At 53.9% G+C, this 118,317-nt stretch overlaps 7 protein-coding genes and 1 non-coding gene across 15 annotated transcripts; 4 read left to right on the forward strand and 4 right to left on the reverse strand.

The window, feature by feature from the left end:
* Positions 1–5,191: 5,191 nt before the first annotated feature.
* LOC133343666 (guanine nucleotide-binding protein subunit alpha-11-like) lies at positions 5,192–20,693 on the reverse strand. Its single transcript, XM_061553394.1, has 7 exons — positions 19,889–20,693; positions 14,465–14,649; positions 13,753–13,907; positions 13,202–13,330; positions 12,711–12,840; positions 10,379–10,532; positions 5,192–9,865 (listed from the first exon to the last, which is right to left on the reverse strand). Exons 1-7 carry the CDS (start codon positions 20,004–20,006, stop codon positions 9,675–9,677), a joined length of 1,062 nt encoding a protein of 353 aa, XP_061409378.1. The 5' UTR covers positions 20,007–20,693; the 3' UTR covers positions 5,192–9,674.
* Positions 20,694–27,034: 6,341 nt separating this feature from the next.
* Positions 27,035–59,319, forward strand: MFSD3 (major facilitator superfamily domain containing 3). Its single transcript, XM_061553395.1, has 7 exons — positions 27,035–27,418; positions 27,607–27,771; positions 28,515–28,830; positions 52,344–52,491; positions 52,686–52,789; positions 54,792–54,901; positions 58,349–59,319. Exons 1-7 carry the CDS (start codon positions 27,149–27,151, stop codon positions 58,517–58,519), a joined length of 1,284 nt encoding a protein of 427 aa, XP_061409379.1. The 5' UTR covers positions 27,035–27,148; the 3' UTR covers positions 58,520–59,319.
* On the forward strand, positions 50,116–50,187 carry TRNAD-GUC (transfer RNA aspartic acid (anticodon GUC)). The gene has a single exon. It is a non-coding gene; the product is annotated as a tRNA-Asp (tRNA).
* Positions 59,320–61,118: 1,799 nt separating the features above from the next.
* CERS2 (ceramide synthase 2) lies at positions 61,119–77,622 on the forward strand. Of its 3 annotated transcripts, none has more exons than XM_061553401.1 (11): positions 61,119–61,318; positions 64,907–65,086; positions 69,409–69,526; positions 70,110–70,228; positions 71,011–71,068; positions 71,274–71,324; positions 71,917–72,009; positions 72,304–72,432; positions 72,614–72,720; positions 73,688–73,844; positions 74,298–77,622. In XM_061553401.1, exons 2-11 carry the CDS (start codon positions 64,914–64,916, stop codon positions 74,448–74,450), a joined length of 1,158 nt encoding a protein of 385 aa, XP_061409385.1. In that variant the 5' UTR covers positions 61,119–61,318; positions 64,907–64,913; the 3' UTR covers positions 74,451–77,622. The 3 variants fall into 3 exon arrangements, with proteins under 3 accessions (XP_061409385.1, XP_061409386.1, XP_061409387.1); XM_061553402.1 differs by lacking the exon at positions 61,119–61,318 and adding an exon at positions 61,967–62,188; XM_061553403.1 differs by lacking the exon at positions 61,119–61,318 and adding an exon at positions 63,062–63,085.
* Positions 77,623–78,212: 590 nt separating this feature from the next.
* Positions 78,213–90,525, reverse strand: LOC133343669 (signal peptide peptidase-like 2B). 5 transcript variants are annotated; one of them, XR_009755278.1, is made up of 16 exons: positions 89,092–89,459; positions 88,251–88,355; positions 87,394–87,576; positions 86,888–86,977; positions 86,362–86,504; positions 85,937–86,091; positions 84,570–84,666; positions 84,152–84,268; positions 83,417–83,498; positions 83,121–83,195; positions 81,860–81,922; positions 81,196–81,295; positions 80,482–80,559; positions 79,748–79,830; positions 79,194–79,354; positions 78,213–78,922 (listed from the first exon to the last, which is right to left on the reverse strand). XR_009755278.1 is itself a non-coding variant. In XM_061553400.1 (15 exons), the coding sequence occupies exons 1-15, from the start codon at positions 90,516–90,518 to the stop codon at positions 78,791–78,793; spliced, it is 1,647 nt and encodes a 548-aa protein (XP_061409384.1). In that variant the 5' UTR covers positions 90,519–90,525; the 3' UTR covers positions 78,213–78,790. The 5 variants fall into 5 exon arrangements, 4 of the variants coding, with proteins under 4 accessions (XP_061409384.1, XP_061409382.1, XP_061409380.1 ...); XM_061553400.1 differs by lacking the exons at positions 79,748–79,830; positions 89,092–89,459 and adding an exon at positions 90,450–90,525 and having other exon boundaries at positions 85,937–86,088; XM_061553398.1 differs by lacking the exons at positions 79,748–79,830; positions 89,092–89,459 and adding an exon at positions 90,450–90,525.
* Positions 90,526–92,321: 1,796 nt separating this feature from the next.
* LOC133343671 (CDC42 small effector protein 2-A-like) lies at positions 92,322–103,923 on the reverse strand. 2 transcript variants are annotated; one of them, XM_061553404.1, is made up of 5 exons: positions 103,496–103,923; positions 95,901–96,013; positions 95,481–95,591; positions 94,959–95,117; positions 92,322–94,570 (listed from the first exon to the last, which is right to left on the reverse strand). In XM_061553404.1, exons 2-4 carry the CDS (start codon positions 95,952–95,954, stop codon positions 95,019–95,021), a joined length of 264 nt encoding a protein of 87 aa, XP_061409388.1. In that variant the 5' UTR covers positions 95,955–96,013; positions 103,496–103,923; the 3' UTR covers positions 92,322–94,570; positions 94,959–95,018. The 2 variants fall into 2 exon arrangements, with proteins under 2 accessions (XP_061409388.1, XP_061409389.1); XM_061553405.1 differs by having other exon boundaries at positions 92,322–94,573.
* Positions 103,924–105,530: 1,607 nt separating this feature from the next.
* LYRM7 (LYR motif containing 7) lies at positions 105,531–109,001 on the reverse strand. The gene is made up of 5 exons (XM_061553406.1): positions 108,911–109,001; positions 108,116–108,188; positions 107,283–107,353; positions 107,115–107,196; positions 105,531–106,413 (listed from the first exon to the last, which is right to left on the reverse strand). Exons 1-5 carry the CDS (start codon positions 108,926–108,928, stop codon positions 106,343–106,345), a joined length of 315 nt encoding a protein of 104 aa, XP_061409390.1. The 5' UTR covers positions 108,929–109,001; the 3' UTR covers positions 105,531–106,342.
* Positions 109,002–109,734: 733 nt separating this feature from the next.
* On the forward strand, positions 109,735–112,867 carry HINT1 (histidine triad nucleotide binding protein 1). The gene is made up of 3 exons (XM_061553263.1): positions 109,735–109,961; positions 111,219–111,323; positions 112,362–112,867. The coding sequence occupies exons 1-3, from the start codon at positions 109,851–109,853 to the stop codon at positions 112,524–112,526; spliced, it is 381 nt and encodes a 126-aa protein (XP_061409247.1). The 5' UTR covers positions 109,735–109,850; the 3' UTR covers positions 112,527–112,867.
* Positions 112,868–118,317: the final 5,450 nt, after the last annotated feature.

Below are 118,317 nucleotides of genomic sequence, written 5' to 3' on the forward strand. Positions count from 1 at the left end.
CCGTACAGTGGATCGGCCATACGGCCGAACGATGAAGAAGAGATGCCGACGAAGACAGCAACCAGGACCCGAACCCCCACGACAGCCCCGAACCTCCTCGGCGTGGCCAAGCCCCGCCTCTGGCCACGCCCCCCTTCTAGAACTCTCGTGCAGGTTCCAGGAGCTTCCCGACTGATCCCCGCCTCTGACCTTTAGCCCAGTTACACCCACTAATGGTTGGCTGTTACATAGTTACCATTCATGGTCAACAGATGGCACCCTGTCACTACATATGTACGTTGAACTTATTTCGCACCGTACATAACCAGCCGTGCTAATCGGAGGTGCAGGGGAAGAACAACAAACTAAACACGAACAAGCAGTTCTCAAGAAATGAGCTTTCAATTTAGTTCAGGTGACCCCCGACTTACGACGGCTCGATTTGCGACCCCCCGCTTTTACGACCTTTCTCACAGTAATTAAGACGCCCGCAGTGACGACCAAAACTTGTATCTACGACCGCCTAACGACTGCTACCGACGCCGAGTCGATAGGTGACGAGTCTCCACGTGACATGCGCACACTCACGACATGTGCAGATGGCGCTGCATTTTCTTTTCCGCCGTCTGCGTATGCACGGTACAAGCCCGACAGTTTGCAGCTGCACCAAGAGCAAACACAGCGACGCTCTTCACTTTTTTGAACATTTTTTTTAATGTTCGCCTCTCGCTACGCCTGAGAAGAGGAAATGTGATGCACATGCATAAAAACACTTACAGATTTTCAATTGTAAGTGCTTTTAATTAAAAATGTTGGTAAAGGTTATGTTAAGTTACAATAAATGTTTGTTATGGATAGTTTCATTTATCTTCGTGGTCAATTTTGGTATGTTTATGGTATGTAATGGGTTTCCAGGAACAGAACCCCAATGTCTAACATTGCGCCTATGGGAAACGAGGGTTCGACTTATGACGGCTCGATTTGCGATCGTCGTACAGGAACCAATTAGGTCGTAGGTGCGAGGGTCACCTGTATAGTGATGTAGTGTATAGTGTAGTGTTGTTTATAGTGTGTGGTACAGTAGTGTAGTGTATAGTAGTGTAGTGTTGTGTATAGTGTGTGGTACAGTAGTGTAGTGTTGTTTATAGTGTGTGGTAAAGTAGTGTAGTGTATAGTAGTGTAGTGTTGTGTATAGTGTGTGGTACAGTAGTGTAGTGTATAGTAGTGTAGTGTTGTGTATAGTGTGTGGTACAGTAGTGTAGTGTATAGTAGTGTAGTGTTGTGTATATGCAGTGACTGTGATTGTGTGGTGCCGGGCTTACGAAGCCACGGCGGATAATGTGCTGACATTATGTGTAGCCCGCTTACTGGGCGTAGTACCACCAGCCCTAGCGGGGCTTGGGTGAGCGCTGGTCAGCGCGGAGGCACCGCGAGGAGTGTGCGGTGCGGGCTCCCAGTGAGGGAGCGAGAAGGAGTGTCAGCCAGCCAGGGTTACCCGTCCACCGGTGGGGGGCCACCGGTGGATGGGGGCTGCTGGGCGGTCACGTGGTCTAAAAGAGCTCTCGGGAGCCTTCGAGAAGGAGCTCGAGAGATCTGGAAGGTGGGCGGGGTGAGGGGCGGAGCCAGCCCCAGTCCAGGGGGATATAACGGGGCCCCGTGAGGAGCTCGGGGTTCTTCGTGTGCCGGTGTGAAGAAGATCCACGTCGGGGAGAAGAAGCCTCGAGCCACGCGGTCCGGGACCCAGCTCGTGGTCCGGGCCAGAATAGCGAACCGTGTCTAGTTCTGCCGTAGCGTGGTGAGATGGGCATTCGAGACCCGAGTGTAGATCGTGTTGTGTTAAAGTTGCGTAATAAATAGTGTTGCTCCCAAGATAACATCTGCGACTCATTTGGATTCACTACATATAGTGTGTCGTAAGTAGTGTAGTCAATAGTATTTTTATTTTATTTTTATTACTACATTATAGACTGCCAGTACGCTCACCGAGGTTAAGAACCAGGTTACAGTCTACATTATAGACTGCCAGTACACTCAACCAGCTTAATAATCATTGCTACAGTCTACATTATAGACTGTCAGTACACTTACTCCGATTAAGAACCAGGCTACAGTCTACATTAGTGTTTTATTTTATTTAACTTGTTTTATTCACTTTCTTTTTTATAATTTTTCTATCTACGTGACTTTATCGAAAGAACCAAAGCGTATAGTCTATAGTAGTAGAGTGTATCGTGTAGTGCATAGTAGTGGAGTGTATATTAACATGTATGTTGAAATGTCTTTCGCGCCGTATGTAGCCAACCATGCTAATCGGAGGTGCGGGGGAAGGACACAATATCTGCAAGGTGAATGTTTTCCGAGTGCCCAATGAACATCGCCCCGAAGCTGGTGGCCAAACAATCCACGCCGGGTTGTTGATGCGCTGCACAACCAGAGAATGAGGTTGAGAATGTCACACCCTTGTCAGTGCCCCCTACCTTGTTACAGACCAATTCAGACCTTATTGGTCACCCCGTGCCCCCTTATACATCTCGACGTTCATCCTACAGAGTCCCATCACAAGGGAGAAACACAAACAAATAGACACAAATATTTTATTTTGCCCGCATTGAAACGGCTGTACGCCGTATGAAATCTGCAAACTCAATTTCCCCGTACTAGGATACGAGCTATAAAGCCGTATTGGTTGACAGCTATGATGTTAGTTCGTGGACGACAGCTGCCTGCAGTGGTGTTTCTCCCCAACTCGGCCTCGACTCTCACCGTGGCAGTGTTGGTAAAACCTTCGCGTCATTTCCCTCCCAGGCAACTCCTGTTAAAACAAACATCGCTGTGTGTCTGGCGAGGAATGTGACTTTTCACTTTATTTTCATCATCAAACACTGTGAAGTTATCTTGCAAACACCGCGCATACGCGAGTCAAAAAAAGCAAAATTGCTCATCGGCTGTGCATCTCATGCAACAACAACAGCAGCAAAATATCGAACAGCATTTCCAGAAGAACCGCATTGTGGACGCTCTTGTCGGAGAGCTCCATCATCAACATCAACGTGAGCCCGAGACCCAATAAGTAGAACACGCGGTCTGCAGGTGTCCATCACTGCACTGCTGCTGCCGGCAGGCGGTGCCACGTGTGCCCGGCCACGTGCGATGCGATGGGGACTCACGGTAATCGGATCACAATACGGGTCTTCGGGAAATGATGATGGGGTTTTTTTCATAAGGGTTAGGGGGGTTGGGTGAAGTGCTGTTGACACATTTTTCCACGTTTGTTTTTAAACGCGTGATTTTTTGAGATGCGCAATCTCTCTCTATATCATGATGTGAGTTTTAGAGATTTGTTTGAAAGTATTTTTTAATTGTATAACAGAGCACTGTACCAGGGGTGGAGTGGTGACGCAGTGGTTCACGCACAGTGCATGACCCCGATGGTCAACGCCATCAATGACCCGTCCCGACGACCCGAGTTCGAATCCCGACCACGTTTAACATCGTGGATTTTTTGCTTTTTATTATTTTAAATGTATTATTTAAAAATCTTAATTTAATTATATTATTCTTATTTAATTTATTTTTATTTTCTATCTACGTGACTTGACTGAAAGAACCAAGAATATGGGAAAAATGGGGTTACGTTCCTGGTACGAGTGAACATGGGGGGGGGGGTGGGCGGAATGTTTCAGGACTACCATAAATAAATACTTCATTATAAAAAAACAATGTGTGCTTGTTACCCTTTGATGATGATTTGACGACAATGGAGGTGGTGGAGATGGTGAGGAATGCAGGAGGGAGAAGCAGCTGTTTGATCACAACGCCGCACAGCTGTTATCATTCCAGCACTCTGGGCAGCGCTGCCCGCAACACTTTCCCCGACTGCATTCGCGTTCCTTTGAATGGACCTCGCAGTCGACTCGTTTCTTCCAAAATGTATCGGCGAGTCCACTAAGTAGGTATCAAGTAAAAATGCCAACAGCGAGTTCAGAGCGGGATTCCTGCCAGGCTGAGAACAAAGCGGGCAGCCGAGGGGGCGCGCCTACTCTTCGTAGCAGACGGTTTCAATGTCACAACGTTCTGCACGCAACCTCCCCGGTGCCGGTGGCCTGGCACGACGTTCACTCGCGAGTACTCGAGTCCGGCGGGTCGCGAATAGGGAACGAGTAGACATTCAGTAACTCGCGAATAGGGAATGAGTACACATTCAGTAACTCGCGAATAGGGAATGAGTACACATTCAGTAACTCGCGAATAGGGAATGAGTACACATTCAGTAACTCGCGAATAGGGAATGAGTACACATTCAGTAACTCACGAATAGGGAATGAGTACACATTCAGTAACTCGCGAATAGGGAATGAGTACACATTCAGTAACTCGCGAATAGGGAATGAGTACACATTCAGTAACTCACGAATAGGGAATGAGTACACATTCAGTAACTCGCGAATAGGGAATGAGTACACATTCAGTAACTCGCGAATAGGGAATGAGTACACATTCAGTAACTCGCGAATAGGGAATGAGTACACATTCAGTAACTCGCGAATAGGGAATGAGTACACATTCAGTAACTCGCGAATAGGGAATGAGTACACATTCAGTAACTCGCGAATAGGGAATGAGTACACATTCAGTAACTCGCGAATAGGGAATGAGTACACATTCAGTAACTCGCGAATAGGGAATGAGTACACATTCAGGAACTCGCGAATAGGGAATGAGTACACATTCAGTAACTCGTGAATAGGGAATGAGTACACATTCAGTAACTCGCGAATAGGGAATGAGTACACATTCAGTAACTCACGAATAGGGAATGAGTACACATTCAGTAACTCGCGAATTCAGAACTCGGGCATGAGATCGGATTGTTTATACACAGCGCCAGTTACTCATTGAAGGCCAAGTTGAGGTGGGAGTGGGGGGAGAGGGGTCCATGCCCGGTTCAGATCATCATCACCGTCGTTTGTCGTGTGCGGGAATCGAACTCGGCTCGCTGGGTTCGTAGCGCAGTGCGCTAACCACTCCGCCACCGCTCCCCAGAATGCGGTGCTTACGCCCCAGGGTGCACAGAAACGTCAACTCCGGGGCCGGGAGGTGAAAACTGTCAGCGACGGTGTTGTCCGATCACGTCGATGGTCGTAAAATCGTGCGGTGTGCGCCTAGCACATGGAGCATCGAGGCTCACCCATCCTGTAGCTCGTCGCAGAGATAACACAGTAAACATTTATTAGAATAAAAAAACACAATTTACAAGGCACGCATATTTCACGTATCGGATGCATTGTTCGATCGAGAACTCGAGAGGCGCAGATCCAGACGTCAAAGTCCCCCCTCGTACGCCAGCCTGGGCAGGTGCGAGCCTGGAGCTGCTGCTGCTTAAAGGTGCTTGGGATGCTGCTGCTGCTGAGTGAGAATCAGAGAAACGGCGCTCCGTAGGACGTTTGCCGTGGTCAGCGGAGTGTGGAAGGTGGAGGAGAGGTACAGGGGAAGACGTGGAGAGAGAGCTCTGGGGGGAGCAGGATAGCGGTATTGAGCTGTGCCCATGGTTTGTTGGCGAGCCAGGGTAAGGGTTGGAGCGAAGCGATGGAAGCCGCGGGGTTATTTTGGAGCCACTGTAGTTTGGAGTCGTGTTCAGAGATGGACAAATTATAATCAAATTACAGACCACTTGAGTCTTCTTCTGTCGTATGGCTGATGCAGATCAACAACTGCAGTTCCACGTGCAGGTGGTTATGAAGGCACACAACCGCGTCAGGAGCAGCTGTGAAGTCCCCTTCGTATTTGTGGATCTGCCATTGCGTCGTTAAGCGTTGCACTACGGTCTGTTCTGGATGAAACACAGTCGCACACTGGAGCGTTTCAATTTTCCATTTGTGCATCAGATACCGACATCTACTGCCCTGGGTTGTGCAGTGGATGTGGTTATGGTGGACCATGAGCTTCGTGGAAGATCGAACCCAGTGATCTTCAGCGTTGGGTCTTCACAAGGTGGTGTTTGTGAGTCCTTTTGAACTCCATTCAGCTCCCCACGCTTCATCGGGTTGAACTCACATTGATGCAGGTTAAGCGCGTGGGTCCAAAAGCGCTTGGCGTGACTTCAAGCGATGCCGAGGGACGTTATTGAGGTCCCAGTGAATGGGAAGGCGACTGCTTCCCTCGATTTTCAGGCCTCCCTGGAGGGTTGCAGCGTTGCGGCGGATGGGTGGGACAGAGATTTGGTGACAGCACGCGCAGCCAAGGTGTTGGGGTCGACTCGAGGGCTCTGGTGACACACCACATTGCAGTGTTCAGTTGGACATCAACAAGTAGAGTGGTGACTGCTTCTGGTCCAGACTGGTGCGCAGCACTTGGCTACAGGGTACACGAGGGCCATCGTTGATGTCCGTAGCACTGAGGGTGCTGATGCTCCTCAGCTTGTGGTTGCCAGTTTCTGGAGCAGGTTGACCTCTTGTTTGGGTCTTGGCGGCTACCTTATTCAGGTGGTGGGGATTTGGCTTGAGCCTCCATTTGGTGTTTAGGTCTTGGTTCAGAGTGGATTCGATGTCATTGAAAGGGGCTGCTTGCGCTGCCAGGCGAAGGTCATCCGCACGTAGTAATTTGCGTGACCCGGTTGGTGGCGTGTCACTCATGTAGCCATTGAAGAGCGTTGGCGCGAGCACCAAACCTTGTGGCAATCCATGGTTGAGGAACCGCTGTGAGCTGAATTTGTCTCCCATAGAGACACGCAGTCGCCTATTGCTTAGCATCATCCATATGAGTATTGTTTCGAGGCAGGGAATGGTCCTAAGCGAGCTTCAACATCAAGCGCTTAACCCAGACTGTGTCGTAGGGCGATGACAAGTCCACAAAGGATGCGCCGGTCTTGGCTTTCTTCTGGAATCCACCCTCGATGTACGTTGCATGCCTTGATCACAGCAGCTGCGTCCAGGCCGGAATCCCGCTTGTTCTTCAGGGATCGCTGACTCGACGAGGGGGCCGATTCTTCAGGGGATGATGCATTCCAGGAGTTTATAGGTGGTGCATAGGAGCGATATTGGCCTAGAGCTTCCCAGGTCGGCTTGCCCAGTTTGGGAATGGCAATGACCATCGCCTCCCGCTATGCTTTTTTGTGGTATGTATCCACTTTTCATGGTTTTAGTGGACAGTTTTGCCTGCTATTGGTGTCCTCTTGGGCCTAAGTGATGGAAGAATTCAGGGGGGATACAATCTCTGCCAGCAGCCTTGCCTTTCTCCATTGTGAAAAAATTGAGGCCATTACCTGGTGTAATTGGTGATGGATCTCTCACTTGGTGGTTTTTGTCGAGCTGTCCTTTTGTGTTCTCCACTAGTATGGAGGCTATAGAGTTGGGCAGGACTCTTGCAGTTCAGTATTCTATTGAATTAGCAGCACCCAGGCGTTGTAGTGGGGCCCAGGCACGGCGGCCGAAGTGTGCAAAATCCAGGGCCTTCAACACACTCAAAACACCGCTGACATCTGGCTGAGTCTAAAGACTCTAGCAGGGTATTAATTCTAGATTTGAAGCTTTCGTGACTGCAAGGATTCATATTCTTAGGTTTTTTCGGTAAAGTCAGGTAGGTAAAAAATTAAAATTAATAAAAGAAAAATCACGACTGAAGCCGGAAGCTTGTGTTGCCTCCGAAACGTCGTGATTTTTATTTTTATTTTATTAATTTTAATTTTTTACCTACGTGACTTTACCTAAAAAAACCTAAGAATATACTCTAGCAGGGCCTTTCAACCTGTAGGTTGCCTGACTGCTTGCACTGTCGGAGCAGGCCCTGGATCTCCTTTGTCCAGCAGGGAGTGCAATCTTTCCGGAAGCCTCGGGGGATGCTCTTCTTGGCAGCTGCAGTCAGGAGGCCAACAAATTGGTGATATCATTCCGGTGCCACAGCAATTTGACTCACCACTCTTTCTAAAGCCTCCTTAGTGAGCTTTAACCAGGTCCCACCTTGGTTACCGTTTGGACAGAATCATGGGATTGCGATGCCGATGTGGGTGATGATGGGCCTATGTTGCTTGCTGCTTGGGATCAAAACCCAGGTGAAATCTTTGGCAGACATCCAGTCAGTGAGGTCTTCGCCGTCGGTCTGATTTAATGAATAGCTCCACAAGTCACGAGCGTATAGGGCTGGGATCGGTGCACTTGGAAGTGCTGGCTTTAGACATTTTGAATTAGGTTGGTGACGTGCAGCTCCCCCATCTCGATGCTGGTGGCTTCTTTTTCAGTTCCATGCGTTTAGAATATTTGGCTGCTATACATTTCCACATGATAAGCCACGTCACTGAGCTATCATTTGTGGCCAGGCCGTTTGTGAAAAAGAACTATATCGCTAAGTGGGCCTTACCTGGTAAAATATAAAAAATAGTTAAGTGTCTGTGATGGGGTTCTTCGCGTATGTGGCCAAGCCACATTTTGGGTGGTAGTGGCTCGTCGTGAGGATGTATCCATGGATGTTGTAGTGACTGCCATGTAGGGCATCCCAAACGTTGGTTTTTTGGAGTGTCAGAACATCGACGTTATGGCTTTTCATAATGTTTGCGAGATACTCACACTTCGTCCGGGAGAGTGCCTCAATGTTCAGACCACTGGAGTCATGTAATGGAAGTGGGGACTCCAAATCTACGGTTTGCAGAGGCAGACTCTGCAGCAGTGAGCATTGGTAACTGTGCCGTGCTGATAAGTCAGAATGATGATGAAGCTGGCCTACAGTTGTCTATGACTGCATCGTCATCATCACTGCTGTTGGTAGTTTTGTTTCCTCACATTTATTGTGATGGTCACCTAATTCAAGAAGACTACGATACAGTTCTTCAGGAACTGCTGCTGGTTTCTTGCATATTCTACAACCGCTGCGCTACTTTTGACTAATATAGTATCCGTACATCGTTTAAAATGTAGAGTATCATCATAGATGTAGACAACCGATTAAACTGCATCGCGTGCAATTTAGATACAAGTTGCCAATTACAATGAGACATGTAATTTAGATACCAAATTTCACAAGTAATGAAGTTGCATATTTAAATTACGTGTAATTTATAGATCATGCCATCATCTCAGCCCCCAAGTTTGCGCCGGCGGGGTGAGGGCACGCGATGGCAAAGTACGGCCTCACGACTGCGTGGGCCACGGTGGCTGCTTGGGTTCCCATCGACATCAAAGTGTGCTGTGCGCTGCGCTCACATGACAACTAGAATATACCCAGTATTTAAACGAAGATCCGGGGTTCTTCGAGACTTTCTGTCTCCTTTGCGGGTTCCCGGCTCATCACTGATTAAAGGACGGCTCATCCTATAGAGAGGATGCATTCGCAGCCGCGAACTCAGTCTAGTTGCGCTGCTGTGCGACAGGCCACGAAATCCTAAACAGACGCTGCACGTCAGCGTCTCTTCCATCTACGGTGGCCTTCCGCTTCCGCAGGACATGGCTTGCGCTGGCGACGATGGGAAAGGTTTACTGGCAGTCCTGACACCCTGGTGTGTCTGCTGATGCAGCGTGCTGATGCGGGGATGATGTCGGTTGCGTAGCGTCGTCGGTGGTTATTGTAGTGGCAGCAGTGCCTGCGGTGATGTTAATGGTGGTGGCGCTGCTGGTGGCGGTCGTGGCAGGGAGTCGGCATCGCTCGTCGCTTGCAAGCAGACGGAAGCTGCCGCTCGGTGTGCGAGGGGGACGGAGGGACGAGGCTTCTTAGATGAGGTTGTGGACTTTGAGGTTCTCGTTGAGCACCGTGTGGCGCACGTCAGCGAACACGATGCGGATGTTGTCGGTGTCGGTGGCGCACGTGAAGTGCGAGAACACGATCTTGCTCTTGTCCTTGTTGGCCTGGAGGTACAGCTCTTGGATGAACTGCTGGGCGGCCTTTGCATCCTTCGGTTTGCCTGGCTCGCACACGGAGGCGCATACACGGTCACGCGCAGTCATGCACGGTCACGCACACGTGACCAGGCACGGTGACGCACACGTGCCCATGCACGGTCACGCACACGTGACCAGGCACGGTGACGCACACACCGTTTGCCAATTAACAATACCAATAATAATAGCTGAGTACATTTGGTATTGATGGTATTCGGAGGAAGGTGCAACGGCGCACAGACGGGTATATCCTGCCAGTAGTGAGCGACGTTGCTCTGTGCAATCCCAATTGAGTCATTTGCAATAAATCGTGCAAACTTTGACTGCGACGCCAGCACAAAAAGGGGCTGCTCGTTTCAAATAACGCTGTCCACTACGAAGGTAGAGAGCGCGTATTCATATGGTTGATGCCGCTGCATTAACCATGCAAATTTGAACCGTGAACCTCTGCGACAAGCGGCGAGCGCGCTGCCGCCGGGCCCTCACATCGCCACCGCCGCCCATGAAGCGCCGCGTGCCGCCATCGGAGCTCGCACCTCGGTAGGCCGGGAAGTAATCGGCGAGGTTCGAATTTTGCAGCTTCTCCTCCAGGATGTCCTTTTTGTTCAGGAAGAGGATAATGGAGGATTCCACGAACCACCGGCATTCCAGGATGGTGCTGAACAGCGCCAGGCTCTCCAGCATGCGGTTCTGGCGATGCAATGGCATAAAAAGACGCAAAAGCACAGCTCAATCACCAGGACTCACAACTAACCCCGTTAGTTGTTTGGAGCTGACTAGACAACACAATGGAGTGATAGCATCGAAGTCTAACAGCGATAGCGAACCATCCTGGTGGATGTTAAACAACTTACATGGTAATGCTGCTGCTGCTGCTACGTTGGCAGCAGCGGCGCATGATATACAAGACGACTCAACACGTTCGTCATCAACAGCGCCGTGCGTGTGGCCATAAGAGGAAATAAAATATGCAACAGGGAACGTGTTGGGCAATGGCCCCTCTTCACCGTGGCTAGGAGATGTTAACTACCTCGCCTGGTATACAGGAGGTCGTGGGTTTGATCCCGACCCTGACGTCTATATATTTGGAGTTTGCGTGTGTCTCTCCCTGTGGTCGCGTGGATTTTTCTCCAGGTCCTCCGGTTTTCCCTCCACAATTAGAAAGATGCCTTTAGAGTGTTTGGCTGCTATAAATTCCCACGTAATAAGCCACTTTGTTGAGCTACTATTTGTGGCCAGGTCGCTTCTGAAAAAGAGCTGTACAGCTCAGTGGGCCTCACCTGGTGAAACACAAATAGTGGATAGTCGTAGTAATGGCCAGAGTGGAGAAGAGTTTAGGACTGCACCATGGGGCCTGATGAGAAGTACTTTCTTTTAAGATTTTCTGATGACCAGCTTTTAATTGGCACACGAATAGTCAACGAATAGTAGCTGTTGGGTGGCATCTCTTGAGTAACACACGGCATGAGATGGACCCTGCCGTGCACACAGTAAACACGCAGCTCTACGATGGCTCGCTCACCACACTCCGAGTGGTAAGGCCCCCCACGAGAGGGAGCCCTGGGGAGTCCCCCTAGAGAGGGTATTTGGCCTACTCTTCCACACTTTCCAGACATCTCGGTAGTACCCACACTTTACCCCACCACACGCGGCCTGCGGGGTGGACAGAGGCAACGGGTGGGATTTAAAGAAATGTTTCCGTTGTTTGAGCTGCCGTGCCGGGAGATCGAACCGGCGACCTGTGGATGACGTGGTTGTGCTCAGCTGGAAGGAGTGAGTCGTCAAGGAAAGGGTTATGCGTGTCAGATACAGCCACCCACATGGATGGGCATCGACTGCGTGGTGATGTCTGTCGCCTCGACTGGAGGCGTGCGCCAAGTGACCCGGCCTGAACCCCCACGCTTCAGCAGTTTCATAACACAACTCAAGTGCGCAATATCCTAAGCTCTTCTCTAAATGGGGCTTCAGTGATGCCCTGTAGTCTAAGTGAGACCCTGTGGTCTAAGTGATCACTTGTGTTGTGATCGAAACGTCGTGATTTTTTGTTTATTTTAATTAATTTTGAACCTATCTACGTGACCTTACCGAAAGACCCAAAGAATATGAATTCCTGCAGTCACGAAAGCTTTAAGTCGGGACCTTGATTCTTCATCGACCAATTGTGACCGGTCAATTCCTGAGTGTGACCGGACCGACGGCTCGCTCGGGGTCCCCACCCCCATGCCCTCCCCACCACTCATCACGCTGCTCCACACACGTGGAATGTGTAAGAATGCCATCAGGTTACAGGGCCGTGTTGACACGCTGCCACACAATGGCTTGATATAATTAGGCGTCGCCATGGGAACCCAACGCCCTCGGTCTCGACCCACCTAGCCCGCACGCACTCCTTTGTCTCGCGGCTTTCCCACCGCTTACAGAATGAGACTTTAGAGTTGGTCTACTGTCGCCCTTAGGCAGAGCCAACTGTCCCCCACAGCGAGCAGGGAGGGGCGGTCCACCAGGCAGCAGCAGCAGCAGTCGGCAATGATGGCTGTGCTGATGAGTCGTGAGTGTTGACACGTGTGCGAGGAAACTGGAGCACCCGGAGAAATGCACGCGTGCTAGGGGGCAACGCTCTATCCCCTGACAGATGGGACAGATTACAGCGGTAGTCCACACTTTGCTGTGCCGCCTCCTCCTGGCGAGCCACGCTACGGGGGAGTGTCACGACATCTCTGCGGTGATCCACCAACCCTGGCCGCTGCCTCCGCAGTGCTGGATTACAGGCAGCCACGTGCGTAGCGACCACTACCCGGCTGACGCTAGAGGCTGACGACGACAACAAGAGCAAGTGAGAGGGGTGCGGCAAGGGGCCCTGAGCCTCACCACGTGGCCTTCCTCCATGAGCACCTGGTCGTACTCGCTGAGTGCCGCCAGGAACATGACGGACTCCACGTTCTCGAAGCAGTGGATCCACTTCCTGCGCTCGGAGCGCTGCCCCCCCACGTCCACCATCCTGGAGTGGGGGTGGCGAGGACGGTGGGGGGGGGGTTGAGGGAGGTGGTGGAGGAGGTGACGAGAGAAATGAAAGGTCAGGAGTCGAAGTTAGTTCGTGGATGGGGAAAGTGCTTGCCACGTACAGTCTAGGCAACTACTTAGCCACAGCACCACTGTGATTCTACTCCTTTAATATCATTGATGCCATCATCATCAACACCACCACTTTAGTATGTATTGCCACCATCATCGTCGTTAATCAACTGCTGGATGAATGCTCCTTTATCCCGTCGTGCCCCCCCACCTGCTGAATTCAGCTGCCCCCCCCCCCTCCCACTCTGTGACACAACGACACCCTGATCGCTTGCATCCTTGCTCACCTGAGGACCATCTTGTTGAGCGTTAGGGGGTACTCGATGATGCCGGTGGTGGGCACGCGGACTCGCAGCACGTCCTGCTGGGTGGGCACGTAGCCAGGGGACACCAGCCGGCTCAGGTCGTTCAGGTAGCTGCGGCGGAAGAGGGGACGGGGTCACTCGGAGGGTCGCGTGATCCATGTTGAAGACCGGTCCACAGAAGCAGATGCCACTGAACTACTCCTAAGTTCCGTGGGATTGACCACCACATATGACCACAGTAGGGGTCGCTAAACGTTCTCACGTGACTCTTCCGCAGATTAATGTCACATCACAGTCAGACTTGTATTTTTTCAGAGCTGTTCCTTAGCTGAATTAAGTGATCCAAATTGAACGTGATGATTTTGTTGTGCAAGGCTCCGACCAACTCTGTGCGCTTAAGACCCACGGTTTGTTCACAGGCGGCCGAAACCCAGATGCAAACACGGGATCTCAAAAGGTGGCGGCTTGGTGCTCTCGATCGGCGAGGCCACGCGGCCAACTCTCACCAAGCCACGGGGGACCGCCCCACTCACTATTTGGTGGAGTCGCTGATCTGGAACTCCCGGCGGCGCTCGTAGCAGGCCTTCATGCCGGCGTCGGCCCACAGGCTGGCGATGGCGCGAGCGCACTGGTCGTTCAGGCTGTTCATCTTCATGGAGTCCAACTCCTGGACAAAGCGTGCCTGCGCCTAGTGGTGGCGGGGAGGAGGGGGAGCAAACGGGCCCCGGGGGAACAACGGGGTCAAGGTCATGGGGGAACAGCAGGGTCAGCATCATGGGAGGACAGCGGGGTCAGGGCCCCTGGGGTAGAAGCGGGGTCAATCACCCCACCAGGTAAACATTTTGAAGGCTTAAGTCGACCCAGGGGAGGTCCACAACTGGTTCAGATATTCATGACCGTTATTAGTCGTAAGCGGGAATTGGAAGTTGGATCATTGGGTTTGTAACACAGGGCGCTAACCACTGCGCTACCGCTCCCCTGTGGGACAGACACCCACACAACGACAATCCCGGGTGGTGCTGCCATTCAGATGCTGCTGATGTAAACGAAGGTGCTGGGGGAAGGGGGTTGGGGCGGGGGTTGTGCTCGAGATCCCCGTGTTGCAGGGAGCCGGTTGGTGCCGGTTGGTGCCGGGTTGGTGCTGGGGTGGAGCCGGGTGTCGCACTTCCAATTAGCACAGTTGCCTACGTACGGTGCCAAAGAAGTTCGACATACAGCTCGGCGGCACCGGGGCACGGTCCTCACCCGGTTGCTCTCCTTCTCGTAGGGAATGCCCAGGGTGTGCATGGCGTGCGCCAGGCTCTGCACGCTGGCCAGCACGTTCTGGTGGACCTGCTTGGCGAAGCTTCGCCGGTCCTCCTCGGTGTAGCCCAAGCCGTGGATGATGCGCATCTGCTTGATGAAGGTGCTCTTGCCGCTCTCACCCGTGCCTGCGGAGGAGGCAGGGACAACCCTCAAGACAGCTCCACAGCCACAACCAGAGCCCTGCAGTCATAGTCACAGCCCTGCAGCGTCACTCACAGCCCTACAGCGTCACTCCCTGCAGCGTCACTCCCTGCAGCGTCACTCCCTGCAGCGTCACTCCCTGCAGCGTCACTCCCTGCAGCGTCACTCCCTGCAGCGTCACTCCCTGCAGCGTCACTCCCTGCAGCGTCACTCCCTGCAGCGTCACTCACAGCAGCGTCACTCACAGCAGCGTCACTCACAGCCCTGCAGTCTCACGTGGCAGGGATTGATTTGCAGCGTGAGCTGGTGGCATCGTGTTGAACTGCATTGCAGTATTCTACCGTCCTGATTAGACCTGGTGCTGGCTGACAAGCATGTCCACGTGTGTATTATTTGTTTAAAAGGTGGCACACAGAGTTAATAGGTGCTCGCAAAAACACGCGGATTATGCCTACAGTTCCGTTAACGTAATGGCTGGAAGCAGGAGTCAACGACCCCATGGGCCATCACCATCATAGCGACCACAACCGCCACTGCTATCACCGCCACCATCACGCCCTCCTCGGGTGTCACAGAAATTGGGTTTAGTTTTCGGTTCTGGAGAAATGTGGCCTGGGAAACGCGAGCTCATGGCATCTGGCGCCGCTCTCCCAGAGAGCCTCTCCGCCAAATAACATTAATCTCGATAACAACAACAACAACAAGGACCTCCAACCGTGGTGGTCACAAACACCATCAACTGAGCTAGATTCCCCGGCCATGGCTAACATCGATTTCTCTGAATCCGACCACTGTAGTAATTACATAGGCGCGTGCTAATCCCTCTACCCTACCCCCCGCTGCCCCCCCAACCCGCCCTTCACCAACCCGCAGTGACCAGCAGAGTGAAGTATGCTCAAACAACTCCCTGAACGGCATGGGGAGGCCTTCATCCAGGAGTGGACTGTCAAAGGGGCCGTAATTGATTAGAATTATGAACAACAATAGCGATGGCATTTTCGTAGCCAATATTACGATCAACGTAACGATCTGGCCAAATTTGTCGCTAACACCCGGCACCACACAGCAAAACAAATTAAATTGGCAGGCGTACACGAGTTTGAAGGCACGCCAAGAATGACTTTTGTTCTCAAACTCACTTTCTGGTGGGTTAGAGAACAATTATCACAAACAAACTTAGCACAAGCTTCATTTGAATTTGCATCAAACGGCCGTGCACATTGCCGCACTTTGTCACGAGTTAGTGGCTGTTCACGTTTATTCTGTGTTTTCGATGAACGGTAAACGTGTGACTACCGTTCATCGACGATAAACTTCTGACATGGCCACGTCAGCGGTGGCAGCGACAACGCATCGTCGACACGCGCCGAGACGACGTTTACTCAAGGGACATCAACGCGCATCAGCTGGAGGGGACGACGAATGACAAGAATGTTGCCACGGTAAGCGGACATTGGCCCCTGTGGGAGTCGCCCTGGCGCCAGAAGGTAGCGCAAGGCACCGTGAAACAAAGCCGGCCAAACCGTCACCGACGTTTGTCCCGTCTATTATCGCTTAACACGTGCCACCTTTCTGACACAAATCTGCCACCCAAAGCGCCCGGCGGGCATGCCTTGGGTCCACCTTGAACAAGTGTTCCGGGCCACGATGGACGTGGCTGGCTGGACACAGGAAGAGCCACTCCAAGAACTGCCCACCTTCTCGAACAGCGACACGCCGGACGCTTGGCTCGTTATTCCTGTGGCCAGATGTGGCACACTCGACGACGCCCTGAGGAGGGAGATGGCGACTTTGTACGGACCGACTTTAGGGGCCCTGCTGCTCCAACAGTTTCAACAATTGGAGAGGAGAATCGGACAAATGTCGCATACCATTGCTTGGCTTGGCCTTCCTGCGCTGGCACATCCTGTCGATTCAGGTGTGGTTGTTCGCTATTATGGAGCTTATTAAGTAGCATGTCACCATCAGTGGCTTGCCCCTGGTCGGAGTGTAGCGGTCCCCCAGAGACGCAGCCAGGCAACCCCCGTATCCTGAGCACCGCTGCCATGCTGATAGGCCTCGACAAGGTAAGGTAATTTACCCTTTTTACCGGGTAAAAGGGTAAAGGTGTCGACATGCCAAGGGGTAAGGTAAAGGGTAGGGTAAAGGTAGCTCGGAAAAATTACCCAGTAGGGTAAAGGTAGCGCGAATAATTACCCGGTAAATACGGTGCCTTGTTTACCGCTAGAAGCTCCGTGGCGCAGTCCGTGGCCTCCATTTAATAAGTAACATAAAAAAAAACTTTATTAAAAACACGCTTTTATGAAATGTACGAGTAATGGCAGAATTCCACGACTCCAGGAAGTAGCCCCGAGGCTTGCCATATAGTAAGGGACCGTGGTGATTTACAGCCAACGTCAGTTGAGCGTGGACAATTAGACCCAAGCCGAAACATAACATATACAAAATAATGTTTAAAAATATATATTTTTTATGATAGAATATAGTATTGTCATCAGTATGACATAAGTATACCAAGTTTGCAGTCGATACCACATTGGGAAGTGGGTTAAATTTGAGTTACAAGATTTGAGGATACAACAACGACGACGACAACAACAACAACAGACAGTGAGTTAATAGAAAGCGTGTAAAATTGGAATCATCGAGAGTATTCTATATGAATAAAGCGCTCTACCTAGTATGTACCGTTATAACCCTTGTTCATGTGTAGTAGTACCCCAGTAATTACCCTGTAGTCGGGTAATTTGTATGGGGTAGGGTAAAAGGTAGGGTAAAGGTAGGCTCGTTGTTTTTACCTTTTAACTTTTACCTTACCTTGCCGAGGCCTACATGCTGAGCACAGTTCGAGACCACGGTGTTTGGCGTGATCCTCAACAGTGGCGCACGTCCATGTCAACCGTAGTCTACCCCGAGGTCAGCTCCACCAGTCCCGCGGTCGGCCTTTGATGATGGTGCTCAGGGCTCTGGTGCAATGGACTGAGGCCAGTAGCATAACTAACTTTTTTTTTACAACGTAAGGACCACTGAGCGATATATCTTTTTTCAGAAGCGACCTGGCCTCAAATGATAACGAGCCTTGCCCCCTGGTGGCCAAATCTACAAGTTGGGGTCCCCTTGACAACCACCATAAGACGTGTTTTCGACCGTGTAAATGAACAAAGAAAAGTTCAAACGCGATTTAAATGTATTTTTATGAAAATGATAATGGATGAGATTAGTCAAGAGGAGCAGCGACATATAGCCTAGGTGTGACCGTGCGAGACATCAAATAAAGTGGCCACACTTGACAGTACCGCACCCCCTGAGCTGATAATGTAGTTATGCCACTGGCTGAGGCGTCTGCCCGGGAAAGGTGTCCGAAGGAACACTAAATGACAACTGCGTGCTGGGAACAAACACCTGAGCTGGTACTGAACCCCGCCATGCTGAGTTGCACAGCGGCAATGTCTCCACCGTGCTCTGGTAGGGCATTTTCATTCACTCTTTTTCACCTGTTCCCACCACAATGTCGTGAAGTGATGCATACAAACTGTCTGAGAAGTTTGATGCATTGTATAGTCAGATACTGCATGCTCATGAACACAGAAATGGACACTCAAATCATCCAAACTGGGCAATTCTTTTCTTTAATTTCTGCAGCGAAAATAGAAATTGGCGGACATCTTTAAAAATGGCTGCCAAACTTGAATTGTTAAGTGGCTCACTTTTGTTTCTGAAAACATTCACCTTTGTGAATATCTAAAGCAAGCTGCATGCTTGTATCACAATTTGAACGATTCCTGTGGAGAACATGCACTTATCTGCTGTATTACTATCAGCAGAGTGCAGTGCTCAACTCCCCTCTAACGCACTCTTTGGTTATTTCGGTAAAGTCACGTAGGTAGAAATAAAATAAAAGAAATCACGACGTTTCGATCGCAACACAAGCAACCATCATCAGGCGGAACCGATACAGCAGGACAACTGCTGATTTGGGAGCTCAACCACAGGGGTACGTGGGCAGAGCTAGAGAATGAAGAAAGGGGGAGGCAAGGAGGGAGAGGAGAGCTGGGCGCAGGTTATAGATGGAAGGTAGAGAGAAGCTGGGTTAGTGTCGTCCGAGTAATCGACTCGTAAGACGCCATCCACACGACCTGGCTCCTCTGTTCACGGCTCTTCATTTCGACAATCGGAGTGGAGACGGGTTGGTGACTCAAGAGAGAAGGGGGTGGTGATTGTGTGACGAGGCAATTATTGGGGTCCACCCGGGAATCAGAGGAGGAAGAAAGAAAGAGGGGGGGGGAGGATACTTAATTGGATGGGGTATAAAAGACTCGCAGCGTACAGGAGGAGAGAGTAGGTGGGACAGCAGCTGAAGTGAGGGCCTGGAGGAAGAAGGCGCTGGGCCGATGTTAATTGGCAAAATGTTAACTACCTCACCTGGTATACAGGAGGTGGGTTGGATCCCTCCCCTGACGCCTTCATGTTTGGAGTTTGCGTGTTCTCCCTTTGGTCGCGTGGATTTTTCACCGGGTCGTCCGGTTTCCCCCCTCCACATTTAGAAACACGCGTTTAAGAGCATTTGTCTGCTATAAATGTCCACATAAGCTATTTCGTTGAGCTATAATTTCTGGCTAGGTGGGTTCTTAAAAAAAGAGCGATATATTTTGGTGGGCCTCACCTGATGAAATCAACATTTAAGTTTAGTTTCATGGCTCAACGCGGGCGCGGCCCCTTCCCTGGGTAGGGGAGGGGGACCAGGGGGTGGCCGACTCCGCGCGGTGAAGCGCGCGGAGTCGTCGGGGCGCGAAACGGGGAGACGCGGGGAGGGAAACGGGAACGCGGGGAGGCCGTTTACGAGCACAACTTAGACGCAGAGAGGCTGGTGGTGAGTTGTTCAAGGTTATGTAGCGTCGTTCACTAATACGCATAATAATCAAAGTGTCACTCCCGTGCATCGACAACGAGCCCCCTACGTGGGCATTTAATCTGCGTTCCCCCGTCTCCCTCTGTTCTTCCGTGCCCCACTGCCTCTCCGTGTCCCACTGCCTCTCCGTGTCCCCACGTCTTCCCGTCTCTCTCTTTTCCCGATCCTCGGCTTCCTCCCCTGTCCCGCCCCGTGTCTCACCGTGTCCTCTCGTTATCCCTCCGTGTCCTACCCCCCCCCCCCCCCGTGTCTCACTGTGTCCTCTCGTTATCCCTCCGTGTCTCCCCTCCCGTGTCTCCTCGTGTCCCACTCACCCAGAAGCAGCAGCTTTAACTCTAGATGCCTCTTGGACTTGGACTTGCGAATCTGATCTTCGATGAGGTCATTGATTACCTTCTGTTCCTTCTGCTGTGGGCTTTGGCAGCACGCCATTTAATACGACCAAAAATAACAAACAAAAAATAACAAAAATAATAACAAAAAACGCTAACCGGTCTCTACAAATTCAAACAGCTACTTGTAAACAATCCCTACAGCTCGGCGAGTCTTGACTCAATCTGCCCACAACTGTTGAAGTCGTCGTCGTTGTCGTTGGTGGTGGAGTTGGTGGTGGTGGTGGAGTTGGTGGAGTTGCCCTCGGGTGGATTTCAGAGGCCGTGGGGAGTGGGAGGCTCGCGGAGCCTCAATCGCGACTGGACGGGAGGGCGCTCATAGCGACGCCTGAACCCCCGCCACCGACAGCCACGGCCATCACCAGCAACAGCAACACAGCACGCACGGGTCGTCGTGTTGGCAGCAGTAGCAAACAGTCGGAGCAGTGAAAATAACAGTGGTAGTATTGGTCGTAGTAGCAGAAGGAGTAGCAGCAGCAGGATCAGTAACAACAGCAGTAGTATTAGTATGAACAGTGAGTACAAAAGCAACAGCAGGTGTAACCAATACTCGCGGAGAAGCGGCGGCGGCGGTGGTGGTGGTCGCGTGAGTGGTGAGTGGTGACCGTGCGTGTGGTGGGCGCGTGAGTGGTGAGTGGTGACCGTGCGTGCGGTGGGCGCGTGAGTGGTGAGTGGTGACCGTGCGTGCGGTGGGCGCGTGAGTGGTGAGTGGTGACCGTGCGTGTGGTGGGCGGTGGTGATGTGGCGACCGTGCGTGAGGTGTCGCGTGAGTGGTGGTGGTGACCGTGCGTGCGGTGGGCGCGTGAGTGGTGAGTGGTGACCGTGCGTGTGGTGGGCGCGTGAGTGGTGAGTGGGTGACCGTGCGTGTGGTGGGCGCGTGAGTGGTGAGTGGTGACCGTGCGTGTGGTGGGCGCGTGAGTGGTGAGTGGTGACCGTGCGTGTGGTGGGCGCGTGAGTGGTGAGTGGTGACCGTGCGTGTGGTGGGCGCGTGAGTGGTGAGTGGTGACCGTGCGTGTGGACGCGGCGTGTCTCGCTGCGCTGGAGGAGGAGCAGCAGCCACGCAGAGGAGGAGGAGGAGGAGGAAGCGCCCGGTTCCCCGAATGCGGGGGGGGGGTCACAGCGGAGGGGCTTGGGGGTTGGTTGGACACCCTCCCTGGCCCAGCCGCCCCAGGAATGCGGCTCAGGTGGTTCCCCCCCTCGCCCTTTCCCCTCCACCCCTCCCACGCGCGGGTTGATCCAGGTGAAGATCACGCATTCCAGGTATTAAAGAGACTCCCGCCCGCGGAGACTTTTCAAAACGGGCGGCTGCGACCTGTGTTGTTGGCGAGCACCTTTGTTTTTAATATAGTCAGAAATGGCGTGTCAGGTGGGTGGTGGTGGTGGTGGAGGTGCCGTGGGTCAGCATTACACCCCGCCGCCTTTGTCTCCCCATTGCGTCGATGTGCACACACCGCACGAGAAACTCGTGTGGTTGGTTCCCGGCTCCACACTTATTATGGATGGGGTTGGCGGGGAGGTTCCCGTTGCAGCGCCATGAATGTAATAGTCATGACAGCCATCCGCATCCTCATCATTCCTCGTTCTTCACTCACTCTCGTGCCTGGGCAATGCGAGTGGACCGGTCTGGCCGGGTCCACGCCCTCCCCTCTGCGCTGCGAGACGCGGCGGTGGTGATGCGCGGAACTCGCCCATAATCACTCGCGTCTTTGTGGAGGATATTAACAACACAAAATAGATGAGCGCGCAGATTCGCCCTCCTCCTTCACTTATCCGCTTTTTTGTTGTTGTGTCGGAATGTTCGTGACACTGTACACCCTACTCTTTGGTTTTTTTCGGTAAAGTCACGTAGGTAAAAAAAATATAAATTAATTAAAATGAAAAAAATACAGATTTAATTTATTTTCTATTTTTTACCTACGTGTTTTGACACGCACGTGTCCGGATCAGCAAAGTCAGGCTCGCTTGAATCAATGCAGGCGAACAGCCAAATGTTTTTCATGATAGAGGTATTTTGGGATATATCGCGTAAATATGCATGTGTCGTTAAACCGGCCACCACCCGACACAGCCAATTTGTAAGGTTTTGCCAAGTAAACAGAACGTGGCCAATTCGTCACTAGTACAGCACCACCGGCGTGTTGGAGAGCCAAGCCACAACATTTACAATCCGAGTACGACGTTTCGCCAGTAATTACAACTGGCATCATCAGGCGGACAGCAGCCAAATTTGTGGAGAAACCCTCCTCGTGTTTCGTCCCTTAAATAGAGGGGCAGATGTGATGGCGTCACTTGTTGATTGGCAATGAGCAGTTTGGACACACGGCGTCTCGTCAGCAGAGTCGGGCTGGTGACACTGCCGATCGAAGCGGCAATGACCCGCGCACGGGCTCCAGTCGCTTACGGGCCACGAGATTCACTTGGTGATTGTTTCCGCTGAGCGTGGCACGGAGCGGCATCCACAGGACGACGGAACGCGTCCGAGAAGGGGCCCCGCCCGCGGGCGAGACGGATGCGACCGCATGGGCGCGCGTGCGCACGCGACGGTGCGTCATCGTGATATTCTTGGTCGCGTAGATAGAAAATAAAAAATATACCATAACATTTTTAAAAAAAATAATAATAAAAGCAAAAAACCCCACGTAATCGTTGTCAACGTCTCCCCACTTTGGGTGTTTCGAGGCGGCGGAGAAAATATATACTAATGTGTCGTTAAACCCACCACCACCCGGCACAGCCAATTGGGAAGGGTTCACCACGTAAACAGAACGGTGGCCAATTCGTCACTAGTACAGCACACCGGTGTGTTGGAGAGCAAATCCACAACATTTACAATCAATTAGCGACACATTTTTACCGCATGTAAGTTCAAATCACACGCGCACAACCAAATTCCCAATCTGCACGTGGTGCCCGGGAGGAGCTGCGTCCCACGTCACATCGCAGCTCTCTGATGGAGACGACTTGGGGAGGCCTTCATCCAGCGGTGGATAGATCACGGCCGGCGATTAAATCCTTTAAAACGAGCTACAGTGTAGATTTTGGGGCGTGGGTGTTTGTGCAAGAGAACCCGCGGGGGATATTGTCTAATTCCATATGCATTTGTCGTAACACGTCTGTTTTGTAAGCCAATAAATATTACAAAACCTTCGTTATTAAACTTTTTTTTTACGGTTTCACATTTGTGCCATGAGACCCTCCCACCACCCGACATTTGATTGTGTTGTTGGGTATTGTCTCGGACAGCTCCATACAATATCGCTTGCACACCGCGGGAGAATTACAATTTTGTTTGGCTGCGTCGGGTGGTGGGAGGGCATCACGACAGAAAATGTTGGCCCGATCATTCTTGCAGTGTTATTTCCGGTCGAACCCAACAATGTTATCAATGTATTTTTTCATCACTTAAACACGTTTGAACTTTTAACAGCGACGTCGTGCATCCAGCAGTGGGCAGAGAATGCTACTGTTGACGCCACCAAGCAAACGGAAATTCATTGACTGTCAACACACCCCTGGCAAAAATGATCAAATGGTTTCTCCCCATACTTGAAATTCGTGTTTGACCAATCACGGCGTGGGCGCTGCCAAGTTTGCCGCCTGTGGAGGGGGTCAGCGTCTGAGCGAAACCCGCGTCTCCTCTCGCTCGTGAGTAAACGTCAGCGGGCCGCTCGCGGGCGGTGGCTGCACGTGGCGTCACCTCGCAACGTTTGAACGTCAGATTTGTATTGAGGCCACGGTCAGGTTTCATGGTCGCGCTCATGGCCTGGGGTTCACGACCGCGACGGGGAGGGGAGTCCACGTGGGCGACAGGCAGCCGGCAGCGTCGTTTCCGCGCAGTGAAATGGTGGCGCTACAAAGAGCCAAACGCCGCCCGTTTGAACCACAACTAATGCCACGAGACCCGCCACTCACGGAGCCACGGCGCGCGGCCTCCCCGTGGATTCTCAGCCACGTGCTCTTGCCCCGTTGTACAATGGCTTGGGTCTTTGTATTAGTACGGAGGGAATTGTGTTCGGCCGAAATGTTATATTTGTATACGCTGCGTATATTATTATGACACGAACGTCACAGTGTGGCGCGTCTCTACGTTTTTAATACGGTAATTTATGTCAGTAAAATAATTCATGCCACGTCTTGAGGCAACATTTAAAGAGGACGAGCCGGTGCGTGGGTTTCGCCAGTTCCTCGTTAGTATAGTGGTCAGTATCCCCGCCTGTCACGCGGGAGACCGGGGTTCAATTCCCCGACGGGGAGGGCTGTTGATTTTTTTAGTTTTATTTCGACAAATACATTTATTTTACATTATTATGCACTCGACGATATCACGACTTCGTGAAGAAACATTTTATCTGAATATCCACAACGTTCAAATACAAAAACCATGTGACTCGTCTGACTTGAGTCAGCTCGTTGTTGTGCCCGTTGCCACGTGGAGGAGAGGACAGGTAAGCTGATGGTGACGATGTTGGGTTGTGTGGAACGCGTGGCTGGCAGTGCACGCCCCACAGGGAGCAGGGTCGCGTGCGCTCCACCAGGGGGCGGGAGGCAGCTGCTCGGCGGTTTGGGGCCGTGACTGACATGAATCACCCCGACACCCTCAGCATCAGTTTCAGTTTCATGTATTTGGTATAGCCCTGTGAGCCATTCGGCACTTGAATCGGGTGCAACCGCAACAAACAAAAACATGAACAAGAAACATCTTAAAGTGACTACCGGCAAACAGAAAAATCCAGGAAAAAACAGCAAAGTCTTCCAGAAAAAGCACCGTATATCAACGCTGTGTGCAAACATCCCAGTGGGATGCAAGTGAAACAGTAACAACCACAAGACAATTTAGATTAAAGTTATCAGTTTAACTCTGTACTACAACAAAGAAACATGGCCAAACCAAAACGTTTTCGAAATCACCAAAATAAAGCTATAAAAGCAATGTAACAGTGATCATAGGAACTGTGATTGAAATTTAACAATAAACGATATACATAACATGTAATACCAAACTTTGCAGCCATAGCTGGCAGCATGAGTCACTCCATACCAGCAGGAGTACCAGCAGGAGTATCAGCAGGAGTACCAGCAGGAGTATCAGCAGGAGTACCAGTAGGAGTACCAGCAGGAGTATCAGCAGGAGTACCAGTAGGAGTATCAGCAGGAGTACCAGTAGGAGTATCAGCAGGAGTATCAGCAGGAGTACCAGTAGGAGTATCAGCAGGAGTATCAGCAGGAGTATCAGCAGGAGTACCAGTAGGAGTATCAGCAGGAGTATCAGCAGGAGTATCAGCAGGAGTACCAGCAGGAGTACCAGCAGGAGTATCAGCAGGAGTATCAGCAGGAGTACCAGCAGGAGTACCAGTAGGAGTATCAGCAGGAGTATCAGCAGGAGTACCAGCAGGAGTATCAGCAGGAGTACCAGCAGGAGTATCAGCAGGAGTACCAGCAGGAGTACCAGTAGGAGTATCAGCAGGAGTACCAGCAGGAGTACCAGCAGGAGTATCAGCAGGAGTATCAGTAGGAGTATCAGCAGGAGTATCAGCAGGAGTACCAGCAGGAGTATCAACAGGAGTACCAGCAGGAGTATCAGCAGGAGTATCAGCAGGAGTATCAGCAGGAGTACCAGTAGGAGTATCAGCAGGAGTATCAGCAGGAGTACCAGCAGGAGTACCAGTAGGAGTATCAGTAGGAGTACCAGCAGGAGTACCAGCAGGAGTACCAGTAGGAGTATCAGTAGGAGTATCAGCAGGAGTACCAGTAGGAGTATCAGCAGGAGTACCAGTAGGAGTATCAGCAGGAGTACCAGCAGGAGTACCAGTAGGAGTATCAGCAGGAGTATCAGTAGTATCAGTAGGAGTATCAGCAGGAGTACCAGTAGGAGTATCAGCAGGAGTACCAGTAGGAGTATCAGTAGGAGTATCAGCAGGAGTATCAGTAGGAGTATCAGCAGGAGTATCAGTAGGAGTATCAGTAGGAGTATCAGCAGGAGTATCAGTAGGAGTATCAGTAGGAGTATCAGCAGGAGTATCAGCAGGAGTATCAGCAGGAGTACCAGTAGGAGTATCAGTAGGAGTATCAGCAGGAGTATCAGTAGGAGTATCAGCAGGAGTATCAGCAGGAGTACCAGTAGGAGTATCAGCAGGAGTATCAGCAGGAGTACCAGTAGGAGTATCAGTAGGAGTATCAGCAGGAGTATCAGTAGGAGTACCAGTAGGAGTACCAGTAGGAGTATCAGCAGGAGTATCAGCAGGAGCACCAGCAGGAGCATCAGCAGGAGTATCAGCAGGAGTACCAGTAGGAGTATCAGTATTTTTCAGATTCTCTCTCCCCTCTTCCATCTCGAACCTCCACCTCGGCGTTCTTCAAGTCAGATTTCTGGCTAGGGCCACATTTGGCCCTTGGCCCCCCAGTTGATGAACGCTGCCTTCAACTCTTCAACTTTTTACGCATTTGCCAATAATCACTCCGTGTGTGTGTGGCCTTAACATTAAAACATATATAATGGGCGACGTTTCAGGCAACAGCCCTTATTCATAGCATGTTAAATATTTTTCATAGAAGAAAGGCCATTGCCCGAAACGTCACCTATTATATGTTTTTCTTTTAAGGCCACATGCATTGTTGCTATTGGCCAAAGCAGCATCATCACCACAAAATTGGATGAACCCATCAGTTAGTCCCTGTCATTGTGCCCATCCTGCTGCTCACCAGAACATCACATGCTCCACATCATTGGGTGTAGATCAGAAGTCCGGTGGCAAAGGGGTAGAGAAGACCTACGGCCAGATGGCAGCATAGTACCGTCAGGTTCAGATCTAGGAGGTCGCCGCGTGTCTTCTGTGCAGCAGCAGTGAAGTCTGGTTGGAGGGCAAAAGCCCTGGCAGCCATGTGGTGCAGTGAGTGGTGGAGCCATCGACGGAATTGGCGCCATGACATCTCGTCTTGAGGGTTTGAATTGTCATGAAATATTTTCCAGGGACTCCACCTCTGCCGATCATCTCACGTTGTTGTTGTTGTGCTGTTGTTGTGTTGTTGTTGTGCTGTTGTTGTTGTTGTGGTGGCACTGTGCCGGCTTAGGAGCGCACACCTCTCGATTGCGTGGCCTGCCCCGTCCGGTGGGGCCCCCGGGACAAGCACCAGCGGAGAGGCCGGCAGGGGCGGGCGGTGGGGGGGTGGGGAGCGGGGGTGGCCATGCAGCGCCGCCTGGACGGAGCCCTGCGCTCCGAACTGGCGTTCCTGGGCGCGCTATACTGCGTGCAGGGCATGCCCTATGGCCTGCAGTCGGGATACCTGCCACTGTACATGCGCGCTGCCGGCGCTTCGTATGGGCTGGCGGCCATCACGCGGGTCCTCTACGTGCCCTGGCTGCTCAAGTTCGCGTGGGCGCCGCTCGTGGGCCAGTGCGGCTCGCTGAAGGGCTGGCTTCTAGGCAGCACGGGCGCCATGGGTCTCGTGTGCCTGGTGGGTTAAGTTCAATTCCAGGCCGCCAATTGTGAACCATTTCGTCGCGTGCGGAGTGGGCGGTCGAGGTCGGGGTCGTTTGAGCACCGAGGTTGTGAGAACGACCCCCGCCAACGTCGCCGGCTCCGGTCGTGAGGTGGCGGCAATGACGGCGAGCGCCGTCTTCCCCCGCCGCCCCCTCTCCGCAGGTCGGCGGTGCGGTGCTTCCCGAGCCGCGCACCTCGCTGGCGCCCAACGCGGCGCTGCTGCTGCTGCTCAACGCGCTGGCGTCTGTGCAGGACGTGGCGGTAGACACGTGCGCCGTGCGGCTCCTGGCCGGTGGGGCGCGCCTCGCCTGGGGCAACGCCGTGCAGGTGAGCGCCGCCGCCCCGGTGGTGTCAGAGGAATCCGGAAGGTCGCCCTAGTTTATGTATTAACCGTTAAACATGAGCTAAATATACATGATAAAGATCTCGTGATGGGATTCCACAAGAGTTGGCCATTACATGCCGGCATCATTGTTCAAATTTGCTAAATTACCTGCAAATTACTCAACATTGTCCCCGACTGTGTGAAGCACAGCCGCGCCTTTGTGACAGTCCTGCGCAATCAGATTGGCACGGATACCAAATGTACTGAATTATTATTCTTAATAATAAATGGGGTTCACAAGCTTAGACAGTTGATGGTCTCATTCCGGTCACCAGTAACTCCTTCATCACGTTAAGTTTTGTGAATGTTTAATTCGTATTGTTCCATATACTACGATGGATAAATATAATTAATTTGATATGCGATGAACACATCTCGCAAGGAGCGTGAGCTGCTGACGCTACCTCCTCACGTGGATGAGAGGCACTTGATAGGCCGTCGTAAGTATCGCGCGCACGTGCCCGTGATGCTACCCTGCCATCTGAGAGTTCTGAATGAAACTGCCTTCGTTTGTATGTACGTTGAACTTCTTTCGCACCATATCTAACCAAACCGTGCTAATCGGAGGCGTTTCGTGGCAACAATTGTAAAACAATAACAGGGAACACAGTTAAACAAGCAGCTGCGACTTGCTTTGAAAGCCCGCAAAAGTGAAACGGCGCTGTGCCCCACTCCCCGCTCCCAGGTGGTCGCCTACAAGCTGGGCTCGGCGCTGGCGGGCGGCGCGCTGCTCGGGCTGGCGGGCGAGCGGCTGGGCTGGCACGGCGTGCTGCGCGTGCTCGGCGCGCTCTACCTGCTGGCGCTCGCCTACACCCACCGCTGGCTCACTTGGCGGCCCGGCGGCGTGATGTCTCCTGCCCAGCACAGCGGGCAGCACGATGATGGGCAGCAGCAGCAGCAGCGGCACCGTGCCACCTTCAACCCCGTCACTATCTCCAGGGAGCTGCTCAAGACGCCAGGCACCGCTTGGATGGCCGTATTTGTTCTGCTCTACAAACTCGGTAAACGGTGAACTCATCCCTGGCTCTCGGCCTGCCTCTAGCCCTGAGCCTAATCCTGATCGTCGCCCACACTATGAGCAGCAGTACTTCGATTCACCTCCCGCTCATTCAATGAATTTACACAATTCAGACTCACGATTCCATTCAAAATTGTATTATACTGTGTCTCGTTTTCATTGCCTCATTTGTAGTGTTTTTCACATAGTTACCACAGCCTTGTCCATCCCATTAGCCTAAACATAGCCTTGGCATATTACGGCATATCATCGCCCCCAGCCATGATCAACACACTACTCGATGAAGGCCTAGTTCTCTACCTAACATCTGCACACGAGCTGAGTTTAGCCTCATCCTGTAACAAGGCAGAGTAATATAATGTGTCGCCCGAGTGTGAAGAGGTCCTGGCAGTTGCAGAACCACTACGCATGGAGCTCAAATCAAGAACAGTGTTAAAACTATTCCCCTCAAATACCCAATTGGTGCGGCTACAATACTGGCAGTGATGGGTACGTTATCATTCACTGGCGGTTCCTTGGTCGGAGGCCACATGCTGCCACGGGCCCCACTAAACTATTAAATGTCATTTATTTTTTATTTTACCAGGTAAGGCCCACTGAGCGAAATAGCTCTTTTTGAGAAGCGACCTGGCCACAAATGAAAACTCAACGAAGTGGCTTATCGTGTGGAAATGCATAGCAGCCAAATACTCTCAACACGTGATGTTGCTTCTAAATGTGGAGAGAAAAACCACGTGACCACGGGGAGACAGACGTGCAAACTCTAAATATACAGCAGGCGTCAGGATCGGGATCTAACCTACGACCTCCCGTATACCAGGCGAGGTAGTTAACATCTCGCCAGCCTGGTGCCCCACCCCGCCCCTGACCCCGGGCAGGAGCATCGCGGCGGGTGTGGCCCGCAGGCCGCAGACTCCCGTGCCAACACGAGGGTGCTGCAGCACGTGTCCTGTGCTCCAGGGTCAATCCGTGAATGACCCCGTGAGTCTCAAGGTTAATTGACAAGCGCCGCTTGCCGAGGCGCGTTCGGCCCGTCCTCGTTAGTATAGTGGTCAGTATCCCCGCCTGTCACGCGGGAGACCGGGGTTCAATTCCCCGACGGGGAGTGCCTATTTTTATTATTGAATTTTTTAAAAATCTCAGCCCTGCTGCACGCCTCGATTACGACCACTTATTAATGAGTAATTATTAAGTGGTGTCTGATCGATGCAAATCAACTGATTGCTGTAATGAAAGCAGGTTTGAGTGTCTGAGTCGGGCCGGGCCTCCTTGGCTCTCCTCCCCCATGAGTTGAGGTCGTTGAACTGCATCGCTCGGGAGACGAAGCACACATTATTGTACCGTGAAGAAGGACCGTACCCGAAACTTCGCCTCGTATATTTTTTATTTTTTATTCCACACACAGTCTTATTGATTAATGTGTTGCGTTTTTAATCGTAATATTTTGCCACGTAATAGATGTGAAGTACCGGTGAAGACACTTGACGCCGAGGTGGAGGCACACGAATATTTATTCAACACAACTCGTATGTGGCATACAGTACTGGAGGGGGTATCGGCCCCCTCACCCGACTAGCTCAAGGATACACTTCCTGGCTAAGTCCTAGCCTACCTCACAGTCCTCCACTACTGGGCTAGGGGAGGCTACTTAGCCCGACACTGGTAAGTCGGGCCGGTACCCGGAGTCCCAGACCAGCTCTTAGAAGAGCACCGGCTCTGGCTTTCGGGACCACGCCGCTGGCTCGATCCTGTTCGGCCCTGACAAGGACATCGAACGAGGGAGTCCAGGGCTCTATCTAAGACGTCTTCCGTCTTCTTAGTTAACTATAACATAACTAACTCCCGAGCCCATATAACGTCCCCTTTTATACCCAACCCTCCTTGAGGGGTGGGGCCCCGGGGGATCATAACGCCAAACCAGCCCCCCCCAGGGTGTCTGGCTCGGACGTCGCAGAGGGCATCTCCCTGTGCACACACGTAGCCCCGCCCACTGTGTTTCTTTCCCATAGACTGCCATACATAACGGCCCTCTCTCTAACATCCCTACATCACTCCCCCCTACATAGCTCGCAGCCGTCCCGGCTGCCAACATACAGAATGACAATAAAAATTAATTTTTACCGTAACCGCGCGTGTGCCTCACTAATTTTCAACAATAACAAGAACGGCAACAAGAACACAACAAAAAAAAAATGCAACAGCAAGAAGAGAAAACAACCCGACGCACCCCCCCTTGAATAAATACGAATTCCGTAAGAAACAAGCTATATACAATTTGCAGGGAAGCCACCATACACATAACAGCAGGTGAGCACAACGTAAGTAATTTCAATGGGCAGGGAACACACCCCCCCACCCAACACACAATGAACACAACATATATACACATCTTGCGGTTTCACAACAGTCTGCGCATTTTTGCGCGTGTCCTTGCGGCGGGCCCCTCACACGGGGAAACTCCGGGTGGCGGACCGTCAGGTGGTAATCGTCCGTCCCGGAGTGAGACCTCCTCTGATGCCGCGTGACTGTTGGTATCCCCAGAAGGGGTGGTCGGGCGTGAGCCCGTCAGTCTCGATGCACCTGGAGGTGGCACGGCCGGCAAGGCATTAGGTGAGCGCGGTGGAGACGGACCTAGTGAGTCGGTCGACCCCCCACACGTCTGGCCACGCATGCGTGAAGTGGGTTTGTGTACCGCGACGAAGGGTTTCAACCGAGAGGGGTGCACGAACCATCGCCGCTTCCCCCATCGAATGCGCACGCACTGTGGTCGCAAGACCTCGACCACTTCCACAGGGCCCCGCCACGGCCGCGCCAGCTTAGGGGAGGTAGCCAGGGGCACTTGGGGACAGTGCAACCATGCCCTGTCCCCCGGTTTCCACTGTATTACATGCGCCCGACCCAGCCTGAGGCGCTCGTTCGCCTTTTGACGGAGGTCCGAGTTCAACCTCGCAGCATCCCGCGCCTCTGTTAATTTAGCCAGATTAAATTTGACGTGGTCAGCCAATTTAGTTTTTCCTTGCGGGTCGGGGATCTGCAGCTGGGCGCGAACAGGCGGGTCGGGTTCGCGACCATACATAAGGTAAAAGGGGGAAAATCCCGTAGCTGCATGGGGTGCCATCCGGTATGCCGCCAAGACCCCCTGAATATGCAGGTCCCAATCAGTCTGTGAATCTGAGACCTGCTGTGCCATCATTGACGAAATGGTGCGATGCAGGCGCTCGACCATTCCGTCAGTCTGTGGGTGATACGGGGAGGTCCGAATTTTCTTTGTGCCTAAGAGGTCACAGACTTGTTTAAGTAATTTGCTGGAAAAATTTTTACCCTGGTCGGTCAGCAGCCGTTCCGGAGCACCTTTGTCCAGGACGTATCCCTGAACAAAGGCGTCCACGATGGCTGCTGCCGACTGGTTGGCAAGGGGCCAGGCCATGGGCCAGCGCGTAAAATACTCGACCCCTGTCAGCAAATACCTATTGCCCCTGGGGGTGGCGGGAAATGGGCCCAAGATGTCCAGCGCGACAAGCTCATTTATTCTGGACACCTTGATTGATTGTAAAGGCCGGTTAGACTCCCGTGCCGGCGGTTTCCGTTGCGCACACCGCGGGCATGAACTCAAAAGATCCCCAACATCCTTTGTCATACCAGGCCAAAAAAAATCTAGTTGTATCAGTGCAAGGGTCTTTAGAGTCCCCAGATGTAACAGGCGCTCATGCGCGGCCCACACCACTTTGCCTCGCAACTCAGAAGGGACGACCAGCCGATGTCGCTGTGATTTGCCGTCCCAATGCATGAGCAGACCCTGTACCATTTCCCATGCACCTGAATCACCTTTCACCCGCCCAGCACCCCCGACGCGACGACGCCACCCGAGGAGGGAGGTATCCTCCATTTGGAGGCGCCCCCACTCAGTGACGGGCAACCCCAACAGGGAATCCCTTCCCTGTTGTTCGATCGAATTATCAGGCAGTGGTTCGTCGTCGTCGGTGGCTGCCAGGATCGGAACCGATGCGTCCCCTGAAGGTCTGCAACGTCCCGACCCCAGGAGGCATGCACATTCCGAGGTGGTTGGCATGCGTGACAGAGCGTCCGCGTTGGTATGGCGAACGCCCTTACGGTAGGTGGTCTCAAAATCAAAATCCTGGAGAACCTCCAACCATCGAGACAACTGTCCCGATGGTTGTTGAACTCGCAGGGCATACTGTAGTGCCGCATGATCTGTGCGGACGGTGAAATGCCGACCGTACAGATATGGGCGATACTGTTGGATGAAAAAAACAATTGCCAACAGTTCTCTACGGGTGACACAATATCTCTGCTCCGCAGGAGACAACACCCGACTACCGTACGCGACCACCCGTTCAACGCCATCAACCACCTGGGAAAGCACACCCCCAATACCCGTGTTGCTCGCATCGGTGTCGAGCAAAAAGGGCTTCGAAAAATCAGGGTAAATCAAGGGAGGGGCTTTTACCAGGGCGTCCCGAAGGGAGCGGAACGCAGCCTCCTCCTCTTGACCCCAGTGGAACCGAACCCCTTTAGATGTTAAAGCGTGCAGGGGTTTAGCAATTGTTGCAAAATCAGCAACAAACCGTCGATAATACGACGCGAACCCAATGAAACTCCTGACCTCTCCCACCGAGGTGGGAGTCGGCCAGGAGCTGACACACTGCGTTTTGGCGGGATCGGTAGCAATACCTGAACGTCCCACGATGTGCCCCAAATAACGCACCGAATCGCGCAACAAATGGCATTTTTGGGGCTTGAATTTCAAATTAGCAGCCCGCATCTTTAGGAAAACCGCCCGCAACCTCTGGAGATGTTCATCAAAAGTTTTACCAAAGACGATAACGTCATCCAAATAAATGAGGCACGACTCCCATTGCAGTCCAGCCAAAACCAATTCCATTAAACGCTGGAAAGTTGCCGGCGCTGAGTGTAAGCCCATCGGCAACCGGTTGAATTGAAACAAGCCGTGCGGTGTACGAAAAGCAGTTTTAGGCTTTGACTCATCATCCAGAGGAAGCTGCCAGAATCCCGAAAGTAAATCGAGTGTGGAAAAGAATCGCGCTCCCGCCAAGGCGTCAAGCGATTCATCCATCCGAGGGAGCGGGTATGCGTCGGCAACCGAAATTTTATTAAGACGCCGGAAGTCAACGCAAAACCGCAACGAACCGTCCTGCTTTTTAACCAGGACGATCGGCGCTCCCCAAGGGCTGGTGGAAGGAGAAATGATGTCTGCGGCCAACATGTCATCAACAGCCGATTTGACATGGTCCTTTTCGGCGGGACTCAACCGAAACGGATTTTGGCGAATTGGCGCGCTGTCACCCGTGTCAATATGGTGACGCAGCAAGTGAGTGCAACCCAAATCATATTTATTTCGACTAAAAACGTCGGAAAATTCTCGCAGTAGTGTTTTAAGTTGTTGACGCTCTGAATCGGACAGGTCCGTCGATCCCGCACAAAGCGCCTCGAGCCACCCTTCATCGCTGTCCGAATGCGGTTGCGACGCAGGGACAGTGTTGACGCGATTTACGGCGGGTTCCTCACACGGCACTGGCGTTGCGTGAGCAAGCACGGTCCCCTGTGGGACCACCACCGTCCGCGAGCCCACATTTAGGACCGCGATGAAGGGTTCACCATTCCCTCTCACTATGGTCTGGGCCGGAAGTAAGTCAGGTCCACTAACCCCGGCCCTAGACGGTCCCAACAGTACCCCTTGTGCCCCAGCACCCGTAACGAGGGGCCGCCGAAGTTTCAAGGGTACCAACATTTGCGTCCCCGGAGGGACGCGTACCGTTCTCTCCACGAACGCCGGCACCGTCGCGAACGCCGTCCGCGTCGCAACCGGTGATGGCAGAAACGCCATGCGTCTGCCCGACGGAAGCTCTATGCAACCCTGGTCGATCAAAATTACAATCGGCATTTTGGCCAGGAAGTCCGTCCCCAGCAGGCACGGAACCGCCAGCGAGGAAGAAACAAAAATCGGCCCAGACAATTTTATTTCCCCGATACAAATTTGGGCACGAATTTGTCCGATGATGCCAAGTGAGCCCCCGTTAGCCGCATAGAATGGTATGTTAACTGGCATCAAGGGACGACTCCGGACAGGGAGAATATTATAAATTAATTCCGAAATAATAGTCGCCGATGCTCCCGTATCGACCAGGATGCGCACTTCAACCCCGTCGATATACCCCACAACGGCCGACGACCCCGACGATGCGGCAACCACACGATCGGCCAGCACGGACCACTGGCCGGGTTCGATATGGGTACCCGGAGTGGTGCGTGATGGTGCGATGGTGCGTGATACCGGCCCCCCTCTCGTCGCGGTGTTTGAGTGCGTGACGGGTGTGTGTGTGGGCCAAACGTGTGGGGTGCCGCGACTCGCCGGTTTTTGATGGTGGAGCTTGGGATGAGGCCCGTCATCCCGGTGAGGTGTCGTCCCGCGCTGACGAGGAGAGCGGCACCCCGAGGCGACGTGGCCCCGGACGCCGCAGTTAAAACACCGTGGGAGCGGCGTCGGAGGTGACGAATGGTCGGAACGGCCCGACCCGTCCTGGCCCGGCCGTGCACTCGTCGCCCGTTGCCGTCGGTGGTCGACGGCGTAGAGTTCCTCCGTCGGAAGGGTGGCTGCAGCCACCGCACGCCCCGCCGATGCCCTGCTGGCTTTCCGCCGGAGCGACAGGAGGTTTGCGTGGAGGAGCCGCGCCGCCTGGAGCGATGTCATTTCCGCGTCCTCCTGTGCGACGACAGCGATGTCAAGGTCGTCAGCCAGGAGGAGTATTTTCTCCGTCACCATAGCGTCGATGCCGTCGTCATCCATACGGGGGAAGGCCGACTTGGCCATCGCCAGGAGGCTCGTTCGGTACGCCAGGGGCGACTCCTTTTCACCCCGCTTGCGGTCGTAGAACTCCTGTCTGCATTCCGCCGATGGTCCGTAGACCCCTCCCAGCAGCTGCAGCGCCATCGGTAACGTCGCCCGCCTCTCTTTAGGTGCCGATGTGAGGGCTGCGAGCGCGTCGCTGTCGAGGAGCGCCGGCAGCGCGCAGAGAGCCTCCTCGTCTGTCCACTTCGCCATCTCTTGATGGGCGAGGAATCGCCTGCGGAACCCGGCCCAGTCCCCCTCCGCGCCGACAAACTCTTTCAGCGGGGGCAGCCTCTGATGGAGTGCAGCGGTCGTTGTTGATTCCCGCGGGCGGATGTCACCTCCACTTGGCTGTGCGTTGGTACGAGCGGCCGATGGAATCGCCTGTCGCGGTGGTGATGACGTCGTGGCTTCAGCGACGGCGATGCCGGAGTGGATGTTTAGGCTGGCCACGCCCCGAACAGCTGCAGCGTCGATGGCGGGAGATTCAAACTCGGACTGCTCCGAAATGGCGGGAAGGCGCCCTGGTCGTTGGGCCGTCTCGCCCCGTGCTGAATCACCGGCCCCCAGCCGCGTGATGGACTCCAGCGTGGCGGCAGCGGCGTATAACAGCTCCGCCAGCCTCCCGTGAGCCAGCCGCAACGCGTCTGACTGTGATCCTCCTTCACTCGGATGCCCCGGTGAGGAGACATCAGGCTCCGGCTGCACTGTGGCTTGTGTAGCCGTCCCGGGCGTTTCGATCTCGGCAGTATCTTCTTCTTGCGGTACTATGGCCCGCGTTGTCTTCCGCGTGTCCATGTTCGAGTTTTACTTCTGACACCAGTTGAAGTACCGGTGAAGACACTTGACGCCGAGGTGGAGGCACACGAATATTTATTCAACACAACTCGTATGTGACATACAGTACTGGAGGGGGTATCGGCCCCCTCACCCGACTAGCTCAAGGATACACTTCCTGGCTAAGTCCTAGCCTACCTCACAGTCCTCCACTACTGGGCTAGGGGAGGCTACTTAGCCCGACACTGGTAAGTCGGGCCGGTACCCGGAGTCCCAGACCAGCTCTTAGAAGAGCACCGGCTCTGGCTTTCGGGACCACGCCGCTGGCTCGATCCTGTTCGGCCCTGACAAGGACATCGAACGAGGGAGTCCAGGGCTCTATCTAAGACGTCTTCCGTCTTCTTAGTTAACTATAACATAACTAACTCCCGAGCCCATATAACGTCCCCTTTTATACCCAACCCTCCTTGAGGGGTGGGGCCCCGGGGGATCATAACGCCAAACCAGCCCCCCCCAGGGTGTCTGGCTCGGACGTCGCAGAGGGCATCTCCCTGTGCACACACGTAGCCCCGCCCACTGTGTTTCTTTCCCATAGACTGCCATACATAACGGCCCTCTCTCTAACATCCCTACAGATGGATAGACTAAGCGTCCCAGCTCTCTCTGCACCACTCGGAGACAAGAGGGGATTTAACATGCCTCGCGTCTGAACATCAACATTTCCCCACCCAAGGTTGCATGTAGTTTTAAAACGTCGCGTCGTGTTCAAAACCCGGGAAACATTGGACCGCTGGGCCAACTTTGGGCAGACGACTTGAACCAGAGGCCAACGTGGGCCCAACGTTGCGTGTTGACAGCTGGACTTTGACAATACCGTGCATATCATTTGCATGGCTGCGACCACGGGAATGTGCAATTTGAGACCTTGCACTGCAATCTCTGGGCTGCAGGTCTCAGAGCCCAGGTCTCCACGAATGACCCCGTGGAGTCTCAGTAACACAATGAGCAGAAAAAGACGTCTCCTTCACATATTCGTATTAAGTATTTTTCACCCATGATCGTGGTTTTTGGGTTAGATCGTGTAAACATAAATGCGTCGTTAAACCCGCCACCAACTGATACAACCGATTAGTAAGGTTTGTCACGCAAACAGAACGTGCCAATTCGTTACGAGTGCAGCACACCGGGTTGTACAATTCGAGTACCGTGACGTCTCGCCAGCAACCAGCATCATCATCAGCATCATCATCAGCATCATCAGGCGACAGCCAGAGTTGTGGAGACATCCTCTTTCTGTTTGGGTCTTAAACGGAGGGGATAAATGAATACAAAAAAATGACATCTCATTAGCCACACGACCTTCTTGGGAGTGCACAATTTCAGCGGCATTGGTTCAACACAAGCGACACTGAGCCGGTTTTGACATTCGGTGCCTCATCAGCAGAGGCCGCCTCGCTCGAATCGGCGCTGATGACTGCCACGTGTCTCCATGCTCAGGGTCCTCTGGACGTTCACTTGGCGTCCGTTCACAAGCGCCGCCTGGCGAGACGCGTTCGGCCCGTCCTCGTTAGTATAGTGGTTAGTATCCCCGCCTGTCACGCGGGAGACCGGGGTTCAATTCCCCGACGGGGAGTGCTTATTTTTATTATTGAATTTTTTAAAATCTGAGCCCTGCTGCACGCCTAGTTTACGACCACTTATTAATGAATAATGATTAAGTGGTGTCTGATCGATGCAAATTAACTGATTGCTGTAATGAATACAGGTTTGAGTGTCTGAGACGGGCCTCCTCTGCGCGCCTGGCGGCCACAGTCCCCGCCTCGCCCTGCAGGGGGCGCGCGCCCCGCGTTGATGGGTCGTGACGTCACCCCCATTGACTCCATTCTTTAGTATGGCTGCCGATGTAAATGCAGAGCAACTGCTACAAAATTACATTCAGGTGGCCAAGCTAATTGTGGATCGGGCATTACGTTGTTCGGTCTGTTCTGGATGACCACAGTTGCACACTACAAAGGTTTATTTTTATTTTACATGTGTGCATCAGGTATCCGCATCTGCCATGGTTTGTGCAGTGGATGTGGTTTGTGGAGGACCATGAGCTTCGTGGAAGATCAAACCCAGGGATCTTCTGAGTTGTGCCTTTCACAAGGTGGCCGTCGTTTGTGAGTTCCTTTGAACTCCATTCAGCTCTCCAAGCTTCAGGGTTGAACTCGCAATGATGAAGATTTAGCGCATGGATCCAAAAAGGCTTTGCGTAACTTCAAGCGATGCCGAGGGACGTTATTGAGGTCCTGGTGAATGGGAAGGCGACTGCTTCCCCCGATTCGCAGAACTTCCCGGAGGGTTGCAGCGTTGAGGCGGATGGGTGGGACAGAGATTTGGTGATAGCACGGGCAGTCAGGGTGTTGGGGTCGACTTTAGCGTTCCATTGACACACCACATTGCAGTGTTCAGTTGGACATCAACAAGTCGAGTGGTGACTACTTCTGGTCCATACTGGTGCACTCTGCTGTACAGAGCTCCAACAATGGCTTCCTAATATCAGAAGGAAGAGCGTTCCAGACGGCCGGATAAGCACATCTGAAAGTACGCGATGCGGTGACCGTCTTTGTTCAATGGCTAGTCAAAAGCTGCTGCGAGGATGACCGGAGTTCGCGTGCTGGTTTATGCTCCTTGACGAGATCAGCAAGGTGGTTAATTTGTGGCAAGCACTTTGTGTGTAATGAGTGCAACCTTATAATGTATTAGTTCGGTAACTGGAAGCCAATGCGACTTGGTGAGCACTGGACAGACATGGTCGGATCTTGCAGTGCCAGTCACGACACGTGCCATAGAATATTGCACACAAAGCTCTGCTTTTTTGTTGTTGTTTCTCTGCATGTTTGACATAATGGTACGCCCCACTCTGCTTCTCGTATGCGTCTTCATCTTACGATTTGTCGGAAAGTACTGAGCGTCTGATCCGATGCCAATGATCTGATTGCTGTAATGATGCGGGTTTGGGTGTCTGAGACGGGCCTCCTCTGCGCGCCTGGCGGCCACAGTCCCCGCCTCGACCTGCAGGGGGCGCGCGCCCCGCGTGGATGGCTCGTGGGGTCACCCCCGCTGACCCCAGTTGTTACATCGCCCTCCCCAATGCGGTCACGTCGTGGAACAACTGAATCGCGAAGGGGGACAAAGCGCACTTCAGTGTGCAGCGAAGAAGGGCCATTGCTCGAAACGTCGCCTGTTATCTTCTTCTTTTAAAGCCACGCACAGTGGTATTTATATTTGATTCATTGCTCTGTTTCATTTTATTTGTTTTCCATTTGTCATTTTGGCGACTCCGGTTGGGCCAATCTTTCAAATGTAACCAATCCCGGTCTGCTGTTGAGTTCCCACCTGGATACACAACGTAGACTCGACCACTTGAACCTGTTTGTCGAACCAGTATGGGCAACGTGGTTTTGCTCATGCTCTATTTATTTTGAGCCCAACTCTGCAGCATTTGTTCAATTCAGCGATAATTCTCTCCGTAATTCATACCCTATGGACACTCTGACTCTGACCTAAACTCATCAGGTCACTTGGTGAAGCGCTGCGTCGCTTCTGCAGCACGGGTCTCACGGCTCACCAAGTTCCCGTGTCCTCGCTCCAACCCACCAATGACCCCGTGAGGAGTCCCAAGGGTCATTCACAAGCGCTGCTTGCCGGGTGGCGTTCGGCCCGTCCTCGTTAGTATAGTGGTCAGTATCCCCGCCTGTCACGCGGGAGACCGGGGTTCAATTCCCCGACGGGGAGTGCCTATTCTTTTTTATTTATTAATCTGAGCTCTGCTTTTTTGTTGTTGTTTCTCTGCATGTTTGAAATAATACTGGTAGGAAGCTCCTGGTTACACCAGCCCACAGGGGATTATTGTGTCCGTCCGTCCGTCGTGCATCCAAAAATGGGTGGGGCTGGGTGTAGAGGGGATGGTGGGGAGGGGCTGGGTAGGGAGGGTGGGGAGGGGAGGGTGGGGAGGGGCTGGGTGGGGAGGGGCTGGGTGGGGAGGGTGGGGGGTGGGAGGGGTGGGGCTGGGTGGGGAGGGGCTGGTCACCCCGTGGTGCCCATATAAAACTCAACGTTTAACCTACTCACGCCGGCTTGTGCCCGCCCTCACAGTCGGGCATATTTGCGAAATACACCACGCCGCCGTTGACCCTGGCCATTGACCGAGCAACCCAACGTTCCTACCAGCTCCCTCCGCAGGAATGTGTTGGTACGTCCCACTCTGCTTCTCGTATATCTTGTTCTTACGATTTGTCGGTAAGTACTGAGCGTCTGATCCGATGCCAATTATCTGATTTCTGTAATGAATGCGGGTTTGGGTGTCTGAGACGGGCCTCCTCTGCGCGCCTGGCGGCCACAGTCCCCGCCTCGGCCTGCAGGGGGCGCGCGCCCCGCGTGGATGGCTCGTGGGGTCACCCCCGCTGACCCCAGTTGTTACATCGCCCTCCCCAATGCGGTCACGTCGTGGAACAACTACATCGCTCAGGGGGACAAAGCGCACTTCAGTGTGCAGTGAAGAAGGGCCATTGCTCGAAACGTCGCCTGTTATCTTCTTTTAAAGCCACGCACAGTGGTATTTATATTTGATTCATTGCTCTGTTTCATTTAATTTGTTTTCCATTTGTCATTTTGGCGACTCCGGTTGGGCCAATCTTTCAAATTTAACAAATCCCGGTCTGCTGTTGAGTTCCCACCTGGATACACAACGTAGACTCGACCACTTGAACCTGTTTGTCGAACCAGTATGTGCAACGTCGTTTTGCTCATGCTCTATTTATTTTGAGCCAAACTCTGCAGCATTTGTTCAATTCAGCGATAATTTTCTCCGTAATTCATACCCCATGGACACTCTGACTCTGACCTAAACTCATCAGGCCACGGCTCACCAAGTTCCCGTGTCCTCGTTCCAACCCACCAATGACCCCGTGAGGAGTCTCAAAGTTCATTCACAAGCGCTGCTTGCCGGGTCGCGTTCGGCCCGTCCTCGTTAGTATAGTGGTCAGTATCCCCGCCTGTCACGCGGGAGACCGGGGTCAATTCTCCGACGGGGAGTGGCTATTTTTTTTATTTATTAATCTGAGCTCTGCTTTTTTGTTGTTGTTTCTCTGCATGTTTGAAATAATACTGGTAGGAAGCTCCTGGTTACACCAGCCCACAGGGGATTATTGTGTCCGTCTGTCCGTCGTGCATCCAAAAATGGGTGGGGCTGGGTGTAGAGGGGAGGTTGGGGAGGGGCTGGGAGGGTGGGGAGGGGAGGGTGGGGAGGGGCTGGGTGGGGAGGGTGAAGAGGGGCTGGGTGGGGGGGGGTGGGAGGGGTAGAGCTGGGTAGGGCTAGGTGGGGCTGGGTGGGGAGGGTGTAGTGGGGAGGGTGGGGAGGGGCTGGGTAGGGAGGGTGGGGAGGGGCTGGGTCAGGAGGGTGGGGAGGGGCTGGGTGGGGAGGGTGAGGAGGGGTTGGGTGGGGAGGGTGGGGGGTGGGAGGGGTGGGGCTGGGTGGGGCTGGGTGGGGAGGGGCTGGTCACCCCGTGGTGCCCTTATTAAACTCAACGTTTAACCTACTCACGCCGGCTTGTGCCCGCCCTCACAGTCGAGCATATTTGCGGAATAAGCCACGCCGCCGTGGACCCTGGCCATTGACCGAGCAACCCAACGTTCCTACCAGCTCCCTCCGCAGGAATGTGTTGGTACGTCCCACTCTGCTTCTCGTTTGTGTCTTGTTCTTACGATTTGTCGGTAAGTACTGAGCGTCTGATCCGATGCCAATGGTGTTATTGCTGTAATGAATGCGGGTTTGTGTGTCTGAGACGGGCCTCCTCTGCGCGCCTGGCGAGACGCGTTCGGCCCGTCCTCGTTAGTATAGTGGTCAGTATCCCCGCCTGTCACGCGGGAGACCGGGGTTCAATTCCCCGACGGGGAGTGCCTATTTTTTTTATCTGAGCTCTGCTTTTTTGTTGTTGTTTCTCTGCATGTTTGAAATAATACTGGTAGGAAGCTCCGAGTTACACCAGCCCACAGGGGATTATTGTGTTCGTCCGTCCGTCGTGCATCCAAAAATGGGTGGGGCTGGTTGTAGAGGGGAGGGTGGGGAGGGGCTGGGTAGGGAGGGTGGGGAGGGGAGGGGCTGGGTGGGGAGGGTGGGGGTGGGAGGAGTGGGGCTGGGTGGGGCTGGGTGGGGCTAGGTGGGGAGTAGGGGTCGGCACGGTTTGAACCGACTCAAACTGGTTTCAAATTGAGCAAACCAAACCAAACCAGCGACGACTGAACCAAACCAAACCAAAACCAAACCAAACTAAGCTAAACCAAACCTCTTGAGTTGGCTTGAACCGAAAATATGCGCGGCAAACAATATTCGCATTCAATACAAATATCAAGTGTATTAATCGCTAATTTCTAGGCAGGCTTTCTTCATATTGAGATTCACTAGCAAGTACTGGACGACGATGTCGTCCACAGCCATCTCCTCAAGCTTGGCACGCCCAATGTCCTTGAACGCAGTGTGGTAGTTCAATGGCAGTTAAACCTCAACACTAGGCAACATCCGCGCCCACGAGCGCACACACATCTCGGCCTTGAACGTGCACTTGTGCAGGTTTGGTCGGTCAAGAAAGGAGCGCTTGGCGGCCGAGTTTGCTCTCTCTGAGGGCACGGACGACGCCGGGATAGGCAAATAGTCGAGGGCCACGCATCGTAGGCGCGGGTACTTGCCGCCGTACAGCTTCCACCACTCGACGACGTCCATGCTCAGGTCCTGAGTCGGCTCAAGCAGGAAGCGGTCGACCTCGGAGGCGGCGCCGTCCTGAGCGTTGGGCGCGTAGACCATGTCAAAGAGGATGTTAATGCCGCCACGCGGCGCCGCGTCCGTCGTCAACGCTGGGTAGCGCTGGTTGAGAATGTCCGTCATCATGTCCTTGATATTGCTGTATTCGGTGCTCGAGGCCGCGGGCTTGGGGTGGCGCAGGTCGAGAAAGCGGGCGACGCGGCTTGGTTCGGACGAGAGAAGGTCGCTGTACTTGACCATGTAGTCGGAGATGGTCACGACGGCCGAGCTCACGACCACATGAGGACTCGGGCGGTGGGTCATGCAGTGGCTCAAGAGAGCCTCCTGCGCCGTGATGGCGTTCGAGATGGTGCAGTACTCCTCGGCGCCCATGGCATCGGAGATGGCCGCCGGCTTCTCCAAGAACTGGCAGAGCAGCGCCGCCTGCTCCCACTGCTCGTCCGACAAGCCGGCCTGGCTCCGCGACCAGCCGGGCTCAAGGCAGATGGCGTCGATCACTTGGCGCTGCCTTAGCGACGCCGTGAGCATCACGTACGTGCTACCCCAACGTGTGACCACGTCGAGGCAAGGCGGCTGCAGCGGGCACTTGAGGTAGTGCCGCGCGAGCGACGTGTAGGCCGCCCTCTTCGTCTTGCTCTTGCGGATAGCGCCGAGCGTCGCGCGGAGGCTGCGCAGCAGTGTCTCGAACGCGCCGAATGAGGCCTTGACGCCGAGGTTGACGCAGTGCGCGATGCACCGCAAGCAGCACGTCGAGCGCAGGTTGCTCCCCTCGAGGAGCGTGAGGGACTTGGCGGATGCGACGGCGTCAGAACCGCTGTCGGTGACGACGGCGAGCAGGCGCGGCCACACGCCAAAGTCGTCGAGCAGCTCGTGCAGGCGCTGCGCCATGCGCTTGCCCACGCCTTCGCCCGGGGCCACCCAAAAGAAGTCAATGATGCAGTTGCACATGGAGAACGACGCCTGGTCCATCCAGTGGAGGGTGACCGAGAAGAAGCCGGTCATGGCGTCGTTTGTCCAACCGTCGTAGGTCAAGGAGACGCAAGAGCCAAAAGTAGTAAAGTACTGTAGCACGAGTAGCTTGAGGACGACATACATCTCGAGCATGCGGCGCTTGACCGTGCGCTCAGACTTGGGCTCGTAACCTGGGGCAGCTCGTTGAAGAAGAGTCGTAAAGGGATCCGATGTTACGTGTTTATGGCCTAGACCACTCGTCGCGATGTACTCGGCGACAAAGCTGTCCATGGCCTTGCTCGCGTGCGCTGACATGGGCGTGGCCATCTTGGACTGCACGAGCAAACCCTTCCCCGTCGGCGGCGACGTGACGACCGTGGGCGACTCGGGGTCGACGATCCCATGGGTCTTGAGATGCTTGATACGGGTGCCCGAGGAGGTGGAGCCCGTGTACTGGAGGGTGCAGATCTTGCAGGTCCGGCTCTGCACGTCGCCCGCGGCCTGGCTCGTCTCAAAGTACTCGTCGTGCCACAGCGCTCGGGACACACGGGCCTTCTTGGGCTTGGGCTGCGTCGCGGTCTGCAGCGCTATGGCGCCGAGGGTGCGCATGAGGCTCTGCCGCGTGTCGCCGCGCGTGGCGTCCGGGCTCTCACGTTCGCTCGCCATCGGCTCCTCGTCGCTACCGGCGTGTTTGGTCTCTTCCACGTCGTGGATGAGATACCTTGTGATGCTGGAGCCGCCGGGGATGGCGCCGTCTTGAGCCGCTCGAGCCATGGAGATGCAATTGCAAAGTGAATTCGCAGGCAAAGGCAACTACAGCATGTCCTTTCGTGTCGCCTTTACAACCAACCAAACTAGTTTGAGCCGGTTCCACCCTGTCCGAGCCAAACCGAGTCGGTTTTCGTAGCCCCAAACCAAACCGAACCAGTTCAAACAGAGCCAAACCAAACCGATTTGGTTCGGTTCAAACCGCGGTTTGGTGGTTTGAGCCAAACCGTGCCGACCCCTAGTGGGGAGGGGCTGGTCACCCCGTGGTGCCCTTAGAAAACTCAACGTTTAACCTGCACACGCCGGCTTGTGCCCGCCCTCACAGTCGGGCATATTTGCGGAATAAGCCACGCCGCCGTTGACCCTGCAGGCCATTGACCGAGCAACCCAACGTTCCTACCAGCTCCCTCCGCAGTAATGTGTTGGTACGTCCCACTCTGCTTCTCGTATGTCTTGTTCTTACGATTTGTCGGCAAGTACTGAGCGTCTGATCCGATGCCAATGGTGTGATTGCTGTAATAAATGCGGGTTTGGGTGTCTGAGACGGGCCTCCTCTGCGCGCCTGGCGGCCACAGTCCCCGCCTCGACCTGCAGGGGGCGCGCGCCCCGCGTGGATGGGTCGTGGGGTCACCCTCGCTGACCCCAGTTGTTACATCGCCCTCGCCAATGCGGTCACGTCGTGGAACAACTGCATCGCTCAGGGGGACAAAGCGCACTTCAGTGTGCAGCGAAGAAGGGCCATTACTCGAAACGTCGCCTGTTATCTTCTTCTTTTAAAGCCACGCACAGTGGTATTTATGTTTGATTCATTGCTCTATTTAATTTTGTAATCTTTCAAATTTAACCAATCCCGGTCTGCTGTTGAGTTCCCACCTGGATACACAACGTCGACTCGACCACTTGAACCTGTTTGTCGAACCAGTATGTGCAACGTCGTTTTGCTCATGCTCTATTTATTTTGAGCCCAACTCTGCAGCATTTGTTCAATTCAGCGATAATTTTCTCCGTAATTCATACCCCATGGACACTGTGACTCTGACCTAAACTCATCAGGTCACGGCTCACCAAGTTCCCGTGTCCTCGCTCCAACCCACCAATGACCCCGTGAGGAGTCTCAAGGTTAATTGACAAGCGCTGCTTGCCGGGTCGCGTTCGGCCCGTCCTCGTTAGTATAGTGGTCAGTATCCCCGCCTGTCACGCGGGAGACCGGGGTTCAATTCCCCGACGGGGAGTGCCTATTTTTTTTATCTGAGCTCTGCTTTTTTGTTGTTGTTTCTCTGCATGTTTGAAATAATACTGGTAGGAAGCTCCGAGTTACACCAGCCCACAGGGGATTATTGTGTTCGTCCGTCCGTCGTGCATCAAAAAATGGGTGGGGCTGGGTGTAGAGGGGAGGGTGGGGAGGGGCTGGGTAGGGAGGGTGGGGAGGGGCGGGGCTGGGTGGGGAGGGTGGGGGTGGGAGGAGTGGGGCTGGGTGGGGCTAGGTGGGGAGGGGCTGGTCACCCCGTGGTGCCCTTAGAAAACTCAACGTTTAACCTGCTCACGCCGGCTTGTGCCCGCCCTCACAGTCGGGCATATTTGCGGAATACACCACGCCGCCGTTGACCCTGGCCATTGACCGAGCAACCCAACGTTCCTACCAGCTCCCTCCGCATGAATGTGTTGGTACGTCCCACTCTGCTTCTCGTATGTCTTGTTCTTACGATTTGTCGGTAAGTACTGAGCGTCTGATCCGATGCCAATGATCTGATTGCTGTAATGAATGCGGGTTTGGGTGTCTGAGACGGGCCTCCTCTGCGCCTGGCGGCCACAGTCTCCGCCTCGGCCTACAGGGGGTGCGCGCCCCGCGTGGATGGCTCGTGGGGTCACCCCCGCTGACCCCAGTTGTTACATCGCCCTCCCCAATGCGGTCACGTCGTGGAACAACTGCATCGCTAAGGGGGGCAAAGCGCACTTCAGTGTGCAGCGAAGAAGGGCCATTGCTCGAAACGTCGCCTGTTATCTTCCTTTAAAGCCACGCACAGTGGTATTTATGTTTGCTTCATTGCTCTATTTAATTTTGTAATCTTTCAAATTTAACCAATCCCGGTCTGCTGTTGAGTTCCCACGTGGATACACAACGTAGACTCGGCCACTTGAACCTGTTTGTCGAACCAGTATGGGCAACGTGGTTTTGCTCATGCTCTATTTATGTTGAGCCCAACTCTGCAGCATTTGTTCAATTCAGCGATAATTCTCTCCGTAATTCATACCCCATGGACACTGTGACTCTGACCTAAACTCATCAGGTCACGGCTCACCAGGTTCCCGTGTCCTCGCTCCAACCCACCAATGACCCCGTGAGGAGTCCCAAGGGTCATTCACAAGCGCTGCTTGCCGGGTCGCGTTCGGCCCGTCCTCGTTAGTATAGTGGTCAGTATCCCCGCCTGTCACGCGGGAGACCGGGGTTCAATTCCCCGACGGGGAGTGGCTAATTTTTTTTATTAATTAATCTGAGCTCTGCTTTTTTGTTGTTGTTTCTCTGCATGTTTGAAATAATACTGGTAGGAAGCTCCTGGTTACACCAGCCCACAGGGGATTATTGTGTCCGTCTGTCCGTCGTGCATCCAAAAATGGGTGGGGCTGGGTGTAGAGGGGAGGTTGGGGAGGGGCTGGGAGGGTGGGGAGGGGCTGGGTGGGGAGGGTGAAGAGGGGATGGGTGGGGGGTGGGAGGGGTAGGGCTGGGTAGGGCTGGGTGGGGCTGGGTGGGGAAGGTGTAGAGGGGAGGGTGGGGAGGGGCTGGGTAGGGAGGGTGGGGAGGGGCTGGGTAGAGAGGGTGGGGAGGGGCTGGGTCAGGAGGGTGGGGAGGGGCTGGGTCAGGAGGGTGGGGAGGGGCTGGGTGGGGAGGGTGAGGAGGGGTTGGGTGGGGAGGGTGGGGGGTGGGAGGGGTGGGGCTGGGTGGGGCTGGGTGGGGAGGGGCTGGTCACCCCGTGGTTCCCTTATTAAACTCAACGTTTAACCTACTCACGCCGGCTTGTGCCCGCCCTCACAGTCGGGCATATTTGCGGAATTAAGCCACGCCGCCGTTGACCCTGGCCATTGACCGAGCAACCCAACGTTCCTACCAGCTCCCTCCGCAGGAATGTGTTGGTACGTCCCACTCTGCTTCTCGTATATCTTGTTCTTACGATTTGTCGGCAAGTACTGAGCGTCTGATCCCATGCCAATGGTGTGATTGCTGTAAAAAATGCGGGTTTGGGTGTCTGAGACGGGCCTCCTCTGCGCGCCTGGCGGCCACAGTCCCCGCCGCGACCTGCAGGGGGCGCGCGCCCCGCGTGGATGGCTCGTGGGGTCACCCCCGCTGACCCCAGTTGTTACATCGCCCTCCCCAATGCGGTCACGTCGTGGAACAACTGCATCGCTAAGGGGGACAAAGCGCACTTCAGTGTGCAGCGAAGAAGGGCCATTGCTCGAAACGTCGCCTGTTATCTTTTTCTTTTAAAGCCACGCACAGTGGTATTTATGTTTGCTTCATTGCTCTGTTTTATTTAATTTAGTAAATTTGGCGACTCCGGTTGGGCCAATCTTTCAAATGTAACCAATCCTGGTCTGCTGTTGAGTTCCCACCTGGATACACAACGTAGACTCGACCACTTGAACCTGTTTGTCGAACCAGTATGTGCAACGTCGTTTTGCTCATGCTCTTTATTTTGAGCCCAACTCTGCAGCCTTTGTTCAATTCAGCGATAATTCTCTCCGTAATTCATACCCCATGGACACTCTGACTCTGACCGAAACTCATCAGGTCACTTGGTGAAGCGCTGCGTCGCTTCTGCAGCACGGGTCTCACGGCTCACCAAGTTCCCGTGTCCTCGCTCCAACCCACCAATGACCCCGTGAGGAGTCCCAAGGGTCATTCACAAGCGCTGCTTGCCGGGTCGCGTTCGGCCCGTCCTCGTTAGTATAGTGGTCAGTATCCCCGCCTGTCACGCGGGAGACCGGGGTTCAATTCCCCGACGGGGAGTGCCTATTTTTTATTATTAATCTCAGCTCTGCTTTTTTGTTGTTGTTTCTCTGCATGTTTGAAATAATACTGGTCGGAAGCTCCTGGTTACACCAGCCCACAGGGGATTATTGTGTCCGTCTGTCCGTCGTGCATCCAAAAATGTGTGGGGCTGGGTGGAGAGGGGAGGGTGGGGAGGGGCTGGGTGGGGAGGGCCTGGGTGGGGAGGGTGGGGAGGGCCTGGGTGGGGAGGGTGGGGAGGGGCTGGGTGGGGAGGGTGGGGAGGGGCTGGGTGGGGAGGGTGGGGAGGGGCTGGGTGGGGAGGGGCTGGGTGGGGAGGGTGGGGAGGGCCTGGGTGGGGAGGGGCTGGGTGGGGAGGGTGGGGAGGGGCTGGGTGGGGAGGGTGGGGAGGGGCTGGGTGGGGAGGGTGGGGAGGGGCTGGGGTGGGGAGGGTGGGGAGGGGCTGGGCTGGGTGGGGAGGGTGGGGAGGGGCTGGTCACCCCGTGGTGCCCTTATAAAAATAACGTTGTTTCTCTGCATGTTTGAAATAATACTGGTAGGAAGCTCCTGGTTACACCAACCCACAGGGGATTATTGTGTCCATCCATCCGTCGTAGCATCCAAAAATGTGTGGGGCTGGGTGGAGAGGGGAGGGTGGGGAGGGGCTGGGTGGGGAGGGTGGGGAGGGTGGGGAGGGTGGGGAGGGGAGGGAGGGGCTGGGTGGGGAGGGTGGGGAGGGGCTGGGTGGGGAGGGTGGGGGATGGGAGGGGTGGGGCTGTGTGGGGAGGGGCTGGTCACCCCGTGGTGCCCTTATAAAAATCAACGATATTTATGCTACACACATTCCAGATCGCAGGTTCCCAGTTTTCCCAAATTCAACCGATGACCCCGTGAGGAGCCTCAAGGTTCACGACCTCCCGTATACCGGGCGAGGAAGTTAACATCTCGCCAGATCGGCGCCCCACCTCGCCCCAGACCCCGGGCAGGAGCACCGCGGCACAGGCTGCCAACTCGGGGGGTTTTGCAGCACGTGTCCTGTGCTCCAGGGTCAATCCGTGAACGACCCCGTGAGTCTCAATCGTCATTCACAAGCGCTGCTTGCCGGGTCGCGTTCGGCCCGTCCTCGTTAGTATAGTGGTCAGTATCCCCGCCTGTCACGCGGGAGGCCGGGGTTCAATTCCCCGACGGGGAGTGCCAATTTTTTTTTTCATTAATCTCAGCTCTGCTTTTTTGTTGTTGTTTCTGTGCATGTTTGACATAATGGTACGCCCCACTCTGCTTCTCGTATGCGTCTTTATCTTACGATTTGTCGGCAAGTACTGAGCGTCTGATTCGATGCCAATGATCTGATTGCTGTAATAAATGCGGGTTTGGGTGTCTGAGACGGGCCTCCTCTGCGCGCCTGGCGGCCACAGTCCCCGCCTCGGCCTGCAGGGGGCGCGCGCCCCGCGTGGATGGCTCGTGGGGTCACCCCCGCTGACCCCAGTTGTTACATCGCCCTCCCCAATGCGGTCACGTCGTGGAACAACTGAATCGCTCAGGAGGACAAAGCGCACTTCAGTGTGCAGCGAAGAAGGGCCATTGCTCGAAACGTCGCCTGTTATCTTCTTCTTTTAAAGCCACGCACAGTGGTATTTATATTTGATTCATTGCTCTGTTTTATTTAATTTGTTTTCCATTTGTCATTTTGGCGAATCTGGTTGGGCCAATCTTTCAAATGTAACCAATCCCGGTCTGCTGTTGAGTTCCCACCTGGATACACAACGTAAACTCGACCACTTGAACCTGTTTGTCGAACCAGTATGTGCAACGTCGTTTTGCTCATGCTCTATTTAGTTTGAGCCCAACTCTGCAGCATGTGTTCAATTCAGCGATAATTTTCTCCGTAATTCATACCCCATGGACACTCTGACTCTGACCTAAACTCATCAGGTCACGGCTCACCAAGTTCCCGTGTCCTCGCTCCAACCCACCAATGACCCCGTGAGGAGTCCCAAGGGTCATTCACAAGCGCTGCTTGCCGGGTCGCGTTCGGCCCGTCCTCGTTAGTATAGTGGTCAGTATCCCCGCCTGTCACGCGGGAGACCGGGGTTCAATTCCCCGACGGGGAGTGCCTAATTTTTGTTATTCATCTCTGCTCTTCTTCACGTCTGGGTTCCGATCTTAAGGACCTATGAATAATCATTAAGCGTCTGATCGATGCTATTTTACTGATTGCTGTAAATGAGTGCGGTTTTGAGTACCTAAGACGGCCGTCCTCCGCGCGCCTGGCGGCCACAGTCCCCTCCGCGGCCTGCAGGGGGCGCCCCAGGGTGGAAGCGAGGTCACTCAGCAATGGCCCTTTCTTGTGGGTCGCGAGGTCATGTAATTCACATTTTGTTTCCTTCTGCAAACGTCGGTACTGGTGAAATGCCTCCAACGTGGTGGTTGATATTCTCCCACTCCGAGAAGGCCGTGTGGCTGATGGGATGAGTATGAATATTTAGTATTTGGAGGGGACAGATGTGTGAAGGAGGAGACGTATTGTTTGCTGATTTATTTTGTTACATTCATCAAAAACGACAACGCTGATGATTATATTGTGGCGTGTATCACATCGTGGGGAAGTATGGTCAAACATCCCCCCATGACCGGCGTGGGGGGGGGACCTTCATCCAGCAGTGGATTGACAAAGGGGGCTGTTGGTGTTTTAGTTTGGATATCTGGGACTTAATGGGAACATTCACCGAGATGGCGAACCCAGCACACCACATCCAGTATGCAGGGGCACACTGCACGTTAGTCGAAATGCAGGTCGCGTGTGGTGGGGTAAAGTGTGGGTACCCCCACCTCTTCCAAGTCGTCTGGTCAGCGTGGAAGAGTAGGCCAAATGCCCTCGAGAGGGGCTCTCGAGAGCTCTTGCTCCCGGAGACCCTTCTGCCAGCGGCGGGCTGTCGTTGCAATTGGAGTTGGCCAAATATCCAACCATGGGATCGCAGAGCTTTGGCAAATTGTTGGCAGCGCCGGTTCTGGCTGCATTTCTGCTTGTCTCTAGCTTCTCGCGCCTCTGTGTGAAATCTGTGCAGCGCGATAATTCTGCTGCAGCGATTTGAGATTACATTTCCACGAATTACGTCGTTATCTACAAATAAAGCATGATTGTCATCATTGTAAACCTTCACCTCTTATAGACACGCATTGGCAACCTCACTCAGAGCCGTGCTGTCCCCCTGTGCCCTCCTGTCCCCGCTCTTTCCTGTCGCACTTGCCCCCCCTGTCCCCGTGCCCCCCCGTCCCACCTGTCCCGTGCCCCCTTCCCGTCCTCCTGTCCGCGTGCCCCCCTCCCGTCCTCCTGTCCGCGTGCCCCAGGCGAGCAGGCCGCTCTGGGGATGTTCCCGCTGGCGCTGCTGGAGAGGGGCTTCTCGACCCGCGAGGTGGCACTCTGGGGGAGCTTGGTCGGCGTGGCGATCTCCATGGCGGGCTCGGCGCTGGGGGGCCCGCTCTGTGACCGCTACAGGTGCCCGTCACAGCTCCAGGGCTGTGTTTGTGGATTGGCGTACACTCTGTGCAGGGAATATACAAGCGAGGCGGTCAGGTTGCTCGATGACACCCAACGCTCACTCATTCACTGCTGTCACTCTTTGCGAGCATGTATCGGGGGCGACGGTGCGGTGGGGCACCTTTGCCGTTGTTTTGTGCGCGTGTGTGCAGCACGTGGGGGCTCCTGCGGGCTGCCCTGGCTGCGCGCCTCGTGCCTCTGCTCACGCAGACGTTGCTGCTGAGCCTGCAGCCCACGGGGGGGCCACTCGTCAAAGGTGGCCACCTCCCTCACCCCACTCCCCCACCTCCCATCTCCCCCCGCGACGAAGTGGCAGTCACCATAGCGATTTTGCCAGGCTAGGTGCACCTTGTGGCCAAAGTGAAGTTGCAAAGGCTCGCTGACAGGGGGTCACAAGACCGACTGAGATGATTCACCACCTGTGCTCCTCACCGTGCCAACTCGCTGCTCTTTACTTCCCGTCGCTCCTCTGCCCTCCGCTCTTGCCGGAGGGCGATGGCCTCCAGCTGCTCAGTAGCGTCCTTCACGAGCTTCCCCCCTTCACTCCCCAAGTTTTATAATAATAATGAAATTTTTTTGCTTTTCATCAAGGATCTCAAAGCGTTGTACAGGACACAGCAGCCGACACTCGGCATCAAAATAATGTTATAAATACATTTTAAAAATCATCTAGTAAATTAACAAAAATTGTATCTAACTATTAGACAACAATAGAGAGCTTACTTGCATATCTGTACCTAACTATTTTTTTCTGGCGCCTGGGGTTTTTTCCGATTTGCCGGTGTTTCGTAAACGACCATTAAACACCTCGTTTGTTAGTTGTGCAATATTCCTCAAGGACCTTGCACTCCTTCTCTGCCGTATTCACGTGTTAGCCGCTTGTTTTTGTTGCTGCTGTGCTCACGCACCACGGAGCTGCCGTGTACAATAGCCGGCCAACTGACTCAACGACACCATCCGTAGTCTTTGGTTCTTTCGGTAAAGTCACGTAGGTGTAAAATAAAATAAATTAAATCAAGACGTTTCGATTGCAGTACAAGCAATCGAAACGTCGTTAGTTAATTTATTTTATTTTATACCTACGTGACTTTACCGAAAGAACCAGAGTATGGATCCCTGCAGTCACGAAAACTTCAAATCTAGATTGGCACCATCCGTGTCACAAATCAAATTAAAATCCTCCACAGAGGCCGATCTTGACACGGCTGGCACCAGTCATCAGCCTCACGGCCCCCTCCCTCTTCTATTCCCCTGCCTCCACCCACCATGTTCACAACATCGAGAGACAATTCACGTCCACATATCTGTCCCTTCACATAAAAAAGAACCATTGAAGTATATATAGTTTTTACACATTCCATCAGCCACACGGCCTTCCTTCTGGGAGTGCATAGTCCCAGCAGCACGAGTTCAAGACTGAGCTAAGCTCTCGACCGGTTTCGACATCCAGCGTCTCACCGCCATAAACCTCCTCCACACTGAGTTAGCAGGAGCTTGCGCCCTTTGACCTATAATCGGCCGTCCTGGAAAACAATAGCGGTGGCGGTGGGCGACGTCTCGGTGATGTTGAGACACGACACGAGTTTGTATGTCTTTGTATGTTGAACTTCTTCCGCACCGGTGCATAGCCAACCGTGATCCGCAGGCTACACATTCCAGTGGCTTCCTAATGTCGGAAGAACGTTCCAGACAGCCACAGAAGCACATCCGAAAGCGTGCAATGCAGTGGCCGTCTTCGTTCGATGGCCAGCCAAAAGCGTCTGCAAGGATGACCGGAGTTTGGTTTATGATCCTTGACGAGATCAGCAAGGTATTGGGGTCAATTTCTGGCAAGCGCTTTGTGTGTGATGAGTGCGACCTTGTAATGTACACGACCACACTTCACCTTGCCGGTCAGAGTGAGTTGGTGAAGGCAGGGGAGCATAGACGTGGGTGTATAGTATAGTATAATCGTTTTTTTCTACAACTGGCCTCTGATGCTCTCCACACGTGACACATTCAAACATTGTACAACTATAACTTAATTTATGCAACCAGGAAAGCCGCCTGAAGCCTCACGACTGTTTTAAGAGTTTACCGCATTGACAGGTTTGGCCGGTTCCCTCTTGGTGAATGTGGGGGGGGGGGACCCAATCTTCCATGCACACGAGGGGGGTAACGCTCAAAAGTCCCTACAGATGGGTTCGGGAACCCATCCTTGCTGCCACTGCCATCTCGTGGCGAGGGTCAAGCTGGCGTCGTGGTGTTGCGTTGTGCAGGCCTCGCCGTGATCTGCATTCTGCTGCAGCACCTGCTCGGAGGCCTCGTCACGACACTCACCTTCTCGCTCATGATGCGCTGTTCGCAGAGGGCGCCTCCTCACCTGCAGGTGAGCGGCATGGCGAGTGAGGGTACAGCCGGCTCAGCGCTCACCGGGGGCCTGCGGATGGAACAGGTCCAGGTCCCAAGCCACGAAGAGAACTGGGAAATTGAACCAAGAGGGTCCAATTTTCCAGTTCCGCCACTGGGTCTCGACATGAAGTCCGTGGGCCCCTACGTCAGTCTGTGGGTCTCTATGTGAGTCCGTGGGCCTCTGTGAGAGTCAGTGGCTCAATGTGTCTCCATGTCCCTTTGGGTGTTTGTGTCTATATGCAAGTCTGTGGAGCTCCATGTAGGTCTGTGCGTCTCTGTGAAGGGACGGATGTCGACAGTGGCGTAGCTATCGGGTGTGCAGGCCGTGCACACTTGGAGGGGCTCAGACAGCTGGGCTGAAATGACAGGACCCCCCCCCCCCCCCACTTAATTCCTTGCACCACAGCCCATCCTAACCTAGCCGCCATGTCCCTCCGTCACGATACAATGAATTGTCACACTTCACCTTGAATGCACCCCGATTTCGTCATCTCGGAAGCTGTGCAGGGTTGAGTCCGGATAGTGCTTGTATGGGCGACTGGTTAGTGCTTGTAACGTTTTGAGCTGCCCATCGGATTCCTCCAGCATACATAGATATTCTGATTCCGACAGCCACCACCAACGTGGTCACTTAAGCTGCTGCGGGTCTATGATGTGATCAGCAGAGGGTAAAGTGTGGGCCCCAGACCCCAGTGATCCGTGACGGTCCTTCAAGTTGATCCAGAAATAATGACAATACCTTTTGTTTCGGACATTAATTCATATTATACATATATTTAATAAAAAAATAAAGTTAGGTAAATTAACCTGATTAAACTACCTGAAACATAAAATCTAAATGCCCCCCCCCCTAAAAAACCTTATGGCTGCGTGAAAAAATATTAAATGTTCCGGTAATATGAATCATTTTCAGTTATTCATATATAGAGAGACGAGTGAATGTGTTTTGTTACCAGGGGTTGGGAGCTGTGTGGTGCGCGGAAATATTAGCATCGGCCGAGTGGTCTGCGGGCCAAAAAAGTTTGAGAAACACTGCTCTGTCCATCTCGCTCCACGCCGTCACAAACTCGTACGGCCTCGTACGGCACGGCGAGGCCCTCGTCCAGCAGTGGATTGTCTAAAGCAGGGCTCCCCAACCCCCGAGTCGCGGACCGGTACCGGTCCGTGGCCTGTTAGGGACCGGGCCGCACAGCAGCAGGAGGTGAGGGCGGTGAGTCCGCGCGTGGCCCGCCCACGATTTTATTATTCACCACTTCCATCCGCGCCTCTTTCCCGCACTGCGCACTTGTCTCAGTCACAGTGTTGGTAAGCCCACAAGCTACTAAACCCCTAGTAGCTAAAATGAGTAAAAAACAAACGTCGCTGGAGAGCTTCTTTGAAAAGGGGGAAAGACCAAATGATGACCCCCCCGGTCCGTGAAAAATTGTCTTCCACGATACCGGTCCCTGGTGCCAGAAAGGTTGGGGACCGCTGCTCTAAAGGGCTGTGCACGCACAATGCGTGCACACCGTTCTAGTTACGCACGGAACGAGCTAAACCCGTACAAAGGTGACAGAAACAAACAAAACACGAACGATGCAAATGAGACGTTCACATAACCAGGCCAAACAAACCTCTTTGAATTAAACAACGAACCACCACCCCACAAACAAGCCTCGTGGCTGTGAGAGCGACGGTGTGGGGGGGGCAGCCGTGGGAATGTCACGGAGTAAGTGGGCCCCACGGGCAGCGTGACCTCATCCACCGGCCACGCCTGGCCGTGGTGGTGGCCGTGGTGTGGTGGTGGCGGCCTGCAGGGGCCTTGAGACAGTGCACTTTCCGTGTGAGGTGGGGGGGGAGCTGGGAGTGGGGGAGGGTGGGTAGTGAGACAACAAGTTTGTGACATTTCACAAGAAATTCGGACCAAAGTTATAGACCCAGTCATACAAGTTCTCGGGCTGGGTGCTTTCGCGCTTGGCTTCTCGCCAGGTATTTTCCGGGTCGCTGTGTCGACGCGAGTGGGTGCTACACGACAGTCGTGGTAGTCACAGCCCACAGCGAGGGCTATGTTGGATGTGGTGTGCCGGGTATGGACATATTTTCCCGATCACTCATTTGACAATTTCCCCATTTGCAGGAACGCGAAAGAAAATCGAATGGCACGTTTGCCAACGGTATTACTTGACTTAATTGGCTGGTTGTGGGTTGTAGTTCTATTTTTACATCATACCTACACGGTAGAACCCTAAAACAACTCATTATGAATCATGTTCTATTACGTGCATCCGCCTCGACTTGAAAAGCACAGTAGAGCATATACCCGTGTTTAAACATCTCAATATGAGCCGTGTCCTTTCTCAAAGACATCCGCAATCATAGCCATCCTTATGTAATGGGTTAGATTGAGGTGCACACTCAACTTGGAGGCAACACTATTTATTAACAACGTAACAGACAACTCGAACACTATATATAAGGTGGTGACCACCGTTGCTTATGTAACTAACACTCGGGGGAGATACTATAACGTGACCAGGGCAGGTGAACAGGCTGCCTGGTCACGGACGAAGATCGGAGACTCGAGGAGCGCTCTCTCTCCGCGCCCCTCTTATACCTGCCGCGGCCTGGCCGGCTCCGCCCTCGGCCACGCCCCCTTCCCGATCCTTCGGGAAGGTCCGGGCCCCTTACCACGTGACCACCAAGCTCCCCCCTGGGGCCCCTGGCCCCCCTTCGTCCGGTCACGTGCCCTATGGGTTCACGCAGAGTGTCACGGCCTGACGTGACCTCAGTGACACCCCACCTACAGTACCTGTATAGGCCCAACACAGTAGTGACGTCATGTCACTACACCTGTATAGTCCCAACACAGTAGTGACGTCATATGTCACCACACTTATATTCAGCTGTCACTCAAGAACCTTGCAATGGAAACTCCCGATTAAATCCAGTCGCCACTATTTTTGTCCTGTACACTATTTAAGCATGGTGGTGTGACTAATTTTCACGCATCCACCTTCAACCTCAGTGCCCTGCGAGTCACATATGCGACGTTGTACTAACTGGCCACATGCCACCTTCCCAAGACTTCGGTTCTTTACGGAGAGGCCGTGTGGGGTCGGCTGGAGGTCATGGGCTGGGTGACTAATAGTGTTTTATGAGGACGCTGGAAGGAACCCGTACCAACAATAACAACAAATGGTTTATAGCTCTCCGCCAATAGACTGGTGGATGAGGGCCTCCCCACGCAGTACCGGTCACGTGAGTTTGTTTAACTGTGCTACACCATGCTGGTCAGTGCGGGTTGGTGAAGGGGGTATGGGACCCCAGCAGCGTCAAAGAGGGGGGTGGGGGGGCTGTATCGACACACAACGTGGAGTGGACAGCACTGCCTTCTGTATGTCCATCCCACCCCCCTCATTACCCGCACCGCCTCTCCCTGACGCAGGCGACGCACTACAGCTTCCTGGCGCTGCTGGAGCTCCTGGGGAAGCTGTCGCTGGGCACGGTGTCGGGCCTGCTGCTGGACTCGCTCGGGCTGGGCCCGGCCTTCTCCCTCTTCCTGGCCCTCTCGTCGCTCGCGTTCGCGTACACGTGGTGCTCCGCGCCCCCGCACTGACCCAGCAAGGGCCATGCTATAAGGCTAAGGGCCATGCTATAAGGCTAAGGGGTCAATTGCTTTACATGGCCAATAAAAGTGATTTTTTAAAAATTATTTCGCAAAGTTTAAAATGTTATCGCATGATAACATCAGTCACGTAATGTTATGGGTACTGCTAAAGTTGTATCCACCTCGGATAAATCGCAAGACTGATTTTGGCACCATGAAACCGCAAACATAATTCAGAACCTGGCACCACAACATTCAGTGTCGCTTTCGCTGTGGTTGGGGCAACCAGTCTTCTTCTTTCGTATGTCTGATGTAGATGCAGAGAAACAACTACAATTTCAAACTCAGGTGGCCAAACCAGATATCCGCGTCAGGAGCACGGGAGTGTAACGCTGCGATGTCTCCTTTATATTTGTGGATCTGGCATTGCGTCATTATATATTGTATGGTCTGTTCTGGATGACCACAGTCGCAACTTGTCACGTATGTACACCTCCGGTTTACTGGTGACCCGGATAATATTCAGTGCGATTAAGCCCTAGTGGCCACGGGAGGCTGAGAGGTGTGTTTTTGTGTCCCAATGGGGCCCGTTATCGGCCAAAGTAGATTTCAGACAACAAGGACGATGCTTCGTATTTATGTTGAACTTCTTTTGCACCGTACGTAGACAGCCGTGCTAATCGGAGGTGCGTGGTAATGGGAGTGCCCAGTGACTGCTGTCATCACTCGACTGATGTTCGCCGTTTTTTTAGAGCTTTCAAGGACCACGCAATTAACAAAACCTTCAATTAAACCCTTCGGCAAACGGACAGTGGCTTGTTGATGAGTGGCGTGAGGGTTGTGAGTCAACACTGCAGCGTGACGACAATTTACCCAAGATCCACAGAGCATCACGGCCAACGCCGTCGATGACCCAACACCTCGCCACCAGTTTTTTCAAATATGTCCCACGATGAGCTATTGGGCAACAGTTTAACACGAAGGCTTTCGCGACCAATGTTATCCATAGTGCAGTTTTTTTTGGGTTAGATCGCGTAAATTTAAACACAACCTTTATTATTGGGCCACAGACAACCCCTTCAATAAACACAGTATGTACTGTTACATAAACAGTGAAAGTAAATATAATTAAACTAGCCTTTTGCCCGTCCAGGGACGGGTGTGTTTCATTAAATCTGAAACTTGCAAGCGAAAGGCAGACCGTAACGTGATTTTGCATTAATTCGTGTGCACTTAGTAAGGGCGCGGTGACACAGACTTATTTCATTTTAAGGTTATAATCCCTTGTTCATCATGACGTCCTTTTTACTTTGATGTCTCAACAGCAGCGTCACGGAGACCACGTGATGACGTGAGGGTTCTGCCTTTGTAGTGGGGGCTGTGAGTTGACGCCGAGGGGGGGGGGGAGGCGCCTCGCCCCCCCCCCCATGTGGAGTGACGTCACCCGCTAATGATTATTAATGAGGGGGGCTGTTCGATGTTTAGTGACGTCACCCGCTAATGATTATTAATGAGGGGGGCTGTTCGATGTTTAGTGACGTCACCTGCTCATGATTATTAATGAGGGGGGCTGATCGATGTTTAGTGACGTCACCTGCTCATGATTATTAATGAGGGGGGCTGTTCGATGTTGAGTGACGTCACCTGCTCATGATTATTAATGAGGGGGGCTGTTCGATGTTGAGTGACGTCACCTGCTCATGATTATTAATGAGGAGGGCTGTTCGATGTTTAGTGACGTCGATGTTGAGTGACGTCACCTGCTCATGATTATTAATGAGGGGGGCTGTTCGATGTTGAGTGACGTCACCTGCTCATGATTATTAATGAGGAGGGCTGTTCGATGTTTAGTGACGTCACCTGCTCATGATTATTAATGAGGGGGGCTGTTCGATGTTTAGTGACGTCACCTGCTCATGATTATTAATGAGGGGGGCTGTTCGATGTTTAGTGACGTCACCTTGTATTGATTATTAATGAGGGGGGCTGTTCGACGTGGAGTGACGTCACGCGCGGGACACAGACATTCTTGGCTCATTCTAGATTTGAAGCTTTCGTGACTGCAAGGACTCACACTCTTAGTTCTTTCGGTAAAGTCATGTAGGTAAACAATGAAATTAAGATTTGCTGCATGAAGTGATGCAGCAAATCTGGCTGTGACGGTCCCACCTGATGACGGAGACTTGTGTTGCCTCCGAAACGTCGTGATTTTTTTTTATTGTTTTATTTTCATTAATTTTAATTTAATTTTTTACCTACGTGACTTTACCGAAATAACTAAGAGTATATTCTTGGCTCAGTAAATACTGCTCGGGTTGGCCCGGACTCCCGCGATGACGTCATCGGTACGTTGACGTCATCGTGTACCCCTTCCCGCCAAACGCAATTGCGTCACACACCTCCGCTCAACGCGATTGCGTCATCGTGATCAGCATTGCGCGATTGCGTCACCGCGCCCCGTCGGTGACGTCACCCCGCAAGGGGGGGGTGGGGTGTTGGGGGGTCACTCCCTGCCTGCCGCGGCGTTCAATAACCCGCGGCTCCCCCCCCCCGCACTAGTTGTGCGTGATGACGTCGGCACGCGCGACGCAGTGACGAAGGCCATCGTGCGCGGTGACGTCGGCAGGGCGGGGCGCCTCGCCGAACGCAACAGGTAAAGGAGGAGCGAGGAGGCCCCGCGCGGCCACCCGAAGTTTCTTTTTGTTCCGCGAGGCAAGACGCTCGCTCGTCGCGTCCCGCCCTCGACAGCTTCTTCCTTCTCCCCGAGCGACATTCCCCGGCCGCCGCCGTCGCCGCCGCCGTCGCGAGGTGAGGGCCGCTCGCTTCGGAGAGGCCTTTGGGCCGAGAGATATTTATTGGGGGGGGGGGGGGGGGGGGTTTGAAAAGTTTCCGCCGCTTCGAGGCGAGTCGGGGAACAAGTGAGGCGGGTACAGTGCGGGGCTGCAGGCCCCAGCGGATTCCCCAGCGCGGATGCGCGCGGCGCGGGGCCCGGCGCCTCCTGATTGGCCGAGGGCGCGCGCGAGGTGGCCGGGCCCGCCCGCCTGATTGGCCGAGGGCGCGCGCTCTGTGCTCGCGGCCCCCCCCTCCACCCCGCGCGCGCGCGCGCGAGCGCAGTGGGGAATTTAGAGCGAGGGGCGGTGGAGGCCGTGTGGAGGGGGGGGCGAGCCGGGGGGCTCGTGCCCAGATTCACCTGGGGCTTAGGCCCCGCCCCTCCCCCAACGTAGGTCCCACCCCCAACGTAGGCCCCACCCCCAACGTAGGCCCCACCCCTCACCTTGGCTGGGCCCCAACCACCACCCCTCCCCCCACCACTCCGCGCTCTTCCTCCCCACCTGGGCAGGGCCCCGCCCCTCGTCCCCTTCACCTGGGCAGGGCCCCGCCCCTCGTCCCCTTCACCTGGGCCGTGCCCCGCCCCTCGTCCTCCACACCCCGGCTGGGCCCACCCTCGGGACGAGGCGTTCACCCCCCGACGCTGCTGGGATCGCAGGACGCCCGAGTTCGCCAAAGTTACCTCCGAATCCACGCTCTTCTTGAGCTTTGTCGAGCACGCGTGCTCAGGCCCGTGGAGAACCCCCACCTACCTCCCTACCTACCTCCCCACCTACCCACCTTGCCTTGATTACTCCGGCGAGGAGGGACGGGGAGAGAGCGGCGAGGCAGAGGGATCAGCGCTCGCAGGTGCGTGGCTGTGGAACTTGGTGGTGGTGGTGGCGGAGGGTTTCCTTGGGGGGGGGTCTCTGTGGGGCACCTGAGGGTCCCATGGCATCTCTGATTGTCCCCGAGGGTGTCTATGAGTTCCTCAGTGTCCATTGGGGTCTCTACGAGTCTCGTGAAACTTTAGAGGTTCCATTGGGTTATCTGGGATTTTAGGGTTCTTAAGTTTCCTTTGGTTACTTGTCAGCTGTAAGACTAATGGATTATTGGGGTTTGTTGGAGATCTTTGTGGTCTACCTTTGGTCTTTATGGGTTATGTGTTGTCTATATGGCGTATCTATACGCTGTTTATGGTTATCTATGGGTTATTCTGGGTCTATATGGGGTGTCTGTCGTCTCTAGGAGTTATTTGGAGTCTCTTAAAGGTGTTTTGGTGGCTCTGAGTTATCTTGAGTTTGTAGACCTTTCCAGTAGTCTGAGTTCTTATGGCTTCATAGTTTCCTTTGGGCATTGGAGGGGTTTGTAAATATCCCTTGATGGACTTGCTGTGAGTTGGGGTGCCAAGGGGGGTCCCTTTGAGTCGTATTTAAATCCACTGTTAGTGTTAGCGTTTCTTGATTTTTGGGTCCTCTCTGGTTTTCTTCGTGTGGGCCTGGGTGCACGTGGTGATGCTGAGAGAGGGATGGAGGTGGGGGGGATATGAGGGAAGGGGGTCTGGCTTCAGGCGCCACTGGTTCATCCCCGCACTGTCAGTCATCATCTCCATTGAGCTAAGAGCGGCAGCAGAACAGCCGCCAAGTTCCCGGCTGCTCAGTTGCCACAGCCACGAGGGGATCCGATCCTCTCGCGCGCCACCCTTGCCGTGACCTGACCCCGCTGGTCCATAGCGGTGGTACGTCGGCGTGGTGCTTCTGTGGTGAGGTGTGTACAGAGAGCAGGTCATGAGTGGAAACCGCCGGAGCGTGGCACTCGTTGGTGGACGTTTGGGTGCATTTGGGACGGGTATGAGACGCTACGTAATTAACTCTCTTTGTAGTTTGTAATCCTCATCCATTCCACCGCTCCGCACGCACGGACGGAGGAACGCGTTTGAGCCACGGTCTCACGGCACGACGATGATGGTGATGATGATGCATGTGCTTAATATGCACTCGCACGCACACGCATGCCATTACACAGCCACCCACACACATTGTTAGGTAAACACACACAACTAGTAATGACAGTGACTTGATTATTCATGCACCTGCACGCAGAGTCTAGAAACCCATACACATGCAACTCTTACACAGGTACCTACACACCACTCATACTCTCATAATAACATCTTACACATCCACTAAAACACACGCCCTATACTCTACGCTCAAATAAACCACAAATATTCACCGAATAGCCTATTATAGACTGTTAGGGAAAGTACTGTTAGCGAGCACCTATTTCTTGGCAGAATTGCACACTCGGTGAGTGGCCAATACCATGGCCAGGCGCTTTTGTCTCCCAAGTGCTGATGTTTACACACCGCACCTAGCACTCATTTGAGGCTGAGTCGACCTAGGGGAGGCCAGAGGCTGGCTCAGGAAATTGTCACTGGTGTTGGCCACAAGCGGGAATCGAACTCGGGTTGCCAGGTTTGTAGTGCGGTGCGCTAACCACTGCTCCACCAATCTACACATAAACAACAACGTAAACACTCGCGCACACACGTATATACCTACACACACACCTACACACACACGTTGCTCTCTCTACACACACACTGAAAAACACGTGTACGAACACCCTACATGTGCTCAAAATCTAACACGCAATTATTTCCCTCCACACAAAGACTAAGTTTAACACGTCGGCTTTCGCGACCAATATCCATAATATAGGTTTTTTTGGTTAGATTGTGGAAATATAAATGTGTCGTTAATCCCGCCACCATCCGACACAGCCAATTAGAAGGGTTTGTCACGTAAGCAGAACGTGCGAATTCCTTATTAGTACAGCACACCGGTGTGTTGGAGAGAAAATTCACAACATTTACCCCAGTGTAGCTTGCAGCAGACTGTTGGAGCAAGTGCTGTTCGTGAGCACCTATGAGGTGCCGGAACGGCACTCGAGGGGGTGAGTGGCCAACACCACGCCTGGTCGCCTTTCCTAAGTAGCGATGTTTGCACACCACACCAGGTACTCATTTGAGGCTGAGTCGACTTAGGGGAAGCCCAGGACCGGTTCAGATAATTGTTACTGGTGTCCACCGGGAGCAGGAATTGAACCCTGGTCACCGGGTTCGTAGTGCCACTGCTCCCCACTCGCACACACACTCGCACACACACTCGCACACACACTCGCACACACACTCGCACACACACTCGCACACACACTCGCACACACACTCGCACACACACTCGCACACACACTCGCACCACACTCGCACACACACTCGCACACACACTCGCACACACACTCGCACACACACTCGCACACACACTCGCACACACACTCGCACACACACTCGCACACACACTCGCACACACTCGCACACACACTCGCACACACACTCGCACACACACTCGCACACACACTCGCACACACACTCGCACACACACTCGCACACACACTCGCACACACACTCGCACACACACTCGCACACACACTCGCACCCTCTGCCCTACACAGACACGCGCACGTGTTACCGGGTTCCGAGCCGGCGGGCACTTGACGCTACCCGCGCCGCGTGACCTGTGCCCGCAGCATAGCCATGGCACAGCTGCTCCTGGACGTGTTCTGGTACCAGCGGCTGTGGCTGCCACCAAACCTGACGTGGGCTGACCTGGAGGACTCTCCGGGCACCGTGCAGCCGCGCCCCTCCGACCTGTGGCTCACGCTCCCCGTCGCCCTGCTCTTCATCGGCGTGCGACTGCTCTTCGAGAGGTCAGCCGAAACCGCGGGATGCCCGCGCCCCGCGGGTCAGCAGGCCGCACAGAGCCGCAGCCCAGTGGTAGCGCACGCTCCGCTTGGGGCAGAGGTTCGTGGTTGGACCCTGGCAGGCAGCCCTGTTTAATACTGCAGGCGTATCAACCGTAAGATGCCGCTACGCTCAATCCGCTTCGCAATGGGCCTTTTAAAAGAGTATAGGGCGTTGTGTGCCGTCGTCATGGTTCAAATCAGAATGAACTCTCTACATACTCAATTACGATTACACACCACAACGTCGACCCCTGCTGAAAAACGACTGCAGACCACCAAACATCGCACCTTCCTTCGTGGGAGCATTGTGCTATAATAACGGTGCCAACACCAAATAATTTGATTTTGATGTTAATGTCAAGCACACAGTAGCCACACGGTAGGTAGGTCATCTGATTTGTCACCATGTGGGTCAGAGCCACTCACTGTGCCAGTCTCGCTGACCCAAGTCACCTGGGCACCCTGCAAATGGCGTTTATCTGGGTGCTGGGCTGTGCTTGGGTACTGTTTGCTAACCAGTCCCTTCACTGCCTGGTGAGTCAGAGACCTCTATCAAGGTGTGTTTGCACACACTTACCGTGAAAACAAATCCTTGGGAGGCAACAGGTTGAGATTTGAAAAATGTCCAAGTCCACGGGATCTGGGTAGCGGCGAGATGACCGCATACCAAGTGGGCTGGTGAAGCTGTCTGTGTAGATATGTTTAAGCGTCGTCTCACCGTGTGTGGTGGGGCTTCTCCAGCTGCTCTGGTTTCCTGCCTCGCGTAAAACATCCAAGTGCAGCATGGGGAGCCTACTCAAAACGAGTTGAATTACAAGCTCAATATTAGTTTGTTTGACCAGGTGAGACCAGGATGTTGTCTCATTTGTGAGAGCGACTGATCCGGGTTACCAAAACGACAAACGTGATTGCCTAAAAACAAGGTACAGCGATAAAGCAAAACGGCCAACTAGAGATGGATTTTTAGCTGTTGGGTTTTATTTCATGGGCGTCCTGTGACGTGTATGGAAGTTATAAAGAACAGATCTTGGTTAATATCGTGGTTACGTAGGTCGCGATACAAACAGCGTGTACCGGTACTCTTTACAGGTTACAGTCATAGGGAAACTGGTCTTAAACGTAACCAAAAAAAAATAGAAAGTGTGACTACATTGTTTTAGGAACAAAAAATTATCTAAGCAATAAATGACTAAAAATAAATTAGAGCAAAAAGCGAGTGTGTCACAGATCATATTCTTGTAAATATTACATGATATATTAATTCAAAGGAATTGTCGGTGGTTGTGCGATCATTGTGCTCGTCTGTGACGGCGCAGCTTTGCCTGGTGACCTCCCAGCCCCGTTGGCGGTGACCTCTCTCCTGGCTCCATGTGTACTCTACAGGGGCATATTTGATATTTGATAACGGTTGCTAGGCTGGGTATTTTATTGAGGGAGCAGCAGCAGCAGCGGTCACAGGTCATGGCGAGTGTGAGTGGGTGAGTGCATGTGTGCGAGATGTGGGGGAGCGGTGGTGTAGCGGTTAGCGCGCTGAGCTACAAACCCAGCCACCCGAATTCGATTCCTGCTCACGGCCAACACCGGTGACGATTATCTGAACCGGTCCTGGGCCTTTCCCTAGGTCGGCTCAGTCTCAAATGAGTACCTGGTGCGGTGTGTAAACATCTCCACTGGGGAGACAAAGGCAGTCGAGCGTGGTGCTGGCCACCCACCCCTCGCGTACCATTCTGGCCTTCATAGGTCCTCGCTAAGAGCACTTGCCCCAACAGTTTGTATAAGGCTATACGGGGGCTCTTTGTCTTTTTGTGTGAGATGGGAGCGGAAGTGCAGCGGCTACCACGGCATGCTACTAACCCAGCGACCTGAGTTGGATTCCCACTCATGGCCACCAACACCAGTGACGATTATCTGAACCAGTCCTGGGCCTCCCCCAGGTCGAGTCGGCGTCAAATGAGCACCTGGTGCGATGTGTAAACATCGTCATGCGGGAGACAAATGTGTCCGGGCGCGGTTCTGGCCTCCCACCCCCTTCGTGTGCCTTTCCGACCTTCACAGATGCGCTAACAGCCCTTGCCCCAAATGTCTGAGGCTATACAGGGGCTCTTTATCTTTGTGCTAGTGTGCGAGCTCGCGCATCCTCGCCGAGAGACCGACGGAGCACACGTGCCATCGCCGTGCGCTAGCGGCAGAGTCCCTGTCGCGGCGACGCCCGCTCTGTGCAAAGTCTGATCGTGGGACCTTTGAGCTGGGGATTGATCGCGTTGTGTCCCGCTGTGTAAACAAACCCTGGGGGCTGGTGGGCAGGTGGGCGGGTGGGAGGGTGGGGTGTGTGCACCGCCGTTCCGTGTGGGGACACCATGGAGACCGACTCGCCTCCCGGGGCGGTGCCCTGTTTGTGTCGGTGACGGCGGTTTGGCGTTGACTGACGAGAATGTGCCGGCGTGTGCCCCGTGGGGTGGCGGCCATTGTCCTATCCCCGCTTCTCGTCGGAGATTTGGTTCTCCGATTGCGCCATCGCTGCCGGAGAGCGTTTCCGTTCAGCCTCGTCACCGGCACGACCCTGCGTTAAAGAGAAGATGACGTTGCAGAACTATTTCTGAATTCACGTTAGAAGAGAAGGGCCCCCCCCCCCCTCCCCTGCTTTATCCACATTCGGGTCACAGCTCTGATACATCCTGCAAAGAGCGTTCGGCTTGAGTTAATAGCGCAGAAGTTTGTAAAGTCCCGGAGTTGGAATAATTTGACGGTTTAACTGTTGAACCCGCCAGATCACTACGCTTGAGTACCCAATTTTAATCGAGGGTAGATAAAACTTGGATTTTAACATGAGGTTATCAATTCGGCGGGTGAAGCTCTGACCCGTGCCCACCATCCGCGCCGTTTCTGCTTCATGTTGGGTTTTTGAGAACACAATGGCAGGGGAAGATTAGAAACGCCGCTGCACATTGACACGCTCCCAGTCCAGTCGCTCTGCTGCTGCTGACGAGGCAGTTCTCCTTTCATCACGGCGCCTCTGGCATCGCAGTGAAGAGAGCCTTCAGAACCTCCCAGAGTTTGGGTTAAAGCTCCGTGGCCGGCTTTGGGAATCGAGCGCCGGCTTCCAAGGTACCGGCATTCAGCCTTGAGACTCGATGCAGAGCGACCTGCGATGGTGAAAACGTCCCTAACCGAGTGCTTAATCGCTGACCTCAACGCAGAACTCCGCGGTCGCAATTGAACTGCACGCGGTGGTCCGTGCCGCGTCACGACATCGCGCGGCAGACGCGGACGTCTGCACCGATGACAATTTTGGCGAGCCCCACACCGCGACCCATATCGTCGCGCCACTGCACGCCACTTCCATCATATGATTCTGTGGGTCTCTGAGTCAGTCTATAGCTCAAATCACGGCCTACATAGTAGCGTCACTGCACACTTCCATCATGAGTCTGTGGGTCCCCATGTGAGTCTTGGGTCTCTAAGTCCATCTATAGCTCGACACATGGAACAAATAGTAATGCTGCTGCCTGCTTCGATCACTCACCGGAAGTATTTCAGAAATCACCACATTAATCTCCCTGTGAGTCTACAAGTGGCTGGGTGTATGCGAGACTTATTTATTTCCGTGATAAATTCACCGGGCGACTCCTGCAGCTCACCGACTGGCTCACTCACCAGCCGCAACACAAGCCCGGAAACACTGCTGATCAGCTCTGCACGGGGCGTGAGAACAAGAAGAGTTGTCATTTGAAGTTAATTCCTCCGCAGGACATCCGGGAGACACCATCCGGCCCTGCCACAACTCTAGCCAGAGGCCGCAATACCGTTTAGGGGGTTCGGGGTGGGAAATGGAATTTATTCCACAGAGTGCAGGAGGCTCACTCGCTGGCCCGGCTTGCCCAGCTTGTTGCACCGCACAGCCTACAAAAGAACCATTCATGTGTGCCACAGAATCCTGTCGTGTTTTGGTAAAACTAAAACCTCGCGTGAGAGAGAGTCCTCTGCATTCTCTCTCCAAGTGGAAGTGACTAGCTGAACCCGCACTGCACACACACGCACACACACGGGGAGATTCTGAATCGGTTCCCTGCGAGTCCGTTTCAATGTTGGTCCCTTACCGGATTCTCATCCATCATGCCATGAGATGAAGAATCTATCCAGACGTCAGCGCTGGGAAGACATCGGGCTGAACCTGCGTGTAACCATGTGTGTTTTCTTATAGGTGTGTGTAACCGTGTCTAACTGCGTGTCTAACTGCGTGTCGGGTCGCCAGGTAACCGTGTGCGCATGGAACCGTGTGTGAGCAGGTGGGTGGCCACGCCGCTGGCACGACGCATGGGCGTGGTGGAGACGGTGCGGAGGGAGGTGCCGCCCAACGCCGTGCTGGAGAAAGTCTACCGCTCCCGCACCAAGCGGCCCACACAGGTAGCGTCCCGCCCGGCCCGCCATCCTCTCTAAGGTCTGCTCGGCCAGAGATTGATGCCATTTTCATTATACGGGTTTAACTGTTACTTATGAGATATACATAAAAAGTATAACTTATTTGCAATTCTACATAAATAAAGAAAGTCTCAAATTTAAGTGGGGGGGAGGAAAGAGAGAGAGGACGACTCAGGAGGACCCACAGATGAGCGAGATCGGCAGCAAGCAGCCGTGCGGTGAAGAGCCGGTGCCTACAATTGCCCAAGCTCGGCGGTCTCCTATATATTAAGATGTTTCCAGCCATTTAATGAGCGCTTGCTACGTGCGGGAGGAAAACCGGAGCACCCGACAAAACCCACATGCACGTGTGAGGGGGGCGCACCCCACTCCATCCTGTACAGATGGAACAGATGGGAGCCTACGTTTGCCGTACCGCCATTTCCTGGCGAGCCGGGGTTACGGCTCCTCATCGCGATGCGACCCGTGCACGCTGGGGCCGTCGTGCCGTCAGCTAGAAACTCGTCGCCATCGTTTACCCTCCGCCGCCACCGCTGCGGTGTCCCCCGGCTGTGGCGTCTCACCGCAGGCCGAGCTGGAGCGGCTGGTGAAGCAGTCCGACTGGACGCAGCGCCAGGTGGAGCGCTGGTTCCGGCGCCGGCGAAACCAGGACCGCGCCGGCATCATGAAGAAGTTCTGCGAGGCGAGGTGCGGGGAAACGGGGGGGTGGGGGCGGTGAGGGGGGGCCCCTCTGTCGCCCGCGACGGCTGTCCGGTCGGTTGTGCTGAGGAAGTAATGATTCGTCGGTCGATAGCGGTGCTCGTGACGCACGTGCGTTGAGTGCACGCGCAACGATTCGTTGTTTAGAATGACGAGATAGAAATTTGCTTCTGTCTAAATGGCGATATTCATTCAGATCGGTGCAGAATTTTACTCCCCCCTTTTTAAATTTAACGTCATTGCTCGAACAACAAAATCTGAATAATCTCGCACGGACGAGACGGGCAATGCACGTGGCAGTACTCGGAATGGTGAAAGCGAAACGGCATACAGCGAGCAGTTGGGACACGGCGCCGAGAAACCGGTTGACGATTGAGAAAGGGCGGCACGGCGGGGCGGCACAAATGAGTAGCGTTGCGGCCTATGTTTGTCGGACTGCACGTGAGAGCGAGCGTTGGACAGTGGATAACGTGAGCGACCAGGAAGAGAAATTGATTCGTTCTACCTCCCACCCCTCCTCTCGCTCATCTCTTCCACTTCCCCTTCCTGCTGCGTCCTCCGGGCGTCTCCTCCCTGGCGACACCTCGCCTCGCCGTCCCCCTGTCTCTCTCTCCTCCTCCCTCTCCCCGTACCGTCCATGTCTTCCCCTCTCCCCGTACCCCCCCATGTTTTTTCCTTTCCCCTCCTCGTACCCCCCCACGTCTTCCCCTTTCCTCGTACCCCCCCATGTCTTCCCCGTACCCCCCCATGTCTTCCCGTCTCGCTCGCAGCTGGAGGTTTGTGTTTTACATCGTGGCGTTCTGCATGGGCATGGCCGTCATCGTCGACGTACGTACGACGCGCGCACCCAGCTCCCTTCACTCGCGACGCAGTCGGTTTGCTTGACTGTTCACGCCGAGTGAACCTGGTGACCCGGTTCACTCTCATCCTGGTCTATCGAGTTCTGCCCTGGATAAACAAACAAACTTGAAACTTGAGCGCTTTCTTACTTTGATTTTCTCACGCGCAATTTCTGATGTTTTTGTTTTTGTAGAAACCTTGGTTTTGGGAACAAAGGGAATGCTGGGTCGGATACCCAAAGCAGGTAACGCACACAGGTCTACCACACCAAACACACCATGCCATATGATGGCTCACGTTGCAACACAGTACAGGATACAACAAGCAGGAATTCAGCAGACAGCTCCCGGCACACACACGGCAGTGTAACGCGGCGCGGAGCACAACTTGTGGATCACCGAGTGTTCACATGTCGTGTTGGGAGTGGTCCTGGGCCTCCCAAAGGTCGACTCGGCCTCAAATGAGTAACTGGTGCAGCGTGTAATCATTGCCTCGAGGGAGACAAAGGCGGCCAGGTGTGCTGTGTTGGCCTTCATAAGGTGTTCACTTTCAGCACTTGCCCCAATAGTCTCTTTAGACTCTGTAGGGGATCTTTTTTTTTATTTTTGCGGGGAGTGGTAGTGCAGTGGTTAGTGCACTGCATTACGGACGTGGCGACCCGCGTTTGATTCCTGCTCACAACCGATAACAGTGGTGAGACAAAGGCGGTCAGTGGCATTGTCCACTCACGCCCCCGTGTGCTGTACTGACCTTGATAGGTGCTCGCCAACAGCACTTGCCCCAACAGTCTGTTAAAGGCTTTACGGTGGATCTTCGTCTTTGTGCGTGCGTCGCAGGCCCTGCTGCCCTCGCAGTACTGGTACTACACCATCGAGCTCGGCTTCTACTTGTCGCTGCTCTTCAGCGTCGCGTTCGACGTCCGACGGAAAGTGAGTGGGGATGCGAGTACACGGGACGCTCACGCACGGGACGTGAGGACAGGACACGTGGTCACAGCGTGGGAAGCGTCTGATGTGAAGTTAGACAAAAAAGTCGAGCGACAAACAGCGAGGTTCTTATATGAGCTTTGGAAGAAAGATGATGATGGGAGGGAATTCTCAAGTGACGTCTCCTTGTGAATGTGTCCATGTGAGTTTGTGTATACTGTTTGTATCCACACGTCTGCGCGTCCCCCCGCATGTCCTCACGTGTCCCCTTGCCTGTCCCCCCGCGTGTCCGTGCAGGATTTTAAGGAGCAGATAATTCACCACGTCGCCACCATCGTGCTCATCAGCTTCTCGTACTTCGCCAATTACATCCGGGCGGGCACCCTCGTCATGGCCGTGCACGACTCCTCCGACTACTTCCTAGAGGTGACGCTTCCGTGCATGCGAGTGTTTACGTGTGTATGCGTGCGTGAGCGGACTCGGTCAACGCGATGAATGATTTCAGGCGGAGGTGGGAATTGAGGGAGTGAGCGATGCCCCTGCTGTGAGCGATGCCCCCCCCCCCCCCCCTGCCGTGCGTGATGCCCCCCTGCCGTGTGTTCCGCAGTCGGCCAAGATGTTCAACTACGCCAGGTGGCAGCGCACGTGCGACTCCCTCTTCGTCGTCTTCACCGTCATCTTCCTCGTCACGCGCCTCGTCATCTTCCCCTTCTGGTGCGGGCATTGCGCTCGCTCACGCACACCCTCCACACGGGCTCACTTGCTTTGTGTGGTCGTAAGCTTATCGATGCACTTGCATGTCCACACACAGGCTCCCAAAGCGTCATGATTATTTACTGGCATGCTCACACAGCCTTTCATTGCAAGTCACACGCACGCTCATTCACACGCGTTCACGTACGCACTCGCAAATACTCTCTCACACCCACGTGCTCACCATTCACCCACGTGCTCACCATTCACCCACATGCTCACCATTCACCCACATGCTCACCATTCACCCACATGCTCACCATTCACCCACATGCTCGCTCACATCTGCACTCACTCACGCAGCCTTGCTCCTGCCCACTGGATGGCCACTTAAATTCCCAGCCAATCATGTTCAGCTCCTCTCTTCAGGCCCCAACTTTGTCTCCTTCTCCACTCCACCCCCCCTACCCCTTTTGCCATGACCCTCCCTAGCAATCGCTCACCAGAAAAGGGCTCGCTCATCCCGAGGCCTCGTATTGGGAGCCGTTTAGCTGCCGTTACTCCGAGCGTTGTTACGCGTTTGTGTCGATGTGTCCCAGTTGCTTTTGGCGCTGGCCACCCCTTCCCCTCGTGTGCCATGCCAGTCTTCATAGGCGCTAACAGCACTTGTATCAACAGTCTATTAAAGGCTACATGGGGGATCTTTGTCTACACGGGCACCGCGGTGGCGAGATGTTAACTACCTCGCCTCGTATGCAGGTTGTGGGTTTGATCCCGACACTGACGCCTGTATATTTGGGGGTTTGCGTGTCTCTCTCCCCGTGGTCATGTGTTTTGAGTATTTGGCTGCTATAAAGTTCCACGTCAACAGCTGCCTCGTTGCGCTAGCATTCACGGCCAGTGGGCCTTACTTGGTAAAATGAAAAGTCTCGTTTAGTTTGTGTTGTCGTTCGTGGCGGTGATGTCTGCGGTGTCACCCCTGGTGCAGGATCATCCACTGCACAGCGGTCACGTCCCTCGAGTTCTACCCCGCGTTCTTCGGCTACTACTTCTTCAACGCCATGCTCATGGTGCTGCAGCTGCTGCACATCTTCTGGGCCTACCTCATCGTGCGCATGCTCTACCGGTTCATCTTCGTCGGACAGGTTGGTCCCCCCACCCCGCCGTTGGCCGGGGAAGGGCGGGGGGGTTATTGAGTACATGAATGGGCGACAGAGATAATGGCTTAATGGGTGGGTGGGTGAGTGACTGAGCAGGTGACTGAACAGGTGGAAAAGTGGGCAGGTCAGAGAGCAGGTGAGTGTGAATGGGTGGGTGGGTAAGTGGATGCATGAGTGGATTGGTGGGTGAGTGAATGGATGGGTGAATGAGTGAGCGCGTGGTTTGGTGGGCGGGGGATCAGGGAGGAAAGCGAGTAGTGGATGATAGAGTTCATGAGTGGATGAATGAATGGGTGAGTGCATGCGGGTGAGCAAGTGGACAGGTGAGAGGAAAGTGAGTGGATTGAGTGGGTCGGTGTACGAGTGAATGGATGGGCAAGTGGAGGAGTGTGCGAGCATTGGCGTGAACTGGAGAGGTTCCCCCCCTCGCTGTCACAGCTCGACAAGGACGAGCGGAGCGACGTGGACGAGAGCGACGGCTCGGAGGAGGAGTCTAGCACTGATTGCGCAATGGGCTCCAACGGCGCCATGAGGAACGGGCACGCGGGCGTGTGCGGCGGAGACAAGCGCGCCACCGCCAAGGCGCAGTAACCACCGCCACGGCGGGCCATGGGCAAATCCACGCCCGCGCCCGCCTTTCCTGGGGTAACCGGCAGCAACCGAGGACCAAGCCGATCGGACCGCGGCAGCCAGCCTCACTCCGGTGGACAGCAGCCAATCAAGCCGACAGCACTCGACCGCGTGACCAACGACGCCAGTCAATCGGCCAATAGCAGTAGGCGGCCGTGACCGTCAAAACCAGCCAATCGAGAGGCGGCATCCGACCGTGAGGCCGTCGTCCAGTCGGCCTGACGGCGGTCCCTGGTTGGGCGGCTCCCCAGGGACGGCGGTGAACGCGCTCCTCTCGCTGCGCGCCGCTCTCCACCGCTGATGATGCTGGTGATGCCACCAAGACGCGGACGGTCCAACGATGAGTTAATTTCGCACTAAAGTGACTTGTTTATTTTAATCAAAAGTGATGATAAGTAGCGATGATTTGGTTTTCCTTGTTGGTGTTACGCCAAACGAATATTAACGCGTTGCGTTATTTTAAAGCCGTTAGCGTTAATCACACTTGTTTATTTTCCGTTGTTATATATATTTTTATCGTTATTATTCGAGCAGCGTAACACTGCCAAGGTGCAGGACCTAAACTCTTAAGATTTGCGTCACTGCAGCCGCGCGCACGAGGGACCCTGTTGCGAGCGACCCTGTCGGGCGGCTCTCTGGCGTCTCCCTCGAGTAGCGAGACGCTGCATGCCCTGCGCCCCGCGTCGTCCCGGCGCGGCGCGGCGCGGCGCTGACGGCAAGCCCGCTAGCCGAGCGGGGCGCGTTCATCCGAGGGGATGCTGCTGCAGTACATCTCCTTTACTTTCCTCCCACGCGCGCGCACTAGGCTCCTTCCATACCTTCTTGCTTGCCGCCCTCTCCCCTCCTGCGCTGCCCTCCGTGGAGCTCGGCCTCGAGCCTTGGGCGTTTGTTCACAGGCGGCGCGACCGCAGGGGAAGGCGGTTGGCGATTCGTGCCATTTTTTTTTAAATGTACGCCGATGACGCCTTCGTAGAATACGTGGCCTTGGCAAGTGGCACGTGGAGTTTCTCGCCAGCCTCCGTTGAAATCGGTTTCCCGCGTTAAAGATTTCCGCCAGTGCCGCTGCTGTGACATCGTATTTTGACCCCCTCCCCCGTAGAATTATTTATCCCGGGGGTTAGAATTCTACAGATTATCTGAATACCTCCCTCTTCCTGTGGTTAACACCCTCTCCACAACCCCATGCCAGTCTGGGTCGTTCTTTTTCAGATCCGTACCTGCCATGGGAGTGGCTCTCCTCCTTAGTCCTGCACCTTGACACAGACAACGCCACTTGGCAGCGCGTGAACCATGGGCAGGTGCTTCGACACGAACCCTGCGGTAGTCTCACTGCAGGCTGGGGTGGTGGGGTTGGGGGTCCTATAGCTCTAACAGTATTTGCACCCTGGCCGTCCAGAGATGTCGTGTTCTGGTCATTTTCTACGGGTGGAGTCGTATTGCTGTAAGGGCTTGTTTTTTGGGGGTGCAATGACCGTGCTTGCTATTCTGAGAGTCAAATGTGTTTTCCTGCTCAAATGAGCATTGAGTTACTGGTCCTCATCTCATGCTTGCAGTCGTGACCAAGTGGTGGAAATTCTCCATTCCTATGGCGGTGCGTGTCTGCCCCCCATCGGACAGCCACTGTTAATTTCCCCACAATATGGTATTCATTTTATTGATCCCAGAGGGATGACGATGGGCCAAGTCAACCCCCAACTGGAAGTTGAACTCGCAACCTTCTGAATGCCACCGAGGTTCCGATCTATGGGGTCTACATTGCTATCTCGCACCGGCAACTAAAATACGGTGCACAAGTGTCGTTGTGTGTGTGTGTGGGGCACCGGTGGGGGGAGCGTTGGCCACTGTGCTGGGTCTGTGAGGGACCAAGTCCCAATCCCTCTGTCCGTGTTTGAGCGGCGTCCGTGTTGGGCCAAGCCTGGCGTTCGCACTTGGTGACAGTGCTCGTGTGTGGGACGCACGCCGACTCGAACGCACTCATTCACGTTCAAACTCGTATGGACTCACTCCGACTCTCACGCGGACACATGTTCACTCACACTTGCACACACTCATGGTTCACTCGCACACACTCGCACACCCATCTGGACTCCCGTTGACACTGCTACAAACTGACACGGGCACTCCTGCCAACACTGCTACTGGCACACATACGCTTCTGTACACAGCCAGCTGACACTCGCATGCACATTGACTCATGCGCATGCAAACACACCAATTCATCGAGCTCGGCTGCTAATTCATGAGGAGGCTGAGCCTCTAACTTTGCCCTCACGGGGCTGAGCCGGGTCATGAATATGACTGTACTTTTGACCCTGTGCCTCTTAACCCCAACCTCTTGAACCCAGACCCGGCTCTGTAATGAACGAGGCAGAGACGCCCCCTCCTCTGGATTGAGATGCGAGTCCCATGGCTGAAACGCACACCCAGCGATTGCAAGAGGGATTGGTAGAGCGGTGGTCCGGAGACCCGAAGCGAGGGGGGATGTCTGTCCCTGGCGTTTGCCCCCGCCCCCCCGTCTGTCTCCTCGTGTGGCCAGTCCCACTGGGGCGGTGGCGGTGTTTCATGTTTATAGGAGGAGGCGTCACCCCCCCACTTCCCCCGACAGTGACGAGTGAGGTGAAAGTGGAGAGATCCCAGGTGGCTGCTGGTGGGAGCATGGACGTGAAGCACGCTGGCCAATCGGAGCATCGTCCGAGCTCGAACCCACCTGACCTTGCCAACAAAACGGACCAAGCTGTCTAAACATAAACCAATTTTCACTCTTAACCATAACCCTACCCTAGCCTTGCCCAGAATTACCGTAGCCCTACCGCAAACCACAAACCTTGCCAAATCCGCAGTTTTATCCATAACCGACAATCACCAACCGTACCCAAACCTTAATCATGGACGTGCCATCAGTAGCCACGGACCCCAGGCCTCCACTTCCTCTCCCGCTCGCCTCTCCCGCTCGCCTCTGCCGCTCGCTGCTGGCCGAGCCGGCGTCGCCCGTCGTGGGTACGATTTTCAAAGCGTCGCTCTCGATGTGTTCGCCTTTTTCCAATATCGCTTAATATGAACTTGCAATTGTATTTAATTTAAGCTTTTTTTTGTACATTTGCCTTCTAGAATAAAGAAATTATGTGCCACGGCAGTGCGGTCAGGGTTGCGCTTCTATGCCAGCGAGTCGCCTGTTGTGCTCTCTGCCTTGGTTCCTCCTCGCCTCTCTGTGTCCCTCTCCCTCAGTGCCGGTGTTCCTGTTTGTGTCACAGCGCCACGAACTCGGTCTTGCCTCACTGTGCCGCGTCTATTCGTGTTCGTTTGTCTTCATGTGCCACTGTCCGTCTCCAATGTCTTACGACTTATCACCAGTTGTCTGTCTCTCACCATCTTCATTATTGTCCAGTGTCTCGTGTGTCACCGTCTCTCCTTCCCTCCCCATGCCTAACTCTACCCCACACGACTGATCATGGGAGGGTGACTGCGTCACATTTGAAAGCCGCGCTCGTTAATGTTTGTTGACGTGACTCGGGCACGTACAAATGCGTGGGGGGGGGGGTCTCATGCCATGAGTATGGGGTGCTCTTCTCTCTTGCGCCACGATCACAAACGCCAGACCCCCACCCCTACCCCCTGGGGGCTACGCTTCTGTTCCGTGACGATAGGCGTGTTGTAATCCCTTGCCTGTGGAAGTAACCGTGTGGACACTCACACCAAGAAGAAGCGACCGGACAAGACTCTTCCTCATATCTGTGCTCTACTCTATTCACAACGCATCCATCGCAATACAATACACGATAATTTACACGGAGAGAATGCTGCTGCTCATGCTACTGCTCAGACATCCACTCATCCACACCACGGTTGTCCGCTCCCAAGCTCCACAGCGGGTGGTGCTACAGCGGGTGGTGCTACAGCGGCTCTTCCGCCTCGCAAGCGCCGCTCACCAAATTCCCAACGGCGACCGTCCACATACAACGAAGATTCCTCACGGCTCCTTAACAGACTTGGGGCAAGTGCTGTTGAGCACCTACGAAAGGCCAACGACACACTAGGGGGTGGTTGGCCAGCACCACGCCCAGCTGTTTTCTTTTGTCTTTCCCCCCAACTGGTGATGTTTATACACTGCATCAGATACTCAACAAAGGCCGAGTCGAGTCGACCTAGGGGAGGCCCAAAACCGGTTCAGATATTTATCGTTGATGTTGGCCACAAGTGGGAATCGAACTCGTTCACAGAGTTCGCAGCGCGTCAATTGCTGCACTACCACTCCCCACGCGCACCCATGGAATTCATTGGAGTGGCGTGCCGGCTGCCCGCCATCACGGCTCCGGGTTGGCAGAGGCCGCGGGGGCCTCCGGGTTGCGGATGGGCACAGCCGCTCCTTCCACATCGTCCCGGGCCGCACCGAGGCGGCTCGTATCCTCGCCGTCGGTGAGGTCGAGCGACTCTTTCTGCGGGCAAGGGGAGCGGAAGGGGTCGAACACGGGCACCGTGAGACTCGGGCAGTCACGGGAGGTGAACCGGCGGTGATGGTCGATGATCCTGCGAGCGATAATGGTGAATGTCACTGTGGCGACGTTAACATTAATGATGCTAGTACAGGAGCTGATGGTGATAATTTTGCTCGTGAAGTTAAGATTAACAATGTTGGTTCATGAACTGATGATGGTACTGATGGCAATGATCGTGGTGGTGATGGCAATGAAGATGCCGTGGACTCACACGCACGATGCTTCCCCTCCAGAACGCCGGCAGCTGCCTCTTCCCAGCGGCCACGGCGGTGCAGGTGAGCACCATGCACGGCACCAGGTAGAGCAGCGCCGGTTGCCCCATCCGTGTCAGCACCAGTGCCACGAATGTCACCAGCAGCCCCAAGCCGTATGCTGGTGGGTCACGGAGGTCACGGTATGAGACGCGTGTGGGCACAGGGCACTTACCAATTCAATACAACCCTTCCCCCCACCCCCCGAGATTCGACACATTCTTATGATGCAGGGTCGTGACCTGGTGTTGTGGCGTTCTCGCCGCCCCCTTCACGTCGCGTGCGTAATTTGCCGTCTCGGTTCGGCTCACGCACCGCGATCGCTTTTCAGCGTGTGCAGAGTGGAGCGCTCATCGCAAATAAGCGATGACTAGACGCGCATTGCGATGCGTGCACCGCAAGCACCGGCATCAATGTTGACAACTGAATCGATTGTTTCCCCCTCGCACACAGGTTTTCTTCGGATGCCCTGGTTTCCTCCGACATACGTAAACGCTCATTAATTGCCTGATACCTTATGACATGGAGGCCTGCGGAGCTTGGGCAATTGGTGGCACCGGCTTATCGCGTGGCTGCCTTCCTGCTCATCTGCGGTTCCTCCTCATGCCAGGGTATGCACACCCACCAACCCGCAAAGCCATTCACGCACGTACCCACACACACACACCTGCATATCTGTCCACATGCTTAGCAGACTCCAAGCAAGTCTGCCTGGATGCTCAACTGCACATGAACCTGTTAACATTCCATTGTATTTGTCATGTAGCCATACAGACTTGGGGCAAGTGCTGTTAGCGAGCACCTATGTCCACCACAGCACACGAGGGTGTGGGTGGCCAATACCTCGCCTGGCCATCTGTCTCCCGAGTTTTTATGTTCACACACTGGATCAGGAACTCGTTTAAGGCCGAGCCCACCTAGCGGAGGCACAGGATTAGTTCGAATATTTGCCAGTTATTGGCCGTGAGTGAGAATCCAACTTGGGTAGCGGGGTTCATAGTGCAGTGCACTAACCACTGTGTTAAATACCAACACGTACATATCTGCATACCCATCGACATACGTACAGACCGCATGCAATGATGCCTGCACGCTCACCAGCACATGCATCTGCAAATCTCACTCCTATACACTCACCCACTGCACTCGCCCACCCCCTCCTGCGCACTCACCCAACCCTGCTGTGCACTCACCCACTGCGCTCAACACACACAATCCCTCCCATGCAAACCCCCTCAGGGAGCTCACCTATGGTGCTTGTCACAAAGTAGATGTGCGACGAGTTGGTGTGTACGTCAAACCGGTGGCAGTACACGACCAGCACACCTGCAGCACAGGCGCACACAAAGATCCCCCGTGTAGCCTCAACAGGCTGTTTGGGGCAAGTGATGTTGGTGAACACCTATATGAAGGCTGGCGTGGCACACACAAGAGTGTGTCACCAACACCATGCCCGGCCGCTTTTGTCTCACCGGTGCTGATGTTTCCACACCGCAGCAGGTACTCATTTGAAGCCGAATCGACCTAGGGGAGTCCCAAAACCGGTTCAAATATTCGTCGCCACTGTTACTGATCGTGAGTGGGAATCGAACTGAGGTCGTCAGCTTTATAGCAGTGCGCCATCCACAGCGCCACTGCACCCCCACACACCACACCACATACACCGTACACTCCACACACCACACATACACTACCACGCATTTACCACACACACACACACTCACTACAGACACAAGACACACACACCACGTATTCACCACACGCATTCACCACAGACTACATACACACCACGCATTCACCACACACACCACGCATTCACCACACACAACACGCATTCACTACAGACACACGACACGCTGCAACACAAGCAAACGCTCTACGCGTCACGCTGCGGACAGGGGGCGACGTTGTTTGTTGCTGCCGCTTCTCTTGCCCGACTGCAAGCGCCGTGGTGCACCGAACCTGGCACCAGGATGTCCCCGAAGCCGAGCAGCGAGAACGGCTGCGAGCAGACGGACAGCTCCGAGGGTGCCAAGCGTGGCACCTTCAGCACCATGGGCAGCTGCACGCACACAAAGACACGCCCCCCCCCCCCCAAACATTTAACCTTAACAGAATGTTGGCGCACGGGAGGGTGGTGGCCAGCAGTACTCCTGGCCGCCTTTGTCTCCCTAGTGGTTTTACGCACTGTACCAGGTGTTAATTATAAGGCTAAGTCAACATAGGGGAGGCCCAAGCCCTGTTGAGATATTCGCTGTCACTGTTATTGTTAGTGAGCGGGAATCTCAAATGATGAAAGTAAATAAAACCACTTCCACGCATCTAACTCGGTTCGCCGGTTTTAGTGCACAGAGCACTAACCACGACAATACCGCTCCCCACACGAACATATACATGCACACACACCCACGTGCATATACAGTACATGCATTTACCACGCGCATACACATGGACGTAGGTACACAGGCGACCAGACACAACATTTACTCCTGTGTTGTGTGACGCCTTGCCGAGGTTCAATGAAGAGGCGAGGCTAACCCACGTAGATGCCAACAGCAACGCTCCCATTGCGCTCACTAACAGCTGAGACCACATGATGATGAGGATGATAATTACCAGCGATTACCTTTTCCTTTGATGACGAATCAGATGGGCCAGAAGCAACCTCCACCATGATACTTTGTCCATTCTGATAAAAACACACAACAACAACATTAGCCATTCACCATGGCAGTGATTTCACCACGGTGCTTATGCCAGGCTAGGTGCACTTTGAGGCTATCAGGTGAAGTGGAGGTCTTGCTGGAGGAAGGTCACAGGAAAGAGCCAGGTACTATGGGTTTTCGTTATTGTACCAACACACATGCACCTCTTCGCTCACACTCACCGCTCGTGTACTCACTGACCCGAATAACTCTCACACCCACTAACTCGCTCACACACTAACCCACTTACTCACTTAATCATCCAATCACCTCCATATTCACTCAACCACTTGCCCAGGCGTTTGCCTACCACCCCTCACTCACTTCCCTACAACTTTTGGGTGAACTGAATGTCAACGGTTGCACTTCATCTGTTAACTGTTGAACCGATATAGCATATAATTGTACGGTTTTATTTTGGAATTGAGACGCTCTGTGTTTTGTAACTGTTATTCCACTCGTCCTTGTACCTGCTTTTATATTCGCGAGATTGGTCATCTCAATGCACTCTCAACTGCCTACTCGTATTTCTCTCTGCCTGGGTCTCGGTTAAGATTGGTAACGTCCTCATAACCAAGCTTAATATTCCACATGGACCTTCTCTAAGCTATGTTGTGTTAAGGTCATGCAGCAGGATCACCTCTGCCACAATTGCTATTAATGATATAGCTAAGCTCTGCTCGGTTGAGTACACAGTTTATTGTACTTGAGTATCTGTGACATGAGCTATTGATCATGTTTTTGCTGTTTAAGCCATTGTTTGTTTATCCTGTTTGAGTTTTGGAGTGGGTTCCGTACAAGTAATTTGTTGATAAGATTGAAAACTAATTTTTCTAGATTGAAAACTCATTTCCTTAGAAGAGATGTTTGTGTTTCGTTTGTTGTCCTTCCCCCGCACCTCTGATTATCACGGTTGGCTACGTACGGTGCGAAAGAAGTTCAACATATATACGTTCGTTTGCACATTCCCACCTGGTGGTGTCCTGCAACTGCCGCCACTGCCAGACGGTCTTGGGCTGTGGCCGTCCTCGTAATGGAGTGCCTAGCTCAGTAGGGCCTCCTCACCAGCTGAGATAATCAGGCCCGAGCCTGCATTGAATCCCGGTGGCACCATAAGCCGGCCCCGGGTTTTCCCGTGCATGCGAAACACGCACGCACGCACGCACGCGCCCATGTGCTCACCGGCATGATGTACGGCGTGATGAACACAAAGAAGATGTCGTACACAAACAGCATGACCAACAGCAGGGTGCACGCCTGCAATGCAACACAACACAAAGATAAAGATCCCCCGTATAGCCATTAACAGACTGTTGGGGTAAGTGCCATTAGCGAGCACCTATGCAGGGCGGCACGGCACACGAGGGAATTGGCTGGAGATGGTAGCGGTGGAGATGACAGTGGTGGCGGTGGTGTTGGTCGACTGTGGCATTGGCGGTGCAGCTGGTGAGGGTGCAGGGTGGTGGCGCCAGCGGCACCTTGAAGCTGGGCATGCGCAGCACCCGCAGCATGTAGGTGCAGAACGCGATGCCCAGCATGTCCTGGAGCACCCACGCCCAGCTGGCACCACACACAAAACAAAGACAGATCCCCCGTGTAGCATTTAACAAACTGTTGGGGCAAGTGCTTTTAGCGAGCATCTATGAAAGCCAGCACGGCACACGAGCGGGTGGGTAGCCAGCACCACGCCCGGCCGCCTTTGTCTCCTTAGTGGTGAAGTTTACACACAGCACTAGGAACTCATTTGAGGCCGAGCCGACTTAGGGGAGGCCCAAGACCGGTTCAGATAATCGTCACTGGCAAGGTTCCTAGCACAGCGTGCTGCCCGCTACATTACTGCCCCCCATTGATGCCCATCAATGCCTCGGTGGCCAAGCCAGTGGTGAAAGGTCCACACATTCCTATTGGTGAATCTAATCCACAGGACCAACCACTACCGAGTTCCCCACAAAATGGTACTTATGTTATCGACCCCGGAGGGATGATGGGCTGAGTCAACCTCACAACCGAAATATGATCTCGCAACTTTCGGACTGAGAGCCGCTCGCTCTACATCCGAGTCAGCTGACCAGGTCAAGGGGTGTCAGCGAGCTCTCACGAACACTCCCGGACACGGTGAGCGAGGGGGCGGTGCGGCCTGCACCACGGCCGGCGTCACAAGCGGCCGAGAAAAAGCACCAGCGGTGGCGTGGGGGTGGCCGCGGCGGCGTCACCTGTCCTTGTTGCGGAAGACGACCCACACGACGGCCGTGGCCACACAGAACAGCGCAAGGACCGCCAGTCGCACCGGGGGCGGCTCCTGCATGCATGGGGTAAGGGCACGGGGAACCCTGCCACCGGGGAGAGTGGGGAGCAGGGAGGGGTTGGAATGAGGGGGGGGGGGTAAGAACAGGGGAGAGGGCGGGGGGGGGGGGTTACGTGTCTGCATTGTGCGTGTGCGTGCCATGTGTGTGGCGTGCAGTGCTATGTCAATGCGCAGCTCGGGGAATACAGAACGGTGGAAGAGAGTACATGGGCAGGGGTACACACACAGGTAGGAATACACAGGGGTAGGGGTACACACGGGTAGGGGTACACATAGGTAGGATTCGACACGAGTAGGGATACACACACAGGTAGAGGCACATGCACCTGTAACTGCCGCACGGAGAGCGGGAGACGAGAGGAGCGAGGCAGCTGTAGAGGCCCAGCGAGGAGGCGAGGCAGAACACAGCGATGATCACGTAGACTGGGCCCGGACACACAGGGTTGCACGAAGATCCACGGGGACACACAGACACGCGGAATTACAAGCATCGCTTTATTACCCACACGATTCAACGCGCATACGTGTGAGCGTACCGGTCGATTTTAGTTCCCGAATCGTCACGTGCTCTCTATTTACCAGCAGGCATTGCAAGGGTAGTGGGAATCTGTGAAAAGGAGCATCATACCTAATCGGATTCCTCCAGGATAAATACGGATTCTGATTCTGATTGTGCGTTAATGTGCATGGGTGTGTGTGTTAGGCTGTGTGTGTGTTAGGGGGTGTGTGGATCAGTTTCCGCAACAGTCTGCCAAGGCTACACGGGGGATCTTTGGTCGTTGTATAGTAGCTGCAGTGGTTAGCACACTGCCCTACGAACCTGGCGACCAGAGTTCGATTCCCGCTCACAGCTGATAAGTGACAACGATTATTTGAACCAGTCATGGGCCTCCCGTAGATTGACTGAGGTGCGTTGGCTTGGTGTATACACCAACTCGTCACTTTGTGACAAATACCATAGGTGAGTTCCCTGAGGGGATGTGCATGGGAGATTGTATGTGTGGGCGAGTGCACAGTGGGTGAGTGTATAGAACTGAGGTTTGGAGATGCATGTGCAGGTGAGCATGCAGGCATCGTTGTATGCGATCTGTAAGTATGTGGATGGTTATGCAGACACGGGTGTGAGTGTGGGTGGGTTCGTTTCTCGCTCAAGGCTGGCACCAGTGACGATTATCTAAACTCGTCCTGGGCCTCCCCTAGGTCGACTCAGCAGCCTCAAATGAGTACCTGATGCAATGTGTAAACATCGCCACTGGTGAGACAAAGGCTGCCGGACGTGGTGTTAGCCACCCATCTTCTCGGATGCCGTGCAGACCTTCATAGGTGCTCACTAACAACACTTGCCCCAACAGTCTGGTGAGGCTTTGTCTTTTATGGGTATGTAGGACAGTGGTTAGCCCACTGGGTTATGAACCCGGCGACCGGAATTTGATTCCCGTTCATGACCAACACCAGTGGCGATTATCTCAACTGTTACTGGACCTCCCGTAGATTGACTCAGCCTTAAACTGAGTGCCTGATGTGGTGTGTAAACATCAATACTGGGGAAAAGATGGTGGCTGGGCAACACCACCCCTCATGTGCTGTGTCGGCCTTAATTGGTGCTCCCAAACAGCACTTGCTCCATCAGCCCGTGTGGGCTACACGGTAGCTCTTTGTCTGTGTGTGATCACATGCATGGGTGCCTGCACACCCAGATAGTCGTAGAAGAAGTAGAGCATGGTGAGCATGATGGTGGAGGTCGCCACGAACAAAGCCACCATCTTGGGTGAGATGTCCTCGCCGGCCTGGGCGGCTCCTCCTATGCCGCCGACGCCGCTTGTTGGCGCGGCGCTACTGCTGCTGCTGCTGGGGAAAGTGCACAACCGCCACCACCATTGTTATCACCACTGCCATCGCGATCACTACCGCCATCATCAACACCGCCACCATCACCGCCACCACCACCATCGCCATCATCATCATCGCGACCACCACCATCATCACCGTCACTGCAACCACCGCCATCGCCATCGTCACCGCCACCAAAACCACCGCCATCATCATCACCGCCATCACCACCATCATCATCATCACCGCCAGCATCACCGCGCGTGCGAGCTGGGCATGTGAGCTCACGTCTTCATCTCGGAGACTCCGGCCCAGTAGCTGGCGCCGGCCACGGTCCCCACCGCCATCACGTAGATCAGCATCATGTTGTAGTCGAGGCGGGACTCGCGCGGGGCGAACAGGAGCACCTGCTGCTCGCCGTCACGCCGAGCCTGCCCGAAACAACGCACAGCATGTAGCGTGCAACACACAAACATCCCCCCCCCCCACTCCTATAGCCTGATCGTGCTGCTAGTGCAAGTGCTGTCGGCGAGCACCTAAAGAATTACACGGACATAAACAGAAACGCATGGATCAGGGAATGAACACAATTGGGAAGAGTAAATGGACTTAGACAAGACAGGATAATGGCCTATAGGCCAGAATGGTGATGGAATGGTAAACAAAGAAGGGAATACGTCCAAGAGGATGATCTATGTGGATATGGAGTGGTGAGATCCAGGTCACGTACAGGAGCAGCAGCACTGGACTGTGTGGGATATGGAGGCCTTCATCCCGCCGTGGATAGACAATGGCTGATGATGACGATCCACACCTGGAGCATGTGACGAGCATCTTCCTCTCCCATGAGCGCCACGGGGATCGCCACCTCCTCGTACTCCGTCTCGTTACCGCCGGGGGATACCTGCACACACGGACAGGGGGTGGGGCACAGGGCTCTGTGAACATCCGGTGAACCATGACCACAACAACACCGGGCTGTAGAAATATTTACAATTCTCTACCATTAAATGAGTGATGATTTATAGACACCGACTGGAATTGGGCATCCGACAGGAGGGAGTGAGTGATTCTGTGAACTGTCAATTGTTACAATTGTATATCGCTATTCGATTTCGGTATTAATTATGTTATGTTCCATTTCTACAGTCTCAGCTTCGGGGCAATACCGGGATGACTATTATGAACCCACCGGGAATGTCCCATCCAAACTGGGACATTCGGTGGCTTTACCCCCACAGCAGGGTTCAGCTGGTTTTTGTGCGTGATCGAGGCACCACAAAGAGGGTCGGGGCAGTGGTGAGGAACGCGGGCACACACCAGCGGCCTGTGGCTCAGCACCAGTAGCGCGGATGCGCCGTGCACGGCTGCCAACCGCGCCTTGTGATAGAATGAGCAGTTCCCGCGCGTCGCCAACGCCACGGCACCGGCGAAGCCGCCGGGCGGCACGTCACCGGGGAGGCACAGTGGCGTCGGAGCGCCGTCAGCCAGCTGGTGCGGTGTCTGTCAGGACAAAGAGGGAGGAGGCACCAGCACGAGCAGTCGCCATTGTGAGTTCTGAGGGGGAGGAGGTTAGTAAGATGTTGGTGGGGTTAGTGAAAATTTGGTGAGGTTAGTGAGAGGTTGATGGGGTTTGTGAGAGGTTAGTGAGGTTAGAGAGCGGTTGGTTGGGTGAGGGGTTGGTGGGGTTAGTGAAAATTTGGTGAGGTTAATGAGAGGTTGGTGGGGTTGTTGATAGACGTTGTTAGGGCTATTGAAAGAGGTTGGTGGGGTTAATGAGGGGATTCTGATGTGACGGTTTTCTGAGCAAAACGAAAGCTTGGTGATGGTGATGGATTCATGAGTGAGTGATGTAAGCACCTCCTGTGAAATTTAGCGTGACTGGGTTCAAGCCAGGATCCAGTGACGAGATGTTAACTACCTCGCTTAGTATACAAGAGGTAACGGGTTCGATCGCGATCCTGACGCCTGTATATTTAGAGTTTGCGTGTTCTCCCCGTGGTCACTTGCTTTTTTCTCCATGTGCTTAGAGTATTTGGCTGCTGTACAATTGCACATGATAAGCCACTTCGTTGAGCTATAATTTGTGGCCAGGTCGCTTCTGAAAAATACCTGAATAGCCCAGTGGGCCTTGGTAAAAAAAAATGGTTTGGTTTTAATAGTTTAAAAGAACTCACGGCCTTCGTGGGGTCTTGGGGCAGCTCGGCCCAGCGGGGGTTGTAGAGGGTGCAGTACGTGTGCGAGTCTGATACCAACCGCAACAGAGCCATCTCTGCACACACCTGCACAACCACACAAACAGTATTAGCGAGCACCGATGAAAGCCGGGATGGCGCACGAGGGGGTGGTGTGCATGGAACAATCCCCTCCCGCCTTTCTCTCCACATTGGTGATCTTTACTAAATAGCCACGATTGGCTTATATGTACGGTGCGAAATAAGTTCAACATACACACATACATAAGGGAGGCCCAGAACCGGCTCAGATATTCGTCCCTGATGTTGATCATCGGGAATCTAACGCGGGTTGTAGCACAGTGCACTAAGCACTACACTATAGCTCCACACACAACCACTGCACTCCATAAAATTATCCAACAAGCCAGTCCATTAAGTGAGCCTTAATTGTAGAGGATGTAAATAAAATAATAACAAAAAATATAAATGCATGGATTCTGTAAAGTTTTCCAACACGCGTTTACCCTCGCGATAATGTTATACGGTCCAAGATGCACGAGTTGACATCACGTGGAACATGTACACGATGGTGCAAATCAATTCCTCCCAGCCGAACACCTGGGCCCATCCCAGTTGGCACCTTTCGGGAGGGTGGATGACCGAGTGGATGAGTGGTTGGATTAGGGTTGCCACCAGGGCATATTTCTCAGATAATGATAGGTATATCAAGAACTGTGCACTCTACTGCAAGACAGTTCATCACAATGCCACCAGCTCCCGGTACAAATCAAATCATGCCTCCCAAACGCATGACATTCGAAGCGCCTTGTCCTGAACTCACCAATGCTCGACCACTGGGCGCTGGGCTCTGCACGCGTGCGCCACCACGCGCCGGATGAACTTTATCGATCGAGGTCGCCCAAACGGCCGATGTCTCCCGGGAGCCCGGCATCGACCAATCGACACTCGTCCCTGCGACTAGTCCTCCACCCTAACCTCGCCCTTATCGCTCCGGCCAGCGTTTTCTCGCATTGCTCAAGTCACGATTACGTCCGATCACAGCCGCTTACAGTCGAGACTAACGCATTTACGATTGCGGTTTTCATGCTAGAAGATGTTGCTACCGTTACTGCATTACAATTGGGCTCATGGCTACCATCATTGGCCAGTGATGTCTGAAATGATCCTGGGGACACCCCTTCACTAAACCAGCACTGACCAGCGTGGGGAAGTATGGCAAAACAACCCCCACGCCCGACACGGCGTTGGGGGGGGGGGGGTTCAATAAGCATTGTATCGACAAAGGTCTGCAACTTGTTAGTCAAGGCTGCGCTCGTGCTTATTGATCGTATACATTGTATCGATGTACAGGGTGACACTTTATGTGTTCATATTGCATTCGGGGGTTGCGTTGTCAGGTCTCGGCTGTGCAGCCGCAGTCCAGCGTTCCACGTGTGTGCTTCCACGTGTGTGCTCGATTTCCACCGACATGCAATGACCAGCGTGGTGAAGTATGGTCAAACGACCCGTATAGGCGTGGGAAATGCCCTTTAAAAGGGCCGTTAGATAAACACGGACGGTTCCACGAATATTTGCTGCTGCTGCTGTTAGAACTACATTGCGGGCCGCACTCGGTGTTCATTAATTGGTATCTGTAAACAAACAAACCCAAACGACTCGATCTGTTACCGGGGAAACGGGTTTGGCCGTCAGGGCCCGACCCTCTCGGCGATTCGACTCCGTTCGACTTCGTGCGCTCCACTGCCAAAGACCACCCATCTCGACTGTTGCGAATCCATGCACAATGTACAATGTGCAGTATGAGCACGGGCAGTGAGGGACGGCGCTAAATAGAAGCACCGATTCAAGAGCGTTCGTTTGACGTTCTTGATTTCCTTTTGCGCGCAAGAGTCATTGAAATCGAGTTTTAGGAATCGTCAAATCGAATAACGGGACGCCACTTGACGGCTGCGGCCTAACTCCTTTCACGCGGCCTGTGCGAAGGCCTCGGCCTCGCCCGCCGCCGTAGCCGCCCGACCCCACCCCGAGCCCCGCAGGGAATGTAGCACCACGGGGTCCCTCGGGATTGGGAGGCAGTGAGAAACCGCGGTAGGCCTCGCGGAACCCCCCGGCACCTTACGGCCACGCTCCGCGTGCTCGGCTCGCGTTTCCCCGCGCGGGAGGACGCGTCGCGGGTACCTCAATGCCGCCAAACGCCACCAGCAACAGCAGCGACACGACCAGCGGCGAGAGTAGCCGAGCCGCCATGGCGGCTGTGATGTCACTGGTGGCGCGTGACGCGGCGCCGCTATGTTGGATAAGGGAAGGTGGCAGGGGGGCAGTGGCCGCCGCCATCTTGGTCAGGGTGAGGCCAAGATGGCTGCCCTGCACAATGCTGGGTCAAGGTGAGGTCACAGTGGGTCGCTTTCCACAAGACCACAGACAAGTCGGTGTAGCCGCATCAGAGCTAGTAGGCTCGGCTCTTGTTGTTGCTTCTGTAATCGCTATTACCCAATTTACTCTTGCAAACGAGATTACCGTGGCCTCACCTTGTGAAACAAAATAAAGTTCTCTTGGTTTTGATGGAAAGCAGCTAGGAGATTGCAGTATTGGCAATGGATTATTGAATCTATCTGTGCGGGAATGTGCTTCCCCTTCTTACGCGGAGGGTTTCTACTGGCTCTCAGGTCTCTTCCCACACGGAGCTGAACACAGTACACAACTGTACTTCATGGAAGTTGCCAAACTTCCCAATGTAGAAGCACTCTCCAGGAATTACCTTGAACCTCAGCGAGGCATTCCCAGCTAAAGGAATACATGGAAATGTATCCCACAATAGAACAAAAATACTCGATTATTGCATTCATGAGAGCAGCGTTCTTCATTGCACTGGCGGACCTTAGTGCAGCCCCTGAAGTGCGGTCCCAGACAATACCCAAATAGTGAAAACACCTCATCATCATACTCGTCTTGCTGTCAACCCCAATGGTCTCAAATGTGGCGTGCCTCACATTGATGTATCACCCCCCCCCCCCCACCTGAAAAATAGTGAAAAACACTTGCATTCGAGTGATCCCTGAATAGTAGCAATGAAATTGCGAGGTGGGAGCAGGGTCGCCACTCATCTGCCTTGACCCGGACAGTCCTGGAATTGGCATCGATGTTTGGATGGCAGAAATAGATTTGCACCGAGATCTGCTCGGGGTATTGTTGTGTTGAACTTTATTTCAGTACTGGAACTGTACAACTTGAGAAGTATATCCAGGTGTGAAGCAAGCCCCGTCAGGAATATACATCAGTCAAAACGCAATGCACTTAAGGCATTTTATTCACATATGATGATGAAGGCATTTTCTTAACAGGGTCAAGGCATAGCCGTTAACGGGTCTCACTCCTCGTGGCAGAGTTCGATTTGACATCCTCTTGGGGAAATTGGGTGGGGAAGCGAGACACTGAACACAGCCACCGGGGAAGCGATCGCGAGGTGTGGTGGTGACGTCCGCATCGGTGACCTCTTGACCTTAACCACAGCGACCGGTTACTAAACCGGAGCAACAGTTCACTCTTCCAGTGACTTGAAGAATTGTCCCGATTTGGGGGTCACAACTTAAAGCAAATCCTTTCGTTTGTTTGTTGACCTCCTATGTTGCGCCCCACGTTTTCTCAACCCATGAACCGAGTAACATTTGCATGTGTCGTGACATCGCGGACACCCCGTGTGTGTGGGTGTCGTGCCGGCCCAGAGGGGCTCGGGGAGCGTCGAGTCAGAGCGCCGAGTGGCACCACGCTCGGCGTGCTGGGGTCCTGGCCGTTGTCGCTACTCCCAGTGTGTTTAGTGGAGTTAGCCTGGTGGTCCACCACCACAGGTTGTTAACTGGTGAAGGGGCAGTTACCCCTTTGTGTTGGTGTCAATACATGTTGCCTCCAAAGAGTACGTCTGCGACTCAGTTGAACTCACGACACATGTACTGTACAGTCTTTTCATATTATACAAGTCACATATTTGAAGTATCGATTTTGATCAATAAACGTTTGCATTGTTACTGCAAGTCGCGCCGATTCACCACCGAAACACAAGCAGACGGGATTTGTTGTTTAATAGATTTAATGAACGTTGATGAGTGCGTTCGCGCACGGCCTTAATTTAACGAGCCTTACGCAAGCGCAGCTTCCAGGGCGACATCAGTGCAAAAGGAAATGGGAACGTAGTCTCACATCATTAACATGGCCACCATCAATTAATTGCCACAACGTATCATCAACGCGTAAGCACCACGGTCACCATCATTACTACCACGTTCATCATCATCAATGTAGAACCATCACATTCTTGCTAACACCACAAATATGAGCAATAAGTCACCAATATGCAAACCCATTAATCGCATAGTTTTTTGAGAGCAGAAACTGCGTCAAAACTCTTACACTCAAAAGGTTTACACAGTGGTATTGTGCACCACCACTAACACAGAATCACTAAATGTTTACTGTGGTATGAATCTTGACTTAAAGCTTTCGTGACTGCAGGAATTCATATTCTTTGGGTCTTTCGGTAAAGCCACGTAGATATAAAAAAAAGTATCACGACGTTTCGAACGAAACACAAGCAATCGTCATCAGGTGAAACAATATAGCGGGAGAGCTGCTCAAGGTTTGTGGCCATCTCCACAGCTTCGGTGGCGCCCGGTTTTCTTACACTGACATGCTAATCTTATATTAACAGATTGACACAATCTCTCACAATACAATGGCCACCTCCACAGCTTCGTAGTCGTGGAAGTACATCAGCTCTCCGATCTTACATTTACACGCAAATTCCATCTCTAGCCCCGCCCACTTACCCTTGGGCTACACCCATCTCAAACCGATATAACATCCTGCCTCAGCAGCTCTCCCGCTATATTTTTTCATCTGATGACGATTGCTTGTGTTGCGATCGAAACGTCATATTTATTATTTTTTTTCTTCTATCTACGTGGCTTTACCGAAAGACCCAAAGAATATGTAGTATGATTCGTTCTAATAAACAGTATGCAGTAAAACAGGTTAAATAATCGGTAGGGTTAGCAAGCGTGTGATGGCCACCATTATTGCGTAATGTACATGCATCCATCGCTACATCATTCCCATCGCGAACATAGTTTGACAGCCGCTGCCACGATCCTCATGAAGTGAATGCTCCAATAAACAATATTCGGCAAAACCCAGATTTAAATTTAAGTGGTCCCGTTTTAATTAACGTAACTTATAATTTATAAACCATTGCCGTCGAACAGAGCAGGTGTCTGCTTAAAAACATTCGGTGCATTGAGCGGAAGACAATGCACATTTATTCATCCGACGCCTGACATACCCCCCCCCCCCACCCCCTTACCGTGCCATAATTGCAAAACATTTTGATGCAAAACTGTTATTGTGCAAGCTACATTTCTCGGCCCTCCACCACCCAGATGGTCGTAAACAAAAAAAGTGACAGACACCGTGAAACCTGTGAGCAGCAACTCCACCTCCGCCGAGTCAACCGGAGGAACGACGGCATGCGGTGGGCCGAGATGATTTAATTCGAGCTCTAAATCAAGCGACGCAAAAATGCAGCCGCCCACACCCACACCCGTGGCACAACAGTCCAATAAAAAAAAACCTGTGGAAGAAAACGTAGCCAGTTACCCAGTCACTAACGCCACCATTGTGATGCGACAAAACCGTGCATGGAGAAGCTCGGCCGAGCTGTGTAAGTGCGATCCTGCCGTGTGGTTCAGGGGCGATGAATCTCCGCCAGGGAGCAAAAGTGGCTACCCCCAGTCCAGCTGGGCCTCTCTAAATTGTGCACGTGGATAAGCGAGCTGACAAAACTTTATCGCGGCGTTAAAATATCTAAATGTTTAACTCTACATGTATAAAAAAAACACAACAACAATGGTTTGGAGGCGGCACCAGGGCACCATTTGGTCTCGATTTGGAATGTTTTGATGTTTTGATTTTTGAGTCAGGCTTTTTCAGGAGCCGCAGCGTTCTCCCGCCTATAAACAGAGCTTTACGTTGTATTCTGTGTCGGTCTCCCTAACCCCCCCCCACAACCCACCCCTCCTAAAGCTCCCCTATCAAACACAGCCCTCTTTATACTTTACAAGTGACCGAGAGAAAGGAACAGGAACATCATCTAAGTGTTAACGCATCATGTGGCTCGTCCCACCACAAGGGAGAACATTGCTAAAGTTTTCCCCGCACCCCTCGCGTCAGCGATGGCGGCTGCTTGAACAAGAGTCGTCTCCCGTGAGTCGCGACATTACACCGAGCCCGGGAGTCACGAAGATCCGGACCTGCTGAAATAAACAGATTTTTAATTAACCACCGATTGCAATGAGACATGACGACATATGAGGTCACTCTGTGACGCAACTGGAGGGACACTGCCTTGGCACGCAGCTGGCGGTTTGCTATTGCAAAACGTTTGCCCGAGTCGTCGAGACAAGCGCCGCTGAGAGAGCGAGGTTGAGCCGGCTACTGCCGAGAGCACACGCCTGCCCGCTGTGGTTTCACCGCTTTGGGGGCAAGGGTTATTGGCTCGCATGCATTGAGCTGCGAGGTGGTCAGCAGTTCGAAGCAAAGCGTTGTGATGTTGACACGAGGCGCCTAGAGACAATGTCTATTTACAGGACCGAAGAATGAGGGACACTTGACTTGCATTCACGGGCATACACCACCCACCTTGGTTTTGGCACCTCTCCCACACCCCCCCCACACCCCCACCCCACACCCGCTCATGTGCTATCCGGCTGTGGTGTCCACCAGGTGTCGGGAGGCGCCCCCCCCTGACTCCCGCAAGCTCCTCCCGTAGCCCCCCTTGGACTGCATCTGGTGCTGCATCTGTGGGTCAGAGGTTGTCACGACGTGATCAGCAGGGGGAGGACATGGGGGGGCTGGGTTGTTGAGGGCAAGGACAAGGGATGAGGGGAAACTTTCAAAGACAATAAAACAGAAAATCCCCCCAGCGGTTTTTAATCGCACAATCACAGTGTCGTGTTAGGGGACAAAAAATCCATTTGGAAATCTCACAGAGCAGTGAGACCCTTCTTCGTGCTAAAGAATGGCCCGAGGAAGGGGTATCTCGGAACTACGTCTGAAATCCCTTCATGTGACCTCCATTACGCAAAGTAGAGGGAGATCCAGGAGCATTAGATGATGGCCCTGCCCAGCACGTGCACGCTTGAGCGACTCGTACATGCATACCAGGTTCGTGTTGTTGCCTCCGTTGAACATTTCCCCCGAGCCGACGTGCGTCGTGTGCACGAAGTTGGTCGGTTCTCCTATCATGCTCCTGTCGATTCGCCTCCTTCGCGTCTGCGCAGGGGTTAAAGGACGCGGCGGATCAATCGCTGCAGTTGGGGTGGCTGTAACCCGGATTCGAACCCAGGACCTCGGTTACGCCGGCTCGGCGTATCTGATCTCCAAGCCACACGGAAGCCACCTCGCATAGAAATCGATTTTAAATAAATTAATCGTCGCGTTGTGTGATGACGAGGTCGTGATGAAGTTGGCGTAATGATGATGAAGATGGTGACAATGAGGGCACGATGATGTTGTTGTGATGGTGGACGGCCGCAAGACGAGGGTGGATGAAGTGGCGGTGGGGGGGGGGGCGGGACTCACGGGCTGAGGCTGCTCGGCCACGCAGCATCCGAGCGAGATCCAGAACTCGCTCATCTCCACCAGGAACCAACGCCGACTCCGTCACGCTGGGTCACGGGTATACCACGTGTCACCTAGCGTCCACGCACACGTACACATTCCATTAAAGACAAAGATCCCCCGTATAGCCTGAACAGACTTAGGGCAAGTGCTGTTAACGAGCACCTATGAAGGCCGGCACGGCATAGACCATGCCTGGCCGCCTTTGTCTCCTCAGTGGGGATGTTTACACACCACACTAGGTACTAATTCGAGGCCGAGTCGACCTAGGGGAGGCCCAGGACCGGTTCAGATAATCGTCACTGGTGTTGACCGTGAGAGTGAATCGAACTTTGGTCGCCAGGTTCATAGTGCAGCGCGCTAACCACTACACGTGCCATCACACACTAAAACACACACACACAATCAACAATCCGCATTTGCCACCAAGACGCGGTGACATCACTACAACGCTCGTGCCAGGCTAGGTGTACCTTGAGACCAAGTAAAGTGTTGAAGGCTCACCTGGCAAGAGGTCATGAAGCAAACTCTGGTACCATGAGTTAACTGACTGGGATGACTGACGGATGCATCACCTGTGCTGCCTACTTTGCATACTCGCTGTGTTTTTGCTGCCTGGCGCTCCACCTACCTCCAACTGCCCAGTAGTGTCATTTACAAGCCTCCTTCACAGAAGCCAATCTTGAAAGCACTGGTGCCATTCATCAGTTAAGTCCACTCAGATTCACATCTCCCTGTACTGCATAAGCCCATCTCCTCTCTAGCCCGTGCCTGTTTAGCACCCTCTATCCAGCTAAACAGAAGCTGTGTGGCAATGCGGTGGCTGGGAATGTGATGGCTGGGCAAGCGGGCTTCATGACCCAGCGAAAGTAGCCGAGCCTACACATGACGACAAAGAAAAAGATCCCCCGTGTAGCCTTGAACAATTTATGTTAGCGAGCACCTATGAAGGCCGGCACGGCACACAAGGGGGTGGGTGGCCAGCACCACGCCACCACTCCCCACACACACAAAGGCGTGTTGTTTTTTTCAACCAGCCTGGCTGTTTTGTTGTTGTCAATTTGGGTTGTATTTGTAGTCGGTTTATGAAGTCAGGGCCACACTGCTCCTCGGCCACCTCATCGTGTAAAGCTAATTTAATTAGCATTACACAACTCAAAAACGGTAAGTTTTAATCACCCTTACAACTAAAAAAACGGCAAGTTGTAATCACCCTTATTCCGTTTAATTCTGGTAAAACAGGTTACACGACTCGCCTGAGTTTAGCTGGTAATGGCCTGCATGCCATCACCTCTCCTCAGTACCCTATGACTAAAGTACACTTCTTTAACCATTTAAGTTCAAGAAACCTTCCCTCGCACACATGCCACAGCAGGGACACGGGTACCCACTGACCGCCAGCGACTGCCCGTGACCTCCCCGTGACCTCCCCGTGACCTCGTGTCTTGAATAAACGGCTCTACTTCTCCCATTCTGGTAAGCACGTCATCGCTACTCCCATGGTTACTGGTCCCCGTGAACTTCACTCGTTTATTTCTTCACCCATGTTGAAAACTCGGTCTGCCCAACCGTTTTATCTTAACATTTCTGTGTTCAAACCACCACCACACCGCATGTCAAAAATACACTCGACCACTCACTCACAAACTCACACACTCACTCATTCAAAGACAAAGATCCCCCATATAGCCTTAACAGACTGTAGGGGCAAGTGCTGTTAGCGAGGGGGTGGGTGGCCAGCACCACGCCCGTACCGCCTTTGTCTCCCCAGTGGCGATGTTTACACACCGCAACAGGTACTCATTTCAGGCCGAGTCGACCTAGGGGAGGCCCAGGACCGGTTCAAATAATCGTCACTGGTGTTGGCCATGAGTGGGAATCGAACCCGGGTCGCCAGGTTCATAGCGCAGCGCGCTAACCGCTACACTACCGCTCCCCACTCACTCACTCACCCACCCACTCACTCACCCACTCGCTCACTCACTCGCTCACTCACTCACCCACACACTAACTCACTCACTCACCCACTCGCTCACTCACTCACTCACTCACCCACACACTAACTCACCCACTCACTCACCCACTCGCTCACTCACTCACCCACACACTAACTCACTCACTCACCCACTCGCTCACCCACACACTAACTCACCCACTCACTCACCCACTCGCTCACTCACTCACCCACACACTAACTCACTCACTCACCCACTCGCTCACTCACTCACTCACCCACACACTAACTCCCCCACTCACTCACCCACTCGCTCACTCACTCACTCACCCACACACTAACTCACTCACTCACCCACTCGCTCACTCACTCACTCACTCACCCACACACTAACTCACCCACTCACTCACCCACTCGCTCACTCACTCACTCACCCACACACTAACTCACTCACTCACCCACTCGCTCACTCACTCACTCACCCACACACTAACTCACCCACTCACTCACCCACTCGCTCACTCACTCACTCACCCACACACTAACTCACTCACTCACCCACTCGCTCACTCACTCACTCACTCACCCACACACTAACTCACCCACTCACTCACCCACTCGCTCACTCACTCACTCACCCACACACTAACTCACTCACTCACCCACTCGCTCACTCACTCACTCACTCACCCACACACTAACTCACCCACTCACTCACCCGCTCGCTCACTCACTCACTCACCCACACACTAACTCACTCACTCACCCACTCGCTCACTCACTCACTCACCCACACACTAACTCACTCACTCACCCACTCGCTCACTCACTCACTCACCCACACACTAACTCACTCACTCACCCACTCGCTCACTCACTCACTCACCCACACACTAACTCACCCACACACTAACTCACCCACACACTCACTCACCCACACACTAACTCACTCACTCACCCACTCGCTCACTCACTCACTCACTCACCCACACACTAACTCACCCACTCACTCACCCACTCGCTCACTCACTCACTCACCCACACACTAACTCACTCACTCACTCACCCACTCGCTCACTCACTCACTCACTCACCCACACACTAACTCACCCACTCACTCACCCACTCGCTCACTCACTCACTCACCCACACACTAACTCACTCACTCACCCACTCGCTCACTCACTCACTCACCCACACACTAACTCACCCACTCACTCACCCACTCGCTCACTCACTCACTCACCCACACACTAACTCACCCACTCACTCACCCACTCGCTCACTCACTCACTCACCCACACACTAACTCACTCACTCACCCACTCACTCACTCACTCACTCACCCACTCGCTCACTCACTCACTCACCCACACACTCGCTCACTCACTCACTCACCCACTCGCTCACCCACTCACTCACCCACTCGCTCACTCACTCACTCACCCACACACTAACTCACTCACTCACCCACACACTCACTCACTCACCCACTCGCTCACTCACTCACTCACCCACACACTCGCTCACTCACTCACTCACCCACTCGCTCACTCACTCACTCACCCACTCGCTCACTCACTCACTCGCCAACACTGCAGGTCACCTCACTTCTCTTTTTGCTTCTTCCCTCGCACTGCTCCACTTTGGACTCCCTTTCCCATCGTCTCTTCCCCCCCCCGCCCCCAGGCTCTTATAACAAAAATATTGCTCAGTACAAGAAACGTGTCAAATCTTATCGATTACAACGTTGATTATTATGTTTGTTGCAGGCCGAGTAACGTTAGTGGGCCTTTGGGCCTGTAGTCAGTAACAGTATTTCACAAAAAAAAAACCAGATGCGTGGGCGAGCGACTTTCTGTGCGCGGGACGCGCCCCAAAAACCGCAGTCTCCCGCTGCCGTGGCAACAAAACTCGGCAGCAGCAGCGGCAGCGAGATCGTGGTGGTGGTGGTGGGGGTGGCAGTCGTGGTGCTGGTAGTGGTGGGAATGTGGCGAAACCGTGGCGTAGCTGTCGAGTGTGCAGGCAATGAAATTGCACCGGGGCCCACGGCCTGGAGGTCACCGGGCGTCGGGCTAATCGAACATGAGTAATGCTCCCTTCGTGTTTAGCGTTCGTTTAAGTGGCTCGTATAGCCAAACTAAGACTTCCATCGCGTTCAGTCTCTACAGCAGCATAGCTATCGATTGTGCAAGCAGTGTGACTGCAACGGGGCATGGTGGTCGGAGAGGCCCGGACACTGGGCTACGAAGAGGATGGGAAATTGGGACAGGGTGGGGCCCTTTTCATTTTTGGCACCATGGCCCACGCCAACCATGCTAAGCGAAACTGGGGGAAGATGCTGAGCAGGAGACAAGGAGTCATGCACAGCCAACTGACCTTTTGAGCAATCGACTGATCTAGACCCCACTTCTTGTCAAGGAGAAGAGGCAGTGAAACAGACGTGAGGATCCGTTTCTTCGCTGACGGCCGGACAGGGCTTTTAAATACCTTTGGTGGGCCAAACAACAGGTGACAAGTAACTGAGCATGTTATTAACATTACAAAGTGTCGTTCCCAGGTTGAAAGTATTCCCCCCTCTAGTACCCGATTAGTGCTGCCAAGATGCTTGCAGTGATGGGTAAATATAATTTGCTGGCTGTTTAGAAGTTGTAGACCTTGTCTGGCCACGGGCCATGTGAAATGAAGTCACGGGCCACATTTGGGCCACGGGATGTATGTTTCCCGCAAGGCTGAGCCCAGGGTTCTTGGTCAGAGTTCAGCGACGCTGCCTCATTTGTGACCGATTGGTCTGAGGATCGTTTCGAAGCAGTAGGCCTCATGTAGATGCTGACCATGTGAAATTAAATTACGGGCCATGGCTTCACCACTCACAAAATGAACCAATCGGGATTTCGAGATGAGTGGTCTGCAGCCGTTTGCTGGACTCAGCGATAGTGAAATTGCATGTGGCAGCAGCAGTCGCAGCAACAGGAAGTGGGAGGGAAGGTGCCCACACTGATAGGGAAGGTACTAAGATAACATTTTTACAGGGATGGATTGCTGGCTGGTGGGCTGGCTGGGTTGTGAGCTGGATGAATGGCGGGCTGGGCGAGTGGTTGGTTGGCTGGGTGAGTGGTGTGCTTGCTGAATGGATATTGGGCTGAATAGGTGGATGGGGGGCTGACTGATTGACATGGGGAACAATGCAGAATGGTACTGCAGCAGGGGTGTGTTCTGAAGAGAACAGACGCCACGCCACTCACAGCTGGCACAAGCACGCACACACACACATAGGCACGGCGCATATATCAGGTATCACACCACGCACACACACACCAAACACCACATACACATCAGACACACATCCGTACGAGGTAACACACGCAACGTTTAAATTACATACTACACCACACACACTTATTAGACACCACACCCAGTAAACACCAGACGCCATACACAAAACGCACAACACATAAACCAAACAGCACACACGACTCAATACACCAGGAAACACACGTCAGACACTACAATACTGTAAAAACCAAATACACACCCCAGGAAACACACACACTAAATAAACCCCGCACATAAACCATATAGCCTCACCAAACGGCAGGGTTCAACAAACACCACAACCAATGAACCAACCAAACGCCTCCACCACCTACCACACCACCATCTACCACCCCACCACACCACCAACTAACACACCACCACCACCACCGATAACACCACCAACTACCACCCCACCACCATCTACCACCACACCACCACCTACAACACCAACATCTTTCACAACACCACCTTCCACGCCACCACTTACAACACTACCACACCACCACTTACAACACTACCACACCACCACTGACAACACTACCACCACCCCACCAACTACCACACCACCACCACCTACCACCCCACCACCATCTACCACCACACCACACCACCAACTAACACACCACCACCACCGACAACACCACCAACTACCACCCCACCACAATCTACCACCACACCACACCACCACCTACAACACCACCATCTTTCACAACACCACCTACCACACCACCACTTACAACACTACCACACCACCACTTACAACACTACCACCACTCCACCAACTACCACACCACCACCATCTACCACCCCACCATCTACCACCCCACCACACCACCAACACATCACCATCTTTCACAACACCACCTACAACACCACCATCTTTCACAACACCACCTACCACACCACCACCATACCACCAACTACCACCCACCACCATCTACCAGACAACCGTCTACCACACCACCACCTACAACACCACCACCACCCCACCAACTACCACACCACCACCATCTACCACCCCACCATTAACTACCACCATCTACCACACCACCACTTACAACACTACCACCACCACCCCACCAATTCACCATCTACCACCCCACCACCGTCTACCACACTACCACCTACCACACTACCACCACCACCTACCACACTACCACCACCACCTATCACACCACCACCACCTACCACACCACCACCACCTACCACACCACCACCTACCACACCACCACCACCTACCACACCACCGCTTCCCACCACCACCACCTACCACACCACCACCACCTACCACACCACCACCACCTACCACACCACCACCACCTACCACACCACCACCACCTACCACACCACCTACCACACCACCTACCACGCCACCACCACCTACCACCACCTACCACACCACCACCACCTACCACACCACCTACCACGCCACCTACCACCTACCACCACCTACCACACCACCACCACCTACCACACCACCACCACCTACCACGCCACCGCTTCCCACCACCCCACCCAATCCCTTGTCGAGTCGTTACCACGCTCAAGTCGAAGGCTCCGACTCGCCTTTAACCCACTACATTCGCCTCTTCGTCATCATCATCCATGACCAATCCATTGCTGGACGAAATGCTTAAGCAATAACTAAAATGAACGCTGTACACCAACCTTCCCACTCTCCTACACCCCCCCCCCCCCCCGTGCGTCATGTGCCGTGTGATTTCACCGCAGTGAAGGTTTAACCAACTCCACGTTTCTTATTTAAACAACAATGTGCAGTGTACGTATACAGCGTACAGCCCCTTTGCCAATACACTTCTGGATGAAGGCATCCGACACAACAAGCATGCAGGTCATGTTGGGGGGGGGGGGTTGTTTGACCATACTTCACCAAACCGGTCAATACGGGTTGGAGGTGGCGGCGAGAGCAAAGGCGTGGCAGCGTAGAGGTACAGTACAACACATTGATTTTGCAGCAGCCTATAGCAACGTGTTGTGCATGGTGGTTGTCGCCCATCCACAAGCACTGTCCAGGGTCAAGCCCTGCTCAGCTTCCGAGATGAGATCCGACACATTCCGGTTGATTTGCTCATAGGTCAGGCGCTGCTGTATTTAAAGAGCAAACAGCAATCCCCTCAATGTTTACACACAGAACCTGGGGTCCACTGCCTCTAGCATCTTCCCCGTGTCTCCTGTCTTTGGTCAGCCCCTGCGTGTCTCTCTGTCCCACGGCGTCTCCTGTCTCACACCCCGTTCCACGTGGATGTCCCCCCCCGTGTCTCACCTCTCCCGGTCCCCGTGTCCTCACGAGCCGCGCCGACGTCTCCTCCTCCCTCCTCCTCCTCCGCCGCCGCCACCGGCTTCTTGTTTGGAACAACCCCGCGACGTTCCGGCTGCAGATGTTCCAGCCCAGCCCGGGTGCAGATGTTCCAGCCCAGCCCGGCTGCAAGGGAAGTCCTCGTCTATCCCCGGCGCGGATCTCTCCCCGTTTGGATGACCTCTTGTTCGATTGCGCTTAAAAGAGTCCTCGCTCGGCCGCAGAAATAAATGTTTAAAAAAAGACCCCGAAACGACTCCGGCCTTTAGTTACTCCGAGGCCCAGAATCGGTGGCGGGCGAAGGATCCGCGGGCTCGTGGGCGTCGAGTCGGAGACGCGGCGACCACTCGCGGTGCAGCCGGCCCAACCCACGGGGCCACGCTTCCTCCGCGTTTGAATCGACAGCGGAAGTGACGTCACGCGTGGGCGGGGCCAATAAATAAATAAATATCTACTCCGCCCACTCGCAGGGCGTGCGCGCGCCCCGTTGATTGACGTGCGGACTCTGTACCCCCCCCCCCCCCCACATAACATTTAGTTTAATTACTGAAAGAACCAATAATAAGTCTACATTATAGACTGCCAGAACACTCGCTCAGGTTAATAACCAGGCAACAGTCTAAATTATAGACTGCCAGTACACTGACTCAGCTTAATAACCAGGCTACAGTCTACATTATAGCCAGTACACTCACCCAGATTAATAACCAGGCTACAGTCTACATTATAGCCAGTACACTCACCCAGCTTAATAACCAGGCCACAGTCTACATTATAGACTGCCAGTACACTCACCAAACTTAATAACCAGGCTACAGTCTACATTATAGACAGCCAGTACACGCACCAAACTTAATAACCAGGCTACAGTCTACATTATAGACTGCCAATACGCTCACCCAGCTTAATAACCAGACTACAGTCTACATTATAGACTGCTAGTACGCTCACCAAACTTAATAACCAGGCTACAGTCTACAATATAGACTCACTCTGAGTAAGCACCAGGCTACATTAGTGTTTTTATTTTATTAGTATTATTTAAAATTTGTATTCACTTCATATATTTTTTTATTATTTTTCTATATACGTGACTTTACCGAAAGAACCAAAGAATATGAATTCCTGCAGTCACAACAGTTAAGTGTAAAGTAACCTACACTTAGGTTATACGCACCAAACCAACCTTCGCCCTGCCATATATAACAAGGCCACGTGGGAACGTTTTAATTTGAACCCAAATTATGTGAACAGCACGATCATACGTCATCGCTTGCAGGATGTAATCCATCTCTGCCTGCGTCTCATCTGCTTTAACGCCAGTTTCCTTAATTGGCCAACGCTGTAATTGCCACGCATGTGAATTACCGTGGCTTGTGTGCAAACACCTCTCCTCTTCTTCACAATTCCCTTCCACCGCAGTCTCAAGCTCGCACTGAACTGCAATAACCTTGCTCAAGAAAGGCATGCAACGCCTCTCGATTGCAACAGAGGCCCATGTGATGTACAAGCGACCAGCAACGAACAGCCGATTGCTCGAGGTTCAACACGCAACTCTGACAGTGCCGTACTGTTTGTTCCTGGCCGCTTGGTGTCACACGGGCCTTTGGACCGCACAAATTAACACATGCCGGGCCGTGTATCACTGCTGCGAAACACCACAGAGTACCCCTCCGTGCTCGGAGCACCAAAGCAAAATAGCCCCCAATTCCTCCCAACCCTCCTGCACCCCCCCCCCAGCCCAGCATGAACAGACTGTTGGGGCAAGTGCTGTTAGCGAGTAGCACCTATGAAGGCTGCTGGCACGGCACACACGAGAGGGGTGGGTGGCCAGCACCTACGCCCAAACACAATCCCGTACAGACACAAAAGACAAATATCCCCCCGTAAAGCCTTAACAGACTTAAGAGAAGCACCTATGAAGGCCGACAGGTCGGCGTGCGGCGTTATCAACACGGGACACATGAAACGTCAACAAATAATCCACGGCGAGGTGCAGGCGCATCGCGGATCGCTCTTTATTGGTGGACAAAGCGACAACATCGACAGTCGTAGGGCGGGCAGGAGAACGCGGGCTGCCTTGTCTTTTAAACATGGGGGCGAAAGGAGGGGTCCCAATTCAAGTGTTGGTGAAGAGAGAGGAAGTTTCCACCAATTATCCTACTGATGAATGATGAGCCCCTATTTCGTTTCTTAAGATTTGGCTGTTTGGGGAGAATAGTTCGGTCATGAAATCAGGCCTGAAACGACGAGCAAAATCCAGGCAAACGTGTCGTCACACGCCCTCTTCTTTAGTCCGGAGTCCAGAGCGCTGGTATTCCCAAGATTCTGAGAAAAGCTGGAATGGCAAGCGAGCGCATGCTTGCAGTAACAATGTAACAATGCAGAGCCCCGTTTGTCGATGCACTGCTGAACAAGGGCCTCCCGCACCGTGCAGGTTGTGCGCGGAGGGTTGTTCGGCCGTACTTCACCATGCTGGTCAGTGCAGGTTGGCGGTGGTGGCGGGGGGGATGGGGGGCATAGAAGTAAAATACAACAATGGATCTTTCCGTACTGCCTTCTGTCCACAACGTACATCTGCAGCAGCCTATTGCAAACCCATGTGCATGGTGGTCATTACCTATCCAGGCACTATCCAAGCTCAACCCTGCTTAGCTCTTGGGACCCGACGACGGGTCTCAGCGTGGCGGTTCCTGCGAGCCCTCGGTGGGACACTCGGGGGACCCTTGGGGTGCCCTTAGGGGGTCCTGGGGGGCCAGTGCAGGGTAGATGACGGAGTGGGGGAGGGGGACAGGTGCCAGTGATGAGCTCTTGTTAACAGCACTTAGGAATGCTCCCGGCAGGCGGAGGGCCCTCCTCCATGTGCTCCTTGGATGGGTTGATGCCTGGAAGGTGGACAAGAAGAGTGAGCGAGCGGCAATCCACTCAGTACAGCACAGCACAGGAATGATGGAATGGCCTTAACGTTCATGAACCCAGCCCCCACTGAAAGTAACCCCCTGCTCGCGATGCTGATGGTCGTTGAATCGGCACTACAGGTGTTGTGATGGTGGCACTGCTGATAGTGATGGCGGCTTTTCCGGTGATGATGGTATGTTGCTGTGTGAGTGTGTCAGTGTGACGGTGTGTCGCTGTGTCCATGTGTTTGTGTGATGGTGTGATGCCCTATCGGAGTGTCCTTGTGACTGTGTCAGGGTAATGGTGTCAGTATGGTGTCGGTATGATGGTGTCATTGTGTCAGCGTGTTTGGGTTGTCGATGTAATAGTGTCGGTGTGATGGTGTCAGTGTGATGGTTTCGGTGTGATGGTGTATCAGCGTGTTAGCTTGTCAATGTAATGCTGTCGGTGTAATGGTGTCGGTGTGATGGTGTCGGTGTGATGGTTTTGGAGTGACGGTGTGACGGTGTGATGGTGTATCAGCATGTTGGCGTATCGGTGTAATGGTGTCGGTGTAATGGCGTTGGTGTGATGATTTTGGAGTGACGATGTGTCAGCGTGTTGGCTCGTCAATGTAATGGTCTCGGTGTAATGGTGTCCGTGTGATGGTGACGGTGTGTTGGCCTTGGCGTGAGTGTGAGGAGCTCACGCAGGGCCCCGGACTCCATGACCTCTGCTTGCACCACAGACGTCCTCAGAACCAGTTCCACGTCGCTGCCAAACTTGAGCAGCTGTAAAAGCGTAGGTCAGAGGTCAGCTCATAGGGCCACGGGGTCACCGACAGCTCCCCCTTCAATGCGACGGGTTCCATCCTCACCTCGGTGATCTTGTCGGGTGACAACTCCTGCCGGTTCTTCTCAAACTCCACGTTGATCATTTTCCGTACGGCTTCAACGAGAGAGATGATGACGCACGCGCAGGTAAAGCGGCAATGTTTCATCATCATGAGGTATGATCAATTCAAGTCGTGGCCATCTCTCGCAATCCTGTGACGATGCTTATGAAGAAAAAAATTATCAGACTACTGGAGGAATCCAATAAGCTATAAAACTCTTTTTCACAGATGTCCAGTAAATGTATAAGATCACTGCTCTCCTATCCATAGCGATTGAAATTAATAACAAACCAATGATTGTCTAGCCTTTTGCCACAGTTTCAATGCACTAACGATTACCATGCCAGTCAAGACGTTGGAGTGGTGATATCCTTGCCTTTAACCAGCAGTGGATTGATCATGGCTGATCATGCGGTTGTCAGACGCAGATACCTCGCCCCTAAAAATGTCACCGCCGAGGACCAAATGATCCAGAATGCACCTGGTTCTCGTCAGATCTCACCAGCCAAGCAGATTTGAGTCCGGATAGCGAGAGGATGAACGACCGCCTGCCTCCACAGTGCACAACTCGTGTTACAGGTTTGCTTCGGAGATTCGTTGTGGGCAGCAGGGGATGGGGTGAGTGGGGGGCTTGCAGCAAAATAAATTGTTCTCTACCGCTATGTTGTTGTCACGTGTAAGCTCCTCGCCTGGTGAAGTATGTTTCAGATAACCTCCAAAGACGACCCGCAAAGCCGTGGGGAAGGAGAGGGGGGGGGGCTCATCCAGCAGTGGATGGTTCCAGTGGTGGCTGGCTGCACACTGCCACCACTCACCATCCAGGCTCGCCGCGTCGTCCCGGAACACGTGCCTCCGCGTCTTGTGCAGGGCGCGGAAGAGGGACAACACCTTGGGGGGAGGCCGGGGTAGACAGACAAAGATGCCCCCCCCCCCACCACATTTAGTGACACGCGCTGTTGGGGCCAGGTGCTGTTGGCGAGCACCTATTAAGGCACGCACGGGGCACGAGTGTGACAAGGGCCCCTCTGCCCCATCCTCAAGTGCTGATGTGTACACAGTCCGTACAAGGTACTAATTTCAGGCTGAGCAGAACTAAGGGAGGCACAGGACGTATTTCAGATAAGTCTCGCCACTGATGTTAACCGCGGTCTGGTAGCGAACTCAAGTGTAAAAGTGCGTAGCGCAGTGCGCTAACTACTGCGCCAGTGATCGTTATCACCCCCCACCCAATCATCAACGGTGACGTTACCATGCACGTTTTGTGCCGGGCTAGGCTGTCACAGCAGCGTGGAAGGCTCGCTGCTGGCAGCATGTCACTGCTCAGACCCAGGTGCTATGGGTGAAGTGCCGGAAATAATTGTCAGATGCGTCCACCACCCACATCACCCCCATCACCAACATCACCAACTCCCCACGTGAGCTCCATCGTTCGCGCGACCCCGCGACCTTGTCCACCCATCACTGAGCGCCCACTGCACCCCCATCAAGGCGGGTGGTGGTCTCGGGGGTTTCTACACGGGACCCAGCGAGCGGGTTCCACCCCGCGGGAGCAGGGAGACACGGGGGGACACGGGGGGACCCCGCGGGGAGCGAGGGGAGACGCGGGTCACCTGTGCCCTGGCCGCCATGCGTACGTCTCGCGTCTCCTGCTCCTCCCACGTGCTCCCAACTCGCGAAATATGACGTCATGTGCTTACATTTCGCGGAGGGGGGACATGACGTCACGAAAAAGTGAGCAGTGCCATAGCAGCACGTGCGGATTACCAGCGGTCGACGTCACGGAATTATTTGGTCAACATGAATGTGACGTCACGCACAAAGGTTGGCACGTCATATCGTGGCGGTTGTGCCGCGTGTATGACGTCACGGAACCTCAGTACATGTCGTTGCATGCCGCATCGGATGACGTCACATCCACGATCATTACTGAATAAACGAGCTCTTAAATGCGCGACCACTATTTTGCCTTTGCAATAATTAGCAAAATTAAGTCGTTAATTAAAAGTGCATTTTTTTGTCCCGAATGCAAATTCTGAAAAAGCTGCACGCGAACCGATTGAGAATGAATCGATTCATTCGAATTTACTGCACGTTCTGTTCCGAGAGGGATCGAAATCGATAACGCGTATTATAGTGGAATCGATAACGCGTGTTATAGTGGAATCGAAAAGCGCGTGTTATAGTGGAATCGATAACGCGTGTTATAGTGGAATCGATAACGCGTGTTATAGTGGAATCGATAACGCGTGTTATAGTGGAATCGATAACGCGTATTATAGTGGAATCGATAACGTGTGTGTAGTGGAATCGATAACGCGTGTTATAGTGGAATCGATAACGCGTGTGTAGTGGAATCGATAACGCGTGTTTTAGTGGAATCGATATCGCGTGTGTAGTGGAATCGACTTGCCTGCGTGGATCGGAATCGGCTGTTGTCGTCGTTGCCGGAATCGGATCGCCGCGTCTCTGTCTGACAGTGCAGCAGTGGAGAGAGCGGCAGCAGCAGCAGCAGGAGCAGCAGCAGGAGCAGCAGGAGATTGAAGAGGCGCCATGTGTGACGAGGTGGCCAAGGCGCAGGCGGCTCGGCCCGGGGGTGACACCATCTTCGGCAAGATCATCCGCAAAGAGATTCCAGCCAACATCATCCACGAAGACGAGCAGGTGGGCCGCTGTGTTGCACGCGGCCTGCGTGAGTGCCGCTTGCGACGACCGGGCGACTCTTGATTGAAATTGCGGGCGACACGTGGGCGACTACTTGGGACGACACGCGCGCGTGTGTCGGTCGTGAGGGTTGCTTGACCATACTTCACCACGCTGGTCACTGGCGCGAGGGTTTCGGATGTAATTCGCCACGCCTGGGCCACTCGGCCCCACGGGGGGGGGGACGAGTTTTCATTTGACAGCCACGTGGCGTCCCGGGGTCACGACGTCGATGCGATTTGCAATCGCGGGTTGCTGACCAGTTAGTCCGCAATGCGCCCCGGTCGCACCGACTCCCGGGAGCGAAGCAGCCAGGGGAGTCGTGGTGGTGGGGAGTCGTGGTGGTGGTGAGGAATCGTGGTGGTTGTGGGGAGTCGTGGTGGTGGTGGGGAGTTGTTGGGGTGGGGAGTCGTGGTGGTGGTGGTGGTGGTGGGGAGTCGTGGTGGTGGTGGGGAGTCGTGGTGGTGGTGAGTCGTGGTGCTGGTGGTGGGGAGTCGTGGTGGTGGTGGGGAGTTGTTGGGGTGGGGTGTCGTGGTGGTGGTGGGGAGTTGTGGTGGTGGTGGGGAGTGGTGGTGGTGGTGGGGAGTCGTGGTGGGGAGTGGTGGTGGGGAGTCGTGGTGGTGGTGGTGGGGAGTGGTGGTGGGGAGTCGTGGTGGTGGTGGTGAGTCGTGGGGAGTGGTGGTGGTGGTGGGGAGTGGTGGTGGGGAGGGTGGGGAGGGGCTGGGTGGAGAGGGGCTGGTCACCCCGTGGTGCCCTTATAAAACTCAACGTTTAACCTACTCACGCCGGCTTGTGCCCGCCCTCACAGTCAGGCATATTTGCGGAATACACCACGCCGCCGTTGACCCTGGCCATTGACCGAGCAACCCAACGTTCCTACCAGCTCCCTCTGCAGGAATGTGTTAGAGCATGCGAGCGTTTCGAGTATTGATGGTGTTTGACGCTCTGTTCAGTGCGGGTTGGTGAAGAGTGTGAGCACAGAGGCACTCCCGTTACATTGGGTGGCTGGTTTCTTTAGGACCGCTTTTTGTGTTTCAATTTGTTGTCGTTCCCTTTAGCGATTAGCACGGTTGGCTATAACGTACGGTGCGAAAGGAGTTCAACGTACGGACGTGCATCATACATACACGGGCGTTGACTCCCGTGTCACAGCATCGAGCAGGATCCATGAATGTGTGTGTGTCGCTGGCACGTGTGCGCGTGTGTGTGTGTGCGCAGTGTATCGTATTCCACGACGTGGCCCCCCAGGCCCCCACCCATCTCCTGGTCGTGCCCAAGAAGGTGATCCCTGGCCTTCCCAACGCCACTGCCGAGGACCAAGCGGTGAGCATCCCCCGGCAAGGGGATAAGGCAGGGGTTGAAGAACGTTTTCCCTTCGTGGGGGCCGAATAACAGCTTTAGCGGGCACAAAGACCCCCCTAATAGCGTTGACGGATTGTTGGGGCGAGTGCTGTTAGCGAGCACCTATTAAGACGGCCCGCATGGCACACGAGGGCGTGGGTGGCCAGCACCAAGCCCGGCCGTCCTTGTCTCCCTCGTGGCAAAGTTTTTACACACCGCACTAGGTACTCCGTTGAGGCTGAGTCGACCTAGGGGAGGCCCTGGACCAGTTCAGATAATCGTAACTGGTATAGGCCGTGAGCGAGAAACGAATTCGGGTCGCCGGGTTCGTAGCGAAGTGCGCGAACCGTTGCCACTCCCCACTTAGCGGACACTGCTTCCCATATTAACGCAAAAAGTAACGTGTGCGCCGGCCAAGTATAGAGGCCCGTTGCAGCGATGGAAGTGACCGAGTGTGGTGCTAAAATTAGAGACGGTGTTGCTGCCAGGTTGATTGGAAGTGTTGTTGTTGCTGGCCACACCACCACCTCGTGAGCACCTGGCAGCTTTGATAGGGGCTCGCTTAACCCTTTCCCGTTCCGATGACGTATGTGTACATCATCAAAACGAAAGCGGAAGAAAAACTAAAATAAAATAACTTTATCGGTTCCGAGGCTACCAAAAAGCTCTGCGGAAGGTCGTGTGGCACAGTTTGGCACCAGCTATCATAGAGTGCTGTCGTGTCACTACAGATCTCTGCGATGAGTACAATGTCTTTATGAAGAATGGCGTTACGCCTCTCTAATTACAATTAACGCCAAGCCGTTTGGGCGTTCCGAGATTCGGTGGTGAACTGGACACCGACCCTGCAATTTGCAGGCGTCTCGGAATGGGAAACAGTGAAGAGCACTCGTTCAGACAGTCCATTAGAGGCTACACAGGATATCTTTTGTGAGCATGTCCGTGTACACTCATTCTACCGTATGCACGCGTACCAGTGTGTCACCGTACACGTGTGCATATGTGTTTGCCTGCGCGCAGTTGCTCGGACACCTGATGCTGGTGGCGGCGAAGGTGGCCGCGCAGGTCGGCCTGACCAGCGGCTACCGCCTGGTGCTAAACGACGGGCCCGAGGGTGGCCAGTCCGTCTACCACCTGCACCTGCACGTGCTGGGCGGGCGCCAGCTGGGCTGGCCCCCGGGCTAAACCCCGCGCCACCGCTGCCCTCCTCCTCCTGCGATGGAACGCATGCACTCGAGACGCGGCGGCCAGTTTCCCCTTGGGATGCAGCATACTGCGAGCCGCAACCACCCTTGTGGGGGGACCAGCGATGAGCAGGTCCGCATCGGGTTTTAAAACGCCCCCCCCACCACTCCCTCCGGCTATGAATGACAGACCCTGTCAGTGGCACTGCATGTGAAGCTCACGACAAGACACGAGGAGGAGTTGGCAAAACCCTTGCCGGGTTGCTTGGCAGCCTGCAGACATGCATTGTGGTCTGGGTGTCGCTTTTCCTGCCATTGACGTCAATAAAATCTTAAACTGTGGGCTGTGTGGGGTCGTGGTGTGTGTGGTGCGGTGCGCGGGATGGATCCGTGGTTTGTAAAGGGCATCCCGTGCCTTCACTGCCCCGTGGTCATTATACCGGCACAGTGGTCTACTTTCACAAACATCGTCACGGTGTCTTTATCGTCCCCATGACGAGCGTGCTGCCAGTGATGGTGACTACCACAAGGCAATATTGGGCACTAATAAGCAATGAATTGAGTATCGCTAACAGTATGGACGTTATATTACTGGTAGGAACCTCCTGGTTACACCAGCCCACAGGGGATTATTGTGTCTGTCCGTCGTGCATCCAAAAATGGGAGGGGTGGGGCTGGGTGGAGAGGGGAGGGTGGGGGCTGGGTGGGGTGGGGCTGGTCACCCCGTGGTGCCCTTATAAAACTCAACGTTTAACCTCCTCACGCCGGCTTGTGCCTGCCCTCACAGTCGGCCATATTTCCGGAATACACCACGCCGCCGTTGACCCTGGCCATTGACCGAGCAACCCAACGTTCCTACCAGCTCCCTCCACAGGAATGTGTTCCGTGAGTTCAAATTTGTGCAATTCATCCACGATAGGCACAAGAAGTATACATGCATGAACCAATTCAATTCGTTGGTGTATTTGCGAGGGTGCCACTCAAAATTCAACTTCGTATTTTCAAGTTCACGCCTCTTGATTGTATTAATTTTCCTGTTAATTCACTGCAAGTTTAAAGATGATCCTTCAACCGGTTGCTTGACGGCATTGAGATATGAATCAGGCAATACATATCAAGTCGGAGTATAGAGGCATAAATGCAGAAAATAAGGGGATCGTGAGCAACCTGAGCAGTTGACTGTTACACTCAAGCAAGATTGAGAGGAGGGTGTGATCCCAGTGGCACCGTAGTGAGTATATCCCAGTGGGGGCCAGGAAGGCAGACCCTAGGAGTGGGGAACATTCCAGAAATAAGAATATGATGCACGTATGGTACGATAGTTTAACATCCCTGTAGAGTTACACAACTAGACACTACGTGTGTCCACATGTGGTCAACGCTCTACTGCTACACAGGGGCCCCCTTCTGACGGCAGTCCTGGAATGCTCAGATGGCGATGGTGGGAGTCCTTGTGGAGCCAGACGTAGCGTACCCACTGGGATTCATGTCTCGCGGAGTATCGTCCACATCGACGGTAGACTGACCAGAGTAGGCACATGACTAGTACAGTCGCAAGACGTTGACGGGATGTGAATTGCTGGGTGTGGAAATATTTTCCGCGTTGCCCGACCCCGCCCGACTGAGACTAATCCCTCTGTTAACGATGACGCTGCGGCCCGACTCATCCCTGACGAGACGGCTTGCAGCAGTCATCGTACGGAGTGGTCAGAGTGCTTGCAGCTTCTCCATCCCTTCTGCTCGGATTGCAGTCCTCTTCCCTGTTGCTGTGCACTCACGGCGTGCACCTGACCACGTTGACACTCTGGGCCACTCCGGAAGCCCCACGGGGCCTCCTTTGTCGCGCAGTGACCTTGCCCAGTGCGAGCCAGACCGACACGGTGGGAGTGATCATGGCAAGCATTTATTGATGGCAGTCATTGCTCTTGAGTGGGCAGGGCTGGTCGCTCTACAACACCGAGGGATGAGCGCGAGGGATTAGCAGAGGGTTAGCGGGGGGGGGGGGCCGGACACTGGCCCCAAAACGCGGCGACGTCACCGCTATTGCTTGATTAGTCTTAATTACTAGCGCTGCTGCACACGAAGGGAGGGAGATCCACGCCGTCGCGTCCACCAGGACGAACCTTCGTCGTGCGGACGAGGTGCGGACAGACACGACCGCGGCGGCGTAGCTATCGGGAGTGCACAGCCGGTGCCCAAGTTTCTAGCTACATTCGAGGGAAACTGGGACGGGTCCTCAATATCATTCCTCGCACCAAGCGGCAGTGCCAACCGTGCTACGCCACCGCGGGACCGACAGCGTCACTGCCACGCTCGGCACACGGGGCCCCAAATGAGGCCTCACACGTGGGAGATACACAATTGCACTGAATGCGGTATAGGTCTAAAGTTAAATATATATACACATGCCTCTCTCTCTGAGCCCTTAACATCTGGTCGGTGGCAGCAGAAGGTGAAATACTGATTGGGGTTGGAGGTCAGGTGCAGCAGTCAACGGCTGCCACTAGGCGGCGCTGTAGACGGAGAAACGAAAGAGGCCCCAACACCGAAAAGGCGATCACATTGCAATGGCGATGGGTGGGCAAATGAGTCTGTGGAAGGAGTGCACTAACCAATCAAACGTTAGCCCTACCCAACAAGCCGACCAGACACTGGTCCTCCCAATTGACCCTATACCCTAACCCCACTTCCAGTGCTTTGGCGGGGCCTCTGGTTAACTTTGCCTACTTTCCAATTCGAGAGTTTGCAGCACCTGTAACATGAGAATGCAGAGTGGCGGCATGAGGTGGGATTTGTATTGCAGACCACGTGATTGTGTCCCCGATAGTTTGGTTGTTTGTGACCTTTTAAATCGGTTAACGAGTGACAGGATGACAGCACCAGAGAACGTGTTTAAGAGGTGCAGTGGCTCGACTCTAAAACATCTTTGGGATGGGGGGACGGCACTCCATTCCGTCTGGGGCCCCTGGCAGTCTGCTCTTGTAGGCACATTCTCTGAAGACGGCGATGCCAAGGTCACTCTTGCAAATGAGATAACCCTGGTCGCTTGAAGTCTCCTCTGGCTACATCAATAAACTTGACATTCATGAGAAACAGACTTGAAAATCTCAGTCGGGTGTATTCACCATTGCAGAGGAACTCTGTCCCCGTTTGTCCTCTTTGATCATTCTCTTATCCCCTCCATCCAAGACTTCATTGAGAAGTTACCCCCTTTCTGATCGCCATGCTCACACACTCCTGCCTGGTCGATTGACTGTGGAGAACGCCCCTCCCCAGTGTTTGCGGCACGGTTTGAAAATGAGTCCTTCGCCACCACCAACCACAGCTCCCGCGGAGACATCATTGCCTCCGTCATCATCATCAGCAGCAGCCAGCAACACGGGATGATGGCATTTGGGCCAGACAACAGATGCAGGGGGTAGCAGCAGTAAGAGCAGCAACAACAGCAAAGGACGGGGATGCGCGTACACAAACGAAGACCGACGAGCAAAGTGAGACGCATGGCAAGTGTCCAGCTCCAACATAGCAGCAGCAGCAGCAGCATCATCAACAACGTTAACACCGTCAACATCATCAACAGCAATAGCAGCTGCCTGGACAAACCTGGAACACAGTAACGGTAACAGCAGCATCAAGAGCAAATGTTTTAGCAAGGACTGTGTCGAACCGCTTGTTTTCGTTCTGGTAAGTGACCTGAATGGCAGCACTTGTTACAACTTCACGCTGTTTAGTTTGGTCAAACAATTTTAACTTTTTGTCACAAAGTATAATTTTGTAGGGGTGTTAAAGAGAGGGCCCGTTATGCATGGCAGCCTATGGAAAACAAACACAGTGGGCGGGGCTACGTAAGTGCACGAGCAAGTGCTCTCTACGACGTCCGAGCCAGACACCCTGGGGGGGGGCTGGTTCGAACGTTATGATCCCCCGGGGCCCCACCCCTCAGGGAGGGGTTGGGTATAAAAGGGGATGTTTCAAAGGGCTCGGCAGTTATGTTTAAGCTAAGGGAAGAAGATTGAAGACGTCTTAGATAGAGCCCTGGACTCCCCTGGTTCGATGTCCTTTTCAGGGCCGGACAGGATTGAGCCAGCGGCGTGGTCCCGAAAGCCAGAGCCGGTGCTCTTGTAAGAGCTGGTCTGGAACTCCGGGTACCGGGCCCGACTTACCAGTGTCGGGCCAGTTAGCCTCCCCTAGCCCATTAGTGGAGGATTCGGGGCTAGGACAGAGTTAGCTAGGGGTGTATCCCGAGTTATACGGGTGAGGGGGCCGATACCCCCTCGAGAGTGTATATGCCCACTGTCATACTGTGAAATAAATATACGTGTGCCTCAACCTCGGCGTCAAGCGTCTTCACCGGTACTTCAATTTCATCACCAACCTTCCTCCTCACTCAAACAACGACCTTAAAAGCAGGGGTGAGGAACCCACGGGCCCATGAGCCAGACACGGCTCGTAACTTCATCTCACTCGGCCCACGACTCCATCTCACACAGCCCACGACTTCATCTTACACAGCCCACGACTCCATCCCACACAGCCCACGACTTCATCTCACACAGCCCACGACTCCATCTCACACAGCCCACGACTCCATCCCACACAGCCCACGACTTCATCTCACACAGCCCACGACTCCATCCCACACAGCCCACGACTCCATCCCACACAGCCCACGACTTCATCTCACACAGCCCACGACTCCATCTCACACAGCCCACGACTCCATCTCACACAGCCCACGACTCCATCTCACACAGCCCACGACTTCATCTCACACAGCCCACGACTCCATCCCACACAGCCCACGACTCCATCCCACACAGCCCACGACTTCATCTCACACAGCCCACGACTCCATCTCACACAGCCCACGACTCCATCCCACACAGCCCACGACTCCATCTCACACAGCCCACGATTTCATCTCACACAGCCCACGACTCCATCCCACACAGCCCACGACTTCATCTCACACAGCCCACGACTCCATCTCACACAGCCCACGACTCCATCCCACACAGCCCACGACTTCATCTCACACAGCCCACGACTCCATCCCACACAGCCCACGACTCCATCCCACACAGCCCACGACTTCATCTCACACAGCCCACGACTCCATCCCACACAGCCCACGACTCCATCTCACACAGCCCACGACTCCATCCCACACAGCCCACGACTCCATCTCACACAGCCCGCGACTCCATCTCACACAGCCCACGACTCCATCCCACACAGCCCGCGACTCCATCTCACACAGCCCGCGACTCCATCTCACACAGCCCACGACTCCATCTCACACAGCCCACGACTCCATCTCACACAGCCCACGACTCCATCTCACACAGCCCACGACTCCATCTCACACAGTCCACGACTCCATCCCACACAGCCCACGACTCCATCTCACACAGCCCACGACTCCATCTCACACAGCCCACGACTTCATCTCACACAGCCCACGACTCCATCCCACACAGCCCACGACTCCATCTCACACAGCCCACGACTCCATCTCACACAGCCCACGACTCCATCCCACACAGCCCACGACTCCATCCCACACAGCCCACGACTTCATCTCACACAGCCCACGACTTCATCTCACACAGCCCACGACTCCATCTCACACAGCCCACGACTCCATCTCACACAGCCCACGACTCCATCTCACACAGCCCACGACTCCATCTCACACAGTCCACGACTCCATCCCACACAGCCCACGACTCCATCTCACACAGCCCACGACTCCATCTCACACAGCCCACGACTTCATCTCACACAGCCCA

Source organism: Lethenteron reissneri, chromosome 18, assembly GCF_015708825.2.
Source record: "Lethenteron reissneri isolate LAM-NWPU_2019-01 chromosome 18, ASM1570882v1, whole genome shotgun sequence".
NCBI classification, from domain to species: Eukaryota; Metazoa; Chordata; class Hyperoartia; order Petromyzontiformes; family Petromyzontidae; genus Lethenteron; species Lethenteron reissneri.

Excerpts from the sequence above, each read along its gene's own strand:
- LOC133343666 (XM_061553394.1), bottom strand. The coding sequence starts at position 20,006 with ATGGCGTGCTGCCAAAGCCCACAGCAGAAGGAACAGAAGGTAATCAAT. Across the intron at positions 13,331-13,752 it reads ATCAGCGACTCCACCAAATA|CTACCTGAACGACCTGAGCC; the intron begins GTGAGTGGGGCG and ends CTTCCGCCGCAG. Across the intron at positions 10,533-12,710 it reads TCATGGAGGAAGGCCACGTG|AACCGCATGCTGGAGAGCCT; the intron begins GTGAGGCTCAGG and ends TTGCATCGCCAG.
- MFSD3 (XM_061553395.1), top strand. The coding sequence starts at position 27,149 with ATGCAGCGCCGCCTGGACGGAGCCCTGCGCTCCGAACTGGCGTTCCTG. Across the intron at positions 27,419-27,606 it reads CCATGGGTCTCGTGTGCCTG|GTCGGCGGTGCGGTGCTTCC; the intron begins GTGGGTTAAGTT and ends CCCTCTCCGCAG. Across the intron at positions 52,790-54,791 it reads GGGGGGGCCACTCGTCAAAG|GCCTCGCCGTGATCTGCATT; the intron begins GTGGCCACCTCC and ends TGCGTTGTGCAG.
- CERS2 (XM_061553401.1), top strand. The coding sequence starts at position 64,914 with ATGGCACAGCTGCTCCTGGACGTGTTCTGGTACCAGCGGCTGTGGCTG. Across the intron at positions 71,069-71,273 it reads GCATGGCCGTCATCGTCGAC|AAACCTTGGTTTTGGGAACA; the intron begins GTACGTACGACG and ends TTGTTTTTGTAG. Across the intron at positions 72,721-73,687 it reads CTCGTCATCTTCCCCTTCTG|GATCATCCACTGCACAGCGG; the intron begins GTGCGGGCATTG and ends CCCCTGGTGCAG.
- LOC133343669 (XM_061553396.1), bottom strand. The coding sequence starts at position 89,202 with ATGCCGGGCTCCCGGGAGACATCGGCCGTTTGGGCGACCTCGATCGAT. Across the intron at positions 86,092-86,361 it reads GGAGTCTCCGAGATGAAGAC|CAGCAGCAGCAGTAGCGCCG; the intron begins GTGAGCTCACAT and ends CACTTTCCCCAG. Across the intron at positions 84,269-84,569 it reads TCTCCGTGCGGCAGTTACAG|GGTTCCCCGTGCCCTTACCC; the intron begins GTGCATGTGCCT and ends CCCCGGTGGCAG.
- LOC133343671 (XM_061553404.1), bottom strand. The coding sequence starts at position 95,954 with ATGAGCGAGTTCTGGATCTCGCTCGGATGCTGCGTGGCCGAGCAGCCT. Across the intron at positions 95,592-95,900 it reads TGGCCGAGCAGCCTCAGCCC|ACGCGAAGGAGGCGAATCGA; the intron begins GTGAGTCCCGCC and ends ACCCCTGCGCAG. Across the intron at positions 95,118-95,480 it reads GAGGCAACAACACGAACCTG|ATGCAGCACCAGATGCAGTC; the intron begins GTATGCATGTAC and ends TCTGACCCACAG.
- LYRM7 (XM_061553406.1), bottom strand. Across the intron at positions 107,354-108,115 it reads CGACGCGGCGAGCCTGGATG|CCGTACGGAAAATGATCAAC; the intron begins GTGAGTGGTGGC and ends CTCTCGTTGAAG. Across the intron at positions 106,414-107,114 it reads CATGGAGTCCGGGGCCCTGC|GCATCAACCCATCCAAGGAG; the intron begins GTGAGCTCCTCA and ends TCCACCTTCCAG.
- HINT1 (XM_061553263.1), top strand. The coding sequence starts at position 109,851 with ATGTGTGACGAGGTGGCCAAGGCGCAGGCGGCTCGGCCCGGGGGTGAC. Across the intron at positions 109,962-111,218 it reads TCATCCACGAAGACGAGCAG|TGTATCGTATTCCACGACGT; the intron begins GTGGGCCGCTGT and ends GTGTGTGCGCAG. Across the intron at positions 111,324-112,361 it reads CCACTGCCGAGGACCAAGCG|TTGCTCGGACACCTGATGCT; the intron begins GTGAGCATCCCC and ends GCCTGCGCGCAG.